Consider the following 144,179-nt stretch of genomic DNA (forward strand, 5'->3'; position numbering starts at 1 on the left):
ATCCATCGTGAACGAATTTTTCATCTATTTTCTCCAAAATATATGAACTTTGGTGGGTCGCAAGCAACATGGAAATCTTCGGCTGTATGGATTTGCGTCATCCCTTCAGCAGATATGTTCGTTATTGTTTCCGACGGGTTTATATGATATTTCTTTATGAGAAAATCATGAGCAATGTTGAGTAAATCGTGAAAAAACTATGATTAAGATTTGTATGGAGATTTCGCTTGGGCAGTTCACAACGCGCATTTTCGCCTACTATGCAGGACAACGTCTACCGGGTCGACTAGTATCATCCGGAAACGCTTCCGAAGCGTTTCAGGACTGGAACGACATCACCAGTGGACATAATTTGCTGAAAGACAACATTTTGAATTACTATGTCTGAAACTCGATTATGCATAAGTACAACATGTGATAGATTTAGTTCGGAAAGGGTATTGGAGGGTAATCGCCCCTTCGGTGGGCTTTGATCCCACCACCCCAGTACGCTAGACAGGTGCTTTCCCTACTAAGCTACGAAAGACCTCCGTCGTGAAAATAAATGTTTACCACTCAAAAACCCAAAAGACCCATAGTGTTATATACCAATCGACTCAGCTCGACGAATCGATGTGATGTCTGTATGTATCTGTAAAAATTTTGTATACACGTGTTTTTGGAATTTAGCATTACCCGATTCGCAACAAGTTGCATTCGAAGGGAATGCGGTCCCATTGTATGCTATTGAAAATTGGCCCTATCGGACATTGCATTTCGGAATTATTGAAAAATCATTACATTCAAAGTTAATTGCCTATATGCCGGGTATTAAGCCACCCGGAGTGGAAATCATTGTTTTTTCCCTTGAAAAAAATAATTTCAAAATCGAAAAACAAAATTTGTTTTTCAAGATTGGTGGCAATGTGTATTAAATAATGCAAAAGCATGCAAAAATATAGAAAACATGTGATCTATTTCCCTAAAGTGCTTTTTTGACATTTCTAATGTTATTATTTAAATAAATTTTATTATGCACGAGAAAGGCAACATCGCCGCTAAGTGGGTTAATCTGGATTTTTTTAAAATAAATGTAGAGATTTGCATTTTAATTTGATATCAGTTACAAACGATCAATAATGCATGTTAGTGATGATGATGATGATGGTCCCGCCACAGTCTTGTTGACAAACACCCTATTCCTACATCAAAAATTGTCAAAAAAAACAGCGACTGTATATGATTCCTACGAGAAATGTTTCCTTTATCTTTTGATGTAACTGTTCTATTTCACCGTAAAAACTTCTTTTCATTCTCAAAGCAAAGATTGTCATCAGTTGGTCATCATGACATCAAAGCATTAACACTAGGATTCATTCGTTCAGAAAATCGTTGTAACTAAATTTTCAAATGGCTATATCTCAGTGGTTTTTCAACCGATTTTCTCAGTTTTTTCACCAACCTCTTAGCCATCTCTTCTAGTTTCTGGACATTGCAAAATATCGTATCTAGGGGTGTTCAATTTTTCACTAGAGCTGTGGGAGTAAAGCAACGGATTTAGAAAAATGCGATTTTGGAGATATACTTATATTTCATTACCAAAAATGATATCTATTCATATAGTGATGATGGAAATGATATAATAACAAATAAGGGACATCACCTGGAACATAAGAACACATTTTGAGCATCCCTACTATGCATACGATGATAATTCGGTACCTTTAGGAACCACTTTATACTACACGATGTATAAAGCTTCAGAAAATGTTTTCAAGCATGTTGTCTACTGTGAACTTGTTAAAATAAATGTAAACTATATACGAAACATGTGTGATAATAAATTATGATGTTCTAGGATCTCCGAACTGTACTGGAATTTGAATCAAATGGTCTACCGAATCAACCAAGGCTTCCATGATGCCCCCAGCCGCAGTATCAACCCAATTATGTCCTCCGAGTATTTGTCTTTCACTTGCGTCTCAAATCCAAACATATGAGATGTTGTAAGATCTCCAAATTGTCCTGGAGTTTGAGTAAAATGGTCTATCGAATCAACCACGGCTTCCATGATGTCCTCTGCCGTAGTATGAACCCTATTATGTCTTCCGAGTATTTTCTTTCACTTCCATCTCAAATTCAGGCATTTGAGATGTTGTAAGATCTCCAAATTGCCCTGGAGTTTGAATAAAATGGTCTTTCGAAATCAACCAAAGGCATCCACGATGTCCCCAGCCGCAGTATCAACCCAATTATATCCTCCAGTATTTATCTTCCACTTGCGTCTCAAATCCAGGCATTTGAGTCGTTGTAAGATCTCCAAACTGTCCTGGAGTTTGAGTAAAATGGTCTTTCGAAATCAACCAAGGCATCCATGATGTCCCCAGCCGCGGTATCAACCCAATTATGTCCTCCGAGTATTTATCTTTCACTTGCGTCTCAAATCCAGGCATTTGAGTCGTTGTAAGATCTCCAAATTGTCCTGGAGTTTGAGTAAAATGGTCTTTCGAAATCAACCAAGGCATCCATGATGTCCCCAGCCACGGTATCATCCCAATTATGTCATCCGAGTATTTATCTTTCACTTGCGTCTCAAATCCAGGCATTTGAGATATTGTAAGATCTCCAAATTGCCTTGGAGTTTGAGAGAAATGATCTATCGAATCAACCAAGGCTTCCATGATGTCCTCTGCCACGGTATCACCCCAATTATGTACTCCGGGTATTTGTCTGTTACTTGCGTCTTAAATCTAGGCATATGAGATGTTGTAAAATCTCCAAATTGTCTTGAAGTTTGAATCAAATGGTCAAAAGGATCAACCAAGGCTTCCATGAAGTCCCCAGCCGCGGCATCAACCCAATTATGTCCTCTGAATATTTGTCTTTCACTTGCGTTGCAGTTTAAGGCAATTGAAATGTTGTGGAATCTCCAAATTGTCCTTGAGTATGAATCAAATGGTCTACCGAATCAACCAAAGCTTCCATGAAGTCCTCAGCCGCGGTATCAACTCAATAATGTCCTCTGAATATTTGTCTTTCACTTGCGTCGCAGTTTTAGGCAATTGAGATGTTGTAAGATCTTCAAATTGTCCATGAGTTTGAATCAAATGGTCTATCGAATCGACCAAAGCTTTCATGATGTCCCCAGCCGCGCTACCAACCCAATTATGACCTCCGAGTATTTGTCTTTTACTTACATTACAAATTCAGGCTATATGAGTTGATTACTTTACTTATGATGTTTATTGTTTATTATTATTATAATAATCATCCGACAGTGTATGTTTGTCTTAATGAAACTTTACTCTAAAAACCTCAATTTTAAGAACATCACTTTGTCAGTCGAAGTCTAATTTCGGACACGTCGCGTTAAGTCCGATCATCATTGATCAAATTGGTACAATCTGGTCCTAGTAATGGTGTCCTCGAGGTAAACGGAAGAAGACACTAGAATGGAACGTATAGGCAAGCATATTGATGTCCATTATCGCCAAAAAATAGGGGGAGGGGGTGGTTATCCGAAACACCAACAAGAACTTTGGTAAGTCTGCAAGTTGTACTCCCGGAATTCATCAATGATCATCCGCAGGCTGAACATCTGATCCGTCGTTGATCGACCCTCACGAAAACCTGACTGGTATTCGCTGACGAAGGACTCTTCTAGCGGTGTCAGTCTGTTAAACAGAATACGCGAAAGAATTGTGTACGCCGAGCTCAGAAGGGCGATCCTTCTGTAATTGGCACACTCTAGTCGACGGTCATTGCTTTCAAAAGTTATGAAGAGAATGGGAAACAATCCAAAAAGGATGGTGTTTTGGTTAAACGGAAGAAAGGAGAGATCACTTACTACCTGGTTTATTTCGGTTTTTCTCTTTGAATCGAGAAAATGAGGGAATTAAAAAAAATTTCAGAAAGGCATCGTAAAGCGTGTTGTTTTGGGAGGAGTACGTTAAGTACTACGTAGGACCAGTCACGGCAGCAGAAATCTCACGCTCCGGCACACTGTCATCCCTAGCTGCATGATTTGGGTAATCATTTGTCATAAGACAATTTTTAATTGTAACTTACCAGATACGTGAGGCCTTCTTTAGTGTCTCGTACTTGACTCGACTAAATGTGTGCATGAGCTCGGAAGACATGATTAGATACATACCTTCGCTGGAGACATAGTTCCAGGCGAGGTTGATTTGGTTGACAGACTACTTGATCCACAACCAGGGCGATTTGAGGGACTAATAACATCGCATTTTTATATACCAAACATGTGCATGGGCTCGGAAGATTGGATAAAAACATAAGCTGGAGACATATTTCAAGGTAGGGTTGATTTGCAAGTCGTGGTTCATTTGGAAAGTAATTTAAAAACAATTATGTCCACTAAATTGTGTTGAGGGGCCCTCCTTAGCCGTGCGGTAAGACGCGCGGCTACAAAGCAAGACCATGCTGAGGGTGGCTGGGTTCGATTCCCGGTGCCGGTCTAGGCAATTTTCGGATTGGAAATTGTCTCAACTTCCCTGGGCATAAAAGTATCCATCGTGTTAGCCTCATGATATACGAATGCAAAAATGGTAACCTGGCTTAGAAACCTCGCAGTTAATAACTGTGGAAGTGCTTAATGAACACTAAGCTGCGAGGCGGCTCTGTCCCAGTATGGGGATGTAATGCCAATAAGAAGAAGAAGAAGAAATTGCGTTGATATCGTGGCTGAAGACATCATGGCAGCCTTGGTTGATTCGGTAGGCCATTTGATTCAAACTCCAGGACAATTTGGGAATTTTACAACATCTCATATGCCTGGATTTGTGACGCACGAGAAAGTCAAATCCTCGGGGGACGTAATTGAGATGATACCGTGGCTAGGGACTTCATGGAAGCCTTGGTTGATTCGGTAGACCATTTGATTTAAACTCCAGAATAATTTGGAGATCTTCCAACATATGATATGTCTGGATTTGTGACGCAAGACAAATACTCGGAGGAAATAATTGTGTTGAAAATGCGGCTGGGGATATTATGGAAGTATTCGTTGAATCGGTATGCCATTTGTTTCAAACTCCAGGACAATTTGGATATCTTTCAACATCTCATATGCCTGGATTTGTGACGTAAGTGAAACTTGAAGACTCGGAGAACATTATTCGGTTAATACCGCTGCTAAAAACAGCATGGAAGCCTTGGTTGATTTGCTAGACTATTTGATACAAACTCCAGGACATTTAGGAGACATTACAAAATCTAATTTGCCTGGATTTAAGACGCAAGTGAAAGACAAGCTAGAGACTTCATGGAAGCCTTGGTTGATTCGATAGACCATTGCACTCAAACTCCAGGATAATTTGGAGATCTTACAACATCTCATATGCCTTGATTTGAGGCGCAAATGAAATGCAATTACTCGGAGGACATAAAAGAGTTGATATCGCGGCTGAGGACATCATGAAAGCTTTGGTTGATTCAATAGACCATTTTGCTCATACTCTAGAACCATTTGAATATCTTACAACATCCCCTATGCCTGGATTTGAGACACAGGTGGAAGACAATTATTCGGAGGACATGATAGAGTTTATACTGCGGCTGAGAACATCATGGAGGCCTTGGTTGATTCGATAGACCATTTTACCCAAAATCCAGGACAATTCGGAGATCTTAGAACATCTCAAATGCCTGGATTTGAGACGCAAGTGAAAAATAAATAAGGATGGGACATAATTGGGTTAATACCGTGGCATGAGACATCATTGGAGCCTCGGTTGATTCGATAGACCATTTTACAACATCCGCAAGTCAAGCTCTTACAGGCGCAAGTCAAATACAAATACTCGAAGGACATAAAAGAGTTGATATCGCGGCTGGGGACATCACGGAAGCCTTGGTTGATTTGGTAGACCATTTTACTCAAACTCCAGGAAAACTTGGAGATCTTACAACATCTCAATTGCCTGGATTTAAGACGCAAGTAAAATATAAATACTCGGAGGACATTACTGGGTTGAAACCGCGTCTGGGGACATCATGTAAGCCATGGTTGATTCGATAGACCATTTTACTCATACAGGGACAATTTGGAGATCTTACAACAACTCAATTGCCTGAAACTGCAACGCAAGTGAAAGACAAATATTCGAAGGACATAATTGGGTTTATGTCGTGGCTGGGGACTTCGTGGAAGCCTTGGTTGATTCGATAGACCACTTGATTCAAACTGCAGGACAATTTGGAGATCTTACAACATCTCATATGCCTGGATTTGAGGCGCCAGTGAAAGATAAATAGTCGGAGGACATAATTGGGGTGATTCCACGGCAGAGGACATCATGGAAGCCTTGGTTGATTCAATAGACCATTTTACTCAAACTCCAGGACAATTTGGAGATCTTACAACGACTCAAATGCCTGGATTTGAGACGCAAGTGAAAGATAAATACTCGGAGGACATAATTGGGTTGACACCGCGGCTGAGGACATCATGGATGCCTTGGTTGATTCGATGGACCATTTTACTCAAACTCCAGGGCAATTTGGAGATCTTACAACATCTCAAAAGCCTGAATTTGAGATGCAAGTGGAAGACAAATACTCGGAGGACATAATAGGGTTTATACTACGGCAGAGGACATCATGGAAGCCTTGGTTGATTCGGTAGACCAGTTTGCTCAAACTCCAGGACAATTTGGAGATATTACAACGACTCAAATGCCTGGATTTGAGACGCAAGTGAAAGATAAATACTCGGAGGACATAATTGGTTTGACACCGCGTCTGAGGACATCATGGATGCATTGGTTGATTCGGTAGACCATTTTACTCAAACTTCAGGACAATTTGGAGATCTTACAACATCTCAAATGCCTGGATTTGAGGCGCAAGTAAAAGATAAATACTCGGAGGACATAATTGGATTGATACCGCGGCTGGGGACATCATGGAAGCCTTGGTTGATTCGATAGACCATTTTACTCAAACTCCAGGGCAATTTGGAGATCTTACAACATCTCAAATGCCTGGATTTGAGATGCAAGTGAAAGACAAATACTCGGAGGACATAATTGGGTTCATACTACGGCAGAGGACATCATGGAAGCCGTGGTTGATTCGATAGACCATTTTACTCAAACTCCAGGACAATTTGGAGATCTTACAGCGACTCAAATGCCTGGATTTGAGACGCAAGTGAAAGATAAATACTCGGAGGACATAATTGGGTTGATACCGCGACTGGGGACATCATTGATGCCTTCGTTGATTCGATAGACCATTTTACTCAAACTCCAGGACAATTTGGAGATCTTACAACATCTCAAATGCCTGGATTTGAGTCGCAAGTGAAAGATAAATACTCGGAGGACTTAATTGGGTTGATACCGCGGTATAGGACATCATGGAAGCCTTGGTTGATTCGGTAGACCATTTGATTCAAATTCCAGTACAGTTCGGAGATCCTAGAACATCATAATTTATTATCACACATGTTTGCAGTATAAAGTGGTTCCTAAAGGTACCGAATTATCATCGTATGCATAGTAGGGATGCTCAAAATGTGTTCTTATGTTCCAGGTGATGTCTTTTATTTGTGATTTTATCATTTCCATCATCACTATATGAATAGATATCATTTTTGGTAATGAAATATAAGTATATCTCCAAAATCGCATTTTTCTAAATCCGTTGCTTTACTCCCACAGCTCTAGTGAAAAATTGAACACCCCTAGATACGATAATTTGCAATGTCCAGAAACTAGAAGAGATGGCTAAGAGGTTGGTGAAAAAACTGATAAAATCGGTTGAAAAACCACTGAGATATAGCCATTTGAAAATTTAGTTACAACGATTTTTTGCACGAATGTATCCGCGTAAGTTTTTTTAGCGAATCAATCCTAGTGTTTGTCATCAGTTGGTTGAAATTCAACTGACTATTAAAAAATAAAAATTACCATAATAAGTAACATTTTTTAAATCTGTATGTCACAGAATCCGATATGGACCGAAGTTTCACTGGCAAACCGTTAAAAACCAGTAGACATCATTTCTCATTCGCTGCGCAGCACATTATTTAGTCATTGCAGAACATGATTGGTAGGGAAAATATGAACCATTTCAAACTTAATACTTGAAGCGAATAATTGAAATCTCAAACATTTCACCAATGCCCGATCGTGAGAATCCATCGATATCCGATCAGGTGGTCTCGGTTTTGGTGCCCGGATTTCCTCGCTCGATGGCAATTCTTTTAAAACCCGCCGACACCGAATCTGGGATCCTCATTAACAGTACCTGATGCCGGCACAACCCAATCGCTTTGTTTACCTATGAAAAATAGGTCAAAATTAACACCTCCACTCGAAATAAATTAAATCATTAGCCATGCTAGAAACAGAAGCTTGCCTTTACACTACCGGAGCCAATGGAGATGCTGCATACTGCTGTGCTGCTGAGTTTTTGTAGGGGAAAGTAGCTAAAAATGGACTATTTAAGGTGTTCTGTTTTTTAGCAAAGCTCTTAGGGAATCTGTTTTTTTAATAATCAGTAGTTTAAATATTGGAATTGTTCCTTAGCATTCAATTTAGGCTCAGTTCCGTTTGATTATGAAATTACAATTTTACTATTGATTACTCACAACGTAGACATTTTTCTCTGAATATGCATTGTTTTATATTTTTTCATTTTAATATGATAAATTCATAAGTATTTACGGCTTCAATAATTGTAATATGATATAAACTGTTTCAAGGCCAGCCTATTATAAAAAACCGTCTGCTTAATATAGTGTCGTCATGATCTCTTATTGGATAAATGATGTTCAACAAACTATTGATGGATGTTGACTTTTGAGGAATTTGATCTTCGAAGATGCTTCGCAAATCGACCATAAGCTACAATAATTATTATTGCATTGTTTCATTACAACATAAAAATATTTTGTTTCGTACACAATAAAACTATAGTAATAAAAATGCTTATCACGGCATTGAGGAAACTTGACCTCTTTCCACAATTACTACTAGATACCTTTTTCTTTTATTTCGACTATCCCCTATCACCCTTTAGGTGTATTTCACGGTAAGAGCCTCAAATTGCTACTGAAAAAAAACTAAAGCTTAAAACAACTGGAAAAATCAGTAGCAATTTACCGAAGGAAGCACCGAAACATCAAACACCGGCTACCGATTATTGTTCTTTGCCTCCTCGCTGGTAGCGTTTCGGTTGCACTTTTATTATTCTCGGTCTAATCCGAAATCAAAACAGGTAGATATCCGTCCAGGTTTCCAATTTTCAGGGCGGCTTGATCTTTGAACTCGCGCTTCATTGGATGAATCAATGCGCTTCCTATGTGATCTTTTATGACGCATTGGACGCAAATCATTTCATCTAGGGTATCTGTCAGATCAAAAAAAATTATGGTGGTTAATAGATTGATAAAAAAAACTGTATTTGAAATTTTTCCTACCGTTCAAATTTTCAAAATTTGGAATGAATATGGAATGGAATTTGGAATGAAAACTGTGTGCTTTTCGAATTTGAACAACTCAAAACGGATAATTAACTATAAATAGAACAATCAGATTCAATTTAAATGAGCAGCACATATATCCCATGTCACACATATTGAGAACCATAGCAAAACGGCTTTATAATCGACAGAATGCATGAAGTAGCATACGAATCGATCATTGGATTTCATTGCGCTTGAGCCTGGATGGCTACGTTATTCATTGCACCCGACAAAAGTCAATTTAGACATGCAGTTCTGGAGGATGTTGTGGAACAATATTTTCGGCTTCGAGTAGGGGCACGAAAACTGAGCGTGACCAATCGGACCACAAAGGGAAAGCCCTCGAGGGCCGTAATTAAGACGATATTCAACTCACATTATCATGTGACAAAATTGTGCTCATGTTTCCACAGATGGAAAATGTCACCGAAAGAGTGTAAAAATGATTCACGCACTCCTATCGTCATCATTAACGATTGCATGACTGGCAGCTAAACTGCCTATGGAAGTCCATCTAATGATGGATGATGACTGAATTTGATGGATAAATAAATACAAAGTCGTTACTAAACCGGTCTTGGGATTATTAGTCAATCACATTATAAAGTTACCGTTGGGTTGTGCGCCAATTCATCTTCATCGTAGTGAAGTAAATAAAGCTGGAAACACAAAGTTACATTAATGTGTATGTTCATTTGAAAAGGATCTGTTTTCATTTTTTATTTAAAAGATTTTTTGCTCAAGGCTGGTTTATATCTAGAGCAAAGTATTTCGTGTTGCCATTGTATGGGAAGGTATTGGATTGCCAATCGAAAAATGGCGAGTTTTATTAACGGTCGGGACTGTAATTCTCGATTTTCGGGCGTCGTAGTGAGATTATTTTAGTTACTAAGTTTATTTACAAAATTCAATGTCCAACGCCATTTTAAAATCAATCGAACTAAATAATGTGACTTTTTGCGAGTTTTTGGTCGTGAATATAGTACTTTGGCCATAACTTTTAAGGTCGTAGTCCGATACAGGTAATTTTGAATAAGAAGCAATTTATAAAAACTTCTTCATTTCTCCCTTCATCCGTCTCGGAAGATCATGTGTAGACCATATTGTCACGCTCTGAATCATCCTGGAGCAGGTCAATAAATGCCAAGAGTCTCTCTATTTGTCTTCGAAAAAGCTTTGATCATCATCATCACCCTGACTCGAAGGAAGTTTCGGACAAATCGTACACAGCAAAATATTATGAAAATTAGACACGACGGAACTCATAATTGAATGTAAAATTCGGTAACAGAATGTGTACAAGACCATAATTTTAAGTTGTGTGATGGAAACGATAAAATAATTGAAATTTCAATTCAGTTTATCTTAATTTTACATGACTCTACCAGAAACCTTGATGAGCCAGCACGTGGCTGTCAAAACAAATCAATACAAACTTCATTGTGTTTCAATCAAATCGCAGCTGGCATCAATTTTACATACATTTTCAGTGCAAAACGTAAACAAACGAGCATAAATTCCATACAAAAATCCAAGATGGCTGAGTTGGGGATATTGACAAGTCGGATAACCTGTACATAAAAAAATCTTGACTCAAACGACTTCAACGGACTAGCGCAACGGTGCTCTGATGTGCAGAGTAAGCCGAACATTCTGGCTGAAAGCTCGTGTAGGACGGATCTCACCATCAACGTCAACAAGACCAAATCGTTTGATGTCAAAACGAATAATCCATCCAACTTTATGGTAACCGGACAAGCAGTGAAAAAGATTAACCACTTAAGGACATAGTTGGAGGAGTTCCACGATGGCAGTCAATATGGCACCGGACCTTCCACGGGTCAACCCCACACCTCCCGCACTTCTCTCCCACCAACATTCGAATGCATCGAACAGCATCGAACAAAAGTATAATATTCGAATTACTAACCTGTCCACAGCATATTTATTCACTTCCCGTGATAATTAACATGTTTCTTCAAAGAGTCCTTTGAATTTCGGCTCGAATTTCATCGTAAATCAGCAGTTTCGTGCTAATTTAATAGTCGTTCGCGATTCGGTGGGCTTATCACTGCACTTCACTTCTTCTCAAAGGGCATAGAAAAATCAAGTTTTTACTCACTTCTCCGCACATGAGCAGCCCGAAATGTTGATAGAATGCAAATTAAACATCACTTTTTGATATAAGTCACTAGTTTGAACCGAAAAACTAATATAAACTGCTATTTTTGCCCGAAAAAACGAATGAAAACTGACCGCGGAGCGAATGTAAACACCGGCAGCGGCAGCAGCAAACTAATGCATAGGGTGGTTCAAAAAATGATTTTGCTCCGCCGCGCTCAGTCAATTATGATTCATAATTTGGGTGTCATCCGATGGTTTGAATAGAGGCTTACCGTGCACAGGTCGTTTCAGGTTTGTATGACAGTTGATATGGCGAAGTTGAATTTTACATTATTTTGATTGTGGCACTCCGTCATTGGGCGCTGGCGAGGGGGGAGACCATATGACTGGATGAAATATTCAAGAGCTTTAATTCCATAGACAGTGGACATTGAATGGTGGTTTCAATGGTTGGGAGTCGATTTTAATCGAAGTTGCGAATCTTTAGCATGATAATTAGGCTTATTTTTTGCGTTACATAATCAATGGATCTTTCCTGCGGTGCGGTTTTCGTTCAGTGAAGTCTTCGGAATGTTGCTTTAAGCTACGTGGATTCTCTTTTCGCCAGCGTTTGGAGGGCAGGCGCTGTAGCCAGTGTAATGTGTAATCTTATACTAGTTTTCATACAAACTTGAACCGGCTAGTGTTCAACCAGATTTGTTCAAATCTGTTTTTGGAGGACACTTGGAGCATGGGACGGAATCGAGTGAACGTGGTGGAGCTGGGTCGTTTTTTGAACCACCCTACTAATATTCTTTGTTTTTTTTATTAATACGACACCAATACTTCTACAGTATATGACAGTTTTTATTGTATTAATACTTTCAAAGCTTTGTTTTGGTACTCAACCCACCTTCACCTTAAGTATCTTGGAAATCAGTTAGCGTCGGACAGCAGTGTCAAGATTGACGTAAGAGTATGAGTCAAAAAGGCTAGGGCTGATTTTGCGAGTTTACGAAACATATGGAGATATAATCAGTTTAGTCAACGCACAAAATTCCGAATATTCAACTCTAACGTGAAATCGGTAATATGAGTGAGACTTGGTATGTATCAGCAGAGATCACGCAGAAACTGTGAGTATACATAAACCAATGTCTATGTTTTATAATTTGGGCTACATCAACGATGCCATCTGAAACCGATATCAACAGAAATTCGAGAGCGTAAATGAAGGTGGGTCGGTCTGCCTGCAAGTGCTGGACTAGAATCCGACAGCACATCGCAGCTGAGACAGCACCAGGGACTAATTATAAGAAAAATCGCTGTAATAAAGTTTGAAAAAGGCCTAAACGGACAGCCGCCTGGGATAGATAGATATCTTTTACGTAGTTCCTATGTACTTCAAAAGGTGTGCAGAACCAGTACTGCAAAAAATACAGAGAGCAACGCTCCTTTTTCTGTCTCAGGCGACCAAATGAAGGTATCGCGAGCTCTTCAATCAATTTGACGTGAAAGGCAGTCATGATAGGATGTGTGTTTATTTAAAATTAAAATTTCTAAATTTCAATAGATGGGGGAACGGTTCGGTACTCATATCTCATATCTCATATCTCCCATTTCTATCCCATCAAAGACAAGGCAATGAAAAGGAATTTGATTTGTTTTTTTGTTTTTGTGATTATTTCAGCAGTGAGCACGTATGTTAGCAAAAAGAAGCAACGAGATTTGGTGCTTTTTTTATTCCTTTCTTTATTTGGTAGGCACTCTGTGTCTTTTAACCGCTACTGTGCCGTGATCAGTGACGGGAAATGTCATATCGATGTCATGGGACTAACTTGCTAATAACTTTTCTCACAAGTCATTTACAATTATGTTTTCCATATAAACATGTAGCCCTCAAATGACCCGAAAACTTTTTCTAATAGGTAATTTCTATAAATATGATATTGGCGGCGTGAGAGCCGAATTAGTGTCAGATGACATTAATGTCATGACATTCCGTGACATTTTTTTAATCTCGCTCTCATGGCTCACACTTTGTATTTAGAACAATGATCTGTTCGACAAAGTTCTAGGACCCTTTAAGTACTACGTGTTAATCAAAAAGTCCGAACTGTAAATGACTTTTGGAAAAAGTTATTACGAAATTAGTAATAGCAATGCCATGACATTTTTTTGACATTTCCTATCACTGGCCGTGATCTACACACTAATTTTTTATTGCTGAAATTCAGCAAAATTTTGCTGGTTTTTTGTGTGCTGTTAATCCAGCAATTTTTTCAGCAAAACCCAATGCTGGTTTGATTCAGCAAAATTAAACTTCGAGATATGACAGTTCTTATGCTGAAGAATCAGCAACATAAGATTCATATTGCTGTAAACCAGCAAAAATAGCTTTTCCGAATATGACAGCTTTTCTGCTGAAATTTCAGCAAATCGCAATTTAGATTACTGTCAACCAGCAAAACAGTAGTCCAAAATATGACAGCTCTTTTGCTGAATGATCAGCATTTTAATTTTGATTACTGACAATTCAGCAATTTTTTAGGAAGAAAACTTTTGCTGGATTTTCAGCAGTTTAGATTTTGCAGTATTAAAATAAATATTTTCTTTCAAAATACAAAACATCAAAACACTTACAAACGAGCTTACAAAAATGATATTGCCATTCATATTTTATTTCGAAACATTATATTATTTTCATCTATCGACGCCTTTGGTAGGTTTTGTACTATTACATTCAATGTCAAAATACGGCCACGGCCATAACCAGGAACTAATATTAATATTAGTTCCTGCCATAACAATAGTTGGTACAGAAATTTATTTTTTGGCCAAAATCTAGCGAAAAAGGTCTTGCAACACAACAACACATTGAAACCGTCAACTACTCAAGCTTTTTGGTTATCACTTTAAAATCACAATAGTTTAAAGCATAGCTAAAGTAAAAAGTGTTAATTGTGTAGGATGCTCATCGTTCCGCAAGGTTTCAAGCAGCTTTCTCAACTTAAGTTTCTTCACTCTAATAAAATATTTAAATAAAAATAAAAACTTCAGTTCGTTGTTATTGTTTTATCCAACAAAAATTAGCACGATGAAAAATAACCTTCTTTGGTGAACTACTAAAACCGTTTCTAATTCAATTTGACAGATAAGTCGGGATTACTGGTTTTCAGTAATAAGCAAAATGCTGGTATGGGTTCAGTAAATTATTTTACTGATTTTCGGTATACATACAAATAGATTGCTGGTTTTCAGTAAATTCAACCGAGTGACAGCGGAAATCAAATTGCTGATTGATTTTCAGTATTTTGCTTGACTGTATTTCAGTAAACAATCCAATAAAATGCTGTATTTCAGCAATTCAATGAATTGCTGAACCATGTTCAGTAATTCAAATTGCTGGATGATGGAGATAAAATTTGGTGTGTACTGTATTCTGCTGTACAGAATCCATACAGAATCTATTTTTAGACATTCGTTGTTGTTCTCATTGCCGGGTCCATCTCATTGTGAGTCCATTGTGTTCTTTTGTCCGTATCGTGTATCCAATTGTTCGTTGCATAGTTCGGTTGCCATTTATCCGGGTAGGGTATCCAATCATGGTTTGAACCAAATGGCGGGTTTCAGATGAGCCGTCAAAACAAAGTTGATTTATTTCATTAAATGGACATGTTAGAATTGAGATTTCTAGTTTATATGGAAGCTTAGTTCATTATCTTTCTAAAGACATCCTGGGTGCACATATTTATGCTTAGTTTCATTGAAAAAACTTAATAATTACATAACTTTGATTCGTACCATGGTTTGAACTACACTGTTCATGGTTTGAACTAAAATCGTACCATGGTTTGAACTACTGCGGCAGCCAGCAGCTCCTAAATATAATACTAATCACATGCATGAAACGCTAGGAAATCTATAGAACAGCAAATTTGTTTTACTATTCATCTTCTCGCATCAGATTAGTAACTCGAAACGTGTGAAAATAGTCTAAATTATCGATATGAAATTTGCTATTTTTCATATTGAAAATGTAAACAAAATGCTCCCACTAGGCGCATGCAGCGCTCCTAGCGGACAGCAGCAGAACATGACTGCATTTACAAGTTCAAACCATGGTACGAATTTAGTTCAAACCATGATCAGTTTTTACCTTGCATAAATGTTACTATTTTAACTATTTAAAACTGTTTCTCAATTGTATGATGATGTCATTCGATTACAGAAAAAAATAGCATTCTTTTGATATATTGATCTCACTCCTGTGTCATAAAATGCGTCCCTTACGAGCTTTTTGAAATTATGCCACTGGTGGGGGGAATTTAGCGCAAATTCAGGACGTTTTTAAATTGCTTTATTTTATTACTTAAACAATATGTACGTATGTTTAAATAAACTTTATCATTTCCTGTATACCTAAATATGCCATTAATACTGTTTTAGGTTCATTTCCTGCCAATGAGATGGTAATTTCTACTGATTTCAAATTGGTTCAAACCATGATACGCTTTTCACTAGTTCAAACCATGATTGGATACCCTACGTTGGAGGAATGCCTCCGAGAAGAACAATTTTTCAGTCGTCATTGGACAGCCGTGTCGGTAAGACACGCTCCCCAAAACGCCACCGTTTGGGCTGCACCTCAAACGACTGACAAGGGCTTGGTGGAAGGGCTGGGAATCGAACCCATGACCGTCCACTTATAAGGCGAACGTGTAGCCAACAACGCTACGGGACCCCCTCATAGAGATTGGTGCTGTATATCTTTGTTTTGCGATGAGATGAATATTTGTTCAGTAAGATGGAAAACGGTACAGTCCCCCTATATGCGCAGAATGATGACTAGTCAATAAATTAAACACATTCCTTGAATCCACCGAGTTGTAAGTAGTGATGTTTACATTATCATACACAATAATAAAGCAGATATTGCACACTTTCATGTCCTGTCACCTAATAAAAATTGATGAGATTTTTGCAATGGGCAACTAACTCTAAACTTTGGACAGTATCCAGAAACACTAGCGAAAAACTTCGTCGTATTTACAGTAAATTGATCGAAGAGCCCTAGTCGGAAAAGCATGAAACACAACACCACCCACTCGATACAGTCCATTCAGCTTTAAGCAGCACATGATTTCTGTCTTCTTTTAATTCCTAATAAATCACTGTACAACTATTTATTTTACTAATACTTTTTGAGCAATTTTTGGGGTCCACCTTTTGGTTTGATGGCATTAGAAATATAAAATGCGGATTGAAAGTTTTCCAGAATCGGTAGAAATCAAATATTTCCAATATGGGGGAGCACTGTGTTCCATTAAGGTCACTCCTGACAGAATCCAAGTTTCAAAGTGCTCGCGTTTTCGGGGGCACACCACCCGATACGTAGGCGGAGGACAACTGTCATTTTTGTTGATTCAGCTTTGCTGCGTCGCAGCATGCGTGAAAAAAAATGACGGTAGCGCGTTGCTTCCGTATCGAGTGGTGTGCCCCCGAAAACGCGAGCACTTTGAAACCTGGATTCTGTCAGAAGTGACCTTAAGTAACTGACAAACGCCATATTAACCCAACTAGCAACCGTTTTCTTTGTTTCACAAAAATCATGGATACTAGAAATGTCACAAAATACTACTGTGGGACAATGAGTAATATTGTTGCAAAATTTAGAGTTGCTTGCCCCCTTGGATTTTTGTAACATGCCTTTCGTCCTTCGCGTTTTTATAGATAATGAGAGAAGCAGATAATATATATTATTATTATAATTATATATATTATAATTTATATAAAAATCGCGTAAGTCCCGAAATTTTTTTTTTGTCTTTATTAACGAGACTTTCAGCTCGAGGATGGCTCGTCTCGTAGCTCATCGAAAATCGATTTTTCGTGGTTTTCACGTTTTTTGCCATTAAAACAAGGCGTAAAAAACGTTTTGAAAAATCGCGTGTGTAAAACGTGTATCATCAAAAGCTGAGTTCTGAATAAAAAAATAAATTTGTTACTAATATGGGGAAGGGTCGTTTGGCCGAAACCCATTTGGCCGAATGCCACTAGGCCGAAAGTTGTTTGGCCGAATATACCATTTGGCCGAACAGACCATTAGGCCGAAAGTCATTACACCGAAAGGGTAATTTGACCGAAAGGGTCATTAGACCGAAAGGGTCATTTTGCTGAAAGGGTCATTTAGCCGAGAGGGTTATTTAGCCGAAAGGGTCGTATGGCCGAAAGGGTCATTCGGCTAAAAGGGCTGTTTGACCGAAAGGGTCATTTGCCGAGCGCTCCTTTTCCGCAGGTTTAGTCATCAACGTCAACAAAACCAAATCGTTGGAAGTAAACACGGTGACTCCTTCCAGTTTCACAGTAGCCGGGCAACCAGTGGAGAATGCTGAAAGCTTCCAATATCTTGGTAGCCAAATGGCATCAGACGGCGGTAGCAATATCGACATAGACGCACGGATCAAGAAAACAAGGGCTGCCTTTGCGAATTTAAGAAATATCTCGAAAAACAGGCAGATAAGTGAACGCACCAAAATACGAATTTTTAACTCTAACGTGAAATTTGTGCTGTTATACGCTAGCGAAACATTGTATGTATCTGTGAAGAACACTCAACGGCTGCAGGTGTTCATCAACAGATGCCTGCGGTATATAATTCGGGCCTGGTGGCCCCACAACTGGATCTCAAACAACGAGCGTTGTTCTCACCAGAAACCGATAGCAACAGAAATTTGGGATCGGAAATGGAGCTGGGTCGGCCACACTCTACGTAGGGGCGAAAACGAGATCTGTAAACAAGCATTACACTGGAACCCAGCGGGACATCGCAGCCGAGGCAGACCCAGAGGCTTATGGCGGCGAAATAAAACAAGTCGACCGAAGTCTAACCTGGCAACAGGTTAAAGCGATAGCCGGGCAACACTCAGGATGGAGATTTTTCAAGTCGGTCCTTTGCACCACCGGAGGTGTACAGGATCCATAAGTAAGTAAGGTCATTTGGCCGAAAGGTCCATTGGGCCGAAAGGGTCATTATGCTAAAAGTGTCATTAGGCCAAAAGGGTCAATATGCCAAAAGGGTCAATAGGCCAAAAGGGTCATTAGGCCAAAAGGGTTATTTGGACGAATAGGACATTTGGCCGAATAAGACATTTGGCCGAATATGTCATTTGGCCGAAAAGGTTATTTGAAAAGTAAGAAATTAGGAGTAAGTAGAGAGACTTCGCAATTCTCATTTCTCATTTCTCACTTCTCGCTGTAAGAAGTGAGAAGCGCAAAGTGGTAGAGAGACGTCTCACTACTCACTTTGCGCTTCTCACTTCTTACAGCGAGAGGTGATAAATGAGGATTGAGAAATAAGACGTCTCACTTGTCACTCTTCATTTTTCTCTTCAAACTGTAAACATTGAAAAGCGCGAAGTGAGTAGTGAGACGTCTCACTACTTACTTCGCGCTTCGCACTTTTGACGGCGAGAAGTGAGAAATGAGTAGTAAGAAGCGAGACGTCTCACTTCTCACTCCTCATTTCTCACTTCTCACTATGAAAAGTGAGTAGCGTTTCAGACGTCTCACGCCAAACGACCTATTCGGTCATATGTTCTATTCGACTAAATGGCCCTTTCGGCCAAATAATCCTTTCGGCCTAATGACCCTTTCGGTCAAACGACCCGTTCGGCCAAATTACCCTTTCGGTCAGATGGGTTTCGGCCTAATGGTTTGTTCAGCCTGGTGGTATTCGGCCGAACGACTCTTCCCTGGTTGCCATCTCGAATTGAGGTCGGCGATCTTGTAATTTTTGTAATGGCATCGGGCATCGATTTCCTCGGTCTACGCAATAAGGTAATGGGAGCACCTGTTTATGTGAAGTATTGAATGGATTTTGATTACGAAGTTGTTGTTTTCTGAAAAAAAAAAAGTTTTGCGGAAAGCGCAGCTGTTAAATCTTAGTTTTTTAAACTAAGGTATAATGGCCAATAGTGAAGCCCTAATCAATAGTGGTCAATGTTATAAAGATTTTCAATGAAATTCCAAAGGGAGAACCTATCTTACAATTCAATTATTTGATCACATGTATTGGAAATTCTATGGAAAGAAAAAATAGATGATTTTGTAGAAAAACATGCACGATTAGCAGAACATACCGAAACGGAACATCAAAATCAAATGAAGTGTTGAATATAGGGAAGCAATTTCATATTATGGACCCTCTGGGGGTCTACTATAGAGCAAAATCAATCATACTTTGAAATTGTAATTTCAACGAATTCGTCCTATTCCTTATGGCGGGAAGAGCAAAATTACACTACTAGAGTGCCTACTTTTTAATAATTTTACCCTAGTTTTACCCCAGTAGGCTCAAAAAAAATTACATTGTCAGTGCTCTAGGGTCATATTGACCCCAAATTGAAATTGTTATAACTTTTTTAATATTTGATCTATTATTGATTGTTTTTTTTAATGATTTGAAAGATAAATTAAACATCTTTCAGGACATTAGCTTAGAATGACCATAGGTGGGTGGATAACTCGCGGGCGTAGAAGGGGGTATTGATTTTTTATGATTATGTTACTCATATCTGAAAATCCTGACCATTTTAAATCGCACCTTTTCAATTTTGCAAGAATGTGTGTGTGTGTGTGTGTGAATGTCATTGCACGATTGGTAGACGGATGGCGGAACTCTCCGGATTGCCGATGGATGACATGATTTGATTCGACAAAAAGGGTCGTCGGAAGGCGCGATGTGTGGACTTGTCCAACGGACGACTGAATTCGCCCAATTGTTACCAAATCACGGGATGTGTGTTGAATTAGACCAAAGCGATCGGTTTCGGAAGGAGTACATTCTATTCAGCCCACAAAAACTTTTCACAAATTCACTTTTCGGAGGGAAATCTTCTTCTAACTATCCCCTTTCACTGCCGAAAAACCAAAAGAGTACGCCTTCATACTGCTACTCAGCAGAGCAAACAGTGTTCTGAACCGACGCTTTTCACTTTGGCAGTTAGCAAGCTTTTGAAAATCGCAGTCAAAATAATTCTCTCATAGCAAGTCGTTTATTTGTGTTTATTTGTGTTGTAAAATGTCATTTGCATTCTTTTTCATAATTTTCCCAGATTTTTTTTCAGTAGTTTCCCGGATAAAAAATATTATTAAAATATCATAAATTTTATTGTTACAACACCATTTAAAACATTATTTTTACCATTGAATATAATGGAATTTTTACAATAAAATCACATGAGAAATAATGGTTTTCCACGATAAAATGAATGGGACTTTTACAATTAAAAAGGGGGGTTGTTATGTATCTTTACAATAAAAAAATCGAAAAATTTCCATACAAAATTCGGAGCAAAACAATTGATTTTACGGTTCTTCAATGGGATGATTTCGAGCGACAAAACAATAGAAAACATTGTGTTTTAAATGTTTTCAATTACTGTTTCTATTGTTTTACAATAGAAATACAACAGGATTTAGAATACATTATACTGCCGCTAACCGCAAGTCAGACTTATCTGGATATGGCGTCCATATACAGATAAGTCTGACTTGCGGTTAGCGGCAGTATACTCCAATATTACAATAAAAATACAATTCAATTATTTGTTTTACAATTTTTTTATTTTCAAATTAATTTTAATTCAATTTAAACTTGATTTTAACTCATTTTAACTCGCATTGCTGTTACTTGGCTTGGTGCATAAACCTGTGAAAAATGTAAATTATTAAAGAATGTCAGTTTTATTAGAAGTTTATAAGAAAAGAAAAAAATACCTGCATCAGTTCTTATTATATCCCGTTGGTAAGATTGGCCAATGGTAGCCACTGAACGATCTTGAATCAGTGAACAGCAAGCAGCAGTATTTTATTTATCATAAGCTTCATTTCTGTAAAGGAACAAGGATACGTTACCAGGTATGTCATCAGGTATTATGAAGATAAAATTTTTATTTATTTTTTGTTCGGGATGAACCACTGCGTTCATTATGTACATTGAACTTTTGTATGTAGTATAAGGTGCCTGCCAGAGTAGACGCGTCTACGCGACGCCGCGCGAAAATTGTACGCAAGGGAATAACAATCAAAAATAAGGAGCTGTCAAATCGTATGGACGCTTCGCTTCGCATCGCACTTCGCGTCTACTCTGGCCGCACCCTAAGATTACGATTACCGGTGGTGAGTATAAACCGTTTGTCAGCGCAGTATCATTACTTGACACTTTACCGGTCGCTACTAAACGCGCTGCTAAAACAGTAGCGCAGCTGACAGGTGACCAAATTTAACAGCGCTGCTATTTGATGAACTATCAAACGTCGAACGTCACCGGTACGGAATGCAGCCACCAAAATGATAACCGAAAATAGTGACCGATACGAAAAAGAGTGACTAATCAAAAATGACAGCACTGATCAAAATACTCGCTCCCAGTAAAGATGCTCTAACGCGCACTAACACTTTAAATACTTACCACGGTACAGAAGCCGTATAGTGATCTACCGCTTGCCCAGCAGCAGAAACTGTAATGAAAAAGACACTTTCTGCACCATACAGTTTCATTATTTTCATCTCTAAACATCACTAATTATAAACAAAACTGTACACGCTCAAATGAATTCAGTCATTCTCCGAGTAAAATGTTAAGCAAAAGTTTTTGTTCCCTTTCATTTTTTTGAATTATTTTTTTTATTGCATAACATTTCTAGACCTGCAATATATATATAGGGGGAATGACGGCTTTGGCAGGTTTTGTTCTATTATTGGCAGGAAGATTTTTTATGACTAATTATGCTCAAATTTGGCCTAAATATTCTTTGCATATCAAAGAATATTGTGGCCAAATTTCATAAAATTTGGTCGACAAAACCCCCTGCCAATAATAGAACAAAACCTGCCAAAGCCGTCTTTTCCCCTACTTGATAATCGGTAGACCATTTTTATTCAATTAATAAGCAAAGCTATTGTAATTTTATTGTTTTCAATTGTTATTTCATCAATATAATAAATCCATGAAATATTCCAAAATTATATTAATACAATTACATTAGACGGATTTCCAGATCATCCAAACCGAATACTTTTAAAATTTGTTTAGTTTTTGGATGAGCAATACTAAACATAAGCGAACAATAAAAATATAATAGAATGAATCGGTAACATTTAAATATATTGTTATTTTAATGGACGTACAATAAACATCTTTTACAACCGTGAACATTTTACAATAAGCGTACAATAGTTTGTATTGTTTGCCACACAATCTATTGTATTTCAATGGGTTATGTCATACAAGTTACTGTAAATTTTTATCCGGGTTGTTCCATGTAAGAGATATGATCATTCATCAATTTTGCATACAAACTTTCATGCCAGAAGCGCCGCTCTCAAAGAGAGACCACCGGTCACGTTTTTTATTACCCGACATTTTGAGGCTTTTTGACTCAGGGGAAACCTTAGAACGGTTATTATGCGAAATTGGCAAAATTTCTAAAACGCAAGCTAAATCTCCTCCCATTCATTAACTGCAAGATCTTAGGGACCGAAAAAGGCATCTACTAAACCAAGAAAATAAAGCGTTTAGCTCCCGAAATTTGTGAGGCGCTTTTTCAAGAAACTGACGTTAAGCCAATTCCAATCACTTCATTTCTAGAATGGTTTATTCGTGCTGGACGGTTCTCAATGGGAATGGAAACACAAGAGCAAACATGGCCATGTAACTTAGCTCTAAACGTACCTGCGCAGGTTTTTTTGATGACTGATGGGGCCCGATAAACTTCGACGAATCTGCAGATGCGATGGCTGCCACCGAGAAGTCCACGCTGCGATTTGGCGCGCATCGAAAAGACAACCCGCATGTGTGTTGGAGCTGGAACGGAAGCTTCGGTTTTGTTACACGAGAGAAATGGCGGCGTAAAAATGCCGGATACGTCCCTGGGGCGATACACACTTACGGATAGAGGCACACGTGCCCAAAGCGACCCGGCTTCGTGTACCTTTCCGTTACACCGAATGAGGATCGGCGAAACCTATATCTTTCGGTTTCGATCGGGCGCGTTGCGTGCAATGGACGACACGGGTTCTCGGATGGCTTTGGCCCACAACAATTTACGGAGAGGGACCTTACCTTTGGCAATGGGCGACCGATAGGAGATTCTTTGCTACATAGGGTTTGAACGATTTCACTCACTCCGATTATCTACCTTCTTGACGGGCCTTCACGGTACACACGGGTCTCGATGATCTTGGACGGAATTCGCGGCTTGCATCACGACAGAACATTGGATGGTCGCCACAGGACAACGAAAACTCCAGCCATACGAAAAAAGCGGAAAAGTACAGTCCATCAATCAGAACGTGGTCGATTTGTGATTCTGTCTGCAGTGGTGACCTGCAGCCGCCAGGTGTACCGATCAATCAGTCGTAGACATAAACGTTCAAATCGCCTGTGATGATTTTGACGTCATGGCTTGGACAGTTGTTCGAGTCGCGTGTGAATGCGTTGGATTTAAGTTTCAGTTATAACTATTATGTCACGTCATAGTCATGTATGTGACGGCAAGGAAGAATTCGTTGACGTTCGAACACATTCCGCCAAAATCCTGATAATAAATAGCTGGTTGTACGTTTCTCACTCCTGGCATCGGTGATGTTGATAATCAAAACAGTATTTTAAATGTGGTCGATGAATGCGCTGCAGTCAAATTAGAGATACAGCGACTGAGTTTAAGAGTTGTGATATTTTCCACTTGTATAGATTTGTAAACGTTAAAATGTGTTAGTAAAGCTTTTTTCTTTCCTCAAGATAAATTGCTAACATATTACTCGATATCATTATATAATGAAGTTTCGAAGCTTAGATAACACTAGCTAGTGCACCTTATATCATATTGGAAAACAAATCCAAATCTATAATAAGAGTAGAAAATAAGCAAACGTGCTGTTAATTTTTATCTGGGTGGTGCGGATAGAATCGATTTGGTTGTCAAACTGAAGCCAAAATTTTCTATTGTGCCGGAGCCAAACATTGAAGATTGTGGTTATGTTCGTTTCTGATCTAATATTGAGAAGTATTGTTATTATTTTGGGAAAAAAATAAAAATAAACCTTGCTTGAGTTTTGTATTCTTTGTAACAAATATTCACACATTATATTTCGAGTGGAAAATTAGTGGGAATGCAACTAAAAAGCACTCGTTATGAAATTTCACGAGATTCAGCAGCTGATTGGAGCATGAATGTATGTAAACAATCGTAAAGTCATGTGGAGTCTAGCGCATTTGTGCGCCCTCATGCAGCGTGGAAAGAGAAATTCGAAGAGCGGGAAATATTTGACAGCCAAGTAACTGCAAAATAATTTTGTTTATGAGAGTGATTTCAAAATATCCCTCTGCTCGCTTGAGCGCAGAAAAGCGGCTCTATCCGCAGCACCCAGATTTTTATTATTTAAAAACTTGACCAAACAACTGCTTTTGATTGCATTGGTATTAAATTCGTAGTTTGTACAAGCTTCAATAACAAGCTTGGTAGTAATCACTATGTGTTAGATTAAAGCAAGGCATTTTCGAACAGCCGATAATGGCCACGTCATTGCTAATGCTGAGGATTGGAAGAATGGTTGATTGTAAGTTGCAAAAAAATCCAAGAACTGTCAACGGGAATTTTTATAATTTAAACGGGAATTTTTAGAATTCTTAGTTTGAATATTTCAACATTGGAAACATCACGATCGATAAGAAAGTTTATGGATGTTCCATGTTTTACCGTCGGCAAAATTATTTAAAAACAAAACTATTAATACTATAAATACTATAAATACAGCTTGAGACTCCCATATTCATCATATCGAAAATAAAAAAGTAAAAAGCATTTCGATAGTTAGTTGGCTAAATAAAGCGATGAAATTGGTTTCTTTTTTGATTTGGAATGAGATGAATTTATTATAGTGAAATGGAAATTGGAACAGTTTCTCTTGATGGTAAGATTAATATGATATTTCCAATCAATTCAATTTGTGTATTTACTTACTTATGAACATTATATAAAAATCTTATCATGTATAAATTTAGCATATAATATCTCCCAATTAGAGCTCGAATGCAAAACAATATAAGTTTACATTGAAATGAATGAAAAATCCGCTATTAGTGAATGAATATTGCTGTCAAATTAGTACCCAATGCCGACAAGCCGAACAAAAATCTTGAAGACAGCCGTTGGTGGGCACCGATTATTGCAATCGAACTACTAAATTACTTGATAATTAATTAATGCCCTCTCACGAACAGTCGCCTTTTCAAGCGGATGCGCTTTAAGCTAATTTCAATACACTCCGCTTGGGCAGCGGAAAAAGGAGACCGAATAGACGAGAAGCGAGAAGGAAACAAAATCCCTACCCTATCCGCGACCACCACCGCGCGCTGACCGACGACGATGACGGCTCGTTCAACCATTGCTAATTCGCGTTCGTGTTTTAAAAGTGAGTGACACCCACATTGATTTATATTAATGGTAACACGCCGCCGTCAGGTTAGGCGATCGCGCTACGAACGCATTGGAAGCAAGAGCAAAAAAAAAATGCTGAAAGAGTGAAGTCCCACAAGACACACACCACTTTGGCAGTGCGAACCGAAGCAGTGTTGCCATATTTCTGCGTAGGTTGAATGGTGCAGAACGGATAACCGTTCCAATTAACCTACTTATGCATAAATAATTCACCCACGCAACAATGGCGCAGCTGGGGTTGCAATTAAAAAAAAACTAGCTTCAAAGTCTAATCAATCAGATGATTAAAACAATTGAAACAGATGTGAGACGAGAAAAGAGACCTTCTGAAAGGTATCTGATTACGAAAACAAGCTTATCTGATTCAGAATCTGCACAGAATCCGAAAAATAAATCTCATCATCCCGTATGTCGTATGTGCAAAACCTTGGTCCTGCTTTCAATCTGACGCATTACTAAGGATGTACAAATCACATAACGTTTTATGAACCTCCTCGAGCTCCTTTTTTTTTACCAATTTGTTTATGAAAAATAAGAATATGTGAACCAACCTATCTCTAGAGACTTTTTTTTTTATAAATGCAAGGATGTATGACTACTTACATATTTCGGATCAATCATGAGCGTTAAGGGCAAAGGCAATGGAACGAAAAAATAAGCTAGCACTACCACGCAACATGATCACAAAAGTGATTTTATTTGCAAGGCACGATATAGGCAAACAATTTGATTCCCCATCTCACAATAATATATTCATCTCATCTCGAAATAAAAGATTGAAGCACTAAATTCGAATGATAGCTAAGATATAAATAACCAGAAAACACATCCTATTTCTGAAATGAAAATACATAATTTTATAAATATATGAAATTGTTGCTACATTAAAAATGTTTACTTCCACATTTTCAGCACATATACGTGAATAAGGTATCGATTCTTGATAAACATCCAGCGCATCAACTTAGTGATAAATCATGTGGCATCACTGATCACGTGCTAAAAACAGCAACAGCGACTACTTCAATTCGGATCAGCAGGAAGAGGTGGTTGGGTTGGCAAAGGCCACTGCCAGTGCGGCGTCGTCAACGGCCACGACGACGACGACGGCAACGGCGAAATGTGTTAATGGAGAAACAAGAAACGACGGCTCCCCAAGCAATAAATAATACATTTAACTCTAAATACTTTTACACTTAGCCTAACTATATGCGCTCAAAAGTCAATTAACTAACCTAACAAATTAGCCTTCCCGGTGAAGCAAGAAAGCGCTCAAATCTTGTACTGTTTCCGTGTGTTAGTAGTGCTCGCTATCTTGACAGTGCCGACATTTTTGCTTTTATTAATGCCGCCGCCACAGTAACCGAGCAGTCATTGGCTCAAATCCAGCGCAGGCTCCTCCCCTTTTGACCATTCGCCTTTGCGCCCATCTTCTGCGGCTGGTTCGTTACTCTGCTCACTCGCATGTCGGACGAGATTGCCCCGATGGGTTGCTGTTCACGCTCTTGCAGTCCGCACATCCAAGGCGAAAGCAACGCAAACATAGGCAAGAGAGCAGAAGCGTTCCGAGCCCGCTGTCAGTTTGTTAGTGCCCGCCGTCTTCGTGTGCCGTGTGCGTGTTTTCGAAGCAGAGCTTTATTGAACCCGGTTTTTAACCTGCCAGCCAACCTACCGATGGTTGTCGAGAAAGGTGATTCTCGTTGTTGCGGGCAGACCCAGTGTGCGGATAGGCACTAGCGAGTAGTGAGTGCGCGGGTGAAGAGGTGGCTGACTTGCCATTAGCGACTTGATTGATTGATTGATTTGAACATACAGACCGCCGCCGTCGACTGCCTTTGTTCGCTCGCTACGGAGTGAAGTCGACCGAACGCGTCAGTTTCAAAATTTGCGTTTGTCGGTGCGTTTCGCGTTTATGTTTCGATCCTAGTTGCGTTTTCTGCCTGTTGTTCAGACAAGTGCTCATATACTTTGAAAATGAAGGATCAAAATCGGTTACGGCGAAGGATTATTAGCAGTGTTTTGGTGTGTTGTTGAATGACACGTGAAGAAAACGGTTGAAAAGTTTAATTCCACTTTGATAAGTTGAATTGTGTAACTGGTGCGTACTTAACGACAGAGTGAAAAACAAAAAAAAAGCGTTTGCTAACGCGCAAATTCTGTGATTTTATAGCGAGTAAAAAGTGTAGTGAAAAAATGTTGTGCAGAAGTCCTCCTCCAGCGAGTCCGGCCGGGTCGGAAATTTCCGTCGGTTCACCCAGTCCACCTCCGGTGGACCACCATCATCATCACCACCACCTGCAAAATCATCACAGTCGAGGTGACGACTACTTTAGCCCATTGAAGCGGCTACGGATGATCGAGCATCACAGTACGAGCCCTAAGGAACCTAGTCCTAAGCCAGAGCCCTCAAGTCCGCCTCCAACTGCTGCCGCAGCTGCATCGAGCGTGAAATCGTTTTCGATAGCGGACATTCTTGGCCGGGACACAGAATCTAGCAATCGGGACAGCGCACTAGCCCTGCACCACCATCACAGTACGCTGCAGGCAGCCGCAACAAAAATTGTCCGACCATGGGATCACCTTCGAGGTCCGATTCCCGTTCGGCCGTTCCTGCCGCCCGCGCTGCTACACTACGAGCATCGATTGGCGTTAGACTACCACCAGCAGCTGCAGGAGCATTTCCGGGCGCAGGCCCAGCTACTGCGGCACATGAGCATGGACATAATCCCCTCGGAAAGTGGCTCGGAGCGGTCCAGTTCGGCGGCCAGTGGCGATTGCTGTTCGCCGGAAATCGGACGAAATTCCGACCACCAGTCGTCGCAGTCGTCCTCTTCGGGCTCGAACAATAACAACGGCGGTGGCACCGGCAGCGGTAGCGGGAAGGTCTCCGGCCAGAAAACTACCCCCAACGGAACGCCGCTGGATGCGCTGTTCCAGATGACGAATAAGAACTTCGACGAGGGCAATGAAGATGGGGGTAAGTCTGAGTGGGTGATTGGTAGTAGACTTGGGGAAGGGGACTATTGGGAATTGATTTATTCATGTAGGGTAGGTGTACCAATCGTTGCCATAGTTAAGAACAAGTATTTTTTTTAAATATAAATAAAAGGCATGAGTATGGTGTTGATATGTCAAACGAAATGCTTCCCTTCCTGCTTCTTAGAACAAATGTGGAAACCGCATTAATATTCGTGATAGTATCCAAAATTGCTTAATCCATAATAAGAGCGTATGCACCAGTTGTGGAACTTTTCTTAATTTTGTTTCCTATTATGCAAATCCTATCGTTTTCTTATGACAATTGTCATAATGGGATCACTGGTATGGTACAAAGGAGGACAAAAATTAAGAAAAAATATTTTTAACAATTATGTTTTGTTTATTTTGAAGGACATTGAAGGTGTTATCGTGTGCACTAGTGTGACAACTGGTACTATGACCACGACTGATAGGGTAGATGGCTATTCATTAATTTGTCAACCAAAAAAAAAACATGAAAACTTTAGTCATTATTTTTATTTTTGAAAATAATACCGCAAACTATAATTATTTTAATGAAATAACTTCCATCTTGAGTGCCTTTCAAAAGTTCTTTGAAATCGTTCACGCATTTTGTCTTTTTAAGTCATAAAGTTATTTATATTTGTGAAATGAATTAAAAAATTGAAAACATTTTTCCCTATTTTATCACCCCAAAACTCTTCTGGGAGGTGATAAAATCGAGATATCACTTTAATTTTTTTCAATGTATTTTTTTTCTTCAATAACTTAAGTTGAAATCCTCCAAAGCGTCATTTGCATTACTTATAAATAAATGTTACAAATTTGCGATAGTGAGCAGCTTAGAAATGATATTCCTAACGACAACTTATTTAATACCTTTCTAGTTTATACAATGATATTTGCACAATTATTCTTCAGCTTATTTAAGATCAAGCCCGCACTCATTTACCAATAACTCATATCAGAGGCTGAATATCGAAATTTGTTGTATGGCTGTATTATTCTACTGAGAAATAAAAAATGGTTCTGTATTTCAATGAAAATTCTGAATTGACCAGAAGCTATTAAGTATCTGAATATATTTTGCCATCATATCTTATTGTTTTTATCATTAGGCTCGCGTTGTACCATTATTTGGAATCATTTAAAAGATAAGGTTTTGTGTCAATTTGAGAAAGTGAGAGAGCTTAAATAGCTCTTCTCAAATGGGGTTTCCCTGTTCCAAAAGAAGGTATCAACCGTGAATCATTCAAACTGTTTTGGCGTCTACGTAGGGTTATGATGTAGGTTGGGTTTAATCTTCATGTATGCCATCAATAAGTTTCTGAATTTGTGGAGTTATTTCAATCGCTCTCTGTGCAACGTTATTTTTTTCTGACCTCCGACCGGGTGGCCACAAAACTTCAATGGAAATAGGATGCCTTTGGAATGCTCAGTGTAAAGAGCTCTTTTCGACAGAACGTCTAGTTTCAGCTATCATGGAAATCCACATTTGGCAAACCAGTGGACACTTGCGGTAGCTTGCTTAATAGTATAACTCCAAGAGCTTCTTTGAATGCAGTCAGTAGATTTGGGGATTGGGATCTGTCCACAAACTTTGACGTCATGACCGCGTTGCTACTTGATTCCTCAACTCATCCCAGTGTCGCAACATTCAAGTCCATCTGTTGATTTTTTGTAATCTTATTGAGAGACTTATTAAATCCTTTAACCACGTACACAGAAAAAAATAATGAAAAATAAACAGCGCGTAAAACTTGACATGCGAAAATGTACGCTATTCAACGCTGAAATGGTCCTCTTGCCAACAAGATTGTTTACAACTTGTATGCAATATTGACGATTCACGTCGAATATTGTATACATTTAGGCTATATCCCGTATGGAATTACGCTAATAATGGCGTTCCATTTATGTGCATGATTTTTAGCGTACATTTCAGTGGATTTTTATATCTGTGTAGTTTACCTTTACAGTGTTGCTCCCAGTTATACAAAGGAACAGAACCAAACAAGACCTGAAACCGATCGTGTGAAATCCCAACTCGAGCTTTGCAGCGATTTGATTATCAACGAACATTTGTCTTATGGCGCCAATATCTTTTTCCGCCGTGCAAAATGATCTATGACATGACCGTTTCTAGACACCACAATACTTCTGGTCGAGTTGAATCGTATATCATCACGAACTTATCAACAGTTCCAGAGGGTTTGGCTCTTAGTGTAGCAGAACAACGGATGATGATGGACTCAACTGATCAACATAATGGTGTGAGGTCTCAGTTTTTCAGGAAGTTACGAAGCAGGAACATAGAATAACTTATGTCTCCTGTTCGTTTGTGAGTGATTGAGACTTTACATAACTCTCAGAGCGATTTGCAGACACAAATTGTGCAAGATGCGAGTTCTGGCTCATCCTTAGTACGTAAAAGACATGATTGAAATTGTCTGAACATTCAAATCTTGATGTACCTTCAAGATCTGCACTTAAAAATAGTTTTGAGGACAGTAATTATGAAGCTATTTCAATTCAAAAGTGTGGTCAAAACAAAGAGAACGCTTTTGTTGACCATACAGACCTTTCATATCTGAACTTAAGAATAGTTTGCAGTACGATCGATGTTCTGGGAATAATGTGGCATGTTCATAATAGAGAAAATTAGTCTCATGTAATTATATCAACTCAAAAGTAAGGCCGATACTCCGTAGGTCACCCAAGAAAGGTTTGAAGTATTATTGATGTTAGGGGAATTATTTGACATGTTTAGAACAGCGGAGTGATTTACTTGTCATAAAACGAGTTCGCATTCAAGTGGTGGAATAAATGGAATTGTAGGAACTCGTCTCGTACCTGCCAGATCGTGAAGTGAACACCATCATTGAAGGGTTGCTGTACGGCGACCTTAAAAACTTCAAAAAAATCGTGCATCATTTTTCTTCAAAAAGTATCACCGTTTTTGTTCCGATAAAACGGAACGTTGTTGACGTTGGTGTATGTCTTCTTGAATACGATGTGTTTGTATTCTTTATTTATTTCGATCGTTGAACTGGCGAAACCCGATCGAAGTCTCGACAGGTTGAACAAAATATAACAATAATAATTTAATACTTAGCCACTTGTGAACTGGTAAATAGTATGTGAAAACCCGGATTTTTTTCGAAACACAGAAAGCTAATATCCAGCTTAGCTGTTCTTTTTCTCGCGTTCAACACTTGATGAATTTGTACCTCAACTAATTAATCCCCAAAAAATACCTAACATCTATCCTATGTTTAGAGCACCAGGTCTGGTGCTCCGTGTCCAACTTTCCTCTTCATTGCGGTGGCACTCGGCATCAAACTTTCGGAATAGTATCCGCACGTCACCAGACCTTTGGACGCGGAAACCTTAGCTCATGTCAGCAAACAAGATTCAGGAAATGATGAAAATTGTCCTCTGCAGCTCAGAAAGAAACTTTTGTCGTCATCATGGTCGCTGAGCTATTTACGTTTCTTTGCTTGGCTGACGGTTTCGGTACATTTTAGCGATTGTGGTCGCTACACAGTTAAAATGTTATCTAAGGACGGGCTTCTGCATCGTGGATAGGGTTTCAGCTTCTCGTTCTCAGATATTTTTTTTATATTCAGGCTCTTCATGAATACACCGACTAGAGGAAGAAGCCTCAGAACGCCCCCCCACACCTTTGAGGCAAAACGACTTTTGATTATTCCCGCATATTTCCCCTTTTGGATATGTTCTAAGGCGAAAAAGTGTTATAATATTCGATGAGAAGGTGGGAAAACCCGAAATTTATCATATTTTGATGAAAAATCTAACATTTTCTAACATTTTGACGAGGCAAATCGTCTTAGTGGGACTAACCTACAATGTACTACGCATCCGCACGCACTTTACATTCCCGAATTTTGATTCGTCCACGGGTGGTACTTTGTTCCAAAAGAACTGCCAGCTGAAGGCGTTTTGCCCAGGGTTTGAATTCAAAAGAGAATGAAACAGTCTCTCACCTATCATCTCTGTATACATCTGTATATATAAAAATGAATTTGCATTTCCTTTGAGGCAATATAACAAACGAACGGGGTGACCGATTTGCATGATTTACTCTCCAATCGAATCGTTTTAGGCTCTTCTGTGTTTATGTATAGGAAAAAACTAGAACATTTTGCTGGGGAAGTTGAACAAATGTAAAAATACGTTTCTATGAATTCTGAAGAAAACTCGAACTGAAATCGATCTAGAGAGCGACGACTTTGGCGTTTACGTTAAGGACGAAGAAAAAACAACCAGGGCAGGTTCGACTAGTTATACAATAGCTTACCGTGAGAGACTTTTTTTTGCAAGCTGTCATTACAAAACACTGATTCGGATGCCTATATCCCATGATAAATTTAAAAAAAGCTTTTAAAAAGCTCCAAACGCGGGGAGCACTGGTTCTGTTGAAGCATTTTAACTTGTTCTACACAGCTGTGCGGCAAAAACCATCACTAGTTCTCTGTGGGGGCCGCTTATCCGATTCTGTTTTTTCCGCACTTGTATACAAGTTTGTTAAATTTGTTATCATGGCTTGTTATGATTCGGAACAGTTTTTACCTTTCTTGTATCGTTGTTCGTTATCAATTGAAAGCGATTTCTGCAAATCCTGGTTTTACCTCATGTGTTTCCGGCAAACTTTTTGGATTTGTTAATATTACCAACATGATTGAGATCTTCTACAATTTTATATTGTTTAATTGTTTCATAAGACAAAAATACCCGTAAACCGTTACCTGTTACAGTTAAGACATTAAAACAGCTAGGGCATATTGACCCCCCACCTTCCTTTGATCAGTTTTGGGTTGGCTTTTGACCATGCGTCGGAGTTTCCCCTTTTTCTCATTTCCGATATTTCACAGGGCAAAATTAAGTTTTCCATAGACTCCCTGAAAAACATAAAATTAACATTTAATGACGTGTGATAGTCTGCAAATTGATGTTATTATCGATTCACAATTGATCTTGGAAGTGTTTCCGCACTTGTATTTTTAAAGTGTCGGGGAGGTGTGATCCCTGTACTTGATAAAATCCTTTCTTCTTTGGTAAGAGTTGAAATGCTGCTCACTGATTTTTTGGAAATTGTTTCTTTCAAAATATGTTGATCTTCCGAGTTGTTGTGCATGTTTATGAGCGTGTGTTGTTCTAAAATTCGACATTGGGGAAATTAGGAGTGGCTTAATCCCTTTTTGTGATAATGATATGATATCGTCAAATGGGGTTACTTGCAACACTTTCTTAATTTCAAAGTCATTGAATTAAAAATATGGCTGTCGAAAAAGATAAGTACCCCATCCATATCCTAATGGGGACGCGTAGAATGCGTTATGCAGCTAACTTCACCGAAACAGCGATTGGATTGATTCGGAGGAACGAGAAACATGCTGGTTGCAAGTTACCCCCTCAGACTTCAAGTTCACCGCTAAAAAACTTCAAATATTTACAGCGTTTGAGTTTGAACAAAGTCGTGTAACTAATAAGACACAACGCCTTTCAAAAATAAGTATACCCATGCTCTTTTTACGGTTCCTGAATCATTTTTTCTAATAATATACGAAAAGGGTTAGTAAACCACTTTCTCTCTCATGAAATGATAACACCATTGCTATTTAAGTACTCTCAGTAGAGAAGTTAGTTATTCAGATATGTTAGAAAACGTTATTCAAATCTCCAATGGGGTTCAAACACACAACCTGTCAAATAAAATAAGTAAGTAACTACATAATTATCATTCGTTTAAAAGATAAATATAGTAGACGTTCGATAACATTTGACGTCCAGAATGCGCTGCAGTTATCGAACGGCATTCGTTAACTAAAAAGTAAACATGTTGCAGTTATCTAACGGCTACTGTACTAAAAATACGCTAGAACAAAACCACCTTGGTTCTCGGTACAACGAGGAGGATCAAATAAGTTTTTTTTCATAGATTTGATTTCATTTAGTATTTGGAATCTCAGCTTTACACATAACTCAAATTAGTCTATGCTTCCAGCAGATCCACCAAATTCGTATCCGCTGCTTTCTTAATCTCCGGATCTTGGAGATTGAAGTCATTGGCTTCAAAACAATCCAAAAGTTGATTAAGAGTCTTAGAATTTACTGAATTGACTCCATCTACGAAAAAAATCAAAAGGATTACACCAAGATAGGGCGTCTATTCAGTGTTACGGGAAAACTTTTTTTTATTGTACAGCATCAGAATTCACATGATTTACTCATGTCCGTATCATCCGCGAAACAAATTAATTGACTCCCCTCATAACACTTTCTAGCGCAATATTCAACAACCGGCACGAAAGTCCATCCCCTTGTCGCAATTCCCGGCGAGATTCGAACGAACTGTAGTGTTCACCCGAAATCTTCACAAAATTTTGCACCCCTTCCTTACCAGCTGTTTCATTGCTCTTGATCTTCACTGCCTGTACTCTTAGTGGCATCTAGGTGCTCCTTGAAGTGGTGCTTCCTCCTTTCGATTACCACACGTTCGTCAGCCATGATGCCCTTTTCCGAATACTTGCACATCTCGACTCGTGTGCTTGCGTGTTTCTTAATAACGGCACAGGTATTCCATTTCCTCGCACTCCGCTCGCGCGGTGTCCTTCTCACTCTTGTTGATGACGGACAGTTCTGGGCGCAATTTAACCACTACCTGACAATGGTCAGAGTCGATGATAGCGGCAGGATGTATTCTGACGTTGATAATTTTGTTGATAATTTTCAACCCATTTCCTAGACCAGACCGAACCCAGCCACTTTCGGTATGGTTTTGCTTTGTAGCCGTGCATTTAACCGCACGGCTAAGGAAGGTCCCCCCCCCCCGGATATCGGCATGTAGCTCTCCTTTTTAGTGGCCTGTTGCTGCACGTTCCTCAATGATAGGATTGCTCATGTAGTTGGGCCGACGCGACGTCTCTATGCATGGTCTAGAGGTTCTTGGAAGATATGGTCTTTGACTTGCACTTAAGGTGGGATATTGCCTCCATTGGCAGTGGTCATGTCTACAACTCACTGGTAATGGTTCGGCCGTGGCCTTCCCGGTTAGCCGTGTTTTGCTGTGCACCGGTGATGCGTCTTTCGGAGTGCAGCAGAACTGAGAAAGAAACCATGCAACGATCGGTCGAACAAGAGTTCTGGTTCTACTTCTGGTTTATCTCTGGTTCCAGAAAACATCGGCAATAAATGGAAATAATAAAGCCACCTCGTAATCACACGTTATTGAATGAGTCATACAGTATGACCGCTATGGAGGTCTGTGTAGATGCCACTGATGTGAAAAAGCGATGAAGGCCTATGGTACGAGCCTACAAATATTCGACTTCAGTACTTCTTGATATGCACCTTCTCCGAAAACTTACTTCGCTTGCACCTTGAGACCAGTATCGACTTTGAACAATCTTGAATCACTTCTCGCGTGTTAGAACGAAGATGAGGATGATAAAGATGACGATGATGATGGTTTCGTCGCATACCCCAACAAAGGATTCTATCTGAACTTATTAACGCATTTGCCCAAAAGTACACGCGGCGCTCCCCAAAGGAAACGACGCACCGCGCTTTTTGCTGCCCGTATATTCGATTCTTATGGGGAGATAACATTGCGGCGTTTCCTAGGGTGCGGTTGTTCCTTTCGAATGGGAAACGCCGCGTGGAACTTTATGCAAATGCGCTTTTGGAAACTTTACCTGGAGCGTGGAAGCTTTTCGGGTTAGTCCGGGTTACTTACTTCTTACTTGTGGTATCTTTCCGACTCAAAAAGATCTCCTTCCCTTCAGCTACTTTCGTATATTTTATCTCACGTAGAGGTGTCACCGTCAAAATCGACCGCGAGATTTGAGTCACAATTAGGATTAGTTTTATTTTACTATACAATAAGAGTAAAAAAGTATATTTTTATTTACTTTTGGCTACTCCTACTTTCTGAGAAATATGATGAGAGGTTTTTTCAATATTGTTTTTCTCTCGAGACCGTTTATGAAAATATTCCAATGCATTCGGAGAATCTTACAGAATGCGAACATACTCTTCGTTGATTGTATGCAATATTTCGAATGTTTAACGCTATGGGCAAACAAAATTGAAGTACTATTGGTGTTTATTGCAGTTTTATTGTGGTTACTATTTATGCACAAAATGGCTTTTTCGCGTCAATATTCTGATAGTTTTCGATGGCTAAAGCTGAACCGCGGTTCAGCTGATGTGCATTCCTAATGGAACTTTTATTGAATTCGATCTTGTTAGAATTGGCAAACATATGGAGGCATGCGTTAGAATGAGAAACATCATCTCACTACGCATAATATAAATTAATGTAAATTTCAACGCAACGCTAATCTTCTAGTGAAATTTTGAAACGAATCAACAATTCACAATGTTGCGCTAGTTCACAAACCGCATAACCAATTATAGTTATTATAGCGAATTTAGAGTTCCATATTGGAAATCGAATCGATGTGTGCATGTGATACACTAACCGTCATAATTAATTATAGCTGTTAGGCAAATTTCGGATGCCAATCGAAATTGGCATGTGAGTCCCGAACCACCGGAATCAATTGTTGCTAATCAAAGCAAATTCGAATTTCAATTATGGTAGGTATGTGCGATATTGGGATGCTAAAAGGTGTCACGTGAAAGATAAATATGAGATTTCTCATCTCGGTGTTCAAAGTTCAAGTTGTGTTTTTCGATACACAAGTGTTCTATTTGCAAATATTGTTTTTTCGAATAACAAAATTTGAAGAAAACATGACGAATTTGGCCATCGCAAATCAGCATATTGGCAGCCAGAAGTAAATGTGGTATTGTGAACAACGTTGATTTTGATAGTACATCACAATTTCTGAGTTTTAATAAAAGATGTCATGCGATGTTTCCCCTGTTGTTGCCCCTCTCAATCTCTTTAGAAACACGTATGATGAGAGGAATTTTATGAGAGAAATTGTGTAATATGTGGTTTGTTATTGTTTCTATTACGGCTTCTTATGATTCTTATGCGAAAAAGATCAAAGATCCGATAACCAAAAAGATGATTTTGTGTGGCCGGCTGAGAATGAGATAGAAAAAGGCAGGGAACGCATGGTTGTTTGTTTATCCTAGGGGATTGATCGAAAATCTTACCGGTGAGTTGAAATGTGTTGAAATCTCTTGTTTTACCTGAATTTCAGTACCAATCAGGGGATTTATTATTCGCATAGGATGACTAGTATGCATTTTCTAATAAGGATCTTTTTTCCACATCATTCGTGATTGTCAGTTGACTGACTGACTGAGTGACAAGTGGAAATTAAAGAACTACATATATCCAATTTTATATAAGTGAGTCAAAATTGATCAGCACTGCGCCACATTCGCTCATTTTCTTCTTCTTACCAACGTCAGTTCGACTCCGTGCGAATTTGACGGAAATTAGTGAAAAGCTTTTCGGCGCGTCCCAGATTTAAGTCTCGTGGGTAATTCTCGAGATGACTCACGCGTTCAACCGCGACTCGCACTTACAACCGAGCCAACAACATTCTACGCCAAAACGTGCGCCGTTACCTTCCTACGCCAACGGCCTACCGACCATCAGGAGACGTCTTAAGATTATTAGTCAGAAATTATGATGATTTATTACACCCAACCGTGGCAAGCCAATTAGGGCCACTGCGGCGCGCAGGCCGCGTCCGTCCGTTCATTACGGGATTGCTGCATGAGCCGGTTTTCCCCTCTACATTGGTGCCTTGATTCACTATTGCAGAACTACCGACTACTTCATCACTGATCGTATTTCTCAATGCTATGAATTTTCAACAACCACCGCCGCAGTAGCATCATCGTTCAGCCAATTGGCGCAACAGCAGCTCTTGGTCTCGGGTCTCAGCCCCGTACGTTTATGACCACGCCAAGTGACAGTCAGTCACAGTGCGGTCATTGTTTGGCCGCAACCGTTTATGACAGGTGATAATCATTTCGACCTTGCCCGGGACGTAGCTACGCACAAAGTTCAAGCCAACTGTCAAAATTCGAAGGGTTCGTTATTAAGAATCAAGCGATAACTTTACATATTTTAATTATCGCATTAGTATGAAACACATTCTAGTTTTCTTAAATTAAAAAACGCTAATTCATTACGAGAAAAAAAAACGCGTTTATAAGAAACGTAAAATTCATTCCGATAGCTTCACGCCTGTCATTTTTATCGCTTGTTTTCGGTGTGCGCTTGTTTTCCAAAGAGGCGGTGACGGCAGCGGCAGCAGCGGCGGCGTCGATTCGCACAAAAAGCGCAAAAGATCAAAAGGATTCGAGTTTGGTTCAGCCGAAATGCATGGAAAGAGATCCGCTCAGAAAAAAAAAATACGAGGAGAACACACGAACTGTGTGGTGTTAATATTCATGTAAACTCGTGGACCGGGGGTCTCGCAGTTTTCGAAATGGCACGGAAAGGAAACAGGGAACCGATCGCCCCGTAATTACCTTATTAATGCAGTCATATTTATGCACGCCACACAAACTCTTTAGGGAACTGATGGCTAAAAGAACCGACGCCGCCACTTGGGCCGCTTCAGCGCAAGGGCGATCGGCCACAGAAACAAACACGCCAGAGATCAAAAACGCTTCTTTTATCTCAATCTTGGATTAGTGCTCGTAAAGGGTTGCATCGATTTGTGCTGCTTTGTTCTCGTTTTGTAATTATGCCGTTTGTCGGGTTCCGAAAGCCAGATACGTGCAGATACCGTGGAAATTCATGTTTTGGAAACTAAACGCTCGATGGGCGAGAATGCTGGTCAAAGAACTTTCCTTTATGTCTAGCAGGGTAGGATTTAAAAGGAAAACAAAAACATTCCATTGTAACAATTGCTGGAAATGATAAGTGGTTCTGCGTGCATCGTGGCACTGATGGAAACATGTGAAATAGAAACTTGAGTATCCAAACTTTGAATGCGTCCGAATATGAATTCTGTCGGTTTTTACAATTGTGAGGGATCCTTTATAAAGGATCCCTGAACACGTCTATGGTGCTCTCAAGTGCTATACGTAGGGGTATGCGCAATTATACAATTATATGGTTCTGCGTGCATCGTGGAAACATGTGAAATAGAAACTTGAGTATCCAAACTTTGAATGCGTCCGAATATGAATTCTGTCGGTTTTTACAATTGTGAGGGATCCTTTATAAAGGATCCCTGAACACGTCTATGGTGCTCTCAAGTGCTACACGTAGGGGCATGCGCAATTATACGAGTCTTGTTCATATGCAAAATAACAGCAAATGAAGAGAGAGATTTTATCACATTCTGTCGGTTCTTTGACGGAACGCAAACATACAGAAATGTCATTCTTTGTTTATGATGTGCAGTCGAAGCGTGTTAATTAAGACAGTTCGAGCGGCAGCTGTATTTCCTCACCTACCACTTGGCGTTGACTGAAGAAGCCCCTAGGGTGGTCCGATTGGCAAACACAAACCAGACGACAACGAGTTAATTATATTCGGCATATGAAGAAATTCATTTCCATATTTTCCCTGGCTAGATGCCCACTTGTCCGACTACGTGCTTGTTGGTCGGTGATGGTAGGATCTGATTTAAGATAAATGAGCAAAGTCTTCCTTAACTAGAACCTAGTTAAACCACAGTCAGTGCTTAGGTTGCTAATTAAAATCTCTATCCACATAAATTTTGCACTTTAGACAAACAGCAAAATGGATTCAGTGTTTCACACCTCTCACTACCGACCAAATCCGAACCGACCAAGATCTAACGAGATATTAATGTCAGAAAGTCAGACAACAGAGTAACTCAAATAAGTTAACATTTATAATTACAAACCACTTGAAATGAGGCCCGCGTGAAAACGAGATTAAATCAAATTCCTTCGTGTCTATGTTTCATTAGACTTTTGCATGTTTTTTTCACCATTTTAAATGAGCTCGAATGAACAACGGACGAATCAGCTACAGAAGCACGGACGAGCCAACGCTATCGGCTTCTTCGTATGGAGCATTGCTTCCACGCCGCGCCGCCGCCGCCGCCATCAACGATAATCATATCTCATTTGTAAATCACTAATCTAATTTGAATTCACGCGTTCGAATGCGCGTGAGCACTTAGCAAAAGCTCACCTACCTTACCTATACATCGGATCTATCGGACGGAGGCAAGGCGCACCCTCGTTTCGCAAAACCGGGAGTTGGTATTATTGCATGAGTGAAACTAATAAGTTGCACACAAGGAGGAGGCAACACCGCACCGACCGTTCAATCGGACAAGATACCCGCGGGGTTCGCAATTAGCAGGGGTTTCCAACCATTCGCTCGAGGGAACCTCGGCACAATGCGTAAGCAATTTTGGTTAGCCAAATTAAATTTTTCTTATACTTCTTAGATGGCTAACAAATTATATATTAGTTTTTATCGTTTCATCTGAAGTAAAGGATTTTTTTTAAATTTAAGGGTTTATTTTTTATTTTCTTGGTAAGAAGTTGGTGAAATACTTTAGAGTGTATCATTACACACCATCACCTTCTATTCTATTCTCTTTTTTTAGATATAATAGCCCTGTTTGTCTGTCCGGTGACTAGCCAACCAGACGCAGCACGCGGGGAAATTCTCACAAAAAAATTATGAATTTTGAAAAATATTTGACGCTTCAATTCTTTTTTACTATCAAATGCAGAAGACAAAACCAGTGACACCCTTAGACATCCAGACACAGCATTTGATGAAAAAACCACAGACAACAGACGTTGAAAAATTTTATTTTTTTAATGCATGAAATTATGAACCGTTTAAATTTAAAAAAAAACTTGCCACGGGCGCTACTGCGTCCACAAATAAACTAGTTCTATTAGATTAGATGTGGAAAATATTAAATCAGAAATATTTCACTCTTGAAAAGTAAGCAAAAACGAAGAAACAAAAAAAAACATTTTTTTTTGTTTCTTCGTGTTCGCTTACTATTCAAGAGTTTTAATATATTTTTATATATGCAGAATTATTAAAAAAATAATTTTAAGCCACATTTAAACCTGCATTGAAGTCTGTATTATTGACCAAAATCAAACACTTTTCAAAATCGGAACAATCAAAAAATTACAAAAAAAAATAATCAAAAAACTTATGCCTTATCAGGTTAAGAAGACAAAGTTCTGTAAAAATCGATTGTAGTAGGAGTAGTGGGAACGACCGTCGATTGCTTCGATCGGAGGCCTGGTTTTCTCGAAAGGCACAGTTTCGACCGTGTTGTTGGTAAATTTTAATAAAAATTTAAAAAAAGTTAATTTTTATTTTTTAACGCGAATGTTTAATATTAGAGTTTCTTGGCGCAACATCATTTAATATTGTACTACAATTGCTATATAAAATTGTATCAAGTATTTAATTGACTCAAAATTGTTGAACCTATAATAGTCAACTTTTTTTTCATAATCCATCCTAATGTCATCAGACGTAAGCTTTTCTGTGTTGATACTTTTTTGTTAATACTTCCATAATTATAAACAATGGAAGAAACGAACGACAAAACGTTGAGTTCTAGTATCAAATATTTGGATCATTTCACTCAAATTTTCAAAAAAATATCTGGCCTAACTGGTGACCTATTGAACATACAGCAATCGAATGCAAAAACATCTAGGAAGTAAGCTTTTCTCTGTTGATACTTCGTCATTCTTATCATAAATAATGGAAGAAAGGAGTGAAACGAACGAGAAAACATTGAGTTCTGATATTGGGTATTAAATTTGGATGATTTTACTCAAATTTATTTGGCCGCACTACTCTGGCGACCTATTTATCACAGCAATCATATGCAAAAACAACACGGCAGTCAAAGCTGAACGTTCTATCCCAGGCCTACTGCAGCTACGCGTTCTCTTCTCGTCTTCGTTGATAGTTGATGCAAAAATACTTATGCTTCTACTTCGTTGATAATGGTTTTGTAACATTTGCTTGGTTAAAAAAATCTCCATCTTGATTCGTCTGATGCTATAACTTAATTTTCAAAATTTACAACCACAGTCGTTCATTTAGCCGTAAATGTCATTTTGCCATTTGGTCGAAATAGTCGTTTGGCAGAAAGAGCTATTTGGTGGAATATTTCATTTGGTCTAACGGATCATGCGGCCAAAAATGGTTGTTTGGCCGAATTGGCTATTTGGTCGAAAATGTCGTTTAGCGTCGTAGTTGTTAGTGGTAATTAGGCGAGAAACAACTGATGAAGACAGCGCATCAATTGAATAGTATCCTTGGAACAATAAAGCTATTCTCATTGTCAAGGCCGGATTTATGGGGGGGCGGGGGGGGCGTGGCCCCGGGCCCCCACAAATCTTATGTACCAAAACCAACATTTTTTGTACATTTTGGGGCCCCCACATACCGTCGGCCCCGGGGCCCCCTTCCGGCTAAATCCGGTCCTGCTCATTGTACATGCTCTAGAGTTTTAATAGGGGGAATGACGGCTTTGGCAGGTTTTGTTCTATTATTGGCAAGGGGTTTTTTTATGTCTGACTATGCTCAAATTTGGCCTAAACATTCTTTGCATATCAAAGAACATTGTGGCCAAATTTCATAAAATTTGGTCGACAAAAATCCCCCTGCCAATAATAGAACAAAACCTGCCAAAGCCGTCTTTCCCCCTAGTTCAAGACCAATAACGACAGTCAATTTAGAATTCAGAGTGGAAAATTAGTTCAACACTCAGTACATTCAAAGTTAATTGCCTATATGTCGGGTATTAAGTTACCCGGTGTGGAAATTAATTACTATGTCTGAAACTTGATTATGCATATGTACAACATGTGATGGATTTAGTTCGGAAAAGGTATTGGAGGGTAACCGTCCCTTCGGTGGGGTTTGATCCCACGACCCCAATACCTTTTCCGAACTAAATCTATCCCATGTTGTACATATGCATAATCAAGTTTCAGACATAGTAATAGTTCAACACTGATTGTTATAAGAGATCGAGGAATCCTCTGCATCTCCCCGAGTGCCACTGGAAAGGAATATTTGGTTAGATGGAAAGGTAGCCATGGAAAGTTATTTTAGTAGATAATCAAATATGTATTTTGAACGAAGTTATTTTGAAAACTCGACGACAAGGTTGTATAAATCATTGGATGACGCGTTTGTTTTATAACGTGCACTACGGAAGCGCGATCATCAAGCACTATATTTGTTGGCTTCTACATATCGCGCTTCTTTCAACCGAAACAACGAGCAGTTTGGTCGAACAGGAAATTTGGCCGGAAGAGGTGTTTGGTCATAAACGCCTGGTCGAAATGGTCGTTTGGCAGAAAGAGCCATTTAGCTGAAAATATATTTTCGTCGAACGGGTCATACGACCAAAAATGTCATGCTTAATGTTACTTGGAAGTTGTTTCGAGTGTTTTGGAACAAACTTTCTAATTTCACCTGGTAAGCTGGAAGAAATGGCAATTTGGAGATGATTCATGAGCCTATCTCAAAATCGACAAAAATGAAACAAATCGACAAAATGAAAATGTTACATATATATATGCGATCATGGCCTGTTTAGTACTTTCCATTTAATACCACCACGTTTGACATTTGACATTAAAGACATTCCACTAAAAGAGCTTGAATAATTGTTACACTTAAGCATCCTAAATTCCCATCATTTACTACTGCATTATTTTAATCCAAAATCTCGACCAAACCGCGAGTCTTTCGGTTCCCCAAAACTAACATTAGTGCATAAAAATCGTTATAAAAAATGACAGTTAAAACAGTTCTAATTGAGAAGTCTCACTTTTCATTTTTTACGCTTCATTTCTCGCTTTTAATTCGGATTATTCTACGAGTGCAAGACGTGAGATTGCTCGAATGTCGTGAGAATATTCGTATACCCCCATTTGAATAACATGCTCACCTCACCTCTCACTTCTTTATTCACACTTCTCATTTCTCACAGTGAGAAGTTAGAAATGAAAAACTAGAAGTGAGAAGTAAGACGTCTCACTCTTCCCTTCTCACCTCATATTTCTCACTTCTTGCGGTCGAACGACCATCTCGCTCAAAATGCATTTTCTTCCAAATAACATTTCTTCCAAATGACTTTTTCCTCCTAATGATTTGTTCTGCTAAACGACATTTTCGCTTACATGACCCATTCGGCTCAATGATATTTTCGGTCAAATGACTGTTTCTGCCGAAGGACCATTTCCGCCAAATGGCATTTTCGGCTGAACTATTCGGCTAAACGACTTTTTCGACCAAATAAAATAAAAATTAAAAGCAAGAATTTAGGAGTGAGAAGTGAGAATTAAGACAACTCATCTTTCTCCTCATTTCTCTTTGCTTACTTTGCACTTCTATTTTTTTTTACTTTTCACTTCTCAATTATCATTGAGCGCTTCACTATTTTCACATTAACTCTTGTTCGGCCAAACGACATTTAAGGTCGTATGATCCGTTCGGCTAAACGACATTTTCGGCTATGTGGTCCTTTCTATCAAACGACCATTTTGGCCAAATTACCTGCCCGGCCGATCTGCCTATTCGACCAAATGATCTATTTGGCCAAACGACATTTTTCAGCATATGGCCTGTTTGGCTGAATTAATTTTTCGGCATAAGACCAGCTTGGCCAAATGGCCCTTTCTACCAAACCATCATTTCGGTCAAATGACCTATTCGACCAAAAAGCTTTTCGGCTTAATGTCCATTTCGTTTGAACGATATTTTCGGAAGTTTGTCTATTTTGTCTGAATGTCATTTTCAGCTAAATGGCTTTCGGAGACGAGCCAGCCTCGGGCTGAAAGTCTCCTTAATAAAGACACAAAAAAAAAAAAATGGCTAAATGGCTTTGTCAGTCAAATGATATCACTTCAACCAAATGAACTATTCTGGAAACGACCAGTTCAGTCGTACAACATGTTCGGCTGAATTTTCATTTCAGCTAAACGAAACTTTCGGTCAAATGACCTACAGCCCGATGGTTCTCAGCCTAATGGTTTATTCGGCCAAACAACCTTTGGTCAAATGGCTTTCAACCGTATGACATTTGGCCAAAAGACCTTTTCTTTCAAATACTCTAAGTGCGAGTTAGTCCTTCGCAAGCATTATCCAGCCGATTCCATGAGTGTCAGGTAGATGGTCAATTTGGTAATATACACAGATAAAAATATGTTGTGATTTTAAATGTATTTTCATGCACATATTTGGAGCATGCAAATAAACGTAACATTCAATCGATCTCACTATTCTTTTAAATCGAAATAAATTTAAACGGTTGTTGCTTGTAAAATTCAATCAAATTTAATTTAATATCGAATGTTAATTCGTTTGATGGGGTAACCTGCAGTTTTACACGTCGTTGAATTTTCAAAATTATTTGCTGTGTAGCTAACTAGTTTCGATCGAAGTGCCTTGCGCAGTTCAAAGCAAACTTTTTTTACCACAATGCAACTCTCTTTCCGGCAGTCTCCATAGTGAGCATAAGTATACAAATTCTTCAGCCATTTCAACCTCGATTTGGTCTTCTCCGATACAAACTAGTAGTAGATGGCTAACATGGTCTTCTTTTGATCATTGTCCTATTTATCATGTATTTCGTCTTTCATGAGTTGATGGCGGGATCGATCCGGTTAGTGTCCCTCTACAATGTGATTAGGCTTCCTCCATCTTCTCAAAGTTACGTGCCATAATATCAATGTTGTCGGCGAAACCAAATGGCTGAAAATCGAACCAATCGTGTCCATCCCTTCCCTTCGTATTACCCCCTCCAAAGAGATGTTGAACAATACGCACGAAAAACCTCCACCTTGTCGTAATCCTCTACGCGTTTCAGAATTGCTTTCACCACTTTGCTATTACTAGAAAGAAGGTGCTCGATGTTCGCAAACTTTGTGTCCTGTTTAGGAAATTTTCCTCAACTCTGCGAAATCGAAGTAGCGTGGATGTTACAAAGCAAGATCATGCTGAGCGTGGCTGGGTTCGATTCCCGGTGCCGGTCTAGACAATTTTCGGATTGGAAATTGTCTTGACTTCCCTGGGCATAAAAGTATGATCGTGTTAGCCTCATGGTAAACAAATGCAGACATGGTAACTTGGCGTAGAAACCTCGCAGTTAATAACTGTGGAAGTGCTCAATAAACACTAACCTGCGAGGCTGTAATGTCCCAGTGAGGGAAGTAATGCCAATGAAGAAGAAGAAAAAGAAGAAGAAGAAGAAGAAGAAGAAGAAGAAGAAGGATGTTGAACATTGTAGGATTCTTCTTCTTCTTCTTATTGGCATTACATCCCTACACTGGGACAGAGCCGCCTCACAGCTTAGTGTTCATTAAGCACTTCCACAGTTATTAACTGCGAGGTTTCTTAGCCAGGTTACCATTTTTGCATTCGTATATCATGAGGCTAGCACGATGATACTTTTATGCCCAGGAAAGTCGAGACAATTTCCAATCCGAAAATTGCCTAGACCGGCACCGGGAATCGAACCCAGCCACCCTCAGCATGGTCTTGCTTTGTAGCCGCGCGTCTTACCGCACGGTTAAGGAGGGCCCCATTGTAGGATTCCTTGGTGCAATTTGCATAACTATGCAACTTGCTGTTTCTTGCTACAAGTTTTCAGTGGTGTCTTCCATTGGATGGATCTTTACCAGAAGGTACCGACCAATTTTTTTTTAAATTATGTATTTTTTTTTATTGATCTGTTTTTTTACTCGTACATTTCACAGTATCTTGCATTCGATCAAGCATTGAGGATGATTGCTAGTATGTTGGTCCCCTACGCAAGAACAGCTGATCCGGCCATAATGTGCCATAAACTGCCATAATCCGATAAATAAAATAAATAATCGATAAAGTGCCATAATCCGGCCATAAACTACGGGCGGTCAATCAAGGTCATATGACCTGTTGGGCTAAACGACATTTTCGGCTGTATGACCTGCCATGCCAAACGACATTTTCGGCCAAAAGGCTCTTTCCGACAAATCTCGCTTAACTTTTGAAAAGGACCTAAGTAACATTTTTTTCAAGAATTAATATGAATACTGCAATCAATAGCTTTCATGTTGTTCTGTTGATTGCACAATTCAAACTAATTCATGAAAAAAAAAAAATACGCGTGACCTTTTGAAAAGTTAAGCGAGAAATGATCTTTCCGGCCATCCGTCATTTTTTGCCAAATGACCTGTTCGTCCAAACAACTCTTCGACCAAATGACCCGTTCGATCAAATGACATCTTCACCAAACAACATTTTCAGCCGAATGTCCATTTCGGCCAAGTGACTTTCAGCGGCATGATTTTCTATCTAGGTGATTTGTTGGGCTGAATGACTATTCGGTTAAGCAACTTTCGGTCTAGTGGGCTTCGGCCAAATGACTTACGGTCAAATGTCTTTTGGCCAAACTGCATTTTTCCTAGTTAAATATCATGAATGGAATAAAACCTTGAACTTTTAAAATTAAATTGAGAAAGAAAATAGATGACCTTCTACTTTGGATTTCTTTGCTCCTTAATTCCGTTGAACTGAGTTTTACATCCCGATTATATTCTTTTGCTTTGTCAATAAAAGATCACAAGTTATTTTTATTTTCTATTTGTAAGTGGGCCTTCGATCATAGATCGAGAACCTTCAAACATGGTAGCAGTAGCGCACCAAGCAACGTAACGATATGTGCATCCATTTCTGAGGCGATTAGTTCTATTATTGTGCATTCACTTGCATTATCTCCGATAGAAAAAAAACTCGACTACATGTTTTGTCATTTAAAAGATGAATAAAAACAAGAAAAAATATTCAACTGACAAATGAACAATAGTGGGCATGACGGTTGTTAAATTGAAAATGATTCGCTACTTTGTAAAAGAAACAATTAAGGAGAACCAAGCTTCCAGCAGCGATAACGTGCAAACGGGTGACGTAATAAGCCTAGCACCTCTATGTTGTATGAGCGAAAACCGTCGTTAAATCGTGAATGAGTGACAGGTCCCTGTGAATTTGGCGCGACGGCACTAATATGCTGCATGATTGATTAGACTAGACGGAAAAAAAAATCAGCAAAGTTGATTGGCAGCTAACAGGATCGGAATTCAAAGGCAAGCCACATCTTCCACATATATAAGTTTACTCGATGAAGAATTGAAGCAATTAATTCAAACTGATAGTTTTATTTTTAAGTAAGTAAATTGTAGCCTGTTCTAAAATGAATAGAATAAATCCAGAAAAATAAACCAACACAAAAGGTATTTAACTATTGAAGAGTGAGAGATTTACAAACAATTTGTCTACGATGAGTTCGAACCGTTTCTAATCGAACAACTTAAGAAACCTACACACAAACTAGAAAGCATTGGGTTTGAGAACGACCATCACAATGTGTTGTCTTGCACACCGGAAATTTATCAAATCTATTGGAGTCAGTTCACACACCATAGCCTCAAAAAATGGTCACGGAAATCGCTCTCACCATTCTTCCAAGCGAGTATCAAAAGTAACCGCCAACCTGCCACAGCGGCGGCCCAATTCAACGGTCTTTTAGCGCTACAATTAACAAATTTACATTCACATTACCTAATTTAGCCCCAGTGGAGAGAATCGTGGTATAAAAGATTTCCAAACTATCGAAAATGCCCTTTATTCACACAACACACCGGTCAGATTTCGGTCGGTTGGTTCTATCAATCGCACAACGGACGCTAACCGGAGTCGCGGGGAACCGGTTAATAGCTATTAGCCCATTGATAATTCTATTGAAATCTAAATCATCGCCTTTTTATTCTCGGTGATCACTTGTCGGACTGACATAAGCTAGCGATCCGTCGTCGCGAGCGGGAGAATGGAGATTCGCTTCGATAGATCAACGCGGTCCGGACAAACACGCCCGAGATCGCTGACGACAACAGCGCTGCGCTCACTCGCACACACGCGGCGAGCTATAACGTGATCAGAAGACCCGGCCGCCCCGCGCCATTCGTCGCCACAATAACTCATTCAACTATTAGACACCAACAATAAACGTCATAATAGCACTACAAAAAGGTTCCGCGCGGGACCCGGGAGCCTCTACGGTTCCACTGCGCTCTGGACCTTTGGGCCCGTTTGGAAGCGAGCGCGGAAAAAGGATTTCGGCTCGGTTTGATGATTATTGCCGCCTGGGTGCCGGTGGAGCAAAAGGGGCGACGAAGAGCGAGATGCCGGGCAAAAAAAAGCAGCGTGAAAGAATGAGTATTATGATTGAAGGCTCAAAGCGGAGGTGCAAAAGCGTCTCGAATGGAGCTTTGAAATGAGCAGCCTCCGAGTGTGGTCCATCGCGGTCCAGACTCTCCTGGATCTGGGTGCGTGCGCGCGAGAGCCCCATGGGTGTGTGTTTGTACGCGCGCTCGTACAGGGAAGGTCGCGCCGGAGAGAACCGAGACCTGGGAGCTTGTACGTACGCTGATCAAAGGCCATTGCCGCCAAAGCCTAAGGTGTCGGCTGAGCTAATTGGAAGGAGATCAAAGAAGACCGCCACACCATATAACGCAAAACGAGCCTCATCGGGTTGCTCTTCGTCTTTTCCTCCCGAGGCTTTTGTGTGAGAGTGTGTAAGTGGCGAGCTGCGAGGTAGAGGCTGATGCTTTCTGCCTTCTCATCATCATCTTTCGCGCCGGGCGCGCGGGTTGAAGATCAATGCAGGAGTAATAACTCTATCGCACGGCGCGGCAACGGCAATCGCCTTTCGCAGTCTGGGAGGCCTTCGGTTCTACAGTCGAACCCTATGTGGGTCGTGTTGGGAGTGACCTGGCAAAAATTTTGGGTCACCTGGACCGGTTTCAATTAATTTCCTATTTTAAGCGGGCGCAAGTAATGCCGGTTACAAGTAGCTTCCGGCGGGGGCACTTGGGTTCGACTTCGGGGTGGTCCCACTGTGCAAGCAAATTATAAGCCCATTTTTGCTCGTTGATGGCCACTCTTTCACATCGCCCGGAGCCCGGTGAGAAAAGAGGAGGCGAATGGGAGGAAGCCTTCGCTTTCAAATCTAATTTGTTGCTAGCGTTAATTAGTTTTCTGAGTAGCCGCGCGGCGGCAGTTGCTGCCGTTGTTGGCTGGCTGTGGCGGCCACTGCCCATTGATCCGCGATAGGTTGCGGTCCAAGGGAGCACAGGTGATTAATCGCCGATGCCGCCGGGGGAAGAACTTATGGGGTTTTAGTGGTGTATGCGGTAACCGGCAGCGGAATGGGACCTAACTGCCCGGAAGTGTGAGGGAGGATGATTTGTGTGAGGCGGTTTATTTCAGAAGATTTACGAGTTTTTGTGAAACCAGAAGCCAGTATGGGAAATTCCTTGTTCGAAAATCAGCGCCTTACGATTTTTTACTTGAAAGGGAAAATGTAAGCATACTTCATGTAGTCGGAAACGGTTTTGGTATACAAAAGGCAATCAAGACAACCAAAATCGAAAAGGTTTTCATGTTAAAAAGTTTTTACAACAAAGCCCTTAATACAGAAACCTTTTTGAACCTATCGAAATCACAATATCTCCTGATAGCTTCAATTCTAAAGACATGCAATTTCATCAATTTTCCTATTTCCTCCAACCGCGATAGTTCCGCTCCGAAGTGGTTCGTTTGATTGGATCCAATTAACTCCAATTTTCACTTACGCACACCGCTCCATGAAGATTATTGCTGATCTAAATGGCGCCTCTGATTCTGTAGCAGTGCGGGAACAAGCCATGGTCGAAGCTATAAACTTATTATTTAATAGTATCAAGCCGCCAAAGGGAGGCCGCGCAAGCTTCGAACGCTCTAGCTTTCCGCTTCTTTCGATTCGAGCGGATGCTGGGCTGCAGGCACGGCAAAGCGATAATAAATAATACATGGAAATATTTTGGGGAAGCCGAGTCATCGCAAGCGGATAGGCAAAAAATTATTAAAATATATCATCGTAATTAACCTGATCCCGGTTTCGGTGCGGATCGCATACCGGAGGCATTTTACAACCCTATCAAAGCTTATTAGCGAGTGAGCGACCCCCGAAAAGGCGAGAAACCTCAGCGAGACTGGAGAACAGGTCAGAAGCGAAACGAGAAGAGGAGCGGTAACATCAAAGAGTACGCCGACAGATCATCAATTTTTCATTGATTGACTTAATCACTTTAGTACCGGTTGATTATATTCAAAGCCGGTTTCCTTTGGCACCGCTTTGCAGGGTTGCCTCGTTTTGCTTCGTTCTTCTGGGGCCGAGAGTGCGCGAACGTGAGAGATGCGAAACAACGAGAGACTGCTGAGAGAGAATATGACTCCAACTGCGCTTAGGAGTGAAGAATGGCAGTTTACTCTATTTTCGATCCATTCGATCATACAATGCATCTTTTCATCTCTCACACGTATCACGAGATAATACTCACCTGTTGAACTACTCTACCACCGAAAACACAATTGAATCAATCTCCCTGCCTTTTCTTTGATATAAACCTGTCCGACACTAAGTGTCAGTGATGCTCCCATTAGAATGAGCGGCTTGAAAGGTTTCTCGAGCATTCATTGACATGCGTTACATGCTAATTTGAAGGAACCGCCAAAAAAAGCAAACTGACTGATGTGCACACTGACAGCAGTGTTGCCATGCCGCGCGGTTGCACAATTAGCTTCGGCAAGATGCAATTTTGGGGGACCTGTTGCTGGCTGCCGCTGCACTGGTGTGGCGAATCCGTGTGCGGCAAAAGCGACTGCATTCGTCACAACGGCTTCGTCAAGGATCACCTGATTAGGCGTGCTGATGATCACTTGATACTCGCACACGTTGTCCGGAATGGAATTTGTATTTAACACGCAGGAAAGAAGATGCCGAACGAAGCCGACAATAACATAATTGTTGGATCAATCTAAATCGGGTGTATCAAATTGGATACAACATGTTATTTTCCTGTTCACTTTGGGTTCTTTTTCCTGCCGCGCAGTGCATCATGATGGGCTCAACTCAGCAGTCCGGAATTCGGCGTTAGATTTATATCAGCCGATAACTTACTGGCTTATAGTCGGTCAGCCGTTCGAACCGAATACATAAACCTGCTGCCGCATTGGCAGACGCAAATTTATGCGTTCCTGATTGCGTTTCTCACGCGCGGAAAAGCTGACGGATAACCGCACTGTTTTTTTTTTAACCAAGACGCCACCAATTTACAATTATGCGGTTGGTGTTTTGTTCATTAATCGAACTTTGGCAGCTTGTGTTCGATACAACCCTGCGTCTGGTTGGTCCCAGTGCAGGGAATCATATTTTTGGTAATTGGATTTTGATTTATTACCGCCTGCTGATGCTACTGCCGATCACCGCTGCCACTGCATCTTGTGATGATAATCCAAGGCGCAATTTTCCAGAAGGGTGCGAAATGCAAATTTTCCCTGGCCTTCTGGAAGTGGGAACTTAATCTCGATTAAAAGATGTAGCCGCTGCTGGCTGGTGAGAACCTCCAATTCCCGATGAACGTCGGCTATAATGATCCCTGGCCGAACGTGATTTTGCTTCTGGTTTTGTTGTCTGGTGTTGCCTCGGTGATCGAATATCGACAGCCAGTCGGTCTCGGTAACCGCATAAGCGATGCCGAACGAGAAAAAGGAATCGGGTTTCCTCCAGCGCCCTAAGTGGACGAGGTTCTCATTATCGATGAACGAGATTCAAGGCCGTCGAGGAGGGAAATTGGATCGCTTGTTTACGTTTTCAATTACTTCAGTAAGTGGCGGTCTGGGATGGGCGTGAAAGCTGAAGGTGCATGGTTCGTTCCTTGCGACTGTGGCTTTGTTTGCTGTCGATTCGCGTACTTCTGATGTGAACCGTTGGGAATTATTACGTTTTTGATTCTATTAGATAAACAAATGTATTAGAATCATAATAGTAAACATGTTTAAAAATCTGACTTTATCACAAGAATAAATTTAAAAAAGTTTGGAATCTTACACCTGTTTGTCAAACACAAAAGGTTCAACTTTAAAAGGTTTAAGTGCGGAATTTGCACAAACAAAGCCTTATGCAAACTTTTCTTCAGTTTTCAACACTACAGTCACTTTAGTCACCCTCATTTTTTTTTTCTTTGAACATGTCATGTCATGTCATTGCACATGACGAATCCAAATCGAATCCAAATTTAATCCAGATCCTATCCAAATTCAATCCAAATCCATTCCAAATACAATCCAATCCAAATCCAATCCAAATCCAATCCAAATCCAATCCAAATCCAATCCAAATCCAATCCAAATCCAATCCAAATCCAATCCAAATCCAATCCAAATCCAATCCAAATCCAATCCAAATCCAATCCAAATCCAATCCATATCCAATCAAACCAATCCAAATCAATCCAAACCAACCAAACCAATCCAAACCAATCCAAATCAATCCAAACCAATCCAAACCAATCCAAACCAATCCAAACCAATCCGAACCAATCCAAACCAATCCAAACCAATCCAAACCAATCCAAACCAATCCAAACCAATCCAAACCAATCCAAACCAATCCAAACCAATCCATATCCAATCCATATCCAATCAAATCCAAATTGAAACCAAACCAATCCAAACCAATCCAAACCAATCCAAACCAACCAAACCAATCCAAACCAACCAAATCCAATCCAAACCAATCCAAACCAATCCAAACCAATCCAAACCAATCCAAACCAATCCAAACCAATCCAAACCAATCCAAACCAATCCAAACCAATCCAAACCAATCCAAACCAACCAAACCAATCCAAACCAACCAAACCAATACAAACCAATCCAAACCAAACCAATCCAAACCAATCCAAACCAATCAAAATCCTATCCAAACCAACCAAACCAATCCAAACCAATCCAAACCAATCCAAACCAATCCAAACCAATCCAACCAATCCAAACCAATCCAAACCAACCCAAACCAACCAAACCAATCCAAACCAATCCAAACCAACCAAACCAATCCAAACCAATCCAAACCAATCCAAACCAATCCAAACCAATCCAAACCAATACAAACCAACCAAAACCAAATCCAATCCAAACCAATCCAAACCAATCCAAACCAATCAAAATCCCATCCAACCAATCCAAACCAATCCAAACCAATCCAAACCAATCCAAACCAATCCAAACCAATCCAAACCAATCCAAACCAATCCAAATTTTCATTCAAACCAATCCAAACCAATCCAAACCAACCAAACCAATCCAAACCAATCCAAACCAATCCAAACCAATCCAAACCAATCCAAACCAATCCAAACCAACCAAACCAATCCAAACCAATCCAAACCAATCCAATCCAAACCAACCCAAACCAACCAAACCAATCCAAACCAATCCAAACCAATCCAAACCAATCCAAACCAACCAAACCAATCCAAACCAATCCAAACCAATCAAAACCAACCAAACCAATCCAAACCAATCCAAACCAATCCAAACCAATCCAAACCAATCCAAACCAATCCAAACCAATCCAAACCAACCAAACCAATCCAAATCCAATCCAAACCAATCCAAACCAATCCAAACCAATCCAAACCAATCCAAACCAACCAAACCAATCCAAACCAATCCAAACCAAACCAATCCAAACCAATCCAAACCCATCCAAACCAATCCAAACCAATCCAAACCAATCCAAACCAATCCAAACCAATCCAAACCAATCCAAACCAATCCAAACCAATCCAAACCAACCAAACCAATCCAAACCAATCCAAACCAATCCAAACCAATCCAAACCAATCAAATCCAACCAAACCAATCCAAACCAATCCAAACCAATCCAAACCAATCCAAACCAATCCAAACCAATCCAAACCAATCCAAACCAATCCAAATCAAACCAAACCAACCCAAACCAATCCAAACCAATCCAAACCAATCCAAACCAATCCAAACCAATCCAAACCAATCCAAACCAATCCAAACCAATCCAAACCAACCAAAACACAATCCAAACACAACCAAACCAATCCAAACCAATCCAAACCAATCCAAACCAACCAAATCAAATCCAAATCAAACCAAACCAATCCAAACCAATCCAAACCAACCAAACCAATCCAAACCAAACCAAATCCAAACCAAATCCAATCCAACCAATCCAAACCAATCCAAACCAACCAAACCAATCCAAACCAATCCAAACCAATCCAAACCAATCCAAACCAACCAAACCAATCCAAACCAACCAAACCAACCAAACCAATCAAATCCAATCCAAACCAATCCAAACCAATCCAAACCAATCCAAACCAATCCAAACCAACCAAACCAATCCAAACCAATCCAAACCAATCCAAACCAATCCAAACCAATCCAAACCAATCCAAACCAATCCAAACCAACCAAACCAATCCAAACCAATCCAAACCAATCCAAACCAATCCAATCCAACCAATCCAATCCAAACCAATCCAAACCAACCAAACCAACCAAACCAATCCAAACCAATCCAAACCAATCCAAACCAATCCAAATCAAACCAAACCAAACCAAACCAATCCAAACCAATCCAAACCAACCAAACCAATCCAAACCAATCCAAACCAATCCAAACCAATCCAAACCAATCCAAACCAATCCAAACCAACCAAACCAATCCAAACCAATCCAAACCAATCCAAACCAATCCAAACCAATCCAAACCAACCAAATCCAATCCAAACCAATCCAAACCAATCCAAACCAATCCAAACCAATCCAAACCAATCCAAACCAATCCAAACCAATCCAACCAATCCAAACCAATCCAAACCAACCAAACCAATCCAAACCAATCCAAACCAACCAAATCCAAATCCAAATCCAATCCAAACCAATCCAAACCAATCAAAATCCAATCCAAACCAATCCAAACCAATCCCAAACCAATCCAAACCAATCCAAACCAACCAAACCAATCCAAACGCAATCCAAACCAATCCAAACCAACCCAAACCAATCCAAATTTTCATCCAAACCAATCCAAACCAATCCAAACCAATCCAAACCAATCCAAACCAATCCAAACCAACCAAACCAATCCAACCAATCCAAACCAATCCAAACCAACCAAACCAATCCAAACCAATCCAATCCAAACCAATCCAAACCAATCCAAACCAACCAAATCCAATCCAAACCAATCCAAACCAATCCAAACCAATCCAAACCAACCAAACCAATCCAAACCAATCCAAACCAATCCAAACCAATCCAAACCAATCCAAACCAATCCAAACCAATCCAAACCAATCCAAACCAATCCAAACCAATCCAAACCAATCCAAACCAACCAAACCAATCCAAACCAATCCAAACCAATCCAAACCAACCAAACCAATCCAAACCAATCCAAACCAACCAAACCAATCCAAACCAATCCAACCAATCAAACCAATCCAAACCAATCCAACCAATCCAATCAAAACCCAAACCAATCCAAACCAATCCAAACCAATCCAAACCAATCCAAACCAACCAAACCAATCCAAACCAATCCAAACCAACCAAACCAATCCAAACCAATCCAAACCAATCCAAACCAATCCAAACCAATCCAAACCAATCCAAACCAATCCAAACCAATCCAAACCAATCCAAACCAATCCAAACCAATCCAACCAATCCAATCCAAACCAAATCCAATCCAAACCAATCCAAATCCAACCAAACCAATCCAAACCAATCCAAACCAATCAAATCCAACCAAACCAATCAAACCAACCAAACCAATCCAAACCAATCCAAACCAATCCAAACCAATCCAAACCAATCCAAACCAATCCAAACCAATCCAAACCAATCCAACCAATCCAAACCAATCCAAACCAATCCAAATCCAAATCAATCCAAACCAATCAAATCCAAATCAATCCAAACCAATCCAAACCAATCCAAATCCAAACCAATCAAACCAAACCAACCAAATCCAATCCAAATCAATCCAAATCAACCAAACCAATCCAAACCAATCCAAACCAATCCAACCAATCCAACCAATCCAAACCAATCCAAACCAATCCAAACCAATCCAAACCAATCCAAACCAATCCAAACCAATCCAAACCAATCCAAACCAACCAAACCAATCCAAACCAATCCAAACCAATCCAAACCAATCCAAACCAATCCAAACCAATCCAAACCAACCAAACCAATCCAAACCAATCCAAACCAATCCAAACCAATCCAAACCAATCCAACCAAACCAATCCAAACCAATCCAAACCAACCCAAACCAATCCAAACCAATCCAAACCAATCCAACCAATCCAAATCAAATCCAAATCAAACCAAACCAACCAAACCAATCCAAACCAATCCAAACCAATCCAAACCAATCCAAACCAAATCCAAACCAATCCAAATCCAATCCAAATCCAATCCAAATCCAATCCAAATCCAATCCAAATCCAATCCAAATCCAATTCAAATCCAATCTAAATCCAAATCCAATCCAAATCCAAATCCAATCCAAATCCAATCCAAATCCAATTCAAATCCAATCCAAATTCAACACATATCTAATTCAAATCCAAATTCAACACATATCTAATTCAAATCCAAACGCAATCCCAATCCAATTCAAACACAAACCAAATCTTATCCAAATCCAATCCAAATTCAATCCAAATCCAATCCAAATTCAATTCAAACACAATCCAAATCCAAATCCAATCCTAACCCAATCCAAATTCTCGGAGCCCTTCTGGCTCACAAATAATCAAAAGATGCCTCGGAGTCCTTCGTGCTCCGGAATAAATGCTCGGAGCCCTTGTTGTTCCGGAATAAACACAAATCTTGGTGTACTTTTCGCTCCAGCATAAACAAAAAATCCCTCTCGCTCGAAAAAAAACAAATAACACCTCGGAATCCTTTTAGCTCTGGAATAACCGAAAAATGTCTCAGAGTCTTTCACGCTCCGGAATAAACAAAAAACGCCTTGGAGTCTCATTCGCTCCGGAGTAAACAAAGCAAATCCTCGAAGTCCTTCTCACTCGGGAAAGAACAAAAAATGCCTGAAGTTCGCTCCGGAATAAATAAAAAAAAATCCCTCGGACTTCTTCTCGCTCCGGAATAAACAAAAAAATGCCTCGGAATTCTTCTCGCCCCGGAACATACAAAAAAATGCCTTGGAGTCGTGCTCGCTCCGGAATAAACAGAAAACGCTTCAGAGACCTATTCGCTCCGGAATAAATAAAACAAATCCTCGAAGTCCTTGTCACTCGAAAAAGAACAAAAAAATGCCTTCTCGTTCCGGAATAAACAAAAACAAATCCTCGGAGATCTTCTCGCTCCGGAATAAACAAAAAATGCCTCGGAGTCCTAATCGCTCCGGATCTATTAAGCAAAATGAGAAGACCAGTGAATGTACAAGAAATCGGGTGCGGTAGTGTCACATCACCAAGAATCCAGCTTAGAAGTGTAGCAAACAGCGTTCGATGAACGATCCCGATCCACGTTGTGCTAGCAGACCCTAAATTCTGTGAATCGAGTCCCATGGATATGATTAGCGTGGCCGAGATCTTTCTGGACTTTCTTGCTGTGGGAAGGTTGAAGCTCTCGAACGATTTAAGAAACAGCGTGTGAAGAGCTCTTCAATTAAACGACGTATAGAAACAAATACGATAGGTTTGTGGTAGCATAACCTTGGAAGGAGCATGGCATGAAGAAACTGAGAGACTTCGAAAGCATTGCTATCAAGGGGTACTTGAGTTTGGGGCGACGGCTGGATTGCAGCTTAAGACTATGTACACTAAAATCACTAATGGGGCACATAAAACATGCTCTGGAGGCATATTTCAAGAAATCAATGTACTATTGTCCACACCACGTAGTTCTTCGTCCGGACAGTACGACTGCCAAAGTTTGTGTAGTCTTGGATGCGTCGTGCGTCGACAGGGCTACTGGCTATTTTGGTCAGATTTCACCTCCATCGGATTGCAGAAGTTGCCGACGTCGCGTGCCTAAACTTTTATATCCCAGAAGTAATGCTGGAAGGCAGTTCCTGGGAGAACCAGGGTATTAATAACCTTCCGCTACTTGGATGGGTTTAGTGGGTCGGCCTTCTGTCAACCCCACTCCCTGAGTGATAACTTCAGGTGGCTGTTTACAGATTTGCCTTCATCCCTCCATTAAAAAAGCTTAAACTTTTGCAAATTTCCACCAGTTTTTTTCCTGAGAATCTTCTTCTTTACTAGGTATAGTTTATTTTTTAAATTTGCATAACTTTTTTCATCACTTTTTCCTAAGAAATATCTTCTTTTTTTTAAATTTCATACTGAATCTTGGAATCTTGCGACCAAAAAGCAATAACTTCAGACACTCTTAGCAACTGGTGATATAATTTAGTAATAACCATTTATTTCGTATGAATATTTCAACAAAATTATAACAAATTATGTTCAAATATTTTATTTTGTTGTTTGTTTATTTTGTTGTTGTTTTAACTACTAATGTAATCCAATTTATTATACAATTTGTTTCTAAATCCATAAAACTTAATTACACAATTAGTTACAGTTTTGTTACTTTACTCTAGTCGGGATAAAACCTGCGAGATAATTTAGTGCTGGAATTCAATCCTCTGTCAAGTTCTTCGGTTTCTTCTAATCATCACCTAATATACCTTACTTTACAACCGCCTCGCTTGCCGTCTTGCCGCACTATAAAAGCTGAAGTTCGGCTAAAAACTACGAAAACTAGCCCGAATTCTCCCGCAACCACAACCTCCACCTTGTGAGTAATGGGGTGTACACTCAGAAATAAAATAAATCTGTGACGGATTTAAAATTAATCTTTCCAGTCATTATTCACTTTTATGCCTTACAAAGTATAAACAGTATACTATCGAGAATTATAATTTATACTTAGCCGGAATAACGTAAACATATTTTTGTTTGCATTCTGTCATTTGCAAAATTACATCAAATTGCGTGTGCAATAATGTCCGTTTGAATATTTCCGGTAAACTTCCCAGGCAAAATTCGGCCAAAAATACCAGTCGTTCCATTGCAAGTGTTCCGCGAACTTCCATTATACAAATCCAGAGTTTTTACGGACCGCAATCTAACTAAAATGACCTAAATTGGACTCTATTAGCGTCCGACCGGAGCCACACGACAAGGCAATTGGCAGTGGAAGTGGATATTGCCGAGAATGCCATTCAATTTGATTTGGACTGCTACAAACGAAGCGACTAGTGCACGCGGTTTTCATCCGTTTGGTGGCCTGTTTGGGCAATTTCCAGAACAGAACTGCAGCCCTTTCTCAAGGACGACTTCTGCCTACAACCCGTAAAAAGTGTGTACACCTGATCCCGGAACTACTCACACAGCGTCGGTGCAAGAAAACGCTCTAACACCTGCCAGCTACGACAAGGGAACAGCTACCCCTATTCCCAGCGGATTATTTGATAGGAAAAACTCGGCCTCTTATTTTGGTAAGACAGCGTCAGTTTTTGGAGGTTGTTTGTATTCAATTAATTATGTTTCCCAGATCGTCGAATCCAATGCGAATGAATGAATGAAGATTAGCTACACTTTCTACATGGACCATGGAGAATGGAGGAGGATTACTGAGCACCGGAAGACGAGCAACACTAATCCACTTCTATGTTCAGCGTGTCAACTATGTCCCGCTTCGTACCTTCAGGTGAACGACCATCACGAATGTGACGAAATGTCGAATTATTTATAAATGAAGAATAAAACATGTATATTTATCTTATTTTGCTATTTCTTTTCAATATTATTAAAGGAAAACCCAGTGACAACAAACAAACATAACCTAGAAACTATGACCAAATCCAAAATAAGCTAACCAATCATAGTGCTTACTTATACTATAGAACATTTTTTGAAATTTATACTATCCCGGTATTTTCGGATAGAATACGAATTTGGGGTCAACCAGGCGAATAGTCATTTAGAATGACTTTTAAACTATTTAGAATAAATTTATTTCAGAGTGTAGGGAATCCTGTGGGACAACTAACAAAAACAAACGTTTATTGTCTCACGCGTGAACAGCAACAGCCTAAATGTCAACGATGAGTGAGCGAATGAATGAAGAATAATCACCGGGAGTATAAATCAACGTTTCGTGCTGTTGCGGGTGCCTCCCGTCGTCGTTCCCGTATCGTTTCGCCAGAAGAACATGTATCGGTACGGCAGCGCTAAATGTCATAAAGAATTTTCTTTTATTGCCGCCCGTCTTGGGTAGCACTGGAGGAAACAGTTGGTTGAGTTGAAGCGCTGTGAGCGAACCAAGTCACTCGGCAAGAGCCCGTAGAAATGACTGCAACACGACTATCGACGCTGGCCTGAACCGTTCCAAAACCGAACAAGACCAGGCAAAACCTGCGATGTCTCGTGTTTACATTGGGGATTTATTAAATGGGTACAAATATAACAATAAACACACGCACAGCACAGCACAGTACAAATACACGGACAAGCGCCAGGACCGAGCCTGGCCAAACCAAGCCGCTTTTTCGCTTGACTGGCTACCAATTGAGCAAGTGTTTTGTTGTGACGGAGTGTGGGACCAGTGGAAGCCGGGAGTGGCAAGGAGATTGATTTATGGGTTTCTTTCGGGTTCTTCCATCAAATAGGAAATCGTTGCTGGTTCGTTTGGCTTCACGAAACATGCTTCATCCGAGGGATCGATTACAGTCGGTAAAGCAACCGTTTATGGAGGTGTAGTGCGGGAATACTGAAAATTAATTAGCCAATAATCGAACGGCAATAAGTTATTGACTTTTCCTCGGCTGGGGAACACCGCAGGAAAACGGGACGGATGGAGTCCACCAAATGGTGATAAATGGAAATTTATCGCACTTTACGTGACAGCTTGTCAGCACGGGAGCCGATTTGCTTGACAACCACAGCCACAGGTGATGGCAGCGGCATCTTCCCAGCCTAGGCGCGGGGAGTGATCCGGAAGATTAATCGTCGGGGCAGGCAGGAAATTAAATTCCTTCAACCGAGACGCTCGGAACAATGGAACCCGATGACATTTTTTTTTCGTAGGAAGCGAAAGCGACTCAGCTAAACCTGGCAGGCAGGTGACGATGGCTTGACGGTGTGATGCGTCCGTCCGGTGGCCATTGTCGTGGTGGAAGGCGGCGAAAGCAAAGGACCGAATTCTTCGTGAACAGAAGGGAGAAAAACAAACAACGCCATTAATAAAATTAATGAGAAGCAACGAGATACCGCGGACGCGATAAGAAAACCGCTGTGTGGTAATCGTCTCTCCAAAATGGCGGCTACGGCTGATGGGCATTGATTCCGCGATGCGTGACGGTACAACGCTTCGGCAATAAATCAGCCAATGAATTGGAAAATGTATCCATTTTCAGGCCATGCCGACCACACACACTTCTATACACATACTGGTCCCGGCCCGACCCGTTCCAAGCTGGACATCAAATGAGCGAGAAATTAGTCTCGATTTAACGCAAGCTGAGCCGTTAGCTCCGTTTTGTAGCTTGATTGAAATTTTCAGCTCGGTAATTAATTACTGCATGCGGGGTGCGAGGCGTTAATTGAGTTAGTGGTCGAAGGATTAACGGCAACCGGTTGGATAGGAAATCACTGCGGTAGGTTTGCGGTATCTGAAATTTGGGTTATTTGAAAAACTGGAAACAGCGAATAAACGCTACAAACGCTGGGTGGGCCTTTTCCCCATTGAAAGTGATGAAACAATCCTCAGGCAATTCGCTTTCTTTGGTTTTAAATCTTCAAATTATTAATGTCTTGCAAAATCAAAATAAACTTCCATAAACGAGTTCGTCAATTATATAATCCTCTTAAATCGTCAAAATTGTCGATACCCTTCTGCTTGTTCGTCAATCCATTTACCGACAATCAACAGTCACAACACACCGATTGCTCGCCGCTCCGCACTGGATTGCCCGGCACCGTCGGTCGTAGCAAACAGCTTGGCATCTAACTGTCACCGGAACGGCCTCCCGTCACTCCAAAACGCCAAACGGCGATTCTCGCACCGCGAGTCTTCACCGGAGTGGGCTTCACACTTTAACAAGATTACGACGATACACTACTCACCTGTCACCGTAACGTGTTGTGTTTCAGTTGTCAGTCGTTTTTCTCTCTCTCTCTCTTCCTCACCTGTCCCCGGTGTCTGTTCGCATGACCGAAACGCTTCCCCGTCTCCCGGCTTTGCTCACTGATTACCAGTTTTCAGTTAATGCGTGAAGTGTTTTCTTCTGCTTCTCGCCACCTCCATCGTGTGGTGCGCTCATCAACCTCTCATTAGCGGAAGGCAAACGGTACGCGGAGGTGCTTCTGTCAATCAATGGACCCTTGTGAACCCCTTGTTGAACCGCCACCTCACATGGCTTGTATTATTCGGCTCGTACGACCATCGATAAAAGTCCGATAACGCTCTTCAGGAGACTTCTCCCAAGTCGTCATTCAGCATACATAGATGAAGCAGCACAACAATAGAGATCTGATTGTCCGCTATGAATGAATATCAATTATTGATTTGCTAATTGATTTCTTTCTTCGCATTTGAACAGCCCGGTCCGCTGCGACCGGGTTCGAAAGTCATTTCTGTGACTGCGTGAGGCATTAGGCCAAAGAGGAACATGACCTTAAGTACCGTCATTATCATACTTTTCATTCTTCAAGTGATCTAGGCTCTCTCGGTGTCGATATGAACATCGCGGCTTTCTTTGATCTGCGGAAGATTGACCACCGTGCGATCAGCGAGAGTTCTGGTTGCGTGAGAGCAAGTTGGGGAGCTCAGATGTGTGTGAATTCGTTTGTGGATATGTGTCTATAATGATATGCGTTTATGATTCCTCTTTCGGTGCAGAGTGGAAAGAGAAGAGGTTTCGGTGATGCTCACCGGGAAATATGAACGAGAGAGATGGACCCCTGCTCGCCGCCGGTCACCGCGCTCGGCTTGCTTTGATTTTTTTTCGGGTGTTCAGAAGATTGTTATAAATCCATTTAATGCGATAGCGGCAAACCGGAGGCCTGTAATTATTTGGCCCAGCCTCGGGATATATTCTAACACCCTGGAAGATTAATTTGATTCACTGTGGTCGTTATCTGGTCAATGTGGCCCGATTTTCAAAAATTGAATCTAACGACGATGCTAAGTACGATACGTCTCGTCAGCGTAACGGAAGGCTTTCTCGTGGCCTGGCGAGGTGAGAAGTGGACTGCCGAGTTCATCCCTGATCCGCACGAGGCGGAAGTACAAAAAAAGAAGACACAACAACGAGCGGGTCTTTCGAACCCGAAAGCTGCTCGTGTTGACGTTTATAACGATAATTGAAGCCTACGGAGTGCCGACTCGGATGTTTTTCATGTACTTTTCGATGAACATCACAAGCCTTGCAGAGCGGCAGTCAAATTAGAGCAATTTGCGTTGCTCGAAAAATTTGCATTCGTTTTTTTTTCGGTGTTAATGCTCAGTATTGGAAACTCACAATTGAAGACTTTCGGCTGTTTTGCTGAGTACTCGTTCGTTTTTGTTTGAATGAATCTTCGTTAAGAACAAGTCTGTTGAGAAGAATCTACCATAATTATGTTTATTTATGAGCACCTATCATTAACATTGTTGTGTAAATATGCTTCGTAAACAGTTGAAGCGACCTTTTGAAAACATTTTGTACCGACAAGTCTCTTACGCTGAAACAACAAATAGAGTTAGATATCAGTATATAAAATATATAGTAGATTTGAAATGAATTTGGATTGGTCTCTACTGATAACCTTAATTGATGAACTGAAATTAATTCACCTAGCAGAGATACAGCCTTTCTTATATATAGCCGAACAATACACATCGACAGATATTTACTGAAATCGCATAGCCACGCTGTTATTTTATATGGGTTTTGACTTCCTATTTTTTTTATTAAAATGTAATTTTGGAGCTAAAATATGACTTCATGAAAAATGCAAAAACATTTAGGTATGTTCTTCGCCGTTTAAATCTTGATTGTCTGCGACTTAAGTTCAGGACCAATTTGACTGCTGCTCTCGCCAGTACCATCGGCACGGATGGTGGTCGCTATGTTTTTCCGTCTTGACACAGTTTGACAGTTGAACCGTGTAGTGAGCAAACGAAATTAGTCTCCTGGGAAATAAACACAAGCAACTAAGCGGGTACGACGGATATGCGGCTTGCCCACAACTGAGAGGCGGTGTCCGATGACAGAGAAAGTGGGTGTTAAATGATTTTTACTGCACTCGAGACATGTGAGGGCTATTGAGCGTGGAACATGAAAATACATGAGATGGGATGCGTTCGATAGAGCTGCTGCTGTTGATGGAAATGGGTTCCATCGGGGACAAGTGTTGCATCATTTGGACTGAACATTGCTATTGGGAAACAAGATGAAGCATGAAATGTGTGAAGTGGTCCTGTACTTAATTGCTATTAAAACTAGGATGGATCGTTATAATAAAACCACAGTGAATAGTGGAGACAGGCTTACAAATGTAACATTTTTAGCTTTTGCGCTACAGGATTTATGTAGTTTCTTATCAATATTTTTTTAGTTTCTTGTGAAGCAAGCTGTAACAATGAGGATCTATCACTACAGCAACGATGTTTTATCATTAACCATTCGAGCTAAGAAAATATGCATGTAAATGTAAATGCGTGTTAGTGTATGCATGTCATTGCGCAAAAAAATATCTTTTTTGGCATTTATTTTTCATTGAAAATAAGCCTGGATACTGGCCAGTCAACACTTTCAAATAGTACTCAAATAAAGCAAAAAATGCGTTCCAAACGTTTTTTTTTCTCAGAATACGAATTTCTAAACATGCATTTGAAAAATCAATTTTGGCTCTTGGGGAAAAGCCGTTTGGCAGAAAATGTCATTTGACCGAAATGGCCATACAGTCGAAAATGTCGTGCGAAGTGGGGTCATTTGGCCGCAAACGTCGTTTCGTTTGAGTCGTCACTTGTCAGAAAAGTCCATTTGATATAAAATGACATTTTATCAAACGGGCCATGTGGCCGAAAATAACGTCTGGCTGAACAGGTCTTATAGTCGAAAATGTCATTTGGCTGAAAATTTGATATGGTCGAATATACTTATTCGAAATGGATATACGGCCGAAAATATCGTTCGGCCAAACAGGTTTATTTTAGCTGAAATGATCGTTTGACAAAGAGGGCCATTTGGCTTAAAACGTGTTTTGACCAATCGGGTCATATACCCGAAAATGTAGTAAGACGGTCCACTTCTCATTTATTACTTCTCACATGTTACTTCATTTTTTCCACATCTCATCTCACATCTCTTACAGTGAGATTTTCACCTGTTACTTAATTCTTTCGCATCTCATTTCTCATTTCTCACAGTGAGAAGTGAGAAATGAGCAGTGAAGAGTGAGAAGTTAATCGTCATATTTCTCATTTCTCACAGCTAATTTCTCGCATCTCTTATCGTACTTATCATTTTACACAGTGAAAAGTGAGCAGTCAGACGTCTCACTTCTTACTTCTTTCTCGGTTGTAACTTCTCATATATCAATAGTCATTTTACAAATAATTTGGTCAAATGACACGTAGGCCGAAAGCTATCATAATTATGTTAGACCAAAAAGGTTATTCGTCCGAAAGTGAGGCCAATGGATTATACCGCCGAAACTATTGTTTAGCCTATTGGGTCATATGGCCGAAAATAACATTTGGGCGAAATGAACTTACGGTCGAAAATGTTGTTTGGCCGAAAAATCCGTTTGACAGAATAAGTCATTTGGCCGAAAATGTTATTTGGTCGAATTGGAACTATCGTCGAAAAAGTTGTTTGGTCGAAAAAGCCGTTTGGTCCAAGAAGCCGTTTGGCCGAAAAAGTCATTTGGCCGAAAATGCCGATTGGACGAAACGGCCATGAATGTCTTTTGACAAAATGATTCATATAACCGAAAAAATCATGAGAAGTCTCACATCTCACTTTTTTCTTCTTTTTGTCGCTTCTTAATTCTCACCGCTAAAAAACGAAAACGTCATTTAGTCGAGATGGACACACCGTAGAAAATATCATTTGGTCGAAAAAGTCATTCGGCCGAACAAGTCGTTTTCCGAAAATGCCGATTGGATGGAATGCTTGTTTGACGGAAAGAGCTATTAGGTCGAAAACGTCTTTCGACAAAGTGATTTATATGACCCAAAAAGTCGTGAGAAGTCTCACCTGTCACTTACTTTTTTTCGCTTGTTTCTTCTTTCTTCTCGCTGCTCATTTCTAACTCCTCAAATGACATTCACTGTCAAAATTTTTGGTTACGTGACCTGTTTCACTAAATGGCTGTTTCTGGCAAGTGTCCTTTTCAACCAAGCGGCATTTTCGGCTAAATAACCAATTTGACCAAATGACTTTTTCGGTCAAATGGCCTATTCTGCCAAACGACGTTTTCGACCAAATGACCATTCTGGCCAAACAACGTTTTCAGCAGATCAATCGTTTCGGCCAAATGTAATTAGGCTGCATTACTAACGCTTAACGTATTATTCGGCCAAGTAGCATTCAGCCAAATGGTTATAGATCAGACGACCATTCCGCGCATGTGAGACATATAGACAATGAATTCATTTCGCGTGTATAAGTGTTCTGGATCGAGATTTTGGTTGGGAGAAATGCCTTGATGCGGCATCTAATATTCCAAGCGGCACATCTACACCAGTCGCCACGATACCGAAATCGGAGCATCATCGGAAGGATTATTTTTGCAAACAGTTTATGATGACTCAGAACAAGCTGAAGGAAATTCAGAAAAAGCTGAGCAACTTTTGAAAGAGCGAGATAGCCAGTGTCTGAAGAATTGGATCTCCTTATACAAGGAGTGCCCACTGCATCATTTTGTTGTCTAGCAATTGAAATCGTCTTGCGGAAAGAACGACTGTCCGGTCATGCACAATAAGCTTGCTGCATGTTCTGGTACATGCCAAAATAGCAATCTTTGGAAAGGGTAAACGAGTAACAACATTTGCCCTGATAGCTTGGTATCGAATGAACACCGTGTCGACTATGCCTTCGTTGAACAGGCGGCCAACAACGAGAGGAAAACGAACGAGTCCACACAGTTCAGAATCTTTCTCTACCAAAGGAATCGATGCCGACCTCTAAAACGAATGGTAGGCATATTACCTTGAAAGGTTGCTTCTGGAATTAAACGAAGGAGGTTAGAACGAATTAGTTGTGTCCAAGACTTAGTTGGGTTAGATTAAGGAATACATGTTTTGTCAAAATATGAGGAACTGGCGATGGTGATGTTGTCATTCGAAACACGACTAATCCGAAACCGCATCGTGGCCGGCTTACTGTTGCGTTTTCATCAAGAACAGCTGCCTGATAATAAGGAAATGGCTTTCAAGCGTTTTGCCTGTCTTCAAAGGCGAATGAAGTAGGAACATCATCCAGCTGCAACGATGCATTCGAAGTTTATGAGGAAAAGGCACCCCAACGACTGGGATCTACCGTTCTATTTAGTCGCATATCCGTTTTTAATGCGGCGGCAGAGGTCAACGATATTCCACTAAATTCACTATACCTGGTGGGATCTGATCAACTGGTATCGCTGCCTGCCTGGTATCGCGAATTGCGCATCGCCGTCGCTGGAGACATCCGCGAAATGCTCGTTTGAGTCCAGATGAAAGAGCAAGATCGGCGGAGCCAAATGATTCTATGGAAGCCTAGCGAATGCGCCCGAAGTGTACATTGTTAGGGTCTGATGATCGTTGGCAAAGTTATAGCCGAAGCCTGAAAACGACCTGCTCTCTGGCGTCAGAGTATCTACAAAACGAGAAGTCCTGAAGACTTTGACTATATATTATCCGATTGGATTCATCGTCAATTTTGTAATCTACTTGAAGATTCTATCACAGGCTCTCCGGGTATGGCTGAGATGACGGGATGAACAAGAAGCTTGCTGAATGATGGATAAGATGGGTGGAAGTGCTATCAAGTATTCATCAAATCAAGATTCCCTGCAGTAACCGAAATGAAACGTCCACCAATCGGACGAATCACGCTGAGCTGCATATTTTCTACGACACTGGCAAAGAACGTGACAGCTGCCGTAGCATACTTTAAGTTCGAATAAGAAGGGAAGGTAGAGCTGTTGTGATGGTCGATCGTCTTGCCAATTGTTTCTTCAAGTCACATCGTATGATGAATACACACCGCGTTTCTGTATAGACTCCCGTGATGTGGTTTGATGACTCCGACCGGATCACCAGCGTTGTAGCCAATTCGTGGCAATGGCCTGAAAAAGGTGAAAATTAAGGCGTTTATGGTAGATCGTTCTGCACCACATGACTGCAGCTCCACTGCCAAATTTTAAAACGCATCTCATAATGGAAAAAGCTTCTGAGATCAGAAGGTTACGTCTTCCGGTTCGTTATTAATCTTCGCAAGGGTCTGTCACCTAACAAATCAGGAATTCGAACTTACCCAAAAGATAGACTCATTCAGCAACGAGCTAACCTAGATGAAATCCTTTTGTTCCGCAACAGTAGTCCACATCCAAGGGAGCGAATACTACCAAAACACAGTCCGTTGTACAAGTTGAGTCCGTCAGGGTGTCCTAGGAATGCGTGGACGTTTGCGAATGGGTAGAAGAACCTAAGAAAAGACTCATCATACGCCCGAGGCGGAATCACGTAACCGGTTTAAAAATTGCATCACCCAGAACCCAGAATATACTGCATCAAAATCGTCACTCGTCTCCAAAGCCGATTAGTTACTTCGTATAGAGTACGACAGTGGGCAACTTCGTACAAAATTGCCGACGTTACAAGATAAGACGAACTATTCCGATCCTTTCAGAAATGGGACGTTTACCTCTAGCTCGATAGCCAGTATTCAAATTCCATTTGTTATATACTGGGATAGTTACAAATATATTTCGGACAGATGTCAGTGTTGGTTGGAAGGCTTGATTGGGGAGTTCTTCTCATCTGTAGGCCAATTCTTTGACAGAAGATTTCTGAATTTTAACTTTACGCGACTTTATCGTCAAACGAGAAACACCGTTAAAGATTTTTAGTGACCGGGGAACGAATTTCATCGGAGCGTTCCTCGAAGAATTACAACGAGCTTGAGCTTGAGCTTGAGCTTGATTGACTGCTCGTAGTTGCTACTCCATTATGACCAGATCAGCTGTTCTTGCACAGGGAACCAACAAATGTTTGCTTGGGACTAGCACACATCTTCAATGTACAAGTACTGGTAATCTCATTTGTTAGGTCATACTGGCGCCTGCCACGTCAGAATGCAAGTTAATATAGGGAAGGGGGAGGAAATGATGATGCAATCACTCGCCCACTGCAAGCCGAATATACCTCTGCACTTATGTTAGATCAATAATGGAATATTGCAGTATTGTATGGTCTCCTTTCTCAATCACGCACGAAGAGAGATTAGAATCTGTACAAAAGCAATTTTTACTATTTGCTCTTCGTAAATTAGGCTGGACATCATTTCCACTCCCATCATACAAAGCACGCTGCATGCTTATTGACATACAGACTTTGAAAGAGCGGCGTGAAATAGCAATGGTTTCCTTCGTAAATGATATCGTTTCGCAACGTGTTGATTCACCTGAAATCTTATCAAAATTAAACTTTTATATTCCTTCAAGGCAACTTCGTAATCGCACCTTATTTATAACAAACTATCATCGAACAAATTATGCCAAATTTGGACCTTTGAATCGAATAATGAACATTTACAATCAACACTGCGAAGCTATCGACTTTACAATGTCTCGGCAGAATCTTAAAACATATTTTAATAGTATTCGAAATCGCAACACATAAGACAAAAGATATAACATTTTTTATCTGTACTATTTAATCTCTAGTTAATTTGTTATTATAAATATATGGTAAATACTTCACAATTTATGTATATTAGCATTAAGAAATGAAAATTATGTATATTCATATGTACTAGTCTACGACGGTTGACGAAATTAATTAAATAAATAAATAGCAACATCAAGGCAGGAAGTGCAAATCACTGATTACAACAGTAAACTTGGCACGAGTTCATGCGGAATTTGTTGGAATTTCTGGGTTATGTTGGAGAGGCAGAGGTCCGTCTTGGTTAACGAGCTGCCAATGTGATAGATAGGAGAAGGTAACTGATGGAATTTCTAATTGGATGCAGGAAACGAGCTCTATATTTCATTTCCAATTCTAGCAGATTACTGTTAGAATACTCAAGTTGAAGGTATAGGAATAGTAATGGAAACGGTATGGAAGTCCATTTCCAGTTCTAGCGATTGCTAGAACATGAGAAATAAAGAGAAAGATACAAAGTAGGAGAATGCAACGGACCTGGGATTGAACCCGCGACCTCCTGCGTATGAGGCAGAAGCAGTAGCCATATGACTACCAAGCCCACTAGTTCCTCGAAGAATTTCAACGTGTCGACAAACAGAAGCTCATGGTTGAGTTTTCTAGTCTTATAGTACTAGTACTAAGTCGAGTTATGACAAGTGACTAAGCGGACGTTTAATCTGCCTGCCACTCTCACTTAGGTATTTGCTGCGGGAACGTTTGAACCATGAAAAAATCGTGAGCGCATTTAACCCTTTCCGTTCACATTTAGATGAGATTTTTCGGCTCATTGAGATCGAAATTGTCCTGAACTTAAGATCGCTCACTGACATATCACTAGATAATGACACAGAACTTTCGCTGACACAAAACCTTGGTTTTAAAAGCTACAATTGGTACTAGACAGACCCGATTGTCTTTGACGGCATACCATTCTACCCTGAAACGAAGAATGAGGTGGTTTCAAACCACGGACCCTATTGAGGAAGGGATTCGATGCTCATTACCGATTACAGTCTTCGGTGGACGGGCCGGTTCGTCATGTAAACACAACAACGAATGGGCTCTTGAAAATGCCCAGGACAAAAATTGCGTTTCTGGATGTCGGCAAGTTGTTGAGGAGAGTGTCGCAGTACTTCAAGTTGCAACGCACCAAGCTAATAACTAAAGCCAACAAGAGTACGCCAAAGTACGCCACGCTTCTAGGGGGAAGGGGGGTTCAGAGCAGCGTGACGATTCATATAAAAGTTTTAAAGGTTTAGTTAAAAAAGTGTGACGAATGGGGGAGTGGGGGATGGTTGAAAATTGCCAATTTTTGCGTGACGTACTTTATGGCTCTTCTCTGTGTTGTATTTAAAACACTGCGACCAGTTGGTACATCAATTGTGATACATTCCCCACTTTGCCCAGTCAGTACTTTGTAGAGCAAATGCATCACCGTTACTACCAGCGTTTTCCCATTGCGGTATTATGGTTTTAATTCATCGTACTATCGTATTGGGACTTGTTATAAAAAACTATATCAGCCCCTATTGAAGAACTGTAATCTCTTTTTAAAAAATGACATTCGTTCGATTTTGGACCGATTTCGAGGAATAACCGTGTTTCGAATAAAATTACACACCTTGCTTACTAAAGATTTCAAATAATAAAAAGAAGAAGTTCTGATTGATAAACGATGATCCAAGAATGCCAGCACAAAAATATTTCAATGCTGAGCAGGGAACAATAAAGGTTAAATTTATGGCATGTTTTGTCACGGAAGCAAACAGTAAAAAGTAAAAACCATTCACTTTTCCCTCCTCTCTTAAATAAAATAAAAAAAACCGCCTCTGTTTTCGAAACGGAACGGCTTCGTTTACGATCGCACACTTCCATACGACGATGGCTCTGCAACATTTTGGTGCAGTTCCGTAAAATTATGACCCTGTTATGGATCAGAACGTATCTACCTATGTTAGAATTTGGCACATCTTAATATATTTTTCATCGATGTGTCTAAAACTAAATCTAAATCCATGTCCCTCGTGATGTGCGTTAAGTTGGTTTACGTTTGAGTGATTCCTGAATTTTAATCTTTTTAACTTTTTCTTGGAATTACATCCTCCACTGGGACATTATTGCAACAAATTAGTGCAACTTCGATTCATCAAGCACTTTCACAGTTATTAACTGCCCAGTAAAAAGCATAATTTTAGTCTATAGTCGCACATTTTATCGCTGGGCTAAGGAAGGCCCTGATTTCAACTCTTCTTGATTTTTCATACATTAATACTTCAATGCTACTCACTTTATAAACTTGACAGGATCGCAAAAATGTTTCATCCCAAATGGTCGGACTGAAATATGGGTCAAACACAATTGATACATGGAAAAACTGTCAAAACGCACGCAAACGTACCAATTGTGTTTGGCCCAATAGGGTGGCAGTGGATGCGTTTGCACGTCACGGAGATCTGACAAGAAGAGGGCGGGTCATGGCTTGCTGCTCACCGATTGAATCGCCGAGGAGTAAAATTGAATCAGAACAATGTGATATTTTGTCATAAAACAGATGTACGGATCAAGATCCACTTTATTCAAAATCCGTCCACGGTGCCTATGATTAATATAAATGGACAATTGTACTGACGGCAAAACTGTTCCTGCGCCTTTCCTCGAACAGTATGTGTGAAAATCCAACCCACAAAGGCGGCAAGCTTCTTGAGTAGTTTTACGAGCCTTCGAGTACCCTGGTCCATCAATACGCAAAGTGTTCAGTTTTATTGGTTTGCAATAGAAGGGGGGCGGGCAGTTGGGCGCTCGCTCGTGTCTGCCTAAATACCGTATTTCCTTCCACTTCAAAAGTGCAAAAACCGATCGGTTGCTGCAGGGAGGTCCGCACGTGGTGTGCCCATCAAACATTAGGATTCGAACCTTCGGTTCGGATCGAAATCTGTAGACTCACGCGGGTGCCGGATGGAAGTAATCGATATGCAATGTAGCGCGCTGCAGCAATTAAATAAGGCTGTGTCCAATACACCGCGGCTGTTAAATCGGTAGTGTTTAAACAAATAGCCGGTCTAGTCGTGGATAACATAATTAGTTATAAGTGCAAATATTAGCACTAAATGCCACACGCTGAGTGAACGTATGTGTATATGGAGAAGTTGGTTCCTTGGAGAGAATTGCCGACAATCGTTGGCTGGAGTGGAACTGCCAAGGAGTGCTTAAGTACACATTGGAATTGGTGCGATTAACTTCGGTGACTGTGACTTTTGGTTTAAAAGCGGTTCCACAGGTTGTTTGTTGAGTAATTTAGTGTAAATAAATCGGAAATCGCTTACAGGTTTGACAACTGACATCGCTCGAAGGCATGTTTAATTTTTATTTCATATGTTCCGTATATCAAGCTCTGTGAATTCTTAATAATAACGAGACCCATATAATGGTTTTGCTAAATTCTGGCAATTCTAGAATCAGGATAATATATTTCCAAACACGTCTGTTCCAAATTTTATCTTGGCTTCAAACCATAATTCACTGATCCAATTTCATTAGAATACCATACATACTAATCACGAACATCACTTCACAGAGTAGTTAAATGCCTTCAACCACTCAAGAGTAATGTCCCTATTTAAGATACTACACCACCGATAAGCAACCTTAATTATGATATTTTCTAAACATAAACATTGCCGTAGTTTGTTTCCGTTTCGTTCACTTCTGCACACACATCGGCGCGGCTCCGTTCCGCCGAAACAAAACAGGAATCAAACGAGCAGCCACAAAGACGACCACTACGGGGCGGTTCAAACGCTCAAGTGGCTGCTCTCTTGACAGCGGCCTTCGAGCTGCTGAGCGTTTCCAGGTGGCGCGCTGCTCTGCGTGCTCAGCCAAAACGCCAGTCAGAAAAATGTGATTAATTTCTCATATATCGGCACCAACATTTCAAAAGGGCGAAACTACTTTTGTAAACAAGAGCTTCTGGTGGGCTAATTTGTATTCACCCACGCCATCCAACACTATTGAATGAAATAATGAGATTCGCGGCTTCTATCAGTGGTGTTGGACGACGTAAGAAGCTCTTGTTTACAAAAGCAGTTTCGCCCATTTGAAATGTTGGTGCCGATATGCACCTCTCTCTCGGTTGCAAGTGCGGCAAAGAAAGACACACTAAAAGAAAAAAAAACCTGCCGAGGTCTTTTTCGGTCCAACAGCAATCATTTTTGTCGGTCATTAGGTTGTTGCCCGGCGTTCCTTACAAAGCGGGAAAAAGTGTTTTATTAATTTAAAAATCATTTACTTTTAACCAGAGTGTTGCTCCTTTTTGCGCCGGTTCCGCTCATACTCGCTCACTTATACACACTCGAACGCACTCATGAGTCACAATGCTACAAACAAGCGGAAAGACTCATTCAGTTTGGCTCGTTTTTGGGCGAGCTCGGCACGGCGCGGCGGTACTTTTTTGCCATGGCTCTGCCGGTTGCTTCTTGCTTCCTTCCCTATTACTGCAAATGATGATGATGATCAAGCTTTTATAGATGAGCTGCTCGTTCATTATTGTTATTATGATGATTATACGATGATAATGACGAAACACGACCTGGGCGCTGATGCTCTGATGGTGGGATATATTAACTTTCAATTTTAAGGATGGGCGAACCCTTTGAAGTTGTGCCGCTTTTTTTCTTCACTCGCAATGAGTCTGAGGTCTGAGTCTGAGGATTCTTCCAACAGTTTCGAAATCACTTTATGTATAGCCAATTTTAGTCGATATCCCCCGGAAGAAGAATAACCCGGATAGATCCAACTTGTAAAGATACAGCATTTCTTGAATTTAGCTAAAACGCAAACCACTGTAAAAAGAACCAGCGTTATTGCCATAGCTTTTAAAAACAGCAACTGATCGTTTTAAAACTATGATAATAGTGTCACTGTGATTCACTGTCAAAAAAAAAACACACTTATGTCTTACTTCACAGATGGGACTACTATTAAAAATTTGCTTTCGGGCATGACTTGAACGCGAATTGAACATTTCTTTGTTCAACTCACTTGAAGGAGAAGAAAGTGTAACATAAAGAGAACTTACTTGCTTTGGTTAAGTATCCCGAACCCCACTCGTTCTCCCGTAGCATTGATTGTAAATATTGAATGACCCCTCGGAAGCAAGAAAATTCTAATAACTATAATTGTCAATTACGCTCCTATTACAGTCCGTCAACCAGACGCCATCTGCCGCCGTTCACTTGAGACCGCTTAAGATAAGCCTACTTCACGGGCCAATTTAAATCAATTTCAATTGCTTATTGCGTCTGCTGTGCACCAATTGCTCCATTATCTTTGAAGAAGCGAAAAAAAGGAAAACAAACATCACAGAAGATTGCCGCACACCACCACCGAAGTGACAGAGACAGTTAGAGGGGACAAGCCCGGACTAAAAACAAACTGCCTTCCACCCATGTCAGTTGATAATTTATTGCTCTCATTTTTCCTCAAATTATGATAATTGCTTTCCACATGGGTTTCACCCATTTCTAAGCGTCCTCGCCAGGCAACTATTGCTGCCATGTGCTTGCAAAGCACTTGTGCGATTGGATTCTTGTATAGAACAGTATGTTGTCGTACAACACGAGGCGAAAGAAAGTAGCGTGGAATTCAATTACAACTTGTTGTTGTGTTGTTTTAAAATATTTTGACTTGAAATAGGAGAGCGCCTGGGAAGCGAATCTCCCAGTCGGCAGGGGTGGTCCAGAGAGCGCTGATGACCACCCGTGCGAAATGGTGACCGTTTTAAATCACGTCAGAACACGGAAACCAGCCATGTGTGGAGAAGCTTTCATTACAGCCGGAGTTATTTATTTACACTTCATAATTACGGTTAACGAGATTTTCCTTTGTGCTCAAGCGCGCGCGGTTTGATATGTGGGCAATGCATTGCATTGTGAGGTCCAAACGAGCATCGTCGATGCCCGGTTTGCATGTTGATTTAATGAGTTTTGTGTTGCGTGCATGATTTTACTACGACCTACAGTTAGGCATCCTTTTTATCACTTTTTCAAAGTTACTTATCAGCAACTCTTTGACGAATGATGGATGCCTTCGGGGCACACTTTTCCATCAAACTATGACTTACCCGTTCGATAAGCATAAGTTGTTAAAATCGAATCTCCACTGTTGGTTTCATTCATTCATTCATTAAACAGCTGGTTTGTTCGTGTGCGACAATCTATATGTAGTTAGCATAATTCCGAGCTAATTTTCCATCCATGCCAAGTTTATTTTATGATAGCGGGACTAGCACCTCTTGAACAACTTTTGCAGTCACGTTCCGCCGTTCGAGCAACACGCCACAAAGGAACCCTCCTCGCAGCGAGCACCGTGCGTTAACGTCGGTCGGTCGTCGCGTCGCCGTCTATTTTTGCGCGTCTCGCGTGAAACCCATTTAACTAGTTCTGCCCGCTCCGCTTGCTCGGCATTGCCGGGGGGGATTGCACCCCAAAGCAAACTACTTTTTCTTTTCTTTTATTTTGCTGTTATTATTGAAAATTTGCGGCAAATTATCCACCTTTCGGGAAAACGCTACCGTCTGGAAACGGCATTAGAATAAACACTCATATTCAAAGCCGTACAATGTGAACAGAGCGCGCAGGATAGTGTGAGCGATTGAACACACGGGGGCTCGTTAAATCTGCCAGTCACGTTCGGAGCTGTTAGCCTCGTTTGTTTACGCTGGAAAAGTTACACGTTCACTGTATTAATTGATGATACATTCACAGAAAAACAGACAGGAAAACTCGTTGGTATGTTTCATATCTTTGAGACTATTACCAAAAAAGAACGGGCGTAACAGTTCTTATTTAAACATCGTTCACGTGTATAACTTCTGTTCCCAAATGTATCTGTAACTGCGTAATTCTGTACGAAAGGGGCAAGTGTTTAATCGCTTTGGCATTATTACGGATAATGCACATATTGCTGAATGTTTTGATGAAGGATTATTGTGAGTTGGTGATTAAAATGAAGTTTAATACCCTTACTTAGCACTGCGTTTTTCTTTTATTGAATTTGAAGAGTATTCTAAGGGGCAAAACACTGAAAATGTATTACAACATTTTTTTAACTGTGATTGTTTATGAAGTATTATTTCGACTAAAATAAAAACCTTCCCTAAATAAAACTTTTCATAAAAACATATATAAAATTTCCACAAATAATGCAGGATTTTCATAAATAAAAACAAAAATAAATTAGCACTTTTAAAAGCAAAAATTGCAATTATAAAAGAAGAATTTTCCATAAAGATATAAAAATGTTCCAAGAATAATACAAAATTTTCATAAATAAATCAGTATTGCTAAACAATAACAAAATTTTCCACAAAATATTTTTTTCTTCCACAAAAAATTAAAAACTTTCCACAAAAAAAACAATAAAGAACATTAAAAAAATATGAAAACTTCCAAAAAAATATTTAAAAAAGCAATAAAACTGAGAATTTTCCCATAGATGACCCTCACATTAAAACCGAAAGACAATTTTATCAATTTTATTGCTTTTTTAATAGTATTTTTTATGGATTTAAAAAAAATATCGCTCTTCATTGATCATTTTGTGGAAAATCTTCAAACTTAATAAAAAAGAATTGCGCTGAGAGGATCTGCTAACACTGTTTCCTAATGATGCACATGTAATTATGTTAGCAACTTTCATTTTTGTTCAACCCTTCAAGTGAATTCACGGGAGTGTTCACTTCTAAAACTTTAAATTCGATTACCAAGATTCCCACAGGGTGCAAACAAGTTAGTTTCTTGTTGCTACTTTATTGGTGGGTGTATTGAAGTACTTTTAAGATGTTTATGAATCAAACCGAATACACTTTAATTTTTTTAATTCGCCATAATAATCGTTAAGCGATAACAATACTTCCGCCTTACCAACGAGCATTTATTTACTTTGCTTGATAGGTAGACGGTTTGACAGTTTAGATTTGGTTTCACTCTTTGCACAACTGTATATTGTCGGCGTAGCACAAACTTAGAATTTGGAAGTGGGGACTTCCGAACAGAACTTTCTTTCGAAGTTTTATCTGTCAAACTAATTGATGCGTTGTTTAGCGCATCTTTAGGCGAATCCAGCGCACTACTTCCGAAGTTGGGAAAGTTACCTGTATCTGGAGACAAATCCAACTTCGGTATAAAAAGCGTTCTAACTTTGTTCCGGATAGACAATACAATACACATTGTACGAATGCAAAAATGGAAACTTGGCTTAGAAAACGCTAGACTCGCCAGTGTTTCAAAACCATGGATGGACCAGGATTCTTATATCAGGTTTCACAACAAAATTTCAACGTTATCTTATCGTTGGACAATACTAATGTGCTTGATCTGTATGCCTGCCGTACTCCATGTGATGAGTGTTCAGCCCCACCTAGAACCAAGCCAGCCCCCTTAATGTGTTACTACTTTGCACGAGTATTGCATATATTTAGCTCTCTGATCTGCAAAGAACGAATTCTTATCATCTCTCTACGGCGATTTGAATCTATTTTATCAAGTTTTTGAACATCGAACAATTGTTATACAGTCGCCACTCCACATCTCGATATTGAAGGGACAATCGAGATAGGGAGAGATCGAGAAATAGTAGGGAAATTTAAATGAGTACTAGATTCAAAAAAGCTCGTTGCTATGAAAAACGACAACAAAACAAACATCATTGATTGTTACTGATATGTTTGTTATTGTAAAAGATATTTTAGTTACCAGATAAAGATTGTCGCTTCGGTTCCCTTTGTTCTGCTGTCCGAAACATGTATGGTACCTAACTGTCAAATCGTATGTATTTTTCCTTCATTGACATTCAGATCCCTTATCCTCGCCAGCAAAAGATGTTCCGGACAGCGAATATATAAAATATCTTTTGTTATTGTCCAAAGATGCTCTGGTAGCCTAAAAAGTTGAACATATCGACATAAGGAAAGTGAATCTGGTATAAAATAAGATCAGAACACATCGAGATAAGGAGATATCGAGATAGAGAGGTTATCGAGATGAAGGACGCCCAAATATATGTAGATTGAAGGGACCGAGGAAACCGTCAACTAGAGGTGTGCGCCGGTCAGAAAATAGGCGGCGGCGGCGTTTGTCAGAATTTTGGTCGGCGGCGGCTGCGTGAATCGGCGTTGAGATTTTTTACGATCATTTCTTGAAGATATTTTTCTGCATTTTTTCTGGATGTTTTCAAGACTTCAACGGAAGATTCATTTGAATTTCTACGGAAAATCTGATAAACTTCTCCTGAAAATTCTCTGAGCTTCTCCAAAATATTCATTTGAAAATTATTTTCGGATTTTCCAAGACAACTACTATGAAGTTATGAGAACTATTTGGAAATTTCAAAGAAGTACTTAAGAATTTCTAAGAAAAATTGTTTCAAGTTTCTACAGGAAAATGTTCGGAAAGTTTCTGTTGAGGATTATTTGAAATTTACACAGAAAATTCTTCAAATTTTCCGCAGGAGATTGCTCAAAATGAGGACATCAACATAAAAATTGAATTTCAACGGCAAATTGTTCGAAATTTTCATAGGAAATTCATTGGAATTTGCATGGATTTTTTTTTTTAATTTTCCGCGGTGATTTTTTGCGAAATTTTAACCAAAATTATTCAGAACTTTAAGAGATTTAAAAAAAATTATGGGAAACCGTTCGGTAATTCAACAAAATAAATCAGTTTTTTGAAGGATTTTTTTTTGTATTTCTACAGGGAATTCTTTGAATCCATAAAAAAAATGTTAGGAAATTCAATGGGAAATTATTTAAAAAGCGGAAGGGTTGTTTGTCCGAAAATCATTAGGCAAAAGCCGTTTGGCCGAATAATACGTTAAGTTGAAAATTATCAAGCCGAATTGTATTTTACCGAAATGAAAGTTGGGCAAAACGGTTATACAATGGAAAACAGTTTGGCCAAAAATCGCATTTGGCCAAAGCGACATAAGGCCGAATTGGTAATTTGGCCCATTTTTCTTTAACACGTCGTTTGGTTGAAATGATCGTTTGGCCGAATAGGTTATAAGGCCGAAAATGTCGTTCGACCGTAATGGTTGTTTGACAGAAAGGGCAATTTGGTCGAAAATGTCATTTGATTTTACGGTCAAATGTTGATTACTGGACGGGTAATAAATATCCACTCGTTTGGCCAAATAACATTTTCGGCCAAATGACCTCTCTGACAAACGACCATTGCGGCCAAACATCTTTTTGATCAAACTTTTGCGGCCAAATGGCCATTTCAGCTAAATTTAATTTGTCGATCAGATGGGTCGTTTGACCGAAAGTCAAGAATAACAGGTAAGACTAAAAGCACAGACAAACAGACGTAACACATTGAACATTCACTCATCAAATTCATCGTCATTTAAACACTAACGACATCTGTTGATTTCAGTTGGTTGGGCAAATCATGAACCAGATGGCGGTAGTGAGAAAATGTCAAACTCGAGCAAATCCGATGCGCGCGCCACTAGTGACCGATTGGCCACCTAATGATTATTTGAATTGACCAGTAAATCAGTGAAAGATGGAAATTTAACGAGTGTTATGTCTGTTTGTCTGTGCTAAAAGTCAGATGACTTTGAGCCAAATTCCATTAGGCCGAATTAAACGTTTGTCCGAAACGGTATTAGGTGAAAATGGTTTGACTGAAAATAACATTTGGCGGAAAGCGACAAACAGCTGAAAGGCTCATTAGACCGAATTAGTAATTTAACTGAAAAAGTTGTTTGCCCTAACAGCTTATTTAGCTGAAAATGTCATTTGGCCCAAATGGTCGTTTGACCAAAAAAGTCATTTGATGGACTAGATCACTTGGCCGAAAATGCCGTTTGGTAGAAATGGTCGTTTGACAGAAAGAGTCATTTGGTCCGAAAATGCCCCTTCTGCAAACAAATAATATGAGCCAAACGGCATTTTCTACCAAATTACCTATTCAGCTAAACGACTTTTTTTTTAGCAAAATGATCAATTCAACCGAACGACACTTGTCAAATGAACAAATTGCCAAATGGCAATGGGGAGCCCTTCCTAGGAAAAAATTAGCCCCCTAGGATTTGAAAAGTTAGTTTGCACTTAGCAGTGATATAAATTTTCAACATATAGCATAATGAATAGACTGGCCCAGGAAACAAAAAGTTGGAATTCTACGGGGCATCCTCTAGGATTGTGTCTTTTGGTGAGAAAATCAATCTCTGAAAATTTCAGCTCAATCGCTTGTTGCATAAGCTGGCGCATTTGATTTGAAGTTTGTATGGGGATTTCAGTCAAAATATATAGGAAAATATACCTCTGACACTCATTCGATCTGAAAATTGGTTCTGATTGCTCGATTAAGCTTAGAATTGCAAAAACGGCTGTTGATATGTTACAGAACAATTCCACAGAACATTGTACGATGATTACATGAACTGTGGTCAACCATCACGGAGTGGAGTGACAGTTTTCCATCAGACTTCCGCTTGCCTCGCAGCATGATAACCCCCACAGATCCCATCAGCATCTGAGAAGAATTCTCATTGAAATCTCTAAACAATTCCTTTCAGAATAATCGAAATATTCCAACCGGAATCCAGAAGAATTCACACTGGATCCTTTCGGTATCGTTAAGGAATACCCTTGGGAATCCATGGAGCATTTGCTTCAGAATCTCTCGTTAATTTGCTTTGGAATCCCTCTGGAGTCGTTCAAAGATTTGTTTCGAAATCGTTCGGAGATTCGCTTCAGAATTCCTTGACAAATTGTTTCCGAATACTTCGATGATTTTCTTAAGAATATCTTGAATATTTGTTTCGAAGTATCTCGACGTTTTGCCTCCCAATCCCTGAATGATTTGCTTCGGAATCCATCTAGGATAGGAATCCCTCTGACGATTTACTTCGGAATCTCTCGATGAATTGCTTCGGAATACATCGACGGTTGGCTTCAAAATTTCTAGAAGATTAATTTCGGGCTCCCTCGACGATTTACTTTGGAATCCCTCCATGAATTGCTTTGGAATCATTCGACGATTTGCTTCGTAATTATTCAACGATTGGCCTAAATATACCTGAATAATTCCCTCTGAAATCGCCGGAGAATTTTTTACGGAATCTCTGGATGATTGATACGGAGTCCCTCGACGATAAATTCGGTATCCTTCGACGATTTGCTTTCACATCCCTAGAAAATTTTCTACGAAAACCCTGAACATCCACGTTGGAATTCCTGGAGGATTTCTGACGGAATCTCTGGAACATTCCCGTTGGAACTCCAGAAATATTCTTGTCGTAATTCCTGGAGGATTCCAGAGAGAAAATTCTCTCTGTTTTCATTTCGTTTCGTAGTTGACAGTCATGCTCTTTCTGTCGCAGCAGGGTCGAATGCATGTTAGATGGAAATCTTCTGAGCGCTGAAGAATAACTCGGATTGTGATGGTTTTGTGGAAAGCATTTTATATGATGAAAAATAATGATGATAATTATTTATTCTCCACTTATTCAACATGAATTGTTAAAAAAACAGATGCTCTCTAGAAATAACATGAAGTATTTAACTTAAACCCAGATTTAATAGAACAAATCGAATAAATTTTCAAAGTTCAAGGGCCAATGCGGAAGACAATTTAAAACGTAGGAATGGTTGTAAAACGAATATATTTGATGAATAAACATGATTTCATAAATTGTTTCAATTCTGCTCCTTGAATGGCTTAATATACTTTGGATTTCAACATTTTTCACGTGGGACAACTGTACGATTTGAATGGGATGTATATATAAAGTAGAATAACCTTAAATAAAACATGGATTGGTAATGCATTAATTCATCCAAAATTCAGTTTAAATTATATCACATTCACACGATTCGATTTTGTTAGAAGCTGTATCATTGATTGTCGAGTAGAACGCAATGGTTCAGTTTCCATTTTTGAAAAAAAATTAAATTGCTGAGTTGCCCTTCATACATGCAGATACTGGTGGAAATACATTTTAGTTCGATAATATTTCTTGAAAATTGGTCCAATCGTCCTTTTTTTATTTATTTATGAGAATTCCAAAAAGTATATAAATTTTTCTATCAAATCTCCGTTCGATCAATCAAAATACTTTTTAAACTTCAAAATAAATTGAGGAATAGTCTGATTCCCCGAAGAACGGCGCACCCAACTAATGAATGTAGCTTCGCTCATTATCCTTAATGAGAGCTTCAAATATTCTTCGAAAATCCCTTTTCATATTTTGTTTTTTCGTAGAAACTTTGTTCAGAAGAAAATGTTCGATTGTCGCCACACAAATGCTTGATTTCGCAAATTAAATTTTAAAACTCTCCTTGAATTCAACCCTGTATTAGCATGCAAATGAGGAAACATGGAAACGTCAAGATATATTATCTTGCTGCAGTCTGAACGCCTCGTAATAATTGGATACCCTCTCACTTAACAAAGTCATAAATAGCCCAATCTGAATAGGCTATAAGGCAAACAAACGACATGACAGTGATCCTCGTAACTAGGAAGATACAGCGGGTCAATCCAGTTTAGATTTCCATGCACAAACCGCATGAAACGCCGTTGAATCGGTTCAATACGTTCTGTGCCATTGTTGTAATACGGGTTCCATACTAACGAACAATACTTTAATCACCTTTAATGTAGAGCACACCATAGATCAGTTCTGCGTTTTCAGACAATACACGTTCGTTAAATTTCTTTGCTGTTTTCATGGAGAAGGGTTCGAGGCCATGATAACGGCAGCAAAAAAAATGAAAATTAACTTTCGTCGATACTATTTTTTAGTGATTTTCACTACTTCTTGGACACTTTGATAATTCTGTCTCAAAATTCTTATTCTTGTGGTACCGCACCTGAAAGCTTCGTTTTGATCAACCAAAGTATCGTTCAACTATTGTTCGCTCAAGTCATCACTCATCTTGTCGGTCAATTTGATAGTTGGATTCAGATTTTCACGAACATTCACATCATATCTTTTCTCTCTCTTTCAGAATGGCCTAACTATATTTACCATTGTAATCCATGTCATATTCCGTCTAGCGTCCACGTTCTTTCGTAATTCTGCTCGAACATCTTTTGGTGTAACAATAACAGAAGGGTTTGATTCTCACCTGAAAGATAAACGAAAATCATCCCACTTCGAGTGATATCAGCAGTGATTCAAATTGTTCGGGGCTTTTCCCTTTTTGTGGCACAGACCTGTTGGTCCATATACAGGGATGCCAGGTGACTTTTTTAAATGTCTTCATAGTCGAGTAAAAATGTCTTCAAATGTCTTCAATATTAAAATTATGATTATTAGCGTGAAATTTCAAAATCCAATTATGGTTCGAGTCCCATCGAAGGGAAAGTGGTTACCTCCAATACATTTTCCAAATCAATATCTTCCACATAACGTACATATTCACATATGAGTTTTCATAACATTGTAAACCAATAAGTTTGTAAATTTATTCATCTTGTTTTATAGATGTGGAAAGTTTTTTAACATTCAAATTGTTAGAATTTAAGAGAACATGCTTCCACCGAATTTTTTAACTGAATTTCCACGTGGAATATTTCCGAACTTATTTTGTTTACCTTGAAATACTTGAACAAACTTTAGAAGGATTTTCTGATGAAACTTTTGGATAAATTCCTAATGGAACTTTTGAAGGAATTTCTGAAGGACCTTCTGGAAGACTCCTGGAGTATTTTTTTTCGGAGGAATTCCAAAGGATTTTCTGAAGTAACATCCGGATAAATTTCTGACGGAACCTACAGAGGAACTTCAGGAAATCCTGGATGAACTTAAGAAGAAATTCCTATAGAAACATCAGGATGAGTTCCGGAGGTACATATTTTCTGGAGAAATTCCTAAAAGATGTTCCTGGTGAATTCCTGTATGATATTCCTGATTAATTACTGAATGAATTTTCTGTGGAATTCCTGAAAAAAAATCTGAAGAAACTTCCGGAGGAAATCCTGGAGGAAGTTCAGGATGGATTCTTAAGAACTGAATGAATACTTAAGAACATGGAACTTCTTCAGGTATTGCTGCAGAAACTTCCGAGAGAAATGCAGGAGGTAATAACAGAGAAATTCCAGAGTATACTTCAAGAGTCATTCTTGGAGAAAATTTCGGCAATATTCTTGGAGAATCTTCCAAAAAATTTTATTGAGCAACGTTCGGAAAAATTCCTGGAAGAACGTCTGGAAAAATTCATGAAGGAACTACCAGAGGAATTTGTGGAGGAACTTTTGGCTGAACTTCCGAAGGAATTCTTGGATGAAGTTTCGCAGGAATCTCTGGGCGAACTTACGGAGAAGAACCTGGAGGAAATTCTTAAGGAATTCCTGGATGATTTTTCGGAGAAATCCTTGAACGATTTTTTCTTGAGAAGTTGATAGAGGAATTCTCAGGATCTGTCTTATTTGGAGAATTAAAATTAAAAATGACAGTTCGAAAATAGAAAAATCACCCGGTCATAAAAATGACTGGTGCTAACCAGCTGTTCCAATAGGACTTCGATGATTTTTTTTTCGATATCTGTCAAAAGCAATCTTGCTGTGCTAGCAGGGTTATTCGATAATTATTGAAATGTTAGTTTAAGTTTAATTTCAGTTTAATTTTTCAAATGAGACAGCCCCTTAGAGAAAATCCTTGGAAGTTCAAAGATATTTCAAGAAGAATTACCATAGAAATCCAAACAAGTTTCCTCTGAATTTTCTACTGAGTCGTTAATTAAAATTCCACCGGTTTTTTTGTAGATTTTTTAAAATTTCTTTTAAGAAGATTGTAAAAATTTACCGTGGAAATTCTGAGAAATATTCATTCAAGAACAATTTCAATTTGTTGTCGACATTCGTAAGGATTTTCTTTAGAAATTAATTGGGGCAATTTTCTTGTGAAAATTAAAATTGTGGGAGTTCAGAAGATTTTCACGCATGAACTTAGGAAAAAAACTTGATGAAATTAGGAAGAATCAAATTCAAATTTTGTTCGGTCAAATTTTGAAGGATTTTCTTTGATTAATTATTTTAGTGATTAATTATTTTGGAGCATCTTAGGGGAAATGCTACAAGGTTAAAATAATATTATTCTTCCATTTACTTCCACTATTCACTTTTTATGTATCAACAACCAGCTACGTATTTCGTTTCCTACTTGGAAACTTCTTCAGTGTTTGTTATCGACGGATTTTCTTTATTTCTCCATACAGAAATTATTATAAATGTCCACGGTTGTACTGAATTTTCAATTTCTATTCTCTTTAATTTAGACAAGAAGTTCTTCATAATTTTCATCATAAATCATCCTTATTTTATACAGAAAATTCTTCTAAGTTCTAACTGAAAATTCTTTTAATAATCCACGGAAAATTCAAAGAGTTTCACGAAGTCTGTTCCCATTCGCTATGGGACTTCTTCAATGACTCTACATTCCAACTGGAACTAGGCCAGTCGAGAATGTTTCCAACCCGAAAATATCCTAGACCAGACCGAATCTCCGGATCGGCAATCCTACGCCTTTGCTCGCAAGGCTACTGGAGACCCCCATTCTCTATGGGTGTTCAGAGGAATGTCATATGGAAATGTCGAATAGATCACATGAATTCAGTAGAAATCTAATAAAAATGGATCTAGCTCAACCGTTGAATAGATTAAATCAAGTGATAGAAGAATTCAGTCTATATTTGCCGCTTGAAATAAATTAGATCGGTCATTGCGTTCCGAAGTAATGATCGAAATACCTTTTCAAAGACACGTTAAAAACGCCGCCACCGCTGAACGAATGCCGCCTTCAAGAGGTTCCTCAATAGCACACTACTCAAAGTTAAGTGCGTTTGACGTTTAAAATGCGTTACAGTTATCAACCGGCTAATGTAAATCTGTGTAAATGTATTTTTTATGTTTGAGATGTTAATCCCGGGACAAATACTATTAAAACTTTTATAACATTTATATGATTTGCATTTTGCATTTTTGTCGCAGAATTTAAAAGTAAGCAATAAAATTGTATTTTTTATTCGCTGGCTTATTGATTGTCTTCAAATATTTTCAAACAAGTAGATAAGTCTTCAAATATTATGAAAAGTCTTCAAAATGTCTTCACGAAATAAATGTCTTCACAGAGATTCAAAAGTCTTCAAATTGAAGACATGTCTTCAAATCTGGCATCTCTGTCCATATATGGGGTTGTTCGGGGCTGTCATTTTCTCAGCAGCTAGATTCATTTTTTATACCAGTCAACTGTCAAAAACTTGAAACTGGTATAACGCTCAGTTCTTTTTCTCCAGATTTGAATAATTATTTCATTTAATTGAAAATTTTAAAAGCATGTATTGAACACTGCTGGAGGAATCAGCGAGTTTGTTCTATTTTGCTCCATTTTCGAACTAGAATAGTGGTCGAAAATTTCAAATGAAACTGAATTATACTTTTACATTTTAAATTTAATTATAAACTCATCATTTTTTGTTTTACTTATTTTTGCCGATGAAGGCATCCTCAAACCTCGGAATTTTTTTTCACGGACGAGGAAAATAAAAAATCCAGCCCAATTTAAAACAAACGGGAACCAAAATCCGGTGGAAAATTTTTTCAATAATATTAACAATAATAATGAAGCTTTGCACTCACTTTAACCACACCACTAAGGTATCTGCATGCAGGCACTGTTAGTTCTATTGGTTGCATCGGTGATCACACGAGTTTGTATCAGCTAAACACGGATCATTTTCCCCACCCTGCGAGTAAATCGGTTGAAGATAAGTGCCTATAAGATTAGTGAGAATCCGCGCTTTCTTAAAAACAAATCGGTTTAAAAATAAAAAGAAGCTAAAGACAAATTGATGAGAAATGACATTTCCGTTAATGGCATAAAATAAGTGCTCTTCCAATCACAATTAAACATAATTAGGCGCTGTAGGCCTATTTAATCCGGTGTAGTTTTCTGGCTCGGATTTTAACCTTAGTGTTTCGTTTGCCGTTCTGGCTCGATACCTTCCGACGTTTGATGATGTATTACCTTGCACATAACCAATACATTTTGACATTAGCTGAGTGAGCGGTATTCGAATGCTTGGTGCATACGGCACACGATAACCGGTTGAGACAGATTATTACGAAATATTGTGAACATTACACTCTTAGATTTAGCCATAGTTTCATCATTTCAATTTCACCAAAATAATTCAAAATCTTACTCTCAAACTCAATATTCTCCCTTACTAAATTACCCCTCCCAGCCAATATCGAGTAAGGAAGAAATCACTTTAGTTTTATCCTTGATTTCTTTGATAATGAAACCTCTTCCGAGGCCTGGTCGTCAGTTTATTTAGAATCTCTTGCATATTGATGAGTGGATTGTTATAACTGAGAGAAAATATTAATGCTTTGTAGAAGATGTGGCAACTTACTGCTTGACTATTCCTCAGGGAAGAACAAATACGGTAATAGACGATAAACAAAGCCAAAAACGCGAGTACATAATTGAATTTAAGTACCTAAATATAAATACACGAAACAAGGTCAACACCAATTCAATTGATCCCGTTTCTTGCGTTCGTGAATGTACCGACATTTCCACATCATCCGCTATTAGCCAGCGTGCGCGCGGTCGGTGGTAGCCTGCAACTGTCACATCAAAGTCACCGAGTTGTCACTGTCACTGTTGGGGCAAACATGGGAACCGTAGTCGGGCGGTGCCTTTGTTTGCGGTTAAGGACTAGGCATTCGGGTACGGCACACTCGTTAGTAATCGATCGAGTAATGGAGTCTACCGCAGGCAGGCGCCTCCCAAACACTAATGAGTTTCCAACGAACAAATCGGCCCGGGCTGGAATGGCAGGGTGTGCCATTACGCCATTACGTGACGGCGTCATTAATCACATCGGTTTCGCCGCGAGTAGTGTGCTACCGTCGCGTTTATTCATAATTGATTAATTAAGCAGATATCAGAGATGAGTGATTACCGGGTGGGGATCGTTCTCGTATGTATGTGGGTGTCCGCAAGCGACACACCTCATACAGTCTGTTCGCCGCCATGCGATTGCGGATTCGAAGCTACAAAGATCTTTTAGAGTTTTGACGCACTGGGCTTGCATTGTACGGAGGCGAACGCGTGGGTAGGCTATGTCACGCGGCCATAATTACGATGATCACGCTTCAGGGGGTCTAATTATACATCCTGCGGCGGAATCGATTAAAGTAAGCTCAGCTCCAAGTTCCGAGACATAGCATAAAATATGACATTACATACCGGCGGCTTTCAAGTGAACCAATACAGCAATCAGCAAAGCCACACAACACAAAACTCTACACAAGTTTGTCAAATACGCGCGTCGTTGGCGGTGTGCTCCGGTGCGGCAGTTTGGTGTTGGTTTTCGAACCCTTTCTTCCACGGCGCGCATAAACCCAGCGAGAAAGAACAAATTGAAACTCCAGACGCAGAACAAAAAAAAAAAGAAAGAAAGAAAACACCGAGAGCGCCATCTCGCGTGGGGCGTGGCAATGCTTGCACTTCATGCGCATGAGTGGGATTCGTTGTTTGCTGTTCTCTCTCGCGCGCGCTCACACGCGCGTTTTGGCCCCTCGTGTACGTCAAGCCCGGAAAGGGAGACAAAGCAACACCGCAGCGAACACCAAGCGCGGAAGATCGCAAGACACCACCACGGAAGATCAAAGACAGGCCGCACCGGAGGACCGTGCCCCTCTCTATCAAATAGTATGGATGTGGAGTAGACAGAGCATGGAGTCCGGTTTGTTTTTTCAATTCACGTTGTTCCACTGTCCACAATGTTTATTTAGCGTCGATGGTGGCACATACCTACACTACATCGCACCGGCATACTGCGCTGGGTCAGGCCAATACAAACTTGGGACACGGTGCGTTTCTTCGGCTCAGTGAACCGCGTTCATCGTCGTGCCGTTGAGTAAGCTCCTTATCACGAACACATCGAAGTTGTTTGTTTTAATAATGGTCGAGAGCTTGTTTTTTTCTTTTGAGTTAATAGAGCATTGTTTGTAAGAATACTGTGATTTAGCATGATCCATCGATTAGTAATAATTTCATGGAAACGTCCTAAATTTTGTTGGATTTAATTTGACCATCTGACATTTTTTGAGATTTTTATAATTGAAGAATAAGCAAAACATCTGTTTTGATAGTATACTACCCTGCAACGCAAAAGAGGGTTGAAATCAGTACGTCCAGTGATAATTAGCTAATGATACGAACTCTCTTATTGAATAAAATAGTGCCAAGTGTTGTTGATTTGTGTTCTTGTGTAAAGTTCATGAAATGCAAAAATATGGTTTGGTCCTTGTAAAAATAACTCAATCTCGGAATGCTTACAGTACCGTTACCGTATTTAGTTTTAGGCCCTGATTATTTTGTTCATACGGTCCCACGACGACCTGAAAAGGAAACTTATTGTACATCACCATCATCATCACTACGCTTTGCTAACTTCATGAGCTCAGCTCTACTGACTCGTATATTGATGTATGAGATTAAGTTTTTCATATTGAAACTGACTTCGGTAGCCGACAACTGACTAATGATCTTATGAATTCTATTCTTACGATTTGAAGAGCTGCTATCCAGCGATATTAATCCCAGCTATATTCAACTGAAAGTTCTAGAAACTAATTAACATACCCATAAAACATCTGCAGTCTTCGGCTATCAATTCTTAGATGTTCGTGGAAGCGAACCCAACCAAATCAAATCCACTAATTTCGGGTACAGCAGAAGCCTTGTTGCCACTGGTGAATGGTTCTGGAAGCCAATTAGAGACATCATCAAACATCAACCGCGCACTGGCTGGCAGCCGGCCACAAAGCTGCCTTGCCAACCCATTCAAAGCAGCTGTACAGCTAGCAACCCGGCCGCAGCACCACCGCCTGCCGCGCCGACCGGCTGTCATCAAAGCGTCATTGACGGATCAAAGCAGTCTTGTGCAGTTATTCGCGTCATTTAGCGACCGCGCCGCCGCCGCCGCCGCCAGAGACCATTTCTCAGAAGTGACGATTTCGACTGCTGGGCCAATTAGCCGCCTCTCACTTTGCGGCCAATTTGCGCTGGGACAGATTAAAAACTGCGTCGGTCGGGGTCCGCATTTTGAATCTGAATCCATTTTGTTGTGTATAAATGGATAAAGGCAGAAAAAAACGGCAGCTAGTCGTGAACAGTACAGCGCACTCCCGCTAATGCGGCAATCATATGAACTAGCGGGATGTGTGTTGATTAAATGACCCATAGTAATGATCCAAATAAATTGCAGTTTTCAAATTAATGTTAATCTGAATCAAAAAGCAGCCAAATTATTTCAAACCAGTGAAATCCACATTAGCGGGTTGTCAGATTAAAGAGATCCAGATAAGCGGGGGGATACTGTACCACCGAAAGATGTCAATTGGTCTCGTTGTGTATCCGGCGTTGAAGCTAAAAAGAAGAAAAATCGTTTAATAATTTCCATAATTTTATTGCATTTTTAAAGGAAACAAAAACAGGGGAGACCGCCAAAGATCTTTTGGCGGTTTTTAGCGAGGAGCGCAAAAAATGTCTAATATATTATCGTTTAATTTAATATTTCCTCTGTCGGTTTCAGCAATACAAAAAAAAGCATTGAGGAAAAAAAGTTAATTAGACCTCATTTTGCAGCGTCCTGCAAACCTGCATGTGTCTTTGATAAAAGCCGCACTTTTATAGGATCGGATTGGCAATGACAATATGTATAGATATGCTGCGATGCTAACGAGTTTGACATGACAGATGCCTTCAACTGGATTCAATGGCACTCATTGAGTGCCACTCGAATCCATTGAGGAGGGCACGAAGGCTGTGTGTGGGGGATTTCGTAACACTGACTCGTCAGTATATGAGCAAAATAATTTGTAATTCTAATGAGAAATTATTTTGGGGTCTTCAATTTTCAACGTAAATTTTTACTTTTTTCGAAACAAACTCTACTGAATATAATTAAATTGAATTAAATTTGGCTTAATTTACGACGTGCTCGTAAACTGAGCAAGTTTATGAAAATTTATCCCCAATCTTACGAAGCGAAAACATTGGAATTGTTAATCAGATGGCTCTTTTGCGGTCAAGTAATGCCAAGTTCTCACTTTGTAGTGAACAACCGGAAAAGGTTTAAGCTCATTAGTGAAAAATATGAATTAGTGATAATTTATCTACACTGCATTGCCTAGTGGTGCGTTAGCGTCGCTTCAGAAGGCCCAAATTTTATGACCTTTTAAGCTTCTGCATCACCTCTCTGAAATCAAGGTAAAATCATAATTTCATCCTCCTGTTTCCAGACTTCTTGATGTCTGTCATGTGGTTCGGGTCTCGTTCTCCTAAATGGAATCAAATAACAAAAAGAAAGTTAAATCACAATAAAATTTATTAATTTACAACAGTGAAGAAGCCGCTGCCGCCGCTATTGCTGCCAGAAGCGGCGGCGGCATCTTTGTTCTTTTATTTTAGCAAGCCAATTAACAAGTTGTTCCTTCCCGTACCAGCAACCGTCCTCATTGGTTATATTTGTTTGTATAATTACAGAGCAATCGCATTTGAACCTATTTGCCAACCGACCCCAACCAAAGAAGAAGAGGAAATCTCGGACGGCCTTTACCAACCACCAGATTTTCGAGCTGGAGAAGCGGTTCCTGTACCAAAAATACCTGTCGCCCTCGGATCGGGACGAGATCGCGGCGGCACTCGGCTTGTCCAATGCCCAGGTAGGTTCCCGCACCCTTATCGATTTGTTCTAGTTTTTCCGAACTCCTTCTCTTGAAAGGTTTTGTGGGATCTCCGATCGAACAAAGTCGCATTTCGACCGCACTCCCTCCGAGAGTTCACAGATCAAACACAGACACAAACAACTCGTAAAACATCTTGATTGATTTTCCTCTCATCCGTTCTCTCCCCTTTTTTCCCTTCCTCTTTTTTTATGGCTATAGGTGATAACCTGGTTCCAGAATCGACGTGCCAAACAGAAGCGCGATCTGGAAGAACTGAAGAAGGATGTGAACGCAGTCGAGGTGCTCTCGGCCCACAAAACCTTTCTCGAGAACATTGGCTTCCGGGAGGCGGGTTCGCCGTGAATGTTGACGGAAAAGTAGGTTTATTTTTGATTTGGTTTCTTTGTGCGGGTGTATTTAGTTTGCTAGTGGGACACGGTGAAGGGATGCGTGGTTGTTTTGTGCCGTTATTGTCACCGCTATTACCAGCCCATGTGATTTACTGTTTCGGCGTTTGAATTTCTCTACGCAAATACTTGAACACAAAAATTTAGATGGAATTAAGCCACTTCTAGGGAAGCTCAGATTGATCTAGCTAGTGACTAATACGGCATCGATACACCATTTATATTATAACTTCCGAGTACAGTAACTGTCCAACAAGAAAAGAAAAATGCTTGTCGAATTGAGTTTTTTTATTCGAATTGGATGATTGGATAGCATAAAAAGTGTTTTGTACCTTTCAAAATCTAAGGGATCTTCAGTAGCCATGCGAGCAAAGGCATAGGCATTTCCAATCCGGAGATGGTGAGTTCGATTCTCGGTCCTGTCTAGGAAGTTTTCGGGTTGGAAACTTTCTCGACATCCTGGGCATAGTGTTTCTATTGTACTTGTTGCACACGGTAGGGGAGGGAGGACAATATGCCCTACTTAAGCAAAAACTGCTCTAATGTCTTAGCTGTAACGTTTTTCATGGGTATTTTTACCTCATAAACAGCAGTCAAACAATAGAGCTAGCCGATGCCATATTATTATTTAGGAAAATCTTAATCATATTGATGATATTCACATTTCAAAAAGTGTGATATTTCGTTGCCGGAAAACTCATGAGGGAACAAAGTACCACGCGTCAGCGAATCAGCATTCTGGTATGGACCGTGCGTGGAGAAGCGTAGTGCATTGTATGTTAGTCCCACTAGGGCGTTTTGACTCGCCGAAATGTTAGATGTTTCATCAAAATGTGGAAAATTTCGATTTTTCCTATATTCCTATCAATTTTTCTGACTATTCCAATTTTATAAGATGAGATTTCATTTCGAAATAAAAAATTTAAGCAAATCTATCAAGTGAAGTACTATTTTTTTTTAATTCTTTGATTTATTTATGTTGTTGCATGAACATGTATTTATGTTATGCATAAACAACATCTAACGAACCCACATATGTAGGGAGCGGGACCATTTGGGCAGCACCCCCTATTCCCGTCCGCAACGTTAATAACTCGACCGCGTTCCAACCAAATGGCTTGATTGTTTGTACATCACTAGATATCGACAGAAACTAAACATGTACTAAAAAACAAGTAATTCGGTTGTAATGCACTCGAGTAATGAACGTTGCAGACGGGAATAGGGGGTGCTGCCCAAATGGTTCTCTACCCTATATCATGATGTGCTCATTTGAATAATTCCAAGAAAATTGATTTTCCAGTTAGCCTAATTTGTAAATTTGAAAATAACATTTCAAAGTATGCCAATCATCGTTTCTTTTTCCACCAACTGTTTCCATTGTTTACCCTTTGACATTAACCACAATCAATTTCCTTTTTATAAGGGGGTTCATGGTTTTTCTTATTAAAGCTTTGGCTATCAAAAGAGGTCTTCTAGAATTTGAATCTGAATGTTTTTTTTGCACTTCAAATGCATCATTAGCACCGATCCGGTGTAAAAGTGTAAAAGTTGAAATGCTTTATCCGGACCTTATCCAGACGCTTGTGATAAGTGTGACGATCTATACGTGTGCCAACTTTCATCTTTCCAGGGCTTTCTATTCATATGGGAATGATGTGCGTCGATTCAAGCCGATGTATTCTACCACAGTTACATTATTTCGATCATGGTTAGTATCTGTAGATTTCTAGTAATGTAAAGAAAATCAAGTAATTAGATTGAAACGCGACTGAGTAATGAAGCTGCTGAGAACCGGAAACATGTGTTTTGAGGAGGAGAATATTTATAAAATATGCAAAAATATCCACTGCCTACCGATGGGAATCGAAACCACACCTCCCAGTACGCTAGACGGTTTTTGCATTTCTTATTAATATTCTCTTTCCCAAAACACATGTTTTTGGTCGTCAGTATCGTTTTACACATAGTAAAAGTAAGACGAAAGTCGATAACTTAAACTTCCAATGAGTAATGAAAGTCGGAGTTAAGAATAGGGTGTGTATATAAATGATTTGAAAGAAAAATTCTTTAACCTTCTCCTATAGCCCAAGAGTTCATTTGTATCTTTTAAAAAGCATTCCGAACTCGCTCTAACTTGCAATATATGTCTCATTCCATTAAATATTTTCAATTTTGTAAATTTAATAACTTCGACGAAGTTCGTACAAATAGCTTTATCAAAATCAGCAAAAAATCATTTGGTTCCTAAACTACAATAAAGGAAAAAAAACAAAGAAAGGTAGGTCGCAAGCAATGTGCAAACCGGAGAAGGGTCATTTGGTCGAGTGCCACTTGGCCAGAACAACACGTTAGGACAAGAGTCATCTAGTCGATTTCTATTTTACCGAATTGAAAGTTTGGTCAAAAATGCCATTCGGCCGAACTGGGACTTACGACCGAACTGTTCATTAGGCCGAAAATGTCATTCGGTCGAAAAAGTCGTTTGTTCGAACAGATCATTTGACCGAAAATGGCCGTTTGACTGAAATGGTCGTTTGGCACAAAAAGGCCAAAAATGTCATTTGGCCGAAAATATTATTTGACCGAACAGACCATACGGTGTTTCTGTTTTTTAAAATGCCGTTTGGCCGAACAATAATGAAAGCAAAGTAGGAAAAAGAAGTGAAACGTCCTACTTTTGATTACTTACTTCTCACTTCACTCTGTGAAAAGTAAGAGAAATGAGGATTTTCTCGCTTCTCACTTTTCATAGATAGTTATTCACTGCACACTCTTCACATTCATTATTGTTCGGCCAAAGGACATGTTCGACCAAATGACCTGTCCGGCCAAGTGACTTTTTGGGCCAAATGACCAGATTGGCCAAACGGCTTTTTTGGCTAAAATACCTGTTCAGCTAAAATACATTTCCGATCACATGACCGGCTCAACCTAGTGACAAACTACTTAGGCCAGATGGCTTCTTGCTTAATGGTTTGTTCTGTCAAATTATGTATTCGGCCTAGTGGCCCTCATCCGAAAATTTTTCAGCCTAAATGGCTTTCTGAGGTATGGAGGACTTCCGGCCTCACGGCCCATCCTTAAGCTTATCTAAGTCCGCGAAGGCTGCCGAAGTATGAACTATGACAGCACATGACAGCAGACAAAGTATGCATTTGAGTACGTTATGGTTGTTCTGAGGTAGACCAGTGCGCTGCCGCCGGTAACTTTTCCACGCCGCGGCCGCAGTCAAAAATGAGTCGGCGCGCCATCGAATGAAAAATGTCTACGCCGCCACCTTTTTTTAAACTACGCCGATGGCTATGAAGGACTACTGCGGCAGTTGTTTATAGATTTCGTTCAAATTTCTGGATATTATCAGGATTGGGTTCCTGTAGGTCATGCATACATATATTTAAGCAAGCTCCTATGATAACTCATATGGAACATTGAACATTTGTGATATTTAATCTAATTTTCCGGAAAATACAGGAATTTTTCTTCGGGAATCCAAAAAAAATGCTCTGAGATCGCCTTCGCGAACGTTAAATTCGTTAAATATGTTTTGTCTCAAATCAGAAAAAAATACTTCTAGAATTTCTATTCGAAATTCTCCAGGAATTCATTTGGCAACTCGTTTACTATTTTTTTAAGAAGAACTTCAAGAGATCTCCGTCGAGAGTTCTTTCGGTAAATCCTTCAAACTCATCAACAATTTTTAATCACAACTTATCCAAGACTTCCTTCGCGATTTCTTTTCCATTAGTTTCTCCGTTTTATGAAAATTATTAAACTCTTTAAGTGGAATGTTTTCACCTGTCATGAGACGAGCTTAGTACTATTCCATTTAACGTTGTGGAAGTTGCAATCATTACACGTATTTCGATCTCAAGATTTGACTCGAGTCAAGTACAAAACACTGAAGACGAACATATCTGGTAGGATTACAACGTGGTGGAATTATATAAATGGAATAGTACTAAACTCCAGTGGCGTTTCCCTAACCTCAATCTACCTATGCACTGGACTTAAATTTAAGGAATTTTCGTGCAAAAATGTATAGAATAACTAGATTTCGATTAGTTTAAACGACTCTGATAATTTTATTTTCCATTTGGGCCGTGGAAATATCCAAATTTTCATTTTTAGTGTCATTGCACAGGTAAAAAGTGAGGTTACGCGACGCCACTGCTAAACTCGTCTTATGACAAGTGAATTCCACCGTGTTTTCCGAGAATTGATTCGCAAATTTCTACAAAAAGAACTCTTTCGAAGGTTCTCACTGGTTGACCTGCTTGAAAAATGTCCAAAGAATTTTTCAAGAAAAAATTTGTGACTTTATTCTGAATGTTTTTAAGGAGTATTTCTGGACCAATACGCAACGGAGTACCAGCGGGGATTTCTAGTGAAATTTAAGAGGAATTCATAGAAAAAATCCCTAGGGACCTCCTGGTGAAACTCCCTGGGAACTCCTCCTGAAATTTTTAGAAAAGTACTGGAGTAATTCGCGAGATAATTTCGAAAACAATTTCTGACAAAATTTACGGACGAAATACTGTGGGAATTTTATACGGAGTAATCAGAGGAATTCCCGGAAATGTTTGGGAAATCTTCAAAGGAATTAATGGAGGTATGCTTATCCGATTTATTGAGGACTTTCAGATGGAGTAATAGGAGAATATCCGGGAATTCTTGGGTAATTCATAAGGGATAAATTTAGGGCAGAATTCCTAGAAAATTATTTGGTGGCATTCCTGGTTAAAATTCCCGAGAAATTGTCCAAAAGAATCTCCAGTTTAATTCGTGGAGTTTTGGGTAGTATTTATAAAAAATCGGAGGAAATCTGGCACAAATTTTCAAACGAAATTCAGGAAATTTCCGAAGGAATACTTGGAGGAATTTTGGAAGGATTTCTTAAGGCAGTTTCTAGTGGAACTCTTGATCCAATTTGTGTGGCCTCGTGCCTTCGGAAAAGGACCAGTCGAATACGTTAGGTAATGGACCAACCAATAAGAAAAAACTGCCGTTATGAAATGAGCAGATCGCGCCACCGTAGACATGTTCTGTCAAACACACACGAATAGAAATATGCGTATACAGTGACGCCGTTGTTTTGATGCTGTGAGTGCCTTGATTGATCCATTGACAGGGACAAAATAGTACTTAAGTGTCGTCCGTAACTAAGTAATCAGGGGAAAACTGGTTCCTTTGCAAACATGTTTTAAGTCATGGCCTACTGACGCTCAATTCAATTTATGCCACGTTGGCGCGAATGCGTTTGGCGAGTACCGCACGACGTAAGATCGATAAGATAGATAACGGCAATGGATATTATGCATATTACTCACTGTCAAACGAGAATTCAAAGACCTATAAATTCATTACACACACATTTTTTTTGTGAAATTCTTTTGGAAATTTCCGGAGGAAGTTTAGTAGAGAATTTCCGGAAAATTTCGGAAGAATTCCGGGTTAAATTTTCAGAAAAAAATCGTGTGCAGTTTTCTATGGAGGCAATTCCTGGAGCAACTCATGGGGAAATTTTGGAGAAACTTCGTGGGTAATTTCCGGAGTATCTGAGGGAAGAATTTCCGGAGGAGCTACGGGGGAAAATACTGCGGAAGATAGGCCTGAGCAGCTTCCTGTGGGACTCTTGAAGCAATTTAATATGCATTTCCTGGGGAAACTTTCGGAGGAACTAAAGGGAAAATATCCGGAGGAGTTCCGGGAGAAACTTTCAGAGGAGTCCCGGAGGGAATTTCCGAAGTAACCACGGAGAAAATGCTATCGAAAGTATTCCGGGAAAAATTCCGCGAAGAACTTCGGGAGGAATTCTTAGAGGAATTGCAGGATGGATGAATTCCTGGAGGAAACCTGAAGGGAATTTCCTGTGGAGTCCTTAGAGAAACTTTGGAACGAATTCCTAGAGCAGTTTCCGGTGGAATTCCTACTAAATTTTCATATGACTTTACGAACAAATTCCTAAACGAATCTTCGGAGAAATTAATTGTTATTTTTTTTAAGCAACTCTGAAGGACTTCCTGGAAAAATCCTTGAGGATTTCTTGTAGGAATTTTCGAAAGAACTCTTGAGGGTCTTTCCAGATATTTTTTAAAAAGTTACAACAATATCTGATTCGGACCACTGTTCCACTCTGATGTAACCATAGTTGATTAAGTGTTAATTTGAAACCCATGAGGACGACCGCATTGCTAAATACCTGGCGCGTTCATATTGAATTGAGTCCCATGATAGTGACCGTAATATAAATTTAAACTCAATATGAGGCTCTTATATTCGAGTGAGCACTTATTTAAGTCTTATGTGGGCTGCAAAGCTATAGATATGAGTTTCTCTGTGGCGCTCATAATGGATCGAGTACTTACCTGGCTCCCATGAGGGTAGCCGAAGCGTAAACATAAGTACAATATGATTACTCTGAGTCGTTCTGAATCTCATGAGGGCTACTACAGTGTAGAATAATTGACGCGTTCATATTGGTATGAGCACTTATCCGAGTCCCATGATAGCGGTCGAAGTATGAATTTTAACAAAATGTGATTGCTTTGAGGCTTTCATATTCAATTAAGTGCTGTTGAGGCATTCCACGGGGGCATGTCAGTCGATCCTGAGCGACCATTTCGAAAATATTTGAAACTCTGCACAGTTTTTCAATTTCATCTAAATCGTCATTTTTCGATATCAAATCTTCATATTGAGTCACGACTAACTTTTCAAAAGGGTGTATGTGAAAATGGTTCAAAAATATTTAAAAAGCTGCACAGCAAAAACGGAATGTTCGATTGTTATGATTTTTTCAGCAAAGTTAGACAACTAAATGGTGATTCTTAAGAAAATGTGCACAGTAAAAAAAAAAATTTTTTTGCCTTTAAAAATATCATTTTTGTCACAAAAACTCAAATATCTCAAAACCCTATCTTTTTTCGAACGTAATTTAAAATAAAAACTATAATAAAAACGGTCCATTATATTAGCTATCTACCATAAAAATTTGGTGATGGTAAACTAATAAACAAAAAAGTTATGACATTTCAAACATTTCACAATTTTCACATTTAGTAAAAAAAATTTTTTTCTGTGTAAGCTATTTCGAGAATTGCAGTTTGATGCAGATTTTATTGTTAAGGGACGTGATTTAAACAAGTTGTTTTCATGATATTTTGATTTAATTATTCATAGCATCTATAAGAAACTTAGACACGATCCAGTGTTGTGATCAAAAGTATTGATAGTGTCATAATTTTCATTGCACGTGACTGGCGAAAAATTCTTTTAATAGTGTTGAAACCTGTTGATAATAACGTTGATAGAAACATATCAGAAATGTTATTTTTAAGACAAAAGCTGCAAAATCAAAGATTTATATACACGTGTACGTCTATAGTTTACCTGCAAAAAATATACCTCTTAGAAAATAGACTTTATGATCGGGAGGAAACGGGTATCTTCAACAACAACAAATGCATGATAGGTACATACCATGACAATGCTCACGAAAAAGCAAAAAAATTACTACTACTAAGGTTGTTAAAGATCTTATAGTATTTTTTTCTTCAGTCAAGCAAATGACACCAAACTAGTCAGTAAAAACTTAAAAGTGATTTTGTTTATTGAAATATTACGAACAACATGAGTAGCCGCTTTCTCAACTGTTGTAGGCCGTTTGATGGAAAAAAGTGTTCAAAAGAGTTACGAAATCTCACCGAAAGCACCATAGATAAACTGAAAGCGACTGGTTATGCTCCAATGTCCACATTGGATACAAATTTACGCATTTGCACGTCCTGCCGTCTAAACGTTGACAAAAGAGCAATCTGTATATCATCGGTTGAGCAGAGCGCAGGAAGTTCGAAAACGACAGCAACTGAGGAATTGCCAGATGTATCGACAACAACTGAGGAATTACCAGAAGTATTAAGTGCTGAGAGCCTTGCCACCGTACCATCAGCGAAATCTGTTTCAACAAATCAATCGGAAGATGAGTGTATCCAAAAGGTCAACATCGAACGCTTTAACGAGGGCATAGCTGGGATAAAAGTGACTCCGATTAAATGGAGTAAGATGGACTACGTTTATTACCCGGAGGAAAAATACCGTGAAATAAACGAAGCTGTACGAAGAAACCTCTTCAAATTAGGACCTGATGATGTGGAAAATACAGACTACGATGAGGTAATTATAAATATGAAGGAAAGGTTCTCGAATGCAGCTACGACAAGGAAAGAAAAATTATTGATTTTGTCGATGCTGCCAAGTTCGTGGTCTATTCAGGATGCCATTGATGAGTTCAAAACCAATAGAAATACAGTAAAAGAGGCAAAACAATTGAAGAATAACTGTCTTTCAACCAAAAATACTAGGTCTAGTACTGCATTAACAGATGAGACAAAAGAAATAGTAGTTCAATATTTTGAAGATGATGAAGTAAGTCGAGCTATGCCTGGTCAAAAGATTATGTATCAGTAAAAAGATGGAAAGCGTCAAGCAATCCAAAAACGATTAATGATGACGACTTTGAAAGAAGCGTACACACGCTTCAAGGAAATTCACGATAATATTAAAATAGGTTTTTCCTCATTTGCAAGCCTTCGGCCAAGGCAATGTAAGCTTCTTTCCAATTCAGGAACACATAATGTGTGTGTGTGCACAACCCATGAGAATATTAATCTTATTTTACATAGTTTGAAAAGAATCAATTTAACAAAGGATATTAAAATGTTAACTGGTAGTCTTTGTGTGAAAATACAACATCAAATTGCTATCTACGATCTTGTTCGGATTGTCCAGATTCTTCATCATTGGAAAATACTTTATTCGCTGAGTTTGAAGAAAAATATATTGATCAGTTATCATTTGAGCAATGGGTGACCACGGATAGGTGTGACATAGAAACTATTGTAAAACCTGTAGATGAGTTTGTGTCATATTTTTGCTTGAAATTAGAAAGTTTAATCCCTCACGATTTCATTAAAACAGAACAATCCAGCTTTTTAAAAAATACGAAAAATACATTACAAAATGGTGAATTTTTAGTCATTTGTGATTTTTCTGAAAATTACAGCTTTGTATTGCAAGATGAAAAGCAGTCCCATCACTGGAACGTACAACAAGCTACAATTCATCCATTCGTTATTTATTTTAATGGAAGTATGCAAATTGAACACTTAAGTTTTATTATAATTTCCGAAGATTTAAGACACGATTCAGTATCCGTAAACTTGTTCATTGAAAAAATGATTACTTTTTACGCGTTGATAAGGATAAAGAAGTCAAAAAGATATATTTCATGTCTGATGGAGCAGCGTCGCAGTACAAAAATCGTAAGAATTTTTCGAGCCTTTGTCAATTTAAATCAATGTACGGAATTGATGCAGAATGGCATTTTTTTGCTACATCACATGGCAAAGGGCCTTGTGATGCTATTGGAGGAACAATAAAGCGCATGGCCACAAGAGCAAGTTTAGCCAAAGAACGTGAGCATCCAATTAAAACTGCGAAAGAACTTTTTGATTGGGCAAATCGTAGAAAAGAAAAAGATTTAACCAAATTATCATTTTGTTTTACTACTACTGAAGAGTACGAAATGAAGGCTTCGGAGCTCAGCGAGCAATTTAATAACGCGAAAACGATCCAAGGAACCCAAAAATTTTACTGTTTCATTCCATTGTCGGAAAATAAAATTAAAGCAAAACTATACTCAAACTGTGCTGATAATAATTCAAAAGTGTTCGATATTTTAAAAAATTTGAATAAAAATAAATAAAAAATAAGTATTAATAAACTGTTTTCATGATATCATAACCCATACCAAAATTCAAACCCAAAACTCTTAGAGTTTCTATAACAACATTGTGTAACTGCCACATTTAATTTAATACTTAGGATAATATTAATTCATTTTATTTATTTATACATATAATATTTATACATATAATATACATAATATCGATGAATACATAAATATGGAATATCATACAAACAACTTGTTTAACTCACGCAAGGCCCTTAACAATAAAATCAGCATCAAACTGCGATTCTTGAAAAAAATACACGGAAATTTATTTTTGTTTACTATATGTGAAAATTGTGAAATGTTTGAAATGTCATAACTTTTTGTTTATTAGTTTACCATCACCAAATTTTTATGGTAGATAGCTAATATAATGGACCGTTTTCCCTAAAAAAAATTACGTTCGAAAAAGATAGGGTTTTGAGATATTTGAGTTTTTGTGACAAAAATGATATTTTTAAAGGCAAAAAAATTTTTTTTACTGTGCACATTTTCTTAAGAATCACCATTTAGTTGTCTAACTTTGCTGAAAAAATCATAACAATCGAACATTCCGTTTTTGCTGTGCAGCTTTTTAAATATTTTTGAACCATTTTCACATACACCCTTTTGAAAAGTTAGTCGTGACTCAATATGAAGATTTGATATCGAAAAATGACGATTTAGATGAAATTAAAAAACTGTGCAAAGTTTCAACTCAATAAAAATTTTCTTAAATTTTGATGCTGTTGCTTGGAATCGCTCGTTGAGACTCTCATCTCTGTGTTGAGTTTTTATCTGAGTCCCATGAAGACAGCCAGGGTATAAATTTGAGTACGATATTGATGCTTTGAAGTTCCACATTCTTAGAAAATATCACCGACTTTGGTAATATGTTTACCAAGAACAAACAAATACGGCGGAAAAATCGGCCAACAAATCCCCGATCTGGGGTAGGATGGCCAAGTATTTTTTTTAAATAAGTGAAATACTTCAAATGAATCAGTGGAAAATGATTAGAAGTGAACTCTAATTTTAAGAAAAATCACTTTAATAAAGTCCAGAAAAAGTTTTAAAATGGGAAAAAGGTATTGTTCATAAAGAAGTTTTACTTGTATTATGCACGACACACTCAATTCAAATTTTGAAAAATTGAAATTTTGACGGCAGAGTAGAGGAATGCATTTTAAATACATACTTTTCCTATTCCAATAGCCTAACTGTATCATGCATGAAAATGTATGGACACTTCTTCAAATCATTGAAGAAACAAGATTTCTTTTGCTCGTTCGGTTCTTCGAAAGGCTGGTGTGGACAAAAGAGGTGTGGACGCAGACTCGTACGCAGTTACACTTAAGCATGTTCGACGAGGAATGAAGAGAATCTCTTTCCTAAAGTAAATTCTTGCAACTGCTAAAAAACAAGCCTTTATTTGTGTCGTGACTAGACACATATGTGAGAAGAATAGTCTGTCCTTTTTTACGAAATATTATCAACAGGAAGTTGGCAGACCCACTCTTCTTACCCATTTCATTTCAATTATTATAGAGGCTGGCTGCTCTTCACATAGTAATAACCTTTCTTAGTTATTTTGATGTTTATACCGCTAAGAGTGGCAAATATAAAGTATTGAAGTCAGTATTGAAGAATTTAGCAAAAATAATGAGCTTTTGAATTTTAATTGTAGGATCAGATAAAACATTGCTTAGTTCTTTAATAATGAAAAACAAATTTTTCATTGATAGAAAAATACGAACTCATTCGATGTTGAATAAAACAATCAATCTCTCCTCACACCACATACTCTTTATTCATTTGTTTCCCCTTCTCTTCCGTTCCCTTTCCGCAGGTAATAACCTGGTTCCAGAACCGCCGGGCAAAGCTCAAGCGGGACATGGAGGAGCTGAAGAAGGACGTCGAAACGGTCAAGGTCCTGTCCGCGCACAAATCGTTCCTCGAAAACGTAAACGACATGAACATCCTCAAGAAGAAGATAATGCACGACGACGGTGGCAGTCCGCACAAATAATATCCGCCGGAGCCACCGGTCTTCGCCGGTGGCGGTGGCAACGTTGGTGGGCATCGCCCGCCGCCGGCTTCGATCAGTGCCGTTATCGGGCCGTGCCCGGCAACGCCGGCCGAGCAGCAGGCCGCCACCAAAACGCTAATCAATCTCACCACGTACGGCCGACTGCTGCAATCGATTGCCTCCGATAAGACTTGAAATCCCTCCCAGTGAAATGCGTGTGTCAGTGCCAGCATGCGGTGCAGTGCTGCCAGTTTCAGATTTACTTACGTGTGAAGTTAACTACAAAACTGTTGTAAATTCCTAAAGCTGTGAATGACTGAAGTGTGAAAGCGAGACATACTGAGCGAGTGGTGACGAAAATTTGCCCAGTGTTGATAGTTTAATCCTATTGTTTAAATGTTGTTTTAAAGAAAGAGAATTTTTGTCTTTTTATATACCAATTAGATAATTTATTCGATTCGAGGATGTTCCTCCGGTCTCAGTATCCTGTGTAATTTAGTAGGATAAGTCGCTTAATCCAGGTCGAATCGTATAGATACGTTAGTTTCTTATCGCTCGCAGTAAGATTCTTGTAATTTATGTGTACATTATAGCAAATAAACACGAAAAAGTGAACATCGAGAGACTAAGCATATTGATCAATGAAATTAGTTATACCTGATAGTTCCATATTCTATGTTACTGTAAATAGCATCCGATCATCGAACAAAGCTTGAATCGTTCTTCTTTATTCGAGTTTACTGCAATACATCAGATACAATGTCATGTGCATACGTTTGAACGACTGCTAACCTAAAACTCGCACAAGCGTTTGGATATAAATAAATTTTGATGGGGCACCAAGAAAACGTTCCTAGAAAAGCAAGAATGCAATAATAATCAGTTGTGAGTGGCGATACTTGATTTAATTAACGATCCCCAAGAAAGCAATTGTTGTAAATAAACGCTAATGAATTGGATTAAAAGCTCAAGTGGTTTTCTCAACCTTAAAACGAGGGGTCGAAAAATATTTTATGATTGCACCTTGAAAATTAAAATATTTCCATTTAAATTTGAAAATTGCAAGTCTCAACAGTTTATTGGATTGTTTTTTATAAACTCCAAATTCTTGCTCAATCATGACATTTTATTTATTATCAGATAAACGTAAAACATCTTCCAAGATTGCCCCTCAGCAACTCGTTTTAAGGTTGAACAACATGGCAGGAGCAGGAACCATACCCTCGTTCGTGTCGCTGGCCACAGAAGCCGCTGCCGTTGGTAACCAAAACGAGTATTAATTGAAAAATGAAATGTAAAATAATGTTCCCTATATAGCGTTATTAAAAGAGCGCGTAAAAGTGGGTAGCTTAATTAACTGTGATTACGGGAGACGGCAGCGGCGAACTGGCAAAAAGACGAAAGTCGTGCAACAGTGTGAGAAGTGAAATGAAATATCATCCAGTTTTCCCCCCTTTCTAGAGTAGCAGTTGTTGCAGTGGAATGAGTTTAAAGGGTACGAGTAAACAAGCGGACTCATGAAACAAGAAAAATTGTACATATTTTATCATTATTGAATTTTTTCCTTCTCCGGGAGTTTCGTTGTGCTAAGTACAGCCAAATGGCTCCATTGGAGCGAGTACTAAAGAAGATGCGTAATCTGGATCAATCAAACGGCAAAAGTATTTCTAACAAAATCAAATTGAACAAAACTATGTACATGAAATGCTTTATGATATGATCTAAGCTGAGTAAACATGTGTAATAAGTATGAATCGAAAACAAGTGAGAAATCACAAATCAGATGAAAAAATATAAATCTCTAAATCATACTCTACTGTGTACATCAAAGATACGAAAATTGAGAAATCCCTTGAAACTCCATTTTTCAAGCATTTTATTACAAACCGGTCCTACATGAGGAGGTCCTTAAAGCTTGCATAGTTCAATTCGGCGTCTTCAATAAATTAAAGGTTTTGCATCCACGATCTACTTGGTTGCCAGACAGCTCGGACAGGACATCTGTTAAATTCAATTCATAGTGTAACTTTATTTGACATGAATAAGTAGGTATATGGGTATTTTGAAAAGATATTTTAGTTACAAGCTAAAGATTGTCGATGTTCGGAACATCTTTTGCGGGCGAGAATAGGGCGCTAATAAATGTCAAGGAAGGAAAAATACATACAATTCGGCAGTTCGGTATCCAACATGTTTCGGACATCAGAACAAAGGGGAACTGAAGCGACAATCTTTATCTTGTAACTAAAATTTCTCTTGTAATTTGGCATTCCAGTCGCTCAGCAATACCGTAGAAAAGTTAACTTAGATACAACTGTGATTGAATCAGCGAAGGCAATACAGTTTCTTTACCTAAAGTGAGTTGGTTTGAAACTTAATTGAAGTAAAGCTCGTATTCATTAAAAGTCAATAAATATTTCAGCTATTCGGCAGCATATAACATTGAATCTTGTTTTGGTAGCTTTCAAACGCCTCACTAACAGTTACTACTAGAAAAGTCAAGTTGAAGGTACAATATAGAAATGGGAACGGTACGAAAGTCCATTTTCTGTTTTAGCTCTAGTATTTACTAGATCATGAGAAATATAGTAAAAGATACAAAGTAGGATAATGAAACGGGCCTGATATTTAACCCACGGACTTCTGAGGCAGAAACGGTAGCCATATGACTACCAAGCCTACTTTTTTCAACACATTGCATTGGTTTTAAACTCCAGTTAAAGGCACTCCTGACGGAATCCAAATTTTAAAGTACTCTCGTTTTCAAGGGCACACCATTCAATCCAGAAGCAACGCAGAACTGTAACTTTTATTACTTCACGCGTGCTGCGACGCAGCAAAGCTGAAATAATAAAAATGACAGTTGTGCGTTGCTTCTGGATTGAATGGTGTGCCCTTGAAAACGCGAGTACATACTTTTAAATTTGGATTCGGAAGGAGTGTCCTTAACTGTACATTACGGTAAACTGCCCCCAATCAGAGTTATTATTGATTTTAGTTTCAACCAACAGTATTTTAAATAAAACATTTTTGTTCGTATGAAAAAAATTGGGAATACTTTGTTTTTCAGTTAACGGGTTTTCAAGATAAATAATTCTCGGGTACTTATTCAAAAGGACGTATGTGATTTTGTAAACAAAGATTCAAACGTTGATTTGTCCAATCTGATGGCACTCCCACGCAAACCATCACTACAGACAGGCAGGGAAAGCCTTCGGCTACCTGTTGGTGGTATTGGTTTGCGTGGGAGTGTCATTAGATTGGACAAATCGACGTTTGAATCTTTGTTTACAAAATCACATACGTCCTTTTGAATAAGTACCCGAGAATTTAAGATTTTTGAATGTTTAGAAGATCTGTTCGCTGATAACAATATTGTCGGCAACGGCGTGATAGATCATTTCCAATCGACGGCAACGGTAAGTGTGGTATTTATTCATTAATTAAACTTCTTTCGTCAATATTTGATGTACTTGACGATGAATTCTTTCGGGAATTTCTTGAGGAATTCCTCCGGAAATTCCTTCAAAAACACCTTCGAAAATTCCTCCACGAATTCCTTCGGGAACTGCTACAAAAATTACTTGAAAAAATCCTTCTGCAATGTTTCCAGCAGTTCTTCTTCTGATTGGCATTACATCCCCATACTGGGAAAGAGCCGCCTCGCAGATTAGTGTTCATTGAGCACTTCCACAGTTATTAACTGCGAGGTTTCTAAGCCAGGGTTACCATTCGTATATCATGAGACCAACACGATGATACTTGATTATGCCCAGGGAAGTCGAGACAATTTCCAATTCGAAAATTGCGGCACCGGCACCGGAAATCGAACCCAGCCACCCTCAGCATGGTCTTGCTAAGTAGCCGCGCGTCTTACCGCACGGATAAGGAGGGCCCCAGCAGTTATTCCAGTAATTACTCCACAAGTTCCTCTAGAAAGTCCTCCTTAAAATCCTTCGAATATTTCTCCAGGAGTTCCTGTGGAAGTTCTTCCCGTAATTCCACCGGAAATTACCTCTGGCATTAGTGAACAGGGATTCGCAGTCTACTGACCACGCATTGAAGTCACCTGCTACTACTAATGCTTTCAGACCAGTGCGCCTACAAGACTTTCTAATACCCTAGTGTACTGGTCTGTATTCCATATAGGAGGAAAGTAGCAGCTACAGAAGTAGACACCGTTTGCTTAGGGTATTATGGAACCCCCATCGTCAGAAAATGAACCTATTTCCTGGATTGGGTACCCGAGCAGACGAAAATAGCTCAATAATATCAAATCTTGATAAGATAGCAAAATGAGATATGGACATGATTGATATAAGAGATAAAAGATCAGACGAAAATATCTAAATTTTGCACTAAAATATCATGAGGAGATCAACTTATGCTATTTGTAAGAAGTAATCAATATCATGTGCTATTGGTTTGTTCTTATCCAAAACATATCTTGATATTGAAATGATATTTCGGTGCAAATTTTTGATATTGTTGCCTGTTCTTTTATCTCTTATATCAATCAAGTCCATATCATGTTTTGTTATTCTGTTCATGCCTTCTGCCCGGGTACTTTTCGCATGTCCAGACTGAAACTGTTCTGGACGTGTCCGCAATCCACCTGCCGTTCCCAGCTTGGATGCAATACGGGTCCGAAAGCATGAAAACATCAGTCTTGCTCTCATATAGGGGAACTGTGGGTAAAACCGACACTGCGGGTAAAACCGACACCACTTCAAATCTCTGATTTCAAGTGATTATCGGACAGAATTTCGACACACTTTGAATAAACGTTTGATTTCTTGTATTTCTAATCATTTTGTAACTGGCGGAGACGTGTAAGAGTCATAATAAACAGACAATTAGCATTGATCATCATTGAGGAGATGACTTATGTAAAATTTTGGCATCGGTGTTTAAGCTTTTTCGACAATAATTTGTTGAGTTTCAGTATTTAATCCATCTCTGATCCATAATTGAACATCATTTTGTGTATGTTGTGGAAAAATAGTTTACTTTTCTAATTATAAACATTCACATGTATCTTATCATTATTATGTTATCAGTTGGGGTAAATTCGACACCTGCCATCGAATCACGATGGTTGCACGATGGCTGCCATCGAATCACGATCACACGACCTCTGTTTTATTAGTCACATCATTCGCATAATATAATTCAAGTATTGGAAAAGTGGGCGCCGGGGAATATAACTTAATCATTGACTGATTACTTACCATATCATCATTGGGCGTGACAATAGGTCTAAGGGGTAATATTGAGTCAACAAGGAAAACCTGCAGGTCGGATAACAAGAGCACTAAAAGAAGAACCGTATTTTTAGGCTTATTTTGCTCTTAGATATATTCAATCCGTTCTCTAGTTTTGTTCTTTCGTGATCCGTTTCCTCCTGTAGACATGTAACTTGGTACCTACGGAACTAGCCATTTTCATTTCTTGTCATAACTGCACCATATGCATTTAATTTCAATCGCCGTTATAAACAACTTTTTAAAATAAGTGAAATTCAAATGTAGATCAATATTTACAGTAGTTAGTAAACTTGTTAATAACATTCTTTTACTCTATATATTTTCCACCGGATCCACTAAAGAAAAGAAATAAAATAAAATATGATATGTGGTGATGATTTTAAATATATGAAATTTTGTTCAACCATCGTTTATGAGTGACCCCTAAACATGAATTTCATACACAAACATCAAAATAAATGTTGTTAAACATTTTCAATTACGTGATAATATCATTTAGAAGTGTTCTGATGTTCGATTCCATAACGACTCGATGTGTCGGTTTTACCCTCATGTGGTGTCGATCTTACCCGCACCCCAGCTGTTTGGACTGGAAGATGGACTGTTCGCGTTTTCATTATAAATCAAATTCTATTAAGAAATATTATCCTGAGACCTGATGGACTGATGCATGAAGAGCCAAAGTATGCTTGTATGAAATTTCTAGACCGAAAAATTGCTTCATAGATTGGGGAACTGTAAAGTTGCTTAAGGTGTCGGTTTTACCCACTTTTCCCCTACCATGTACTCATGTAGCGAACATAAGATCGTATATCAAAGCGAATAAGTATACAAAGAGTGGGTCATATACGTACACTTTGCATGCAGTCAAATGTAGGCATGCGCCTATATTGTCTCTACCATGTATACTTACCGCTAGCAGATGCGACTTTGTGTTGGGTGGGACGCTGCCTCGCAGCAGTTGAGGTTCGGCTGAGTTACTTGCATACTGATCAGGCCACCTTCAACTTGACCTAATCCAGCACCTTCTTGATAACAGCCAAGGGTACTTGATACGTCTATTCCGTCTAATTGATACGTCTATTCCTGGACCAGTTACTTTTTCTCCAACTCGATTGTTCATTCTTGAACCATCCGTATAAAAAATAATCGAGCCTGGTCAGAGGTCTGGCCCTCCCTGTTGCGACGAGTGACGTCCTGGATCGAAGTATCCTCGAAGGCATAAGTAATCCTTGGCCTCACAATCGCCAAAATGGCCTAAAGGATTTCGGGGAGGTTTTATCCTTTTGTTTGCCTTAGGGATGAAGGTGACCCTGACTTGTCGCCATCCAGTTGGAATGTAGATGAAAATTTATTTATTATCAGACTAAGGCCGGAGTGGCCTGTGCTGCACATAAAAGTCTTCTCCATTCAGCTCGGTCCATGGCTGCACTTCGCCAACCACGCAGTCTGCGGAGGGTCCGCAAATCGTCTTCCACCTGATCGATCCACCTTGCCCGCTGTGCACCTCGCCTTCTTGTTCCCGTCAGATCGTTGTCGAGAACCATTTTCACCGGAATAATGTCCGACATTCTGGCTACGTGCCCGGCCCACCCCAGTCTTCTGATTTTTGCGGTGTGAACGATGGATGGTTCTCCCAACAGCTGATGCAACCCGTGGTTCATTCGCCTCCTCCACGTACCGTCCGCCATCTGCACTCCACCATAGATGGTACGCAACACTTTCCTTTCAAAAACTCCCAGTGCGCGTTGGTCCTCTACGAGCATCGTCCAGGTCTCGTGTCCGTAGAGAACTACCGGTCTTATAAGCGTTTTGTAGATAGTCAGTTTGATACGGCGGCGAACTCTATTCGATCGGAGCGCCTTGCGGAGTCCAAAGTACGTGCGATTTCCAGCCACTATGCGCCTCCGAATTTCTCTGCTGGTATCGTTATCGGCGGTCACCAGTGAGCCCAAGTACACGAATTCTTCAACCACCTCGATTTCGTCACCACCGATAGAAACTCGTGGTGGGTGGCTTACATTGACCTCCCTTGAGCCTCTTCCTTTCATGTACTTCGTCTTCGACGTGTTGATGACTAGTCCAATCCGTTTAGCTTCGCTTTTCAGTCTGATGTAGGCTTCCTCCATCCTCTCAAAGTTACGTGCCATGATATCAATGCTGTCGGCGAAACCAAATAACTGGACGGACTTCGTGAAAATCGTACCACTCGTGTCAATCCCTGCCCATCGTATTACTCCCTCCAAAGTGATGTTGAATAGCAGACACGAAAGACCATCACCTTGCCGTAACCCTCTACGCGTTTCGAAGGGACTCGAGAATGCCCCTGAAACTCGAACTACGCACATCACCCGATCCATCGTCGCCTTGATCAACCGTATCAGTTTATCCGGAAATCCGTTTTCGTGCATTAGCTGCCATAGCTGGTCCCGATTGATTGTATCATATGCGGCTTTGAAGTCGATAAATAGATGATGTGTGGGCACGTTGTATTCGCGGCATTTCTGCAATACCTGACGTATGGCGAACACCTGGTCTGTGGTGGAGCGTTCACCCACAAATCCCGCCTGGTACTGCCCCACGAACTCTCTTGCAATTGGTGTTAGTCGACGGCATAAAATTTGGGAGAGTACCTTGTAGGCGGCGTTCAGCAATGTGATTGCGCGGTAGTTGCTACAATCCAGCTCATCGCCCTTTTTGTAGATGGGACACACGACACCTTCCATCCACTCCTGCGACAGAACCTCATCCTCCCAAACCTTGGTAATCACCCAATGCAGCGCTCTAGCCAGTGCTTCACCACCATGTTTAAACAGCTCTCCTGGTAGTTGGTCAACTCCAGGGGCTTTGTTGTTTTGCAGCCGGCCGATCTCCTCCTGGATTTCCTGGAGATTCGGAGCTGGAAGTCGCATATCCTGCGCGCGTGCTCCTAGGTTCATTACCATACCGCCACCGTTGTCTGCCATATCACCATTCAGGTGCTCTTCGTAGTGCTGCCGCCACCTTTGGATCACCTCACGCTCGTTTGTAAGAAGGTTCCCGTTTATGTCCCTACACATATCGGGCTGTGGCACGTGGCCCTTACGTGAACGGTTCAACTTCTCATAGAATTTTCGTGCGTTATTAGCGCGGTACAGTTCCTCCGTCTCTTCACGGTCTCGATCTTCGTGCTGGCGCTTTTTCTCCGGAAAATCGAGTTTTGTCTGTTCAGCGCCCGTTTGTATCGTGCCTCGTTCGCCCTCGTGCGGTGTTGCAGCAATCTCGCCCACCTTAGCAACACAATTCAAGTTGATTTGGTTGCAATAACTCATATATGACCAAATTTGGTCATATATGAGTATCATAAACTGATTTACAACATGTGTGTTGCTCGGGCATGCTGCAATCTTCTCCTCAACTAACTGCTCACATTCGCCGTCATACCAGTCGTTACTCTGATCCGGCGCCACTGTGCCTAGTGCAGCGGTTGCGGTGCTTCCAATTGCGGATCGAATATCTCTCCAGCCATCTTCAAGAGATGCTGCGACTAGCTGCTCTTCCGTTGGGAGTGCCACTTCCAGCTGCTGCGCGTAGTCTTGGGCTAGTGTACCGTCTTGTAGCCGCCCAATGTTTAGCCGCGGTGGAAGACTCCGACGCGTGTTGATCACCGTCGAGAGTTTTGAGCGCAGACATACTGCAACGAGGTAGTGGTCGGATTCAATATTCGCATTGCGGTAAGTGCGTACGTTCGTGATGTCGGAGAAGAATTTACCGTCGATTAGAACGTGGTCGATTTGGTTTTTCGTTACTTGATTAGGTGATTTCCATGCGGCCTTGTGGATATTCTTGCGGGGGAAGAAAGTGCTTCGGACTACCATTCCGCGGGAGGCTGCAAAGTTTATGCATCGTTGGCCGTTGTCGTTCGATACGGTATGCAGAATATCCGATCCGATGACCGGTCTATACATTTCCTCCCTTCCTACCTGAGCGTTCGTGTCACCGATGACGATTTTGACGTCCCGCAGTGGGCATCCATCGTATGTCTGCTCCAGCTGTGCATAGAACGCTTCTTTCTCGTCGTAGGATCTCCCTTCGTGTGGGCAGTGCACGTTGATGATGCTATAGTTGAAGAAACGGCCTTGCACATCCTTGCGTTGATTTGATGCCACCCAATCACGCGTTGGCGCATCTTTTACAGCACTATGAAGCCGGTTCCCAGCTCGTTGGTGGTGCCACAGCTTTGGTAGAAGGTGGCCGCTCGATGCCCGCTTTTACACACTTTCTGTCCTGTCCAGCAGATCTCCTGCAGCGCTACGACCAGGGTTGTAAATATTCGGCAGCACTGGATGAAGGTGATGTTTTTTAATATCATGTTTTTATTTTCTTCCTGCTTTAAAATCAACCTCACATTCCCGGAGAGGCAGAAAAGTAAACAATAGAACTCACATCACCCACTGCGCCGCGAAGATGAAATTTACCACAGCAAAATGTACACATTCACCCAGCAAATTGAAAAAAATCACCACGCGTTTAAATGGGCCACTCACAGTCATACGGTGAGGCGCGAACTGAGCAACCTGTCAGAGCGACTTATGAGTGGTTGAATGCGAAATTGAATGGTCGGCGTTAGAAATGATTTTTCGGCTGCACCCAGTCGCACTCACCACGGCGGCGATGAAGGCGACTGCAGATTATACTGAGATTCATGTTTTTCACTGCATTGACTGTGAAATATTTCTACCCTGGCTACGACATCGAAGTTGCGGGGATGTAATTCATCGTAGATTATCATGTCGCAACCTGCGCAGCCTAGCGACTTGCAGTTCCATGTTCCAAGCTTCCAATCGTAATCCTTTATTCGTTGCCTAGGTCGTTGCCGATTGTATCGAGTCGTATTATCTTCTATGTCGTTCGTAATAGTTGTTTTTAAAGGCGGCTTATTGGGCCTGCGCAAACCTCCTGTCTCGTCGGAGGGCCGTCGTGTCAGGGCTGTTTAGCGTCCCACCTAACACCAGGACTTGGGCTTGTGCACTTTGAGCGGCTCACGGTCGCTACTTGCGGATTCATGCAGCTTTTTATAGAGGTTTAACAGGGCCCACTGGCAAACCCCACAACATCCTTGGCAGGCGCCACAACTCGCAGATGGCCTGGGGAGGGATCGTCAGGCCCTTGAACATAGTCCCTGCTGCCCCCTGAAGATGATAAGCTATCCTGAAATATTTTTTTTAAAATCAGTGTTAAGTGTTCAACTTGAAGGGTTCAAAGGAATCAATCGCCCATTCAATTTTTTCCTCAGTAAAAATGTGTTTGGCCAAAGCACAAGCAATATATCTGGTTCTTTCCAATCCAGACGTTTCATTCGTTGGGTTGCGAATATTCGTTCTGTTGTTCTGGGTCCCAGTTTCTAATACAGAAGTACTTTGGTCTCCACTATGGTTGATAATAGAACATGGAAAGTCTTTATTATAATTATAATAAGAAATTCTTTATTATAATCAGTGAGGGTTTTTTTTTATAAAAATCCCACTACTGTGTTCCTTCAGCCCAGTTGAATAATTTCCGGATTTTTTTTGCGAAGTTGTTGTAGTTTGTTATTCAACCATGGAACATCTCTGTTAGAAGATCGTTCCCTTGCTTTACAATTTACATTATATGTATATTCAATTAGGTTTGAAAGTTTTTTTGAGCTTTCTTCAAGTTGTGTACAAAAACTTGGGTTAATTGTTAAAGTTTTCCCTCCGGCTTCTAGTTCTAGGTTATAAAGCTCCCAGTTGGTTTTCTGGGATCTCTTGTATTTTGAATGAGTTGTTGGCCAGCCTCATATTCAAATAGAATTTGCTTGTGATCAGATAGAGATATTTCATCTGATACATGCCAATTTTTGGCGCATCTCCCCTATTACATATATCAATTTCATTATTGGTAATGTAGTTTAGAAGGTACTCACCCCTGTTATTGATGTCCGAGCTGGCCCATATTGTATGATGAGCATTGGCATCGCAACCAATTATGAACGCCTTATTCTTTGATATGCAGTATGAAACAAACGCTGCCACTTCGGGTGAAGTCGCATCCGCCAAGTCTCCAGGGAAATATGCGGAAGCAACATATACCTCTGCCTTCCCATGAGTTGTAACTAAGCATATGTGGTATTTCGAAAAAATTCGTTTCAGGTGGTTCGAAACGAAATTCCGCGGAATTTCGCGGAATTTGAGCATGGCGAATGGCGATTTTTTGATTTCGTTTCGTTTCGCAAAATTACAAAAAATTCGCTCGAAAAAACTGGCTTTTAACGAAATTTAACGGAATTCCGCGGAATTTCGTGCGGTCGTATATTTTCAAAAATTTTGGCTGCGCCGCTGAACAAATTTCTAAAATTGTTTTTAAAACTTAATATTATACATTTTTTTTTCTATTAACGCATACTACACAATCCCATTCTGTGTCAACAAATACGTATTTGTTTTTCTATAAAACAAATTAAAATGTGATCCGACTTAACATTCATGACGTCAGGCGCAGAGTGTAAATGTAATTATATATGAATCAGATCAGTATAACTTTTTCGAAAAGGCAAAGCCGTGCCGTGGATTCCTAGGGCCCTTGTAAAGTCTTTTCAGAGCGCCTCTTTCATACTAAAGGCCGATTTCTTCACTTCCGTTTTGGACTTCGAGCCTCCTATTAAAAAGGTTTAATTTGGAAGGAAACGATAGTCTTTTGCTACAACTGTTCATACGAGAAAAGAAAAATTATTTCTTTATACCTGGTAAACGTCTGTCGCAAAAACTTTGCGATTCCATTTCTGAAATACAATCTAAATTACATACAGGGGTAAAGCAAAATTATTGAATTTGGAAATTTGGCCCAAATTCAAATCCTTCTAACTTTCTGAAAAATTGATGAAATTGGATAAAACCGGAAACAATCGACGGCAAATTCAGTCAAGATTTAGGAACATGCATCACGAGTACTGGCCACCGGACACCGGAGATGTTCCGGATTTTCGGAGGCCATGGAACATCTGATAGCATCAATGGCTGCGCTTGCCCCTCTCTCAGACGCTCACACGCTCACCACAGCATAAGAGTTCGAGACAGCAGCACGTACACACCATTTTTTTTCGCCGAAAATCAGCAAAATTTTGCTGAGCTGAATGATCAGCAATCATTTCAGCAAAAACAAATTACTGAAAATTTCAGCAAGGTGAACTGTCGTTGCTTTTGACAACTATTTACTGAATTTTCTGAAAATTTAGTTAATTCAGCCTTTGCAGGATTTGACAGCATCATACTGATATAATTCAGCGAAATAATTCGAATTGCTGATGTCATCAGTGTTTTAAAAACGCATAAATTGTTTATAAAATGAGATTGTTTTTTTTATTATTTTATTACTGGAATATAATAATCTGATACTAACGCAACATAAATTCAATAATCAAGCACATATTTTTTGTGTTGAAAGATTTTCATTTCTAGACTGCCTTGAATTGTATGATGCAGCGCAGGATGCAGCGTCAATGTGTTTGTATTGCCTGTAAGGCAGCGGACTCAAGCCAGTCGCGGTGCACAAAATTGCTCGTCACGACAAGACGAGAAGGTATCGCGACCAGCTTTATCTGGTCCACCTGGAGCATGGATCCACCACCTTCAAGGACCTGAAGCTGGTTGAGACCATCAACCATACCGTCGTTGACTGGGAGCGATATCGCCCAGTGCACCGCAACGTTACGCAGTGCACCAACTACTTCAACTTCGAACACGGAACGAGAAACTGCCGCATGAAGCCGCGCTGCAACAAGTGTGGCGAACCCCACCCAACTGACGAGTGCGACAAGATGGAGGTGGCTGATCCCAAGGGTGCCAACTGTGGCGACAAACATCGGGCCACCACAAAGGGCTGCCAAAAGCGAGCCGAGTTCCTGGAAATGCGGAAGAAGGCTTCCACCAGAAACCTTCCGAAGAACCGTATTCTTGTAGTAGACGAGGTGAACTATCCCGTCGAGCGATTCCAGTCCTCCCACCGTTACAACCGCACAAGCAGATTGGCAGCAACATCTATGTTGGTTCAAACTGAAGCACCGCCGGCTCCATCTTCCTGGATTCTTCCGACATCAAGATCCTCTACCCCCAAAGGATTCCGCTCCGCTCTACACCTCGGCGCAGCTGGCTCAAATATTCAGCCAACTTGTGACTCGGCATCGAAGCTGCAAATCCCGGTTCGAGCAAATCTACACTCTGGGCTTTTTCGTCATTGAAAATGGCTTCTAGGTTGGGTCCGGCAAACTGGAAAGCTTGCTCGCTCAAGAGCAAAATCGTTCAGCTACACGATTTCCTTCAGGAGAAGGAGATTGACGCGGCTTTCATCACCGAAACCCACCTGAAGCCCGAGGTAAGTGCAACAATTCCGGGTTTTAGGCTGGTGAGGTTCGATCGAACAAGCTCCAGAGGGTGAGAAGTGGCAATCGCCGTGCGAAGCAACATTGCCTGTCGCCTGCTGCCGGACTTCAAGCTCAAATTCATTGAAGCCGTTGAAGTGGCAGTCATCACCTCCCTCGGAGTCGTCACTTTCATCGTGGCTTACTGTTCCACACAAGCCAAAGTTGACGATGGCACGTCGGCACGTCTACGAAGGGATGTAGTCAAGCTTACTCGGCGGGAGGGGCAGTTCATCATCGCCGGAGACTTGAACGCAAAGCACCAATCGTGGGAAAACAACGTCTCAAACTGGAACGGAGTCGTCTGATCCAACGACAAATAATAGGACCACTACACCATTCTGAGCCCTGACAGCTCTTCCCGGGTTACACGGTCCGGGGCCCATGCATCGCTCGACATCTTCATCATGAACATGCACGATCACGTCTCCCAGCCGGTCGTCTTCCAGGAGCTCATCTCGGACCACTATCCGGTGGTGGCGGAAATTGGAACTTCAGTGAATCGGCACGAGCTAATCCGGCGAAACTATCTTCGAGTGAACTGGCAGCGGTTCCAGCAGTGCGTCAACAAGAGAAGCGTACTGATATAAAACTGAAATGATATAGAATTGACCAGATTCGGGAGCACACACTTCACGAATAATTCCTTTGGAAGCGGCATTAATGCTGGGATATTACCTTATCGGAAACGGGAACGCGGTAATTTATCACAGACCGCTTTTTCTGTTGCTGTAACTCTATTGTTCGCAAAGCAGGTATCTGACTTCGAAAAAATGAAATCAGAGTTGCGTTCATAATGTAAAACCAATTCAATAAAAATTCCGCGGAAAAAAAATAAAATTTCGTTTCGTTTCGTAAAATTTCGAATTAAATGGACTTGATTTCGTATCGTTTCGAAGTCGCGAAAGTAAATGTGCATTTCGTTTCGATTCGTTTCGAATGAACACAGACTTTTTGAATTTCGTTTCGTTTCGTTTCGTTAGGAAAAAGTGTGTTATCGCATACCCTTAGTTGTAACAGTTTCCATCAACACAGCAACGATGTCTCTTTTCTTGGCCTTTCTTGGTAACTGAAGTATCTTCAGTAGGCTTCCCACATCGCGTTAACATCGTTGCTGACACGATGCAGCACAGTCTGTACAGTTTTTCGTAGAATCCGTCGCTGAAACTCGCATGATATACAATTGCACCTAACATGGGAACAGAGCTCGATCAGATTTGCACCTCCAAAGAAAAGCAATCCTTTCCCTTCCCTGTCAGCATACGACCGTAGTTTCCACCGAGTTTGGTAACCTGATCTTCTTTGAGGACCTTCGACCGGAAATATTATGTTTTACTACAATAATAATAAGTTATTCTTTAACTCTCTGGTTTTAGTGTTTTAGAGTCAAGCTTTTGCCAAACAGATTCCAGCGGGGACTACGAATATCCACGATCAAACGGTTCATCAATTTTCGGAGGGCCTTTTTGCGTTAATAACTGATTCACGGAGTCATAGGGTAGTTAGCATGAATTTGAATTAGGGGTTTGTATGAATTTTATATAAACTAATTGAGGTCCGAAAAAGGACTATGACGACCCATTCGATCCAGTGACATTTCCGATTTAACTACACCAGAAACTTGTATGAGTGCATTTGTATGTCATGAGGCTAACACGATGATACTTTTATGTCCACGGCAGTCGAGAAACCCCGAAAATTTACTAGACCGGGCCGGGAATCGAAACCAGCTACCTTCAGTTCAGCATGGTCTTGCTTTGTAGCCGTGCATCATACCGCTCGACTAAGTAAGGTCTCAAGTCTCATCTATCGAATTCGCTAAATAGTCTGCATCAAGGGATTTCAATAAACAATGGCGAACTCCCACAATAGTCTAACCTATTTCAAGGTTGAATCTTATTGACCCAACTAAAATCACCAGTGCCTCCAAACTACCGACTTACTCACTCCAGAAGTGAATATATTTCGTTCCGAATAGTTCCGATAACGTATCAATCAACCCACTCCAGAGTTGTTTTTTTATCCGACGAGGTCCAATTTCCACCAATTCAAACCACCAACTTCTTCATCCGAATCGGTCTTATGGCGATTCCAGAGATCATCCAACCTACTCCAAACTAGAGTTTTTCTTGAATCGGCCAGGTCCGATAGCGATATGACCATCGATTTTATTGACCTAACGCCTAACTAGATTCAGTTGGTCGTTGATACACAATAAGAAAGTTTTGAAACTTTTTTTTCATAGATTGCGTATATGATAGATTTATTGAGTCTATTGGAAATTCTATGGTTTTCTAACAATTTATGACTGCTAAGTGTTTTTTACTTAATCTCTATATTGGAACATATGAAGGTTAAAGCGGCTTTTCTGATTCATAAAAGATTTTTTTGTTAAGTGCACCCACTAAAAAATGATTTTGAACTCAACTGCTCTCATCAAGCTATTTAATTTGAGTATCTGAAAATATTTATATCATTTGTCATGCTTCAACGACCTTTCTCAGTAGTGTTGCGTCAAGTTACGCCACGGCTCTGAATATTTGGTATTTAAAACGTGGCTATCGTAAGTTATTCCGGTAAAGGCAAAAATCCCCTGTCTATCACAAAAGCATCAGTCTATGTTACACCTCGTTAGGTTTCCCAGACAGATGATATCCTCACTGTGGCTCAAAAGTCAACAACCTTCCTTCGTTATCATAAATTGGACCAGAAACTTCTTCCGTGATAACAACGTTTAATTTAACCCCCATGACATCGCCCTGTAATGAACACACTTTGAGGAGAACCGAGTCGGTGTGGGCGGTGGGTTAAACAGCAATTACCAGTTCCTTACGTCAAAGGTAAACTAGAAATCCATCATTTGCCCTATAAATTATATCTGGCTTGCACGTGACTTGCTGAGGGTGTGTAATCGAGTTGGTTTGGTATAAGCAAACAATCATTAAACTCTACCAAGCTCCTTGCAATGTTCGTGTCTCAGAAAAACACAAGAAGCGAGTAAAAACTGAACCCAAGACGTAAGCCAGGCTTCGTTAAATATGTAAAATATTGAGTGAATACATGGGATATCGGTATTAATTTGGTGATTATTCATACGATATCGAACGAATGAGTAGGCTAGCGAGCACGGAAAGGGTACCTTCGCTACGTACTCTAACAACCACCACATGATATCTGAGAGCGTGCGCCCGGCTCAACCCTCGCGTAGTGTTCGTAATGACGGGAATTTTTCCGAAGTTGGGTTGTTGGCATGTTTCTCATCCCCGTAGAGACTGGCGGTGGTTCGTTCATAACTTTGGCTAAGGAGAGTGCAGCAGCAGCTCGATTTGAATATTCAATTCCAATTAGTAAATCGATATTTTTCCTTACCCCATTGCTTGTGGATGTTTAGCAGAGGTGCTGGTGCGAACTACATTCAAATTTAGTGTTTATGTTTTTGGAATTATAAAAAGAGAGATAACCAATAATTAATTATTTAATAAGACAATCAAATTGGCTTGTAACATGATTCAGTCATTGCTCGATTCAAGTCTTTTGTACCAAACAGAAAAAAAAAACTTTAAAAAAATCGATTAAACGACACGATAAATTCTTTGATGAAATCACGATTTGTATATGATCTATTAGGATTTCCTCGAATCAAACACAGTTACGTCCAATTCATTAATTGCTTTTTATTGGTATTTTCAGATCAATGTATATTCGATTTGTCATATAGAATTTCAGGTACGTCATTTGCATTCACTGTGTATCAGTGTATAGATAAGATAAATTTCATGCAATAACGACAAATGGAACAGATTTCCAACCTCATTGTCAGTAAATGATCAGAAGCAGCTGCTATAAAATATAATATTGATGGATATGTAATGTGCATCTGGTGAGTAGTGTTAATGAAGTATTTAGGTGTTTTGCAAACAAAGCCAACATTTTGTAAATATGGCAATGGTCTTCTCGAGAATTTCATTATTCCTATGTAGCTGAATGAACGATTTCACGCCAGCTTGCTTAAAAATGAGCAAGTTAGGGACTAAACCATTCACAGCTACACAGAAATACTAATTTCTAAAAAAGAATTGAATAACATCCAGCGGCGACCATTAACCAGCTGACGACGTACCATACCTAATTTGGCTCGTGAGAAGATCAAAACAAGTTTATCATTAATCCACAAGCGGAGGACCAATATTATTACACCCAGGCAGTACACTGTGATCTATTCCTAAACAAAATGGTCATAACATATTTTATATTTTACCAAATCACTGGACACTGAGTATTTCGTTTATAATTGATAAATATGAACCACAACGGGTTGTGGTTCAATACCTTGAAATTTTTAGTCAAATTTACCTTGTATATAATGAATTACATAAAAATAGTACAATAATAAAAATTTAAAGTTTTTCCTAAATAATACATCATTGAATGAAATTATGTTGAGATATCTAAAATGCAACACTTTTAGTTTCGAGATAATGAGCTGCAAAGTTTTTTTTCTTTATTTTTTTCGATTCATACGAATTATATGAGTAAATAACAATCACGAATTTTTTGAGAATGAACCCCAAAAATATTTGACTGTGTTTGACTCAAATTTTAAAAAATGTTACATTCCTCTCGCAACTCATTATACTTAAAACTCCCTGTCATTGTCACCTCATTACTGTTTGTTATGAAAGTTTACCAGCATTTCAACATTAGTATTTCCTCCGAATGAATAATATGAGATGACACTAATTTAGTTTTGACCACCCGACATACCATAGTACGAGGGCCGTGTGCGGCCCATTTTGATACACGCTTTGTCTGGAAAACTGGGAAAATATCTCCCAAATGATAGGGTTGGATATTTCTTCGTGTTGTTGGTTCAAAACGACCCCCATCCTGAAGTGTGAGATTATGATAGCTCTATTATGGAAGCAAAAGAAGACCTCATGCCGTCCGGACCGAAAAACGTACACGGCAATGACTAAAAAAAACTTCGGAAAGCGATAGAAAGAGATAGATCGAGAGGGTTGAGAACTCCAACTGTTTTAATCAAATTGGACCACACACCGGTCGCAATACGCCAGGAGGAGGCCTACTCACGACTGACCGATCCGACATCGTTTCTCGAATAGCGTACAGCCACGTAAAATTCATCTTCCTCCTCATTGGCGATGGCATCGCAGGGAAGCCGGCTGCAATGCGGTCGTTAGTGGAGAGAGAAAAAAATGAACACCCAAAGTGCATTCGATTCAAGCCGAGAACCAGAAATTATCAAATTTTATATCAATTCGTTACACGTTTTTCTGATGCATTAAGTCTGAAAACGATTGCATTCAAGTGAATGTTGTTTTCCCATTACATATGGGCACTCTGTTATCCTTGTTTTTCCATTGCCGAATCGGTGGTTTATTCCACATTAGGAAAAAGCAATTATTTGTTTTGAAATTGTTACCGGGTAATTTTAGTAAGTAAGTTCCTAAAACTTCGCCTCCCACAAGTGAAATTTCTTAAATAATTTTTATAATTAATTCGGGACCGTCATGAAATTAGGTGAAATTTCAAACTCTAATAGCAAAGCTACCTTTCAATGGATTTTCGAGATTTCCTCATCAATCGATTCTTAAGCGTACTAATTTACCTAATCCATTGAAATTGTTGGTTACCAACGTAGAACTATTGAAAATATCAATTTTTCCAACCCCAATTCTTGGAAATGATGTTTAGCTATACTTCTGCCGATGCTGCACTACAGCGTGTTTCGTTGATTCATGACTTGGGTGTTTCAGTAGACTCTAAATTGCGGTTCAACGAACATACTTCCGCAATAACGGCGAAGGCATTCGCAGTTTTGGGATTTCTTTGTGGAAATGCAGCTCATTTCACCGATGTTTACCATACGACCAAAGTGATTCGCATTGAGTTCAAAAACAGTTCCTCCGTTTCAATCTTCGGCGCCTACCTTGGAACGATCCAATACACCAACCTGACTATAGGGCCCGATATCAGCTAATCGTCCTGGAACTACTCTCAACTAGACGACACAACTTAAGAAGACTTGTAGTGTATGCGAAATAATCAAGAGTAACATAGACTGTCCGAACTTGCTCGTGGATATACAGTACAGTTGTGGGAACTATCGTCGTATTCTAAGCGGAAAGGGGGTTTGCTCCTCTCCGGAGGTGGTCGTTTGGCATAATGCCGTCTGCTATAATGTCGTTTGGCATGAAGTCGATTGGTGTATCGGGCGATTGGCATACTGGCCTTTTGGGATAATTGCTATTCGAGCTGTGTGAATAATTTTTATTAGAGCCATGTGTACGACGCGGCGAAAAAAGGATAGAGAAGGTTCCTGTAAAAACGGAAACATTTCAAATATTGACACTACTAGCAAGATTAATCAATTTTGATTTAATTTTACATTGGTGGCTTGCTAAGAAAATTATGTAGTTCCTTTAGTGGAATGTAGTCACCTGTCATGAGACGAGTTTAGTACTATTCCATTCAGAGCCGTAGCGTGGACTCTCAGCGCCCTTGGCGAAACCATTGTTGGGCGCCCTTTAATTACAAAAAAAAATTATAAATATTTTATATTTGTATCGATTGTAACAATTGGTAATAGCTTCTTCTTCTTCTTATTGGCATTACATCCCCACACTGGGACAGAGCCGCCTCGCAGCTTAAGCGCATTTTACACCTCCCGTGAACGTGAACGTGAACAAACTGTTTTTCGATAATAACTTCTTGATACATACTCAAATCGTGAGGGAATCATGTTCAAATGAAAGGCATATGCTGCATTTAGTAGTGAGATGCATAAAAACATGAAAAACATCAATAATATCAGATTTATGAGCATTCCACGGTCATGCCTGTGAAATCATCGTGAAATCGTATCTGCGGTGAACTCATCGCAAGTGTAAACGCGACGGTGAACATGAACGTGGAGCTGTGGTGAATTCAAAAATACAAAGAGTATAGATTGATTTGGATTGGGAGTTCACACCGACCGAGAGTGTTTACTGTTCTCGTTGAATCGGTTTCGGTGGGTTCCTGCTTTGTGTGTCACTGTCGCTCATTTTAATACTCGTATCGGTTTGGTCGGAAGAAAACTAACTCAGTAGTTTCTCATAAATGAATTGTTTTTTTTTTATTATTTGGTAATATTATTTTTTCTTTTTAAATATTTATTTTAATACTTCAATCATTTGTATATTCAATCGAAAAATTTATATTTTCATAGATAGATTACTTCATTCATAAAAAAATTAATTCATTCTTTTTCTTCTTCTTCTTCCTCTTCAATGGCTCTATATTACCACTGAATCTTGACCTGCTTCTTTACTCAATATTCCATTAACATTTCCACAGTTATTATTTGATGTTTCTATTCTGCACCCGTCCATTGCATGGATATGTGTCTTATGTTGCAAGTACAAAGATACGCTATGGCCAGTGAGTCGAGATTGCCGAAAACCTGAAAAAAATCTTTTAGACCGCAACGAAAATCGAGAATACTCCGCCTTTGCTGGCAAGGCTAACTAGAAACCATTGTATTTATTCATAATTTTTATGTTTTTTTATTTTATGATTTATATTTGATGTAATAGTTAATTTATATACAAAAGAAGTACGACTGGAAGATTTGGTTTTTTTTTTGTGTTTTATTTTTATTAAATTATATTAATTTATACGGGTCTCCAGTTAGCCTTGCGAGCAAAGGCGTAGGATTCTCAACACAAATTCCAACGAGTTTTCATATTTTTTCTATATTTTATCTTTAGGAAATTTCTCTAAAATTGTGTTCATCTCTTCACTGTGGATCCATAGAGGTGCACTAAATATGGTAATAGTTAGAAATTTAAGGGATTTAGGGGTCAAATAGGCATCAAAGTGCATTTTATGCGAATTTTTCATGTATTCTGTAAAAATAAATAATATTTACAGATAATTGTTGATATTATTGTCCAAAAATGTTGTACAGACATTGATAAATGTTTGTGGAACAATAACTAATGAAGTAAATCATTTCGCAAATGTTTTGTTTTGTGATTAATTGGATAAAATACGATTTTTAAATACTTCTTGATAGAGCCGATGTCGAGCATTTCCAAACCATACCCAATCGCACAACTAGACAAGAGTTATCATATTATTTGAGAGTCGATGTGACAATAGATAGGATGAGATCGGAAATATTCTTTTCTCATGCCTTTTCGCCCAAATTTCTCTATGCAATTATATAGCTCAATAATTGTGAGTTAATGGAGTAATATTAATTTAATGATAATTTGTCAATTATTCTATGAAAATAACAAATACTCGTTTTGCATTGAAAAAATTGATTCGAGGGGTTTTGAGGTCAACAAGCTCAGAAGCTTATTTTATATTAAAAATAGATTCACAAAAATGCGCTTTGATGATTATTTTACCCCAAAAACACTTTAATTTTCAACTTTTGCCTACAAAATATGTATAGTGCTTTTTGAGGATCCACAATGAAGAGGAAAACACAATTTTAGTACAATATTTTAAAGATAAAAGGGCGAAAAATATGAAAAAATTGGAGACATTGGAGTAAAACAAGCTCAATAACTACATACAGTAGTATCCCGCGTCTATAAAAAATCACTCACTGAATTTCTTTGAAAATTTTCTTTTGAAAAAGCTCTCATACTCCTCTGTCGTCCGTGAAAAAAGTTATCCTATTTTGTAAAAAAAATATATTTAATGAGCTTTTAGACTTGTATGACCCCAAAGTCCCCTGTAATTCAAAACATTCAATAAAATATATGATTATTTGTTATTTTCATTATATCATTGGTAAATATCATTTAAATTAATAGTATTTTCAGTTTCGCTGGTAACAAATTGCGTCGATCAATTTTTAAGCACCTTTAAAATCATCGCCAATATCTTTAATTTAAATCTGTGTTGATGCAAAGACAAATCATTAAAAAATGCAAAAAAAAAGTACTCAACTTCTGGAAATAATCTGATTATTGAAATCAAACAATTTTGTTCGTAGTTGATCTGACAGATCTTATGGCCATGTTTGCTGGCGACAATTTGCTTTGCGATGATTTCAAATTGACGCGGCCGGAAAATTCAAATAAAATGCATTTTGACGCTTATTAAACACCAAAATCCCTGAAATTTTCAACTTTTCCAGCAAAATATATGTAGTGCCCTTCTGTCGATCCACAGTGAAGAGATAAACACAATTTTAGAGCAATGTCCTAAAGATAAAATGACAAAAAAATATGTAAACTCGTGATGTATGGGACATTGGGGCAAAACGAACCTCATAACTACATATAGAAGTGTTCCACGTCCTTGATTCTTAAATTCTTTGGAAAATTCCTTTTTGAATAAGCCCTTAATCTCTTCTGTAAGTTGTCCGTGAAGAAAGTTATTATATTTTCCTGTTTTGAAAGCGGATTACCTAATGTGCAATGAAGGAAAAAATATCATTTTTTTGTGTATTTTTTACAACACCATCATTATTGTTCATTAATTATAATTTGTTCATTTGCTTATTTATTGAGTCACTGATTTACTAGGTTTCAAAATAAATTTATTGATTTATTATTTTTTGTTGTTGATATATTAGATTTTTGAGTAATTAGTTTATTAATTTCTTTTTAATTTATTAATTTACTGTTCATAAAAGCAAAACTATTCCATATAGATAGCAAATCAAGTAAATATTGGACAGTTATGCTTGCAGCGGCAGTTTAGTTATTTATTAATTATTAATTGATTAATTTATCTTTTTTTTTATTCATCAATTTATTAATTTATTATTTCATTGATTTATAAATTTATAAAATTGTTTATTTATCAATTTGGTAATTTAATAATTTATTAACATTCCTTTATAAACTTATTATGAAATATTTTTTATTATTTTACTATTTTATTTTTGATTATTTTATTATATTTTTTTTCATTCATTTCTGAACTTATTAATCTTAAAAATTATCCATTTATTAGTTTTTCAAATCAATAATTTTGTAATTTAATCGATTGTTCATTTTTTAATTTATCAACCCATTAATTTGAAGTCATTTATTTATTTATTAATTCTTTTGTTTATTCAAAGTCTTAGCTATATTAGTTATAAATGCTTGGCATACTTTTTCTGCTTTGCTACTACTGAATCATTTGATATGCTTCCGATATGCTTGTGCATCGTCTCTGTCGTTCACGGTGAACAGATTTTCAGAATGCTTTTGCCATTCGAACGTGAACGAGCTCCGTGGATTTTTTTTACCTGATTTACCAGAGAAAGCTTCTCTCCTCTCTGATATATACACCATATACGCCATATATCCACCACAGCAATACAGGGAGAATGAAGAATCTAACAAGATGTGTAGATTGCCTCTCTGTCGTTTTCATCCTACCTGTCTGTCTGCCCTCGTTTTTTTGGTACACACATGCTCGTATGCTCTTTGCGTTATGACCATCCACGAGGTACAGATATTAATAATAATTATCATTCAGAATGTTTGTGATTAGGTATACCTATATTAAATTATTCAATAAAGTTGTTTATTTGAAACAGTTTATGTGAGTAATTTACATAATTTGGATAATGACTATCAACAAAATCTTAGCACAGCAAAAAATATTGAATACATATTAAGACTTTCAAAAGTAAACACAACAATTAAATACGGTACGGATATACGATACGTGATCAATTGAATTTTATACACGAAAACTTGAGCAAAAATTGGAATTTTTTATTGGCGAACTGGTCAAATATTCAAACATTAATTAACACTATTCGAACAAATGAATAATAAATTTTAAAAAATGAGATGAAGAAAAGTATTAAACAAATGTAAGCCAAAATATAAAGTCAAAAATGATATCTAGCAAAAGTAAAAAAAAATTAAAAACTCCTCATCAAATTAAACTTGTTACTACATGTCAAAATCAATCGTTCAAATGGGATAGAAGTCACTAGATAGAAAATTAGAAGAAATTACTTCTCTTTTCGTAAATTCGTATTTTCTTAACTATAATTGCATATTTGAACATTATTGTATTAATGTATGGAACAGAATGAATCATGTGAATTACATGCTTCGTGGGTAGTTTTGCCAGAACTCCTTTGATGCGAACCAATCGAAAGATAATATTTGGATCCAGGTCAATTGATCACCGGAACTTGTTAATTCAGCTTTGAACGGTGCAAAATGTATACATTTGGTAGCACAGTTGAAAATTTGCCATTCAGAAATCATTAAGTATATGTACCTACTTTTCATAACAAAATTCCCGAACATTTCAACGAAAAGATGATTAAAATTAATCAACTTGATCAATATCGTTCCATAGATTACCCACTCAAATAATTCATATACATAGGGGCCGTACACATATTACGTAAGCACTTATGGGGGGAGGGGGGGTCGATCAATATCTTACGCTCCATGTAAATAAAAAATCATTTGTATGAAAAAAATCTTACATGGGGGGAGGGGGGTTCGAAAAACCCAGAAAAAGTGCTTACGTAATAAGTGTACGGCCCCATATATGTTTCATTTTTATTTTCTTCGTTTACTACTGCACACTTACTTGCTGCCTGCATTCGTGGGCAATAATTCTACACTTCCAACTAGACTCGATTGTCCACGACGATGTTCACTGTGAAATTATCGCTCTTTCTCACCTCTTGTTCATGTTCATGTTCACGGGAGGTGTACAGAGGGCTTTAGTGTTCATTAAGCACTTCCACAGTTATGAACTGCGAGGTTTCTAAGCCAGGTTACCATTTTTGCATTTGTATTTCATGAGGCTAGCACGATGATACTTTTATGCCCAGGGAAGTCGAGACAATTTCCAATCCGAAAATTGCCTAGACCGGCACCGGGAATCGAACCCAGCCACCCTCAGCATGGTCTTGCTTTGTAGCCGCGCGTCTTACCGCACGGCTATGGAGGGCCCCTTTGGTATTAGCTTAAAATTCTTAAAAAAATATCTCTTGATATTTTTGCAAATTTCTCAAAGATTTAAAAACCATACGCAAAGAAAGAGATTTCGAGTTGTTATTAGAGATAAGAGTTGTTATTAGACCTAGTCGGATCAAAAACCCTGTGGCCTGTAACCCTGTAACTAACATCAGTGTGATGATTCAGTTCAGCACTGTGTTGAATTATGTCTGTACTATTTGTTATCGCAACTTATGTTCAGGCTTTGTTCACACAATTTTGGAGAAGTTATACAGCTACAACATCTCATTTTGAAAAACAATTTTATTACCTTATTCGTTAAACCTCTAATAAGCATTTTACTTAGCCTTAATTTAGCTATATGTAAGTTCTTCGAAAAATAATAACGCATTGAGAGTAACATAATCTAGACCTCCATTGAACGTATTGCAATTGCTATTTTCATATAATCATTTTAAAATTTTCCTAAATCGGGTCTCGAACTGCTGAAATTTGATCATCCGCCGGTAACGTTTCCATCTGCGCCATCCTTGATTTGTAAGTTATGACTTACTCAATGCAAAATATAAATAATCGTTTGGCTGAATATGAATCATAATTAGACTCTTAACCAACAAGTCAAACTGTCAAACTATAGTTTGTTAATAACTGTACAAGATTTTTATTTCAACCATTGCATTGTTCAGCCAGTCATAATCATTCAACACTGGGAAAGTATAAGAAAATAATGTCAAAACGATAAAGTAAAATTCGTCTCCAATGATGGGGTTTATGAAAATTTAATGAATTTATGTTCGGCCTTGCTCGGAGTCTCTGAATAACCGGTTGCGAAATTATTGTGCCATCAATACCAGACATGTAGACATGCACATATCAACATTTATTTACATATAGAAAAACAACTAGTACATAGGAAATCTGTAACAGACATCCAATATGGTCGATTCTTCATGAATTTGTTTGTGTTCGTTTCCGCACAACTTGACAACAACTGCATGAAATTTCTTCATTGCTCCAGCAATTTTGTTTGTGTAATCTCAAATAGCTTTATAGATCAGGAATCAATTATGTATCACGAAACAATTATAAATTGCTCGACGAATATAAAAAGCCTGAGTGTTCTTGACAATGATTCCAACAACAATGACAATGATTCCAATTATTATTTTCCTATCCAAATATCATCAATTCAAGCCTTCGCGATTTTCTTTCAAACGGAAAAAGCATAAACTATTATAATGTTTTCTTCCACTGTGCGATAGATCCGGTAAAGGTGAAATCCAATGGTTAAGAAGGACAACGGTTAAGAAGGATGTCTAATGCTTGCTTATTAATCTACTATTCAAACTCAATTCGACCACTCTTTTAGAGCATCACTAATTCAGCACATTGATTAACTTCCCCTGAAATGTGATTAAACTAGAACGTTAGTTCGACCTCAAATAAAGGTGGTAAACAAATAAATAGGCCAAGTCGAATATTAGTTGGATCAAATGCTGAGATGTAATCTGTCTAGCGAATTATTCAGCATCCATTTCATTCAGCAATTAAGATTACAAATTAACAATAAAGGTTCCCCCAAACACACGCGACGCGACAGTCGCGACGCGATTCTATCGCTTGGCGACAGCGATTCTGTCGCCGTTGATATGGAAGCGTAAATAGAGCATTTCCTGCAGCGACCCAACGATAGAATCGCGACGACTAGTTGCCGCCGTCGCTGCGATGAAATCGCTTAGGTCTGGGGGAGCCTTAATTCAACATAGCTTGTCGTTGTTTGTTACCCGTCCCTGGAATGGGTTAGTTATTTCAATGAAATCCAGCTGTGGAGTGGGAAGATCGATGACCGGAAAGTCGATTTGGATTAAGGAGGCACTACTGGTCTCTGGAAATAGTTGGGTTAATGACATTCAGCTCTCAAGTGAGTAATTTGATGGTCGGAGTTGGTATCGGTAGCAGCAGGACACATAACTTTCTAATCATCCAATACCAGCCAACAATTTTACAAACAAATATTTTGATGTCGAAATCCCTCGCTTCGATCTTTTTTGATGTTTCTATTTGGCAAAATTGTCAGATGAGTACCACTAGTTGAAATTCGCATTCTCGTTTTAAGCTTTTTAACTCTTATTGGTCCCAATGAAGAAGTCAAATTCTAATTATCACTGCTAATCTAATATTCAACGGCTTTGCTTTGTTTTTCTACCACTGTGCTAGTTCGTCGGTGGTGCTAGTACAAGTTTCTGGTTTTCCAAAAAATCGAAAAGTCAAATGCCCCCGAAATGATCAATTTTCGGATCACTTAAAGATTTTCTGAATTAAACAAACAAACTTATCTTGAATCAGAGATGAGCAAGCCTAGGACTGGTAGTCTCTATAATAAACGTTTCCTGGTATTAGCTATTAGAGCAAAAATATCCTTTAGAATTTGGTTAACCAGCTGATCATTGGGGTGTAGTCCCTAAAAATCTACTGAGAAAATCTGAGTTATCTCAAACCAAATTGAGATTAAATTCTTCTCACTGTTGCATTATATTATATTACGGTTCCAGAGCTCCCGGGTGATATTGGCAAAAATGGAACTAATCCTATCCCGCATGTGGGTATCAAACTTCAATACATTCAAATAACAATTTCATGATGATTCTTTCGGATTTTTTATTAAACTGATCCTTGTATTCGCTTTTCAAAGGCCTCAACAGAATAGATGTTAAAACCTAAAAATCCACTACATATGACAAGTGGAAGTGGAATTGATGAAATATTTTTGTTTGCTCTACATTACTCAAAATATATCTTCTATAGATCTGTAGACTAAACCGTTTTCTAATTTTTTGACCCTTAATTCATACAACTGTTTTCTTCTCATAGGGTGATTCTTGATTTTGGCGCCCCCCTAAAGGCTGGCGCCCTTGGCGGGGGGCAACCTGGCCAACCGCACGCTACGGCGCTGATTCCATTCAATTCCACCGCGTTGTAAGGTCGAGTCAACTGCGTGACACTGATCACGCCCTTGCAGTTAAGGTCGAAATTCGTATCAGTATAGATTATAACGTAAAGAATTGAATGAAATAGAGCTAAACTCGTCTTATGGTAGGTAATTAGATGCTAGTTTTATTTCACATGTAAGGGTATGCTGAACAACTTGTCCATTATACATTTCTTCCTTTCATAAGTAAAAGGATTCTTATTCGCTCATGCTTTGTGAAATGTATTTTTTAAAGGAATCTCATAATCATACGCTCATACATAATGACATTACTTCTATTTGTCGAGTTTAGTCTATAAGGACATAATACTTTGGAGTTCTGGGTCTTCTTTCGAGTCATGTTTTCTCTTCCCATTTTTTTATCTTTATTAAGGTGTTTTAGTTCTCTTCTCAGACATAATAAACATAATAAAAATAAGAAATGATAGAGAAAGAAAATGCATGCTTCATATTCCACCTTACCGTCAGCCAGGCAAATGTATTCTTTGGAAGCGGGGTCATATCTCCCCTTGCCTTAAACCGAGAAAATGACTGAATTGAAGGAGTCATATTCTCTCTCGTGCCTTCTGTAAAGCAAATGTTTTTTTGAAAGAAGGGATCATATTTTTCCTTGCTTTAAACCAGTCAAATGGTTGAATTAAAAGAAGGAATCATATCCTCTCTTGCCTCCTTGGGCAAATGCATCCCTCAAAGAAGAGATCATTTCTCCCCTTGCCCTCAATCGAGCAAATACCTAAAATGGACGGAGAAGTCAAATCTCTTTTCTTGTGCTGGGCAAATGCATCTTTTAAAAGAAGGGATCATATCCCCCTTGCATTAAATCGAGAAAACGCCTAAAATGATAGAAAGATTCATATTCTCTATTGCCTTATGCTGGGAAAATGCCTCCATCGAAAAAAGGAATCATACACACTTACTCTGCAGCTCGGCAGAAATCCGCACAGCCGTGTGCCAGCAAAATACATAACTGATATTCCGGCAAAAATGGCGTTTGTTAGCTGATTTTTGGCAAATTGTTTGCTGATTTTCAGCAATCTTGACATAAATCTCAGCAAAAAACATGTTTGATGGGGTACGGCTTTGTGAATCTCGGTAAAAGTTTAACATTTTGCTGAGATCCCGGTAAAAAAGATATTGTGTGTATATCCCCTTGCCATAAATGCATACATCACTCAAAGAAGAGGGATCCCTCTCCTTGCCTTAAACCGAGCAATTTTTTTAATTCAACTAAGACATCCTAACCGATCTTGCCTTCAGCTGGGCAAATGTCTCCATCGAAAGAAGGAATCATATATCCCCTTGCCAATAACCGAGCAAATGCCTGGATTGATTGAAAAAATCATATCGTCTATTTTTTTCTGCCGGGAAGATGGATTCCTTGAAAGAAGGAATCTTAACTTCCCTTGCCTAAAACTAAGAAAATGCCATTTTTCAAAATAAACCGGAAGCCTCCCGAAGCTTCACGAACATTTTTCGGGGTTCGTTTTTCTGCGGGTAGTAGGTAGGCAAGAAAAAGGCAAAACATATGTTCGCGAGTGTTTTGCATTGCCTACTTCTCGTTTTGTGAGCAAGGCTCACAGATTTCCACCACTGATAATCGTCCGAGTGCCAGTGAGGGGCTATAAGCAAAAACTGTGCACCATGGTCCACCGAAAATTTTAGCCAAGTGATCCTACAGAAATTTAGAGGGTTGATGTCAGGCCCTGGAAGCCAGCTTTACAAAACAGCGACGAAAAGGGACTACCGATGGAAACCCGGCTCGTGGAATTGAAAATCTCTTAAATTCATCAGGAGCACACGTATTCTTGCCGATGGGCTCAAGCACTGTGGATTTGGCATCGTAGTGCTGCAGGAGGTTTATTGGAAGGGATCAATGGTGTGAACGTTTAGAGGTAATCATACCATCAACCGCTGCGGCAGCACACACGAGCTGGGAACTGCATTTATAGTGATGGACGATATGCAAAGGCGCGTGATCGGACGGTGGCCGATCAATGAGAGAATGTACAGGTTAAGGACCAAAAGCCGATTCTTCAAATTTATCATAATCAACGTCCTTAGTCCACAGTCCAAACTCCGGAAGCGCTAATGATAATAAGGTCGCATTCTACGTGCAGCTGGAATGTGAGTATGACAGCTGCTTAAGCCAAGACGTCAAAATCATCATAGGAGCTGTTAATGCTCAGGTCGGCCAGATGGTTGGTTGCTGACCATGGATGGATTGGTTGATGAAATGGAAATTTTATCACCCATACGCTTACGAACGCAAACGTCCTACAACTAATGGACGTTACGTTAAAGCAGACATCAACGACGCTGTGGGGAGCAACGTCGAGTATGTGGGACTCGGTCGACGGAACGATTGGTTCGACGGAGAGTGCCGACAGTTTCTGGAGGAGAGGAACGCAGCACGGGCAGTCGCGCTGCAACAAGGGATCTGACAGAACATGAAACACTAAATACAGAAGCGGAGACAGCAGACCCACCTTTTCCAGGAGAAGAAACGTCGCCTTGAAGAAGTGAAGCGCGAGGACATGGAGCAGCTATTCCGATCTTAAGAAACACGGAAATTCTATCAGAAACTCAACGCATTCCGCAAAGGCTTCGTGTCGCGAGCCGAGATGTGCAGGAATAATGGGCCAAACACAATTGATACGTTTGCGTGTTTGACCCATAAGGATGGGAGCTATTGACGGGCGAACGTATGGTGATCCAAAAATGGAATCTGCACTGCGAGGAACACTTAAATGGCGCTGATGGTACAGGCAATGAAAGTTAAGGCAGCGGAGGAGATGACTACGTCAGTTCAGCGGACAATGGAAGCCAGCCATCCCCCATATTTAGGGAAGCTAAGGATGTCGTTTAGCAGCTCAACACCAAAAAAGCAGCGGGTAAGAATGGTTGCTCAACAATGCGCTAGAAAGTGTCATGTTGAGAGCCGTGTATCATAGCCGGATGCGATTTCCAACAGATCCATTCAATTTGTTTGTTTCGCGGATGACATCCCCAGTAACATTTTGGTTCTACAATGGTTTTAAGATTCTCTTGTAGAGTAAATAATGGTCTTGAAGAGCGTTATAAAACTGAAAATATTACTTGGGATGAACATTGTCTGCCGAACATTTGCAAAGGTGGCAGAACTGTACACCTGAAACGTGAGGCAACAAAAGTTGGACTAGGGGTGAATGCATCGATGACAAAGTACATGCTATTGGGAGGAACCGAGCGCTATAGGGCCCGCCTGGGAAGCAGTGTTACGATAGACGGGGATACTTCCGAGGTGGTCGATGAATTCGTCTACCTTGGGTCCTTGTTAAGGGTTGATAATAATGTTAGTAGTAAAATACGAAGGCTCATCATATCAAGACAAAATTTTCAAAACGACTTATCTGCTTTTGTAAACAAAGATTCAAACGACGATTTGACGAATCTGATAGCTCTCCCACGCAAACGAACACCATCAACAGGTAGCGGAATCCTTCACCTACCTATTGATGGTGTTGGTTTGCGTGGGAGAGCTATCAGATTCGTCAAATCGTCGTTTGAATCTTTGATTACAAAAGCAGATAAGTCGTTTTGAAAACGCTATCAGATTCGTCAAATCTTTGTTTGAATGTTTGTTTACAAAAGCAGATAAGTCGTTTTGCAATTTTTTTTCTTGATATATGGTAGTCGGGCTCCAGAAGAAACAGCGGTAAAAAAAATCACACCCGCACCAAATGTGTCATGTACAAAACGGTCATAAGACTGGTAGTCCTCTACGGACATGAAACTTGGACCATGCTTTGGGGAGGGCTTGCAAGCACTCGGAGTATTCGAGAGACGACCACCTTTGGCGATGTGCAAAAAGACGGTGTGTGGCGGCGAAGAGTGAAGCACGAGCTCACCCAGCCCGACGGCGAACATAGTATTTAGAAGTTAGCCAAGGCCGGAAGGGTACGATTGACATGTTGCAGCAACCCTGAAAAGATGGTGTTTGCTTCCGATCCGGCAGGTACAATTAGGCGTGGAGCTTAGCGAGCGAGGTGGGCCGACCAAATATAGAAAGATTTGGCGAGCGTAGGGTAGCAATCGAGGATGGAGAGATGCGGCCTCAAGCCGTGTATTGTATTGTGTCGACTTCTTTTATTTCTTTATTGAGGCTTCGCCGCAAAGAGCCTCTGGGTCTGCATCTGTTGCGATGTCCCGCTGGATTCCAGTCTAATGCTTGTTTACAGATTTCGTTTCCGCCCCTACGTAGAGTGTGGCCGACCCAGCCCCACTTCCGATCCCGATTTTCTGTTGCAATCGGCCTTTGGTGACAACGACGATGAAGCTCGTTGTTTGAGATCCAATTGTGAGGCCACCAGGCCCAAATTATAAACCACAGGCATCTGTTGATGAACAACCGCAGCCGTTGTATGTTCTCCACTGATACACACCATGTTTCACTAGCGTATCACAGCACAGGTTTCACGATAGAGTTGAAAATTCGTATTTTGGTGCGTTCACTTATCTGCCTGTTCTTCTGTTCCAGATATTTCTTAAACTCGCAAAGGCAGCCCCTGCCTTTTTGATCCGCGCGCTTATGTCGATCTTGGTACCGCTGTCTGACGCCAATTGGCTACCAAGATATTTATTGGAAGCTTTCAACATTCTCCAGTGGTTGTCCAGCTTCTGTGAAACTGGGAGGGGTCACCATGTTTACATCCAACGATTTGGTTTTGTTGTCGTTGATGACTAAACCTGCCGAAGAGGAGCGCTCGGCAAGGTCGTTGAGCTTACTTTGCATAGCAGAGCGCCGTTGCGCGAGGAGTGCAACGTCATCAGGCAATTCGAAGTCGTTTAGGTGCTCCATGGTTATATGCTGCCATAACAGCCCGCGGTTTGGTTCCCCAAGCAGCACAAGTCGAACAAAAATGGTTGCAGCAACTTCATTGTGACTAAATCTGGTCATATTTGAGTTGCAGTAACCTATGTGGAACATGTGTGCTGTTAGGGTCACGGTCAATCGCATTTACCAAAATCTTGTCGATTACGAAGAGGAACACTAACGGTGATAGAATACATCCTTGCCTCACACCAGCTACGACCCGGATAGGGTCGGACAGGACCCCATTGTGCAGCACTCTACACGAGAAGGCCTCGTACTGTGCTTCGGTGAGGCCGATGAATTTCTCAGGAACCCCCTTGCGTCTCAGATAGCCATTAGTTGAGCGGATGTCATGGGGTCAGCTTTGAGCATCTCGGCTGATATGCGATCGAACCCTGGGGCTTTATTCGATATCATGCTTTGGATGACTGTTTGAATCTCTAGCAGTGATGGAGCTTCGGTATTGACGTGTTATACGTTGGATCCTAGGCAGATCATGCCGAGGTGGTGATGGCCTGACTGGCACTTGAAAAAGTTGCTCGAAGTACTCGAACCACTGTTTCAGCTGGTCAGTTGGGTCGGTCAATAACTGATCATTCGCGTCTTTCACAGGCATCGTTGCATTCATCTTCGCCCCGCTTAAGCGTCGTGAGATATCGTAGAGGAGGCTAATGTCCCCGGTTGCGGCGGCTCTCTCTCCTTCGTCGGCCAGAGAGTCTGTCCACGCTCGCTTTTCCCGTCGGCTTGAGCGTTTTACTTCCTTCTCAAGAGCCGCGTATCGTTGACGGGCTAAGACTTTGGCTCCTCTGGTTTTTGATCGCTCTATCGCGGCTTTGGCTTCTCTTCACTCCTCTATCTTCCTCCAGGTCTCATCGGTGATCCATTGTTTTCTCTGGGTGCGCAGTTCGCCCAGATTGTTCTCGCTGGTGGCGATGAAGGCATTCTTGATGGCGGTCCATTGGTCTTCCACGCTGCCACCTTCCGGAATATCTGCAGCACGCGTCTCCAGTTCTCCAACGAAGGACCGTTTCACCGTGGCATCTTCCAGTCGACGTGTGTTGATCCGTCGTCCAACTATTTCCTCCTGCCCACGAATTCGCGCAATGCGTAGGCGTATTTCACCGATGAGGAGGTGATGATCAGACGTGATATTGGCACTACGTTTATTCCGTACATCAAGAAGGCTCCGTTTCCATTTTCGGCTGATGCAGATGTGGTCGATTTGATTTTCTATAAAGCCGTCACGGGAGACCCACGTGACTTTGTGAACCGGTCGATGAGGGAAGAGCGATCCCCCAGCTCTCCGTTTTCTCCTTCTGAAGAGGTTTCTATAGGAATTCCAAACAAATCTAAAATTAAATTTACAAATTTCTGAAAGAATTACCGAAGCAATTTCTATAATAATTTGGTTGAAAATTCTTATAAGAATTTGCAAAGGAACTATCAAACGAATCTCTAGAAGCATTCCCGTGGGAATTCTAATAGAATTTCCGAAGGAATTTTGCAAGGTATTTTCGAAAATAATTTGGACTTTATACAAGGATTTCCTGAAGAAATTTCTTAAGGATTTCTCCTTAAACAGTTTCCGAGAGTATTCCTAAAATAATTTCCGTAGCTAATCCATAGAATTTCCGTAGGTATTTCCGAACAATTTTCCAAAGGAAATCTTGAGGGAATTTGCAAAGGAAATAAATTAAATTCTGTTGGATTTCCCGACATTCTTAAATTTCTGCAAGAATTCCTTTGGGCATTCCTCCAAGAATTCCCTCGAAATGACTTGGCATTTATTTTAAAAATCCTCCGGAAATTGCATCGGAGATAAATCTAGAAATTTCTTTGGATATTCCTCATAATATTCTTTCGAAAATTCAATAAAACAATTATAAGAAAATTTCGAAAAATCCTTCTTTCAGGATTTTTAGTAACTACAAAACTTACGGAAAATGTTTTCAGATTACCTTTGAAAGTTCCTTAAGGCATTTCTTGGGAATAAATTTAAAGAACTCTTCCAATACTTTCACAAACAAATCCCTTTGTAAACTCTAGGAAGAAATGTTTGAAATTCCTTCGATATTTCCCTCAGAAATTTCTTCAGATCTTCATCCAGTATTTTTTTTCGAGAATGCTTTTAGGTATTAATTCGGTCATTCCTTCGGATTTGTTCAGCAATTCTTACAAGAGCTCCTTAAGCCCTTAGGGATTTCTTTTGAAAATCCTTTGTAATTTCCTTTGCGGATTCTTTCGGGAATCTCTTCAAAAATGCTTTGAATTTCGTTTAAGAATCCTTCGGAAATTTAACTTGGAAATTATTTTGGGAATTTCTATGAGAATTCTTCAATCCTTTTAGAAACTTCTCCAAAAATCCATTAGGATTTCCTAATTTGGTCCTAAAATGAAGAATCGATATTCGATTTTCTTGCAGGGAACTATGGAGTTAATCATCCTGAACGCGTCAGTTTATCTTCCGACTCAAAAGCCGAAAGAACCATTGTTTAATTTGAAATTTAAAAATAGATGGAAAATGCTTCCTCGGCATTTTCGGTCTTGTTTGACGTATGGAATAATATGAATCAAATGCACTAGCAAAACACCGCAGGGCACTTGACTCAATCTTTGACAGTTAATATACGGGCCCAACGTTTAGGGCTGATGGTTCATTCGTTCTGAAATGTTGCCTTTCCAGCAACAGATTGCTGCTGCTTGCTTGCTCAGCCCAAAACATGTCTTAAAAAGTCTCAAACACAAAAATATAATTTTTACTGACTTAGACTTTTTTGAGAATTTATGTAACATCGGTTCGTGTATTCTTGACCGATGTACTATCGCTTGCATGAGCATGAGCATGAGCATGATGACCGTGCATTTCGTAGTTGCTACTCCGTGATCGACCAGAACAATCGCAATTGCACAGGGAACCAATGGATGGAAGCATGGGATTTGCACTCCAACCTCAATGTGCACTGTCCGAGAGCTCTAGTATTTTGGAAGGGCAATAACGGCGCTGGCCACGTCCTCACGGTCATCGGGGATGGGAAGGAATTGATGATGCAGTCACTCGCCCACTGCAAGCCGAGAACACCTCTGCACTCGCCACGAGTTCCTGCGGAATTTTATTGGAATCTGGGGGTTAGGTTTTATGGCATAGGTTCGTCTTGGTTAACGGGTTGCCAATGTGATAGTAATGAAGGGGTGGTGTGGATGCTAATTGGATGCCGAAACGAACTTTTTCGCTCATTTCGAATTCTAACAGTTACCTGCTAGAACTAATCAAGTTGTAGTTATAAGGGATAGAAGATAGAAACGGTATGAAAGCCCATTTCCAGTTCTAGCGATTGCTAGAACATGAGAAATATATGAAAAGATACAAAGTAGGAGAATGGAACGGGCCTGGGATTGAACCCACGACCTCCTGCGTATGAGGCAGAAGCGGTTGCAACCATAAACGATGTAGGGCTTTAGGACCCAATTCATTCTTCCATATTCCGATACGAATGCACTACTCTGGTGTAACGTGTCGTAAATACACAAACAACAACAACAATTCTTCCATAATTTTCCGGATTTTTTTCAACAAAATTTCAACAACAAAACTGATTTCAGGAAGAATTTGCTTAAAACAATCTGAATAGATTTGGGACAAGAATTTCTAAACGAATTTCTGAAGAAGTTATTGAAGGAATTTCATAAAGAATTATTAAAGGAAACCTCGGAAGAATTTCCAAACAAATGCCTAATGGAATTTTTGAATATTTTCTACAAGAATTCCTTCTGGAACATCTGAAAGAATTCTTTCGCGAATTCTGCCAAGAATTTCTCTGGGAAGTCCTTTGAAAATTAGGACAGCAG

The 144,179-nt window shown here is 39.6% G+C and overlaps 1 protein-coding gene and 1 long non-coding RNA gene across 3 annotated transcripts; one reads left to right on the top strand and one right to left on the bottom strand.

The window, feature by feature from the left end:
• Window positions 1-21,195: 21,195 nt before the first annotated feature.
• On the bottom strand, window positions 21,196-22,171 carry LOC134206428 (uncharacterized). The gene is made up of 3 exons (XR_009978281.1): window positions 22,050-22,171; window positions 21,356-21,468; window positions 21,196-21,287 (listed from the first exon to the last, which is right to left on the bottom strand). It is a non-coding gene; the product is annotated as an uncharacterized LOC134206428 (long non-coding RNA).
• A 5,426-nt stretch (window positions 22,172-27,597) lies between these two features.
• Window positions 27,598-108,666, top strand: LOC134206433 (homeobox protein B-H2-like). Of its 2 annotated transcripts, XM_062682157.1 has the most exons (4): window positions 27,598-29,056; window positions 94,466-94,644; window positions 94,867-95,024; window positions 106,676-106,814. In XM_062682157.1, the coding sequence occupies exons 1-3, from the start codon at window positions 28,273-28,275 to the stop codon at window positions 95,008-95,010; spliced, it is 1,107 nt and encodes a 368-aa protein (XP_062538141.1). In that variant the 5' UTR covers window positions 27,598-28,272; the 3' UTR covers window positions 95,011-95,024; window positions 106,676-106,814. The 2 variants fall into 2 exon arrangements, with proteins under 2 accessions (XP_062538141.1, XP_062538137.1); XM_062682153.1 differs by lacking the exon at window positions 94,867-95,024 and having other exon boundaries at window positions 27,599-29,056; window positions 106,676-108,666.
• The last annotated feature ends 35,513 nt before the right edge of the window (window positions 108,667-144,179 follow it).

This window comes from Armigeres subalbatus, chromosome 1, assembly GCF_024139115.2.
Source record: "Armigeres subalbatus isolate Guangzhou_Male chromosome 1, GZ_Asu_2, whole genome shotgun sequence".
Classification (NCBI taxonomy): domain Eukaryota; kingdom Metazoa; phylum Arthropoda; class Insecta; order Diptera; family Culicidae; genus Armigeres; species Armigeres subalbatus.

Bases quoted from the DNA above. Each gene is read 5' to 3' on its own strand.
- LOC134206433 (XM_062682153.1), top strand. From the start codon at position 28,273: ATGTTGTGCAGAAGTCCTCCTCCAGCGAGTCCGGCCGGGTCGGAAATT. The intron at 29,057-94,465 runs GTAAGTCTGAGT...GTATAATTACAG, and splicing joins CGAGGGCAATGAAGATGGGG to AGCAATCGCATTTGAACCTA. The intron at 94,645-106,675 runs GTAGGTTCCCGC...CCCTTTCCGCAG, and splicing joins TCGGCTTGTCCAATGCCCAG to GTAATAACCTGGTTCCAGAA.